Genomic DNA, 144,179 nt, shown 5'->3' with positions numbered 1-144,179 from the left:
CCCTTGTCGCCGCACTGTACTTCCAGTAAACTTCCGCGGACACCGTTTGCATGTTTCGGGCCTAGGGTACATTGCTAGGAAATGAGCTCCCATGGAATTAGCCACGTATCCCCCGCTTGCAATTCTAGTGCGATTCTAGTGCGTTCTAACATGTCCCCGTGTCCAAGCCCCACTGCTGGGCACCAGGCACAGGTCCCTGGTGATGTGGAACAGATATCATGACGGGATTGACACTGGCACCGGTTCTGCTCTCTGGTCTCATTGTGGGCCTCTCTTGGTACTCACCGCTTACTGTTCTGGTGCCTACGTCCTTGTTTTTTTAGGTTTCGCCTGGCGTTCGCTGCGCAGCAGTGTCGCGAAGGCGAAATCTTTTGATCTCCCGTATGGGGCTTTAACCCGCCTCTTTCTTCCATTGGCTAGCTCCATAAATGGAGGCTAGCTATTAGAAGAGATGTGTGTCAATTACTCTTTTCCCAGGCTTGATGCAATCCGTGGGCGTTTCTGTCTCTTTTTTTAAGTCCTGCCTCCCACACCCTCCCTCTCGCTGAGGAGTTACACCCCTCATTGTCTGCATTTTCAATCCTCCCGCCCTCCTCCCGTTGTCAGAGATCCATTTTTTCCCGCCTCCTCCCTGTTGTCCATGTTCTCTATCCTCCCCTTCCCGTTGTTGTGCCTTGTTTATCTCCCGCCCTCTCTCCCGTTGTCCGTGCCTTCTCCCTTCCGCCCACCCACTGTCCGTGCCTCCTCCCTCCCGCCCGCCCACTGTCCGTGCCTCCCCTCGCAAATGCTAGGGACCCACTCCACCCCTGCCTCATGCTAGCCATTGCCTCTCAGCGCTGAGGAAACACATGGACACATCGTAGGCACAGCAGGCGAGTACCGGTGCATGGAGGGGCTGCAGGGCTGAGCACGCCCTGTGGTCCGAGATGGCTTCCCTGAGCCTCAACTTCTCCCGTAACAAGAACGTTAGCAGGAATGCGACATGGAGCGGAAGAACCTGATTATAGAGTGCAGGGAAATACCGGGGCAGGGCGAGCTGAGTGGTGGAGGGCCGCGTGGGCCGCACAGCTACGGGGAGCAGAGGCTCCCGTCATTGCGGGCAGAAGCGCTGCTCTGTCTGAAGATGACTTCATATTTGTGCCCTTGTATCTGTAATGATGAATGTCAACGGTCTTTACCATAACTCGGAGTCTGTAAGGAGCATTGAGGGGTGATGTCACCCAAGCTTGTTGTTTTTTTCTGTTCTCAAGTTGTGCCGTAAATTGCCGAAATCTTTTTCACTTTTTAAGAGCGACCCGAACTTAACCGGAAAGAATCGAAAAGACTCAGTAACCGACATGTGCCGGAAATAGACGAAGTGGGCCGAGGTCTCGAAAGTTGCTAAAGTGTGTGTGGGGGGGTTGGCGGGTGGCCATGTTGGGGAGGCTGGGAGGTGGCCGTGGTACCAACAGGAGCGTGTGCTCGAGCTGCGGGGCAGTGCAGGAGCCTGGTCGCGCGCCGGCGGTGGAGGGCGAGCGTGCGGACACCTGTGGGAGCGGCACGCAGAGGCCGGCAGTGATGGCTGCGGTGAGACGGAGGCGACACCGCCATGAGGGACTGAATCAGGGCCCATATTGCAACCCCTGCACCGGAGACCCACTCAGGGTCCACCGCAAACATGACGTCTCCTAGGACTCCGATGGCCACCGTGAGCGAGAAGGATACACCGAGCAGGTGAGCTGGGAGCGAGATTGACTTCCGGGCAGGAAAGGGTGCACCTTCCGACCTGCCCCCTACCCCTTGTGCTCTCTGCCTCTTTCTGTACCTCCGTTCCGACGAACCTTATGGTTGTTAGTCCCCCTTCAAATCCGGGCTTTGACCAGTCCTGTATCATAATGTAAATCTATTATGTTGATGTAGGTTATGGATGTTATTGTCCATTCCACCCACCATTCTGTTTGGTTTTACTTCGCTGCTTACATCCTCATTTGTTAACCTCCATTTACACCATATTTTTCCTTTTGAGAACCATCTCATGTTTCTTTCTCATCATTCACCACTAGTGGTGTACCTACCTGCCTCTTCAGACATCCTCCCTTGACAGTGGTGTCACTTTTTGCGGATTTTAGGATGGTACGAACTGAATCACAGATAAACAGTGTGTGTGTGGGGGGGACTCTGTGTGTGGTTGGGCTCTGTGTGTGGGGGGGGCTCTGTGTGTGTGGGGGGATCTCTGTGTGTGTGGGGGGGGCTGTGTGTGTGGGGGCGGGGGCTGTGTGTGTGTGGGGGGGCTCTGTGTGTGTGGGGGGCTCTGTGTGTGGGGGGCTCAGTGTGTGGGGGGGCTCAGTGTGTGTGGGGGCTGTGTGTGTGTGGGGGGGAGCTCTGTGTGTATGGGGGGCTCTGTGTGTGTGGGGGGCTCTGTATGTGGGGGGGCTCAGTGTGTGTGGGGGCTCTGTGTGTGTGGGGGGGCTCTGTGTGTATGGGGGGGCTCTGTGTGTGTGGGTGGGCTCTGTGTGTGTGTGGGTGGGCTCTGTGTGTGTGTGAAGGGGCTGTGTGTGTGGGGGGGCTCTGTGTGTGTGGGTGGACTCTGTGTGTGGTGGGGGCTCTGTGTGTGTGTGGGGGGCTGTGTGTGTGTGGGGGGAGCTCTGTGGGGGCTCTGTGTGTGGGGGGCTCTGTGTGTGTGGGGGCTCTGTGTGTGTGGGGGGGGCTCTGTGTGTGGGGGGGCTCTGTGTGTGTGGGGGGCTCTGTGTGTGTGGGGGGCTCTGTGTGTGTGGCTCTGTGTGTGTGGCTCTCTGTGTGTGTGTGTGGGTGCAAATGCAATAGGTCTCGTATTTGCGAGAGATTAAGCTATTGACATTGTAAATGACAATGCCATTTATTTATCTGTTTTCAAAACCAACACATAAATAAAAATGTTGTCATTTACAATGCCAATAGCTCTAACTTTGGCAAAGGCGAGACTGTTGCATTGTAAATGCTTGTTTTTAACTCTAAACCTCAGTGTGTTGCCCACTTCAGGGACATCACGCTTCATGTTACCTTTTTTACTTTAAAGATAAGAGCAGCGCCCAGTACAGGGACACTGCACCTTGTTTATATTGTAGCTCTTTTGGCTTTGCCAAGGCTTTTTTATTCTGTTGCCCTGCTAGCTTTTCCTATGTACACACATCTGGGCTATCAGTGAGTATTCCGGATATACAACTAAGGCCGAGCAATGCCTGGTGCTCACCTAACCAAACAAATGTGCCTCTCGTGGTGCCAGTGATATCTTCAGCCTGAACATATAAGGCACATCTATGGCACAAACAATGTTCTCCTTACATCGTTCCTCATTACTAACAGAATCTCTTGGTAGTTGTGGCGCCTTATGCATGCGGCAAACTAAATCAATCTCGCCACGTTTTCCATTGATTCTCGGGCAGCCCGCAGTACAGGGTTGAAGACCGTAACATATTTTCGAATGAAAACAAAATTAAAGTGTCTGCAACATTTCCTCCTCATGTCTACTTCCACAGACAATGAAAGTCCTACCAGACACAAAATCAGGCCCAAAAATATCAAGTTTATTCACAGCATGAACATATTTAATGTCCCTGTTTCTTTCCTGTGTGCAGCTCCCAAATTTCTTCAGTACAATATAATTTGTATGCATTTCTTTCCAAAATATGAAACTGTTGGGTATGACTGAAAGGGTGGTTGAATGAAGTTTCCTATGCTGTATGTGCATGCATTGTTAGTTTTATTATACAGCACATGGATATACAAGAATCGTTGATTGTTTTAAAAATATTTTTCATAGTGTATCCTTTGTATATTTAAAATGTAAATTCGTTTTCGTCTAGTTTGGAGGCTTTTGTAAAAAGGTATTTGGGGGCATATTATTAAGGTCCTTATCGCCACGTTATTGGCACTTTTCTGCCGATAATGCGGCGATATTTGCATTGCTCTATTATCGAGGCAGCGTTAAGGCAATTAACAAGGCTGAAAGCCACGTTAATTGGCTTAATGCTGCCTTGGTAATAGGGCCCTTTCACGATAAACTTATTGTGAAACGGGGCTTGCAGTGGGAGTTGCACCGCAAAACCCATTTGCTTCAAAGCTGCCACCTATTATAACCTTGGTGATAAAAGGTGGCAGCTTCGAACTTAAGACCAGAAAAATCCTGGACTTAAGGTCGTGAAACCAGGAGAAATGCTTCATTTCTCCTTGTTTTTGCTTTTTCCATGTGTGCTGCCTTATGCACCACACATGGAAAAGCTAAATTCTAAGGTTTCTTTATGTACAGGAAGGTGTCCCTTCCTGTACATAAACAAACTTTTTAAAAATGGCAATTTGTAACTTACATGTGTGCTGCATGAAGCAAAATGGCATTTAAGGTGTGTGTATGTGCTGGAAGGAACACCTTCCTGTACATAAACAAAGCTTCCCTGCTCGCAGACACCCTTGCACTCTGGTGCAAGGGTGCCTGCACTGGCGATAAGTTGTAAAACTTATCGCCATCGCAGGGGGAAACACTAGTCTGCATCATATCCTTGGTAATATGGTGCAGCTAAGCATTTACGCAGTGGCGAAGAGAGGGGTTAAGCCAAGACGGCTAACACCTCTCTTTGCCACTTTGTTGATAATATGCCACTTGGTTTTATATTTGTTTTTGCAACGACAGAAATGCGAAAGCGAAAGCGTAGGTCGACGTTTCGGTCTCTTATAAACTGATTGTTGAGACCATCTTCAGGACAATAACGATATATCTGAAGACCCCTTAGTTAGTATTGATCAGCTTGCCACAGAAGTTAGCATGATCACTAGCATTCATCAGCTCGTAAAGAGTCGCTTTACGAGCTGATGAATGCTAGTGATCACGCTACCTTCATTACACAAGGCACCAAGACCCCCGATTCTTTTCGATACTTGTGACGACTTTGAGCTTACTTAATTGAGGTGATTCACTTATATGAACAGCCAGGACTTTCGAGAAGAGCTGTTTCTAACTAATCATAATGGGGGACCTTATCCCGGAATTCAAGGTGCCTATTCTTGACAATAGCCAGAACTTCTGTGGCGAGCTGATCAATACTAACTAAGGGGACTTCAGATATATCGTTATTGTCCTTATTATGGTCTCAACAATCAGTGTATAAGAGACTGAAACGTCGACCTACGCTTTCTGTTCACTAAATTCACTACATCAATTGCATCAAAGAAAAAAAGTGCATACAATTGTTTCAATGAAGTGTCTTTATTTATTTTTGACAATATATACTTCTTGTAACATTGTTGACATATACTTTCTATACCCTTTTTTATTCTTAAGCCGTATTAAATACAAATTTTAATATATACACCCGTTTGCTCTACTCTTTATATTTGGATCACTTTGTGACTACTGTAAACTTAATTAACCCCTTCGAAGCTAATGACGAGCTGGGCTCGTCATGGCGCTTACCTGCCGTGCGCGGATGACAAGGCCAGCTCGTCATGAATAATGGTGATTTTGGTGCTTCAGCGCAGAACGGGAAAACGCCTAGCAGCCATGTGGTTAAAAACCATTGTTGCTTAATTGCACAGTAAACCAACATTAATTTGGGTCTTTAATCAGCATTTATAACTAAATGTTATAAACTTTAACAACAAAATCCCTTAAAGGTACCTTTACCCTTTCATACTTTTTGCCCGAACCCTCAAGGGTATATTGGGTTGCTCGCTTCTTTTGTTGCTTTGAAAGCCACCTTTATTTCTCCCTAAGATATTGTTCCTGGAATTAAGGATAATAATTCAACCCATCGGAGAGTAAAATCAGGGGCCTCACAGGTGCACGTTAAGCGCCCAGGGTCAAATATCGGCAGTATAATTTTTTATTTTAAAGTTCCTATTTATCCTATTCTGAAGAGGGGAATGAAGCATCTGCTAAACCGAAACAACACGTAGCCGTAAGTTGTTGCTATAGTCTAAGCCATAAATGGATGGGTGGGCGTAAGAGTTGAAGGAGAGTTTATCCAGAAGGATGAGTGGATGTGTAAATGGACGAATTCTCCAAATAATGGACAAATGGATGATTTTCTTGTAAATGCCTACATGGATGGTTGGGTAAATGAGTACATGTGAGAGTCTCTAGAAGGATGGATGTATGCATGATGAACAGATGCTGCGAATGATGGAAACTTGGATGAATAATGGGGGATGATTAGGTGAATGATAAATGGGCTGAACACCCTTATGTCGACTCGGCTGGTCTAGTTCACTATGTAAAATTCATCACCAACTACCACTATGAAATTTCACGAGCCGCCACTGAGCAGCACTAAAATGTGCAGTACATGTTCCTTAAATTGTCATTTGAAATGAAAGCGCCTCTCGTGTTTTTTTCCCTGTTCGCTTCTTTATTTTTGATTGCCAATTGTGTTTTTCAAAATCAGCATTAAAGGAGTCTGTCTAGCATGGATCAAAATTATTAAATGCCTCTTTTGTGCATAAAGCATATCAGTCTTCTGTGCTTCCGGCAGCTCCTGGTACTAACGTGTTATGTAGTTTAAATATTGGGTAGAATATTAACATACCTATCTTTGCGAGTGTCCGTAAACTCTTTAAAACTGTCTGGTTTACCTCTTTAGTGGTCCTGTCCATGATGCATCCGAAGGTGAGTACTGTCCCTGGAAGTGACGCACGCGGCGCATGTTTCTTCGAATGTTAGTGCTATCCATGGGGCTGATTGGTTTGGCTCTGAGAATGTGAGTGGAGCTCATGATACAGTTCATGACATCTGAAAATGAACTTATACGTTCTGGTTCACAAAGGTAAAGTCAGTCCGACTGAATGTACCTTTTTTATGCAGTCCAGGAATCCACAAAGGGTTCATGGTTGCACAGCTAGATTTGGTGTGAGTGCGGGATTCCCTCAAGCAGTGCAGAGAGATCTGCATTCATAAACCCCACTTAGAGGGTCAGAAGTGGGTGCTTCAAGTTCAAGGTGCAATTTGCCTTGAAAGTTTGGAACACCTCCGAAAAAAGAATGTTACAGGCATGCCCAATTTTATCATGGAATTGGTTGGAGAGCTACTCTTGTCAAGGACAGGAGAGTAAGTTCCCTTTCAGGATGGAATGGATCCGCTCCACATTTGGTGGGGTTGTAGGGTAAGGAGGGAAAAATATGTTACTTGTGGAAGAAATTGTGCTTTTGCACGGAGGGGGGTGGAGGGGGAGGCATTTCCTCTTCCGCTTTTGAGAACTTTGCACAGTGGAACTAAAAACCCATGGGAAGAATACATTAGCATTTCCACTAGCACGCCGGGAAACTAGTATCTGCCATAATTTTCCCCTTGTAGTATTGACAATTGTGGTGAATACCAAATATCACAAAGGGCCCGATGTAGGTAAATCGCTTTTTCCGATTTCAAAATACCGAGGCGCACCGAATCGGTATTCTGAAATCGGAAAACGAGATGTAGGAAAAAAAACGAAAAAATACCGATTCGTTCGTCATCGGTATTGTGATTCGATACGTACCGAATCGGCTACCACTGAATCGGAAATTGCCGAATCGGCAAATACCGATTCGGCAATTACCGATTCGGAGATCGAAATACACCCCCATGGCCAAAATGCCCATAGGAATGCATTGAACAATCCGAATCGGCAAAATCCGATTCGGTAGAATCCGAATCGGTAAAATCCGATTCGGTAAAATCCGAAACAGCCAATGAGGTGGATCCACCCTCCCCCACCCAAGCAGGGAGTGGCTACCCAGGCAGGTGCAGCTCATTAAGAACTTTCTGGAGAGGCAGCCTGAGCTGAACATTCACAGTGAGCAGCAGTGGAAGCAGGAGCCAGAGCACTGTGAGAGAAAGATGGCTAGCAGCAGTGAGAGCCAGAAGGCTGGCCACAAGAGAAAACCCAAATTTAGTACCATGGAGCTGCAGGTGTTGGTGGAGGAGGTGGTGAGAGTGCACAGGCAGCTCTTTGGGAGGCTGTCCCTCACTGTACCGGACAGCACGAAGAGGAGGCTCTGGAGCGAGATTGCTGAGAAGGTCAACTCAGTTGGTGTCACCCCCAGGACCCTTGATGACCAAAAAAAAAGATTTTATGACATCCGCAGCCTGACTAAACGCAAAATGGCAGAGCTGCAGAGGCATGCTGGACTGACTGGTGAAGGCAGGAACCCGGCGCCACCCCTCACTGAGCTGGAGGAACTGGTGTCCAGCACCATCGAAAGGGAGAGTGTGACTGGAATCGGGACCCTGGATAGCTCAGCCAGAGCTACAGCTACAGGTAAGAAGCATGCGCCTCATGACACACCCTACCAGACACCTCCCCTTTAGACACAATGCACAGCCAAACCCCAGCCCAGTACTGTAACCAACATACAAGAGAAAAGCATCATGGTAAATGTAGTCAGCAGAAGTAGGCAAAACATGGCAGTGCAGAACCACAATATAGAAAACAGTGGAACACATTCAAAGTATATGCAAGGACATGTGCAATGCTTTAATTGTAGTGACTGTAATACATCGGCACTCAATTCACAAATGCTTCTTTATACCTAGGGGCACCATCAGGCGGAGGAGCACAAGCAACTGAGGCACCAGCACCAGCAACAACTTCCAGTGCGGTGGCAGGGCCAAGCACAAGTCAGGCTGCCCTGGAGGAGGAGGAGGAGGACAACACCATTGGCCAGGGAAATGAGGGAGACCTAGGACTTGACTTCACATTTCTTCACTCCCCACAAATGTCTGGCACACCCCCATTGCTGTTCTCCCCTGAGAACTCTCCAACAACGGCCCACCCTGCACCTACCACATCTCCTGCCAGGAGTATGGTTGTGGCTCCACTCAACCCTATCCAGGGAGCAGCGGGTCAGGCCCCAGCCACCACCACAACAACACCAGTGGCACCCCAGCCCACACAGCAGGGCAGCAGCAGTTCCCGGAGGCGTGCCATTTCCAGCACTGCACTTCCGGCACGGGAGGGCAGCATCTTCCAGGGGCTGGAGGGCAGCATGGTCAAGATACAGCGCATGCAGGCAAAGTCCATCATGGCCTGCCAGTGCCAGCTTCGCCAGCACAACCTGCAGATGGGCGAGATGGTGCAAGGGTTTAAGGCTTTCGTCGACACAAATAAGGAAGTTGCTGCAGGTCTTGGCCGTCTGACCACAGCCATCACACAGATATGCAGCAGACTTGACGAGCACGAGCACTCGCGCCGGCGGGATGCCCGCATGCACAACAGATCTATTAGCCGCCTTGCTGCTGCTACCGCGCAACTGTGCCAACGTGGGGCTAATATGGAGGCAAGCTTGACACAGAACACCGCGGAGGTCACCAGGGGCATGGCCCGCATAACAACAGCCATGGAGGCAATGATTATTTCCAACACTGCGGCCAATCCAGCCCTGGACCTGGGGGAGGCTGGGGACAGCAGCAGCCCGGCCAGCGCTGTGTCGGAGCCGCGCCGGAGCACCAGGCGCTCTGCAGAAGCCGCTGGACATGCGGAAGGGGGAGAGGCACACCCCAGTGGGGCTGCTAAGCGCAGCAAAAAGTAGGCTTGCCAGGGCGGGTGAGGCAACCCGGACCTTTGACATTTATTTTCTTTACATTGACATTTTCTTTTGTTGCACATCAGTGCAGTAACGGTGTTGCAACATTATTAAAATTTTCTTTTCCTCACAACCATTTACCTGTCTGTGCATCTGTACTCACTCAGAAATAGTTTTCTGTAATCTCCTCACGTCTGTATCTGCCATCACTTGGCGTAGACACCCCAGCAGGTTGTGTTTGTGGCACAGCAACGTCGTCGTCATGGTCCTCGTAGTCAGACAACTCCACCTCAGTGCCCTTCTTCACCGCAAGGTTGTGCAACATTGCACAGACAGCTATGATCTTGCAGCAGGTGATGGGGGTATACTGCCTTGCACCTCCACTCTTGTGCAGGCATCTGAAACTACTTTTCCAGATGCCAAAGGTCCGTTCAAATACATTCCTTGTGCTTTTGTGGGCCCGGTTATAGCTCCTTTGGCTGGGTGTGGAGGGGTTGAGGTAGGGGGTGAGTATGAATGAGCGGAGGGCATATGCACTGTCGCCTAGAAGGAAAAGGGGTAACATTACTCACATTCATACATGTATTACACTTAGCTACTTTGTGTTATGGGGGTCTGATGATGTGTCTCACCTAGGAGGTATCCTTCACCAAATTCGCCAGCCATCAGCCGTGCATAGATGCCGCTCTGTTGAAAAATGTAGGAGTCGTGGGTACTCCCTGGGAATTTTGCTACCAGGTCTGTGATGGTGCACTTCGCATTGCAGATCACCTGAACGTTTATGGTGTGCGTAGACTTGCGATTGCGGTATATGTATTCTGTGTCAGCTGGGGGGCAAATCGGAATGTGCGTGCCATCTATGCAGCCAATGATTTGGGGAAATTGTGCCATCTGGTAGAAGTCAGCTTTAGTTTGTACCAGTTCTGCGTGGGTTGCAGGGAAAGAGATGTATTGGTCCATCCTGTGTTTCATGGCGTCAAGGAATGTGTGGAAGAACCTTGACAGGCTGCTCTGGGTCACCCCTCCTACAGCTGCAACTCCACTTTGATAGCTGCCAGACGCAAGCAGGTGTAAGCTGCATAGCTCTCTTTGGTTGACTTTTAATCAGAGTGAGCTAACAGCACAGAATAAAGTCATGAGTTGCCAGTTAGTCTTACTCTTTTTATAGTGGTATATTTGTTGTTTTTTCACTTAATTGGGCACGGATATATCACACCGGGTCTCAGCACTCACAACACCTCACGGTTGCTTGACCTATATGCACTTTCTTTATGTTTGTTTTTCTCCCATTTCTTTAAGGTTGACAGTAGCCGATGATGAGAAGTGAGGAATCAGGCGAGTACCAGTCTGATACAATCCTCTCCTTGGTGTTGCTTCCGTGAGGCACTGTCAACCTCCTCTCCCCCTTTTTTTCACGTATGGAAGGGAGGACATATATGTAGCTCTGTGGTGGTACCGATATGCAAACACACGTCTTGGCAACATTGCCAGACTGAAAATTGCAACGGTGTGTATTACTGTGGATAGAAGGTAGATACTCCCTCTACCACAAGAGTAAATTCTTCCTTTTTTAGCCTTTGAGCTGTTCAGAAGCAGGCCATTGTTGTATGAGAGTAAGCTGCATAGCACCTGGACGTGCGCTGGGATGGCGTGTGCCCTTGGGGTGGGGTGGTCAAACAGTGGTTTGAGGTCCCTGATGAGCTCCAGAATGGTGTCTGAGTCCAGCCTGTACCTCTGTAGGATCTCTGCCTCTGTGAGCATGAACAGGATGATCCTCTGTCTGTAGACCTGTTCCTCTCTTTGCCATTCCCTCTGTCCTTCCTGCTGTAGCCGTAGCCGCCTTGCAATGACATAAAAAGCTGCCATCCTGCAAGTTGCAATGCATTTTGGGTCTATTTTTATGGGTTGGAGTTGGTTACCACCTGATTGTAATCCATGGTAAATACCGAGTGAGAAATACCGATTTAGAGCCAAAATCGGTATTTCTGTGTTTCCCTACATCTCCCTATCTGTCCGAATCGGGGATTTTCCGATACGGTGATTCTACCGATTCGGTAGGTTATCCGAATCGGCTTTTTTCCGATTCGCTGTCTCTACCGAATCGATACATGGACTAATTCGGATTTTTTCCGATTCGGTGTCACTACCGATTCGGTACATGGTCCGATTCGGATTTTTTCCGATTCGGTGTCACTACCGATTCGGTACATGGACCGAATCGGTATTTTTATCCGATTCGGTATGTTACCGAATCGTTACATTTCCGATTCGGGGTATTTCCGATTTGGATTATTTTCGATTCGGTAGTCATTCAGATTCGGTATTTGTACCGATTTGGACGTTTTTCTTTGCCCTACATCTCGATGGCTGTATACCGATCGGTAAGGGCCCAAAATCGGTATTTTCGGCCGTTACCGATCGGTAACGGCCTACCTACATCGGGCCCTAAGTCTCCACCTCCACGCAACCGTACATCTATAAGTGAAGACTTACTACTTCCTTTGTGAATAGATCCCTAGGTTTTGTTCATTTCATTTATTTGATTTATGACTTGAAATGCATTTTTGTTACTATTATAGTCTCTTTCCCCTCTTGTTTTTCCTTCACCTCATTGTCCTTGATCTTTACTGCCATCGATCCATCAATTAAGAGGCAGAGACTAACGGAGCAAGATTGGGGGATTTATTCTGGATTTAATGTCTCCGATTTGCTTTTGGCAGTCTTTCCTGTCATGGGCGAAAGGCCCACCCATACAAGTTGGGGTACCGCTTTTATTGGAAGTTGTGTGGGAACCCAGAATAGTAAAATATTTGTTAATATCCACTGAATTTCTCTTTGTTTTTGGCTTCCAAACGTACACAAATATGTCCTAGAAAAACCAAAATGCGCTCGAAATTAATAGTATGGTTAACTCTAAATTCAAATGTGTACAATAAATATTCCTAAACTCCATAGGCCTTATTTATGAAGGCCTTGCGTCAGTTTTGCACCGCCGGTGCGTCACTTTTTGTGACGCACCAGCGGTGTAAAAAATGCGCCCTGTTGCGCCATATTTAAAAAGTGACGCATCTAGGTAGATGCATCACTTTTTAAACCCCTGCGCCACATTATACCTGCGTCAGGTATAATGTATGCAGAGGGGGCGTTCCCCCGCAAAAAGCCTCATAATAGTGACGCAGTGAAATCTATGAGATTTCATTGCATCACTTTTAGGACGCTGTTGCGTCAAAATCTTGCGCCTGCCTCACAGCAGGCGTAAGACTGACGCAAGCCCTTTCACATGGGGCTTTCCCCATGTGAATTGACGCATTCCTGGAGTTGCGTCACTTTGTGACACACTCCAGCAATGCGTCACTTTTGCGCTTACAGATACGTCAGAAATACTGACGTATCTGAAACTCCTTGCGACATGATGCGTCATACATTAAATATGACGCATCAGGAATGTCGCAAGGAGTGCGCAGTGAAAAGTGGCGCATCGCTGTTTTCACGCAGCGATGCGTCACTTTTCATAAATGAGGCCCCATATCTGGCACACATAAAAAAAATACAGGTTTCCTTCATACCCATTTTCCATTCATTAGCGTTTACCATATGAATTGCTACAAAGTCACGAGTCACGACACAATGAAAAATCCTCACAAGCTGTACATGAGCTAATGACTCTGGGTAGCACTTGGTTTGGACAACCAGCACATGCCATGTACCCCTGTGACCAGAAGATTATGGTGCCTTTGCAAATTAGCCTTTGGAGCAAAATATTTTAGAACAAAACATTGTCAGCGATTTCAATATTTCTGCAATATTTTTGCATTTTGAGTTCACCCATCTTTTTTACACTGCAAGTAGATTCAAACAAAAAAAAAAAAATGTTCAGTTTTTGCATTTTTTAAGTGTCTGTGGTGAAACAATTGCTTTTTACAACTATGCTTTTTCCTCAAAACTGGAAAGATGGTGTTCTTAGCTGAGCAATTATTGCTGCCATTTTAGTAAAAAAAACATCGGTCATGTACAGCACGTTTTTTCTCATTTAAAAATGCTATATTTGCTATGCTTTGTACAGTTTCTCAGTTCCCTCCAGGGGAATCCATAAACTCTGGGTACATTTAGAATTCCCAAAGGATGCAATTTTGAAACGGATTCCTTATGTAAAAAAAAGTTATGAAGCCGTGAGTGCAAATTGCTCCGAAAATCAAACAAAGGGCTCAGTACTAGGGGAGGAAATGCCTCAGCCGTTCAGGCATTAAAGTGACTCTTGCGACCAGATCTAGGGCTGTATGAGAATATTTGAGCTCACATAGAACACAGCTGTGTATCTCTTTTAAAGCAATTGCACAAACCATAGCAAATACCTTTCACTCACAATTGCTCTGAGTTAGTGCATGAACTGCATTCAGCACATCTCAGAAAGTGAGCTCTCTGTTTCCTCTCTGTTTTTTCGAGCTATGAATTCTGCAGGTCAAGGTCTAATTCAAAGAAATTCTGAGTTAAATATATGTGCTTTAGAAAATGCGGTTGCATGAAAACAGGCGCACAGCTGTGCACTTTGTAAGAACAAATGCTCAAGATACAGGGACTTTTCTTATGTGCATGCCTGTCAGACTAGCCAAAGTCATTATTGGCTGAACAATGTGAAATACACTCAACTCTTGTTCAAACATTTATTTTCCCTTTCCCTTGAAAATAACAGCTTGCACAAACATTATCTTTCTGATGGCATTTGTGCCTGGTTCCCTGTAGTCCCTAAATCTCAAATTCTCAGAGCTCAGAGCGCTGGAACAGCCTCAGGAAATTAAAGCACTAAATACTGTGCAGTACCATGGACCTGACAGCAATTTATCGCTCAGTCGCCTTAAGGGACTGCGCTCCTTCCCAGCCTCGTGTGTCCATTTAAAATGTGCCACATTTGGCAAAGCTCTCCGCTCTGACCTCGAAAGGAACATGGCGATCTAGACTGTGCATTCTTCAACTGCGCTGCATCACCCACACCATCATCATCAACATCATCATCACCATCATCATTTTAATATTGAGTGCTAGATGTATGAAGCATTTTTACTGTCAACTTAAAAAATGCATTTTGGTATGTATTAATTCGAAATTGCGATTTGGAAACATGTCACTGAACTGCAACTTGAAATTGTGAACATATACTGATTCAGTATATAGAAAGGGATTAGGGCATCCCTTCCAAATCAGAATGGGACGTATGAATATTATGTGACCGAAATGCAGTCGCAAAATATTCACACTTTATTTGCAAGTTAGTGTTGAAATTTTTTTTTTAAGAGCAGGCAGTGGTCCCACGGACCACTGCCTACTCTTAAAAATAAAAATGAAATTTTTAATTTTAAAAATTTTAAATGCGTCTTTTTTTCCTGTAAGGAGAACGGACTGCATTTAAATAAAAAATATTGGCCCTTATTTATGAGGCCTTGCGTCAGTTTTGCGCCGCCGGTGCGTCACTTTTTGTGACGCACCAGCGGCGTAAAATATGCGCCTTGTTGCGCCATATTTAAAAAGTGACGCATCTAGGTAGATGCGTCACTTTTTAAACCCCTGCGCCACATTATACCTGCATCAGGTATAATGTATGCAGAGGGGGCGTTCCCCCGCAAAAAGCCTCGTAATAGTGACGCAGTGAAATCTATGAGATTTCACTGCGTCACTTTTAGGATGCTGTTGCGTCAAAATCTTGCGCCTGCCTCACAGCAGGCGTAAAACTGACGCAAGCCCTTTCACATGGGGCTTTCCCATGTGAAAGGACGCATTGCTGGAGTTGCGTCACTTTTGTGACACACTCCAGCAATGCGTCACTTTTGTGCTTACAGATACGTCAGAAATACTGACGTATCTGTAAGTCCTTGCGACATGATGCGTCATACATTAAATATGACGCATCATTGGTGTCGCAAAGAGTGCGCAGTGAAAAGTGACGCATCGCTGTTTTCACGCAGCGATGCGTCACTTTTCATAAATGAGGCCCATTGTTTTATTTAAAAGCAATCACAGACATGGAGGACTACTGACTACAGTAGGCCATGCATCTCCGTGACAGCAGCGAATCCTAGAGGGTCACAAATTGCCTCAGTAATATTCATGAGGTAGGTCTATTTGCGACCTACTTTGACTCGCTAATGGGCCAAGTATTACTTTTATACATTGTTAATAGCGATTACCAAATAGCGATTTACAAAAACTCGCTATACCTCACATCGAAAGGAGAAATCAGCACTACTCGCAAAAATCTGAAATGGGTGTGAGAAATATTGATACTACTTTCTTAACCACACAAACATAACTAAACATAGCATAATAACACACTGTACCTAAGTGCATTACAGCATAACAATACGTAATATAAGATAATAGAATGTAATACCAAAAGTCAATACAGCATAACATAACCTACCATACAATAAAATAGCGTAACTCCGCGTCCAGGGTTGTAAGCGCTAAATAAATGCAATTTAATGTAACGAAACCTAATATAATATAATGAAGCACACACCCTAACATTATATCAAAACGTGGCCTATACAAACTAAACCGAACCTAATCTAACCTCATCTGAACTAAGAGCCAAAGCATACAGACCATAGCATATGTGGCCTGTTCAGATGTGGTCTAATGTGCTGCCAACCTATTCTGTCTGGGTTCCTGCACAAAGCTATAATAAGCTGGTACTCAGCGGGGGACAACAAATGGGTTTACAGTTATTGTCCCTCAGATTGAACGCCCTCTCAAAATAGAGATGAAAGTAGATGAAATAGTCTACAGGAGATTGCAAACAAGTGAAGCATTTCCGAACCTTTCTCTTTCATTCAGCAAGGAACATCGCATTATGTGTTTTTTTGTCAGAATGTGAAAGAAAACTCAAAACGCTTCGGTATTATTCCGTGCTACGCTGTTGCTTTTAGAAGTTTGCAAGGCAGAGAAAAAAACAAAGCTATACATATCCTAATAAGCCTAGTGTGCACCACGTCAGACCCATTTAACTCTCTAATTCCTGATATTGCAGGACTGTCAGTGAGACCTTACATTGAGGAATACACTCCGGGACTCTACAGCGAGCCATCATTTCAAGGCTTTCAAAGTGACTAAACTGCTGATTGAGCCTTGACACTAGTAAAATGTCATCCCATCCCAAAATCCCCTCTCCCATTAAGATTATAGAAAAGATTGCAGAATGATATTATGCAAAAGCTTGGTAATTGTTTATACTTTAATCTTCTGTGGATCCGGATTATTGGATTTTACTTCCACTTTGTACATCATTTTTTAGGGATGGACAAAATCCGCAATTTTTGTGTGCAATTTCATGAAATTTAGTCAGAAGAATACAAAATAGTGTGAAATTCTCCATAAATACTGGTCAGTCCCACGTGTGAAAACGGAATACAAAAGCATTATTCATGATGATTTAATAAAAAAAAAAAAACAGATGTGAGAGGCGATTAGGATCTGGCTTTAAGGGTAACATATTTTTGTTTCCAATTTGCTGCTCCCGCAAGACATTAGTTGTACGCACCAGCCTCTTGTATGTTAAAAGCACATGACATTTCTTGCTTGGATAATGTCAAAAATGTTTGTGAAATTGCATAAAATAGAATTCACAATTTTTTTCACCCACATGTAAAGAAATCTGAATCAGCCTAGATTTTTGTCAGTAGGAGAGATTGGTAGGAGCAGAAGTAGCAATTTTAGCACAATACTTTAGGTTTCCGTTTAAAAGCCACCTTTGCGTTTTTAATTACATTGTCTCTATTCAACAAGTAAAAAATGTGCCATTTCCCACCCTAAATGTAATAGGTTTGATTTGATTTTTTGCTCTCCTCCGCAGGAAAAGATAGTTGAACAGTATTTTTATTATTATTATCATTCTTATTTAGGGGTTTCCAGGACTCCAAAGGAGGTTAGTAAACCCATATAGATTCTTGTTGCGAACCTCTGCTTGGGTCTTTTGGTATCCAAGGTCTACACTTCTGGGAAGAGGCCCCACAAGGGTTCAACATCCCTTGAGGTGCAGTCTGAAGACACACTGAGGCAAATATTTTTAACCTCTGAACCTCTGAGGCAGTCTCAGGGGTCCAGAAGCGAAGTAGCAAAGTGTATTTTTTTTTCTTCTTCAGTGGGGGCCCCAATGAGCCATAAAGGCTGGAGTTGCTCCCCATAATTCTTTATGTATTTTTCTTTTTTATTCAGGACGTGGGACCAGGGGCAGCTCTAGGCTCATGGTGGCCCTGGGCAGGGAGCGTAGGTAGGGGGCCCCGGAAGAGGGGGGCCGGGCCAGGCGGAGCACGGAGGCCAGTGAAGAGGGGAAGGGGGTCAGGGTGTTTGGAAGCCACATCCCTGCCAGGGGCCGCCACGCAAATATGTATCCATCCTCAGAGGATTATTATATTAAGGCTATGTATTGGTGTGGTGGCCCCTGGGGTTTGGTGGCCCTGTACAGGTGCACAGCTTGCACATGCCTAAGGCCGCCCCTGGTGGGATTTAGCCCAACTCACTGTAATAGCAGCCATTACAAATTTGTCACTTCTGAGGCAAGCCAATCTGAGCCTTTGGAGTTGAAATGAACAATTTGGAAAATAGGTTCCCTTGTAAAATTGGAATTGTTTATTACCCCCAGGTCCCTCCGTCCTCAACACCTTCATACTAAACAAGTGGAGATGACCATCTCCCGACAGAAAAAAACAACAAGAGGCATGCTGGGACACTAATACTGCCCCTCCCCCCGGGAGTACATAAGCAGTACTTACCCAGCAGACCTCCTGTTCTTTTTTTCTGTCTGTCGACAGAGTATGATGGTGTGCTGGTGCTGCTCCTGCTGGGCTTGAGTGGCGGTGCTTCTCTTCTCCCCCCCCGCCCTGCTGCCTGGCTGTGTGGGCGTGGGGTTTCCTGGACTGCCTCCTGGCCTGCCGGGCTTGCTTGGAGTCAGTCTTTCTCTGCAGCCGGTGTTTGGTTTGGAAGGTTCCTGGCTTTGCTGTGTGCTGCCTGCACCTACCGGCCCTTTGTGGCTGGTGCTGGAGTTCCCGGTTGCTTCCGGGTCACGGGCTCGGCTTCCCGAGCCTGGCCGGGGAGCCGTGCCTTGCTGGATGGGCTCCTGATGGTCTTCTGCTCGGCGGTGCTGTGGGGGCCTTGTTCCTGGGGTTGGCCCCCACTCCTGGTGAGTCCCGTTTTCGGGATCCCTTTTTTCTTCTGCCTGGCGCTCGTATCCATTTTCTTTCTGTTTTCGGGGTCCTGGAGTCACATTTAGACATGCTTGTTCGTGTCCCTTTCATGCAATCTGATTCTGTCTTTCTCCTCATATCGACGTGGTACTCTATTTTGTGCTGAGGAAACTGTGCTTTTTCTGTGTTTCGTGTTGTTTTGCCAGCTGCACAGTAGCTCCTGCTCTGATTTATTTCAGTTTCGTTGTTGTCAGTTCACGGAGTTCAACACGCTTCTTTCAAATTTTGCTTTGATTTGGCTACGGACGGAATCCCTTTCCTTTGATTGCTGCAGGCACCTGGCCTCGCTTCTCTGGCTCTCTGCTCGCAGCACTTCTCTTCCTGCCCCGGAGGCTTCACTTTGTCTGCTGTGCTGTGTCTTCTGCTTCTGTTGTGCTGAATGCTGCCGTGTCTCTGTTCCGAGTTCACTGCCTGTGGTTCTCGTGGTCTCTCGTTTCCTTCCTCTTTGCAGGAATTGGATGTGGCTGCTCGGCTGGCGCTGCAGCCTTTGGTGCTGGGATCCATGGTTCGAGCCTCGCCTGACACACTACGTTGTGTGACGCCTACAGGTGCTTCTTTTGACAATTTTTCTTAGCGGGGTCTGGTGGCGTGATGTACTGATGCATTCGCTTCAGGGTCCTGTGTTACTCCTCATGCTCGCTGGTTCTATACCGTACGGGTCCGCTCAGCCTTTCATCTGTTTGATGTTATTATTGTGTGTGCCATTGAGTTGGGTGACATGATGCACTTGATATTTCGGCGCCGAATTACCCCGGTGCTGGAGTGACCGTGCGCTTTCAACATACATTTGTTTTTGTAATGTATTGTTTTTTCCCGCCAGGTTGCGGTGGGGGCCTTGTTGAGCTGATTGGCCCCCGCTCTGGTTGTTTTCACCCCCTTTTTTTCTTCTAGGTGGACCCTGTTGGCCTGCTGGTGTCTGTCCTGGAGTGGTGACGGGCGGACCTTCTGTTCCATGCCATGTTCCTGCGTCGGGTGCCTCCTGGAGGTGCTGTGGTTTGTGCTGGGGCCTCTTGCTTGGGGTGCATGTGTTCACGCTGTGCTTCGTCCCATCTTCCTTAGGGGTATCCTGCTGCCTCTGGGTGCCCGCGCTGCTTGCTTCCTGTATGGGCTCGGTGGCAGATGCTTCTGTGTGCCTGTGGTCGCTCGGACGTCCTGGTGCTCTCTGGGATTCCCTGTCCGCCCCCTCCCCTCCTGTGATGCGGGGGTGTCTGGTTGGTGCTGGGCGGTTGGGCGCTGTGGTTCCTGTGCTCATCATCTTGGTCTGTGTGGTTCGGGTTTCTGCCGGGCCTGCTGCCTTGCCGCTTGCCCCGGCTCCCGTCTGTTTTCTGGGTTGGGGCATGCCGGGGTCTTCTCCCTTTGGTGCACTTCTTCGGGTGGTGCCCCTGATCTTGGCCACACGTGCCTGTGTGTTCCTTTCGGGCTCGGTTGAGGGGTTTCCTCTCCAGTGAGTTGTTTGCTGGTTCTCTGTGCTGTTGGCTTTCGCTCTTCTGTTTGTGGCCTGCCTGGGGTTGGTGTGGGTTCCTGTCGCCTCTGTGGTGGCTGGTTCCTTTTCGCTGGCTCTGCCTTTGCTTGCTCCTGGGGTTCCCTGTGTTGTTGGGGTTTTTCCTGCGTGCTTGCTTGCGCCTTACTCTCTTCTGCATGGCGTTCCTATCTTCTTCGGCGATGGCCTGTGGGGGGTGCCTTCTGTTCCCCCTCTTCTTTGGTTTGCCTGCCCCGCCTGGTGGTGTGCCAGTGTTCCTGTTCCTCGGACCGCTGCGGGGGTGTTGCGCCTCTGCTCTGCTTGGGTGTCCTGGTTCTTCGCTTCCTGGCCTCTGAGTGGTTGGTCGCCTTTGGGGCTCCTGGGTCCTGGTCCTGTTCCTCCCGTCCCTTGAGCTGTGCCTGGTTCCGCTCCTGGTGCTTGCCTGTGTCTTGCCGGGGGCTCTTTGGGGTGGTCTGTCCCCTCTGCCCGTGCTTGGGTGGCTTGTGCTGCCTTGGGTGCGGCTGTTCTGCTTCAGCCCTGCCTGCTCCTGTCTCGTCTGTTCCCTGCTTGGTGCCTGTTTGTGGTGCCTGCCTGGGTCTTCCTGTTGGTGTGGGCTTCCCTTGCTCCCGCTTGGGGCTTCTGGTGTTGTCCGGGGGATTTTCTGTGTGCTTGGCCTGGCTGCTTCTGCGCTGGCTCCCCCTGGGCTGGCTTTTGGCTGTCTGCCCCTCCTGTTTCTGCCGGAGTGCCTGCATGATTTGTTCCTGAAGGGGGCCTCCGGGCTGCTGCCGGTTCCTGTCTTGCCTCCTGTTCTCCGGGTTGGTGTGCTGTCCCCGTGCTCCGCTGTCTGCTCTGTGTCGGGCCGGGTTGGTCCCTGCCTGGCCTTCTGGGGCTGCTGGGGGCGTTTGGCTTCCGGGTCCGTCTCCTGTTGGGGGTGTTTGCTCCCTGTGTTGCTCTGGTCTCGTCTGGTTCCCTTGGTGGGTGCCTGGCTGAGGGTTTGGCTGGGGCGTGCCGCTCCTGCTTGTTAGGCTCCTTTTTGGGCTCTGCTTCCCTGCTGATGTCCCTTTGGGTCCTGCCGGGGTGTTCTGCGTTGGGGCCGCTTCCTGGTGGTTCCTTCTGGGCCTTCTCCTGCTGTTGGTTCTCTTCCCGGGCTTGTTTTCCCGGTGTTGTGTGCCTGTGTGGGGTTCTGTGGCTGCGGTTCTGCCGGCTTCTTGCTGGTTGTATGTGGCTTTGGGCTGTGCCTTCTGGGTTTTCGGGCCGTGCTGTCCCTTTTTGGCCTGCTCTGGGGGTTTGTTGCCGGCCTTTCCTGGTTCTTTCCTGGTTCTGTGGTTCTGACTCGCTCCTTCTTTCCTTGCTTTCCTGGGCTTTGTTCCCGGTGTGGGTCTGTTTGGTTGCCCCTCTTTCTGTGGTTGGGGTGCTGTTCTGAGGTGCTCGTGCCTCTGCGGGTCCCTCCTTCCTGGCTACGGGTTGTCTGTGGTTTCCTGCTGCTTGGTCCTATGCTCTTCTTCTGGGGTTTGCTTGGGCCTGCTGTTCCTCCTGCGTGGTCGGGTTGCTTGGCTCTGGTCCTGGTTTCCCGGTCATTTTGAGGTTTGTTGGCCTCTTTTTTCTTTTGCGGTTTGCTTGGCTCCTCTCTGGCGTTGCTGGGTTGGGGCCTTGTGGTTGTGGTCTGGGTGCTGTGCTCCCTGGGCTTTCTTTTTCCCGCTGCTCCTGCCCTTGCTGCTTGACTGGCCTGAGTGTGGGGTTCCTGGACGGTCCTGTCTCTTTTGGGCGCCTTCTTTGTGCTGCCCTCTGTGCCTCGTTGGGCGGCTGCTGGGGTTTCCCTGTTGCTCTGTGCTCCCCTCCTGCCTTGTGTTCCTTCCCTTTGGGGTTGGGGTTTTCTGGGCTTGTGGTCGCTTTCTCTGTTCCCGACCGGGTTGAGTTTTCTTTGTTGCTGGTTTCCGGCCTTGTTGGCCTCTCCTTGTTTGGTGGGCTTTCGGCTGGGTTCTGGGGTTCTTCCCCGTCCCCGTCTTTTGGGTCGGTTCTCTGTCCTGTTTGGCTCCTGGGTGCTTGTTGCTTCCTGGGCCTCCTAGGCGGGGTTTCCTCCTCGGGTCTCTTGTGCTCGGGTCCTTTCTTTTTGGGAGTTTTGGTCGTGTTTCTGGCCTGTGCTTCTCCTTTCTTTTTTGGGCTGGGTGCTGGTGCCTGCGCTCTGTTGGCCTTTTTTTCTTTGGCTTTCTTCCGGGTTGTCTCGTCTTCCTGGTGGGTCTGCCTGGCCCTGTATGCCTTCCTGCTGGTTTTGACCTGGGTGGTCTTCTCCGGTGGGTTGTTTTGGCTGGTCTTGCTGTTCTGGTCCGGGTCCCGGTTTCCGGTTGCTCAGGTTGGCGGCCTCATTTCTTTGGAGCCCTGGGTTTTCTTCCTCTCCGGCCCTTGTCCCTGCTGTCCTGTTCGGGGTTGCGGGCTGGATGTTTCCTGCGGTCTTCCTTTCCTCCTTCTCGGTGCTCCCTTGGGTGGCTGCTTTTGTTGTGGTTTCCTGGCTGTGCTTGTGCGTGCGGAAGGCCGGGTTTCTGCTTTGGTATTCTCCACTTGTTTAGTATGAAGGTGTCAAGGACGGAGGGACCTGGGGGTAATGTCCTATTACATATGGTAATCTTCATTACTCCGGGTCCCGTAGTCCTCGACACCTTCATACGCCCCTCCCTCCCTCCCGGGCGGCCGGCCTTCCTGTCTGGGCTTGTTAGTACAGGAGGTCTGCTGGGTTAGTACTGCTTATGTACTCCCGGGGGGAGGGGCTTTATTAGTGTCCCAGCATGCCTCTTGTTGTTTTTTTCTGTCGGGAGATGGTCATCTCCACTTGTTTAGTATGAAGGTGTCAAGGACTACGGGACCCGGAGTAATGAAGATTACCATATGTAATAGGACATTTATTTGAATTTGTGTCCACAATAGGTCAGTGAACTGAGGTTCATGAACCATTTGCCGACTAACAAAGCAGGTGGTATTAACTTTTTATCCCGTTCCAGCCGACCTGGCCCATTTTGGTAATGCTAATTTCTCAAAAACGAATTAATGGATTTACATTAAACCAGGCAAATACACATCTTTTGGTAAAAGTCAACACGTGAGTTACTCCATTCGATATTACAAAATCAAATTTAAGTTTATTATCAAAGCACAGAAAAATTGACTTGAGAAACACCCATTTCACTGCTTCGTAGGTTTCAAGTAATAACTGCTTTACACAGGACAATAACTGTTCCAAACGTAAGGAGGTCTTTTTAATATGATGGAAACATACTGCAAATTTTAAGACCTTGCATCCTGATTTTGATCAAATACTTTTTGTTAAATCAAGTACGTATGAAACAAAAATCATGTCATGCTTCACTTCTTGTGATTCTTCCTACCTCGTCGCAAAAAAAAATGGTGATAAATAACATAAGTAAGTATAATGCATATATCTAGAATCAGTGGATGGGATTGTGTTAGAGTGGAAAAGTCCAAAGTGGGGAGACTTGATGTGTGAGTGAGTGGGTGGCGGATGGTATGGGAGATGTGATTAATAAACTGATGTTTTGATGTGGAAATAAGTAGATTATTTAGGATACCATGAAAGGGAGGTAGTGAGTTGGCCAGCAAATGAGTATTTGGCTATGTGATTTTTCTGGGAAGTGACTAAATGATTGAGTGAAACAGAAAGTGAGTGTTTGTGGACCCAGCAGCAGGAGACCAAGGTAATAAACAGCTCCATAATGACTGGAGTTAATGTTAATGTTAATGTTATCAGTACTTATAAAGTGCACTGTGACCCTACGAGTATCCTGGCGCTGAGATACGTGTGCCCTGCCAACATAAATGCAGAAAGAGGAAACCAAGCTGCATTAGAAGCAATGAAAGCCTGACATTATACCCTGGGATGAAGCCAGGTTTTTATTTTCTTTCTAAACTGCAGCAGGTTTTCCATCTGTCTCAGGTCCATGGGAAGACTATTCCAAAGCTGTGCTGCTGCGGTGCTAAAAGCTCTTCCCCCTAGTTTTGTTCATTTAGTCCTTGGCACTTTCACCAGATTGGCCGAAGACGAGCGGAGACTACGGATGGGAGAATACCATCCAAATTGGCTCTGCAACGGTTTGGGCCCAAGACCGTGCAGAGCCTTAAAAACAATGCAGAGCGATTTAAATTGTATCCTCTGTGATATTGGGAGCCAGTAAAGCTCTGCAAGGGCCTGAGATGCTGAAGACCATTGTGGTCTCATTAGAGCAAGCTTGGCCACCACAATCTGGATTCTCTGGAGTCTCCCGATCAGGTACCTGAGGGACTCCAGCAGCAAGCCAATACACCTGCTCATAATGACACTCCTTACCACCAGTGCTTGTGGAGTGATGTCAGACTGTCTCAAACTAGGTAAAATCATGCCACTACTAAAAAAAAATGGGAGCAGACGCTAATGACCTCAACAACATCAGACCTGTCTCAAATCTACACTTCCTAGGCAAAACCCTAGAAAGATGTGTTCTCTCACAGCTGAATCAATACATCAACAATTGCAATCTCCTAGACAGTAATCAATCAGGCTTCAAAAAGGCACAGAAAGACCTATTCTGAGCATAGTGGATGATCTACATTAGTCCTTGGACACAGACCAATGCTGCCTGCTCATACTCCCAGATCTATCAGCGGCCTTTGACATGGTCAACCACAAGCTTCTCTTAATCTCCTTCCAAAAGAGGATTGGTGCAGAAGGAGTGGTCCTACACTGGTTCACATTTTTTCTACAAACCGCTCTCACAATAGAGAAAAAAAACAATCTGACTACTGACGCAATGACAATCACCTAGGATGTCCCCCAAGGCTCTATCCTCTCGCCTACACTGTTCAATATATACATGGAGCCCCTCAGCACAATTGTCAACCAAGCAAACATCTCCTTCCATCTATACGTGGGTGACACACAACTCTGCTTGGAAATCTCCTCACTAGACAACATACATCAACTAAATGCCAAACTCAAAAAAGGTCAACACTGGCTATCTCACAACCACCTAAAACTCAACCAAAATAAGACAGAAATTCTGCTTTATGAGAGTCAAACCAATCCCCCCAAATGCAAGAATGGCTAAACTCCATAGATTCTCTTTATTGCAGTCTTACCGTAGCCGACTCTGCCAAATCTCTTGAAATCACATTAGCCCCAAACTGACCATAAAAGATTATATAAAGAACAGTGTGAAGAGTGCCTTCTACAACCTGAAACTTCTGAACAAAATCAAACTCTACTTACTGCAGAGAGACTTCAAGTCTGCCACACAAGCGATGGTGTTGTCATGATTAGTCTACGGGAACACCACTCTCACAGGCACCGCAAAATCCTATCTCGCATCTCTTAGAACCACTCTCAATGCAGCAGCCAGAATGGTCACAGGAATAAAAAAAATATGTCCACATCTCCCCTGCCCTGAAAGAAATGTAATTGCTCCCTATTGAAGCTCACTGCAGCTTTAGAATTGCAGGTCTCGCACACCAGGCCATTGACACAGGGAAAACAGGTTAGCTTTTCACAAACCTAAAAAAGGCTGGTCAGTCAAGGAACCTAAGAAGCTCCAATACCCTGCTCCTCATCCCACCTAAAGCCCGAAAACAGAGAACTCTGGATTGCTCCTTCTCAAGCAATACCCCTAAAATCTGGAACTCTATTCCAGTACATTTCAGAACCAAAACCTTCATCTTAAGTTCAAGAGACAGCTTAAGGATCTCCTCCTCAACCAACAGCTCAACTAGCAGGATGTCAATTGACCGCCAAATCATGAACTCAACCCTTATCTTCTTCTTGTACTCCTCCTCTGCTTTTTGTCCTCCCTCTTGCTCAACCACCCTTTCATCTTGATCATATCCTAAATGTGTGATTATACTTGCTATTTGTAACGAACATGCACTGATGTAAAGCGCTTTGATACCCTCGGGTCCTGCCAGCGCTATAATACTCGTTAAATAAATAATAAAATAAAAATAGATATACATATTGGGGATCTGAATTAATTGGCCATCATTGAAGTAATGAATGATGTGTGTATGATGCCATCAATATTATTTTCTTTGAGGTGTTGTGTGATTTCATGGCTTTCCTCACAAGTACCTTAGCTGTCCTAGAGGTGAGTTAATGAAGTTAACATTAACTGATAAATATAGGATATTTTTAGTTGTCCTGCCAAATTCTTAGCTTTCTTTCAAGGGTTGTTTTTTTAGAGAAAGGGAAACTTCTTATCTTAACTGTAATCATTAATGCCCTTGAGGGCACAGAAACGTTTTTCTTTAATAACTTCAGTTTAACCCTTAACTTACAATAGGGGTCTCTGTGGTGTACAAACCAAGGACAACACGAAGAAAGTAGAGGCAAGTGAAGCTTTATTATTCACACCTCATCCAACGTTGATGGCTCTGTTACTGTCACTTCCAGAGTTCTCTTGCCTGACAGAATCTTCTATCAAGGTTCTGTCACTGACCTCATCAAGCATGAGGTTCCACGTCATACTTCTCCCTCTCATACAACAAGATACACAATAATATATAAAGAACAACATGCAAACAACCAACCCTGGTCAAAATGACAAAAACAAACCCCAAGAAAATAATTGACTAAGAAATGTACAAGGTTATGAATAATAGCACAATAGAACAAAAGAAACAGAGATATGGGAATTATCTTACACAACAAAATCCTTAAGATATGCAGGTTTCCTGGTCTCTCTACCACTCCTCCTGTGAATTGTTGGGATACCTCTGCAAGAACCTTGTAAACCAGAATCACAGACTCTACTCCCAAATGGTTGCGGAGTAACTGCTGTGTTGGAAGAATAAGAAGAATGTGGCTGTTTAAACACAGCAACCCTACTCTTTTTCCAAATGTAATGTAATGATGTCTTGTAAAGTGCATGAATCACCCCACATGGGGTATCTCCACGCTGTAGACCGCTGGGGAACCCATCCTGGCTTTCCCTGTGAGATGGACCCTACTGGGTATCTCCAGGGTGAAACCAGGCATCCCCGGCATATGTGGGGGGCCGTTGTGGAGATGAGGCAAGCTAATCCAGAGTTGCCAAGTGTGATCCCTGGTTAGAGTAGGCACCGAGGCGAGAATTATCAAGTCCGCTGACCCTGGTCCATGACCATGCCGTGCCGGGAATTGAACCCTGGTCCCGGGCCGTCCTCTGCTTCCGGGTCTGCCGCCTCTAACCAGTGAGCCACACCACTCCACTCCAAATGCGACCATCATGTGTCTTTACAACATTCCGAAAACATTTTATCACTTGTAGTTTCCTTGAAAATTTTGACCAGTCAGCACACCCTTTTGGAGCTCTAATTTCAACAAAATAACCCACACTGACTTCAACGTTTCTCACATTCTTGTTGGAGTCAAAGTTCTGTTTTCTTTTGCGTTGAGTAGAAATCTCCTTCTCTCTCCATTCACCTGGCATGTTGTCAACACATTCTTTATTCCAGTGCATCCAACCAGGACACATACATGTTGATGGGTATCTCTCCTTGAACAATCAAAAGGAGACTTGCCCATAGAGCCATGCAGGGAAAAACGATAGTCCATCAATCTATTTGACAGCTCTTTCTTCCAATCCAAACCATTCACTCTGGCTAGTTGTATACCTTCTTTTAAAGTCTTAATAACTCTTTTTATGGCACCATTAGTTTCAGGGTGATATAAAGGTGATTTCTTATGCTCAATACCCCATTTCATCAAGTATGATTCTGTCTCATGAGAACAAAATTGTACTCCAGTATCTGTTTGGAGATACCTGGGAAAACTCTCTCTTTTGAATACACCCTCAAGAAATCTAATCACATCTGAAGATGAAATGTTCTGCACACGCATGAACCTTAGACCCACCTTGAATATACATACTTCAAAACTATAATGTAAGGGGTGGAATGTTCACCTCCTTTGGGCCCAAAAATGTCCATTGCAACCTCTTCCCAAGGATATTTTGGCAATGTTCTACATACCATAGACAACTGATTAGTCTTGAGACCCTTATCAGAAATTACACACTCCACACAATTCCTTATCATGCACTCTGCATCCCGATCAAGTGAGAACCACCACAAATCTCTCCGAAGTCTCCCTCTGGTTTTCATAATACCCATGTGACCCTCATGAACAAGTTGTAGTACTTTATGTCTCAACTTTACTGGTGGAACCAATATTCTACCTCTCAGTAAAAACCCTTTGTCAACTGCTAATTCTTCTAGAATTTGACCACACTTCCCTTTGTGAGAATCCAACTCAGCTGCACTCAGTTTGCCTAAACTCACAATTCGTATAACTAGAGCCAATTCCTCATCCAACTGTAATTCTTCTCGCCATACCTTCTCAGATATGGTCCCATCAGTGACTTCACAAACACTTACAACCTCTTCCTCCTCAAAGTCATCACCATCAATCAAACCAGTTTCAGTGACATTCACCAATCTGGACACACAATCCACAGAGTAATTGCTTGCTCCTGGAACATATCTAACATCAAAACTAAATTTGTGTAAATTCACTACCTATCTCCTGGTACGAGAGGGTATTGAATCAAGACCTTTACTGGAAAATACTTCAACTAACGGCTTGTGGTCAGTATGAACAATAAATCTGGTTCCACCACAAAAACTGTCTGAATCTAATAATAGACCAATGCACCGCAAGAGATTCTCTTCCAATACCAGAATAATTACATTCTGCATCTCTCAAAGACCGAGACATTCAAGCTATTAATTGCTGCTTGTCATCTTTTATTTGGATCAAAAGTCCCCTAAACCCTTTGCACTTGCATCACACACCACTCTAGTATCACACAATGTACCATAAGCACTCAAACAGGGTGTATCATTCAATTTCTGTTTAACCCTGGAAAATTCATTGATGCATTGCATGTCCGGTACAAATTCCACATTTTTCTTTAATAGTTTCCGCCAGTTAAATGTTTTGCTGGCAAAGTCTCTAATGAATGAATACACACTTATATGGCGCATGGCTACCCGAGGGCATCCCAGCGCTTCATGTGACATCATAAAACTCACCACTGATCATGGAAAGAGAAATGTCTTCAACTGCTTCCTGATCTTAAGATAGTCGGATTCCAGACAAATGTAGTCCGGAAGCTGGTTCCAAGACTTGGCTGCATTATATGAGAACCGCCGACCTCCAGTCCATGACCGTTTGATCATAGGAACTGCGAGTAGTCGTTTGTTATTAGATCTTAGAGTCCTATTTGTGCGATATAATTGCACCATGGACTGAAACAGTGGGGGGCCCTTACCAGATATAGGCTTGTGGACAATGCACATTGCCTTGAACCTGATTCTTTCCTAGACAGGAAGACAATGCAGCCGACTAAGTGCCAACTTAGCTGAATTACGTTTTGGAATATTCATTAAGAGGCGGTCCGCGCAATTCTGGGCAATCTGCAGTATCTTAATAGTTCCATGGGGCGCGCCCAAATAGACTGTATTTGCATAGTCCAGCCAGGACAGAATGAGTGCCTGGACCAATAAACATCTGGCGTCAAATGGAAGAAGGGGGAAAATCTTCTTTATCAGCCTAAGAAGTCCATAATATGTGGCAGCAACTTTACGTGCTTGAACTTAAAAATCCAAATTGCAATCAAACCAGACACCCAGACTCTTGACTTGTTTCTACGGTGCCGGAGGGGAACCAAGACAACTAGGCCACATAGGATCTAAATTCATGGGGATAGCATGGCCCAGTAACATAATTTCTGTTTTGTCCCCATTAAGTTTAAGGAAAGAAAGGTCCATCCACTCAGAGACCTTCCTAAGCAGGAAGTTAAACCCGGCTCAGATGTATCTTGTTGCCTGAGAGAAACCACCAGCTGGGTGTTGTCAGCATAAGTGACAGTATGGATCCCCCAGGGATATTGAACTAGTATTCCACCATGCCGAGAAATGATGAAAGTTCCTCCTTCGACTTTGGAGCCTCTAATGATCTGATCATTTCCACAAGTTCCGTTCGTGGTTTGATCCCAACTTCAGTAATCTTGTATCCTAAATAACTGACTTCTGAAACACCAAATTTACATTTTTCAGCTTTGAGTGTTAAACCTGCTCCTTGTAATTTCCTCAAAACACTCCTAACCCTGTTAATATCATTCTGGTAACACTTAACACCAGATAATCCTTTCAAAATTCTACCCATGATCTTCTGAAAAACAGCAGCTGCTGAAATTAAACCAAAATGCATCCTTTGGAATCGATATGTACCAAATGGGGTAACAAATGCTGTGAGATCTTGTGAACCTTCATGAAGTTCGATTTGGTGATAAGCTGACACCAAGTCAAGTGTAGAAAAAATCTTAGCACCAGAAAACGTTGTTACCATTTCTTCGATATTAGGCAAAGCAAATGTATCTACAATAACTCCTTTGTTGAGAGCTCATAGGTCCACACAAAGGCGAATGTCACCATTGCCTTTACGTGCTACCACAATGGGGGCTAGCCATTTGGTCGCCTAGACAGGTTCGATCACCCCACAATCACACAATCTCTCCAATTCAATGTCAACTGCAGCTTGCATCTAAAGAGGAAACCTCCGAACTGTGGCCACAGAGGGACAAGCACCTACTCCAAGTCCAATCTTATGTTTCTACCCTACCAACATGCCAAGTTTATTTTGAAATAAACTTTCAAATTCCTTTATAAATTTGTCCTTTGTGACACACATTTCATCTACCTGAACCTGAGGATTTTTGCTCGGATGCAAACTTACAGCTTTCACACTCTGGTGAACCCACCCCAACAAATCATCACCTTGACGAGATACATATACTTTCCCAACAGTCATCTTATCATCTAATCTTATGTCAGCCACAAAATATACAAGCATTTCTATCTTTGCTCCTCCATAACCGCCAGGCTATATATCCATGGGTAACACATTTTTTTTTATTATGAACAGTTCCTGGAATGTACATTTAGAGATAATGAAATACGAGAGCAAGAATCAAATTTCATAGAAATCTGATTCCAATCAATTTTACCCCCCTAATAGGGAAACAGTATATTCGAATCTCTGACATGAAGTACAATCCCCCGGCATATTTCTTGAGTCTTAGTTCTAAATTCCCTTTTATTCTTATTGGGACAGCACCTGCTAAAATGACCCTTAATGCCACAGTAGTTACACATCTGTGACTAGGCAGGGCAAGATTTGTCATTAGCTTTGTGACCATCCATTCCGCACCTGAACATGTACCCTTAAACTCAGGATCTAAAGTCTTCTGACTTTTCACTTCATTTTCTCCTTTCTTTACCCCACTTTTTGTGTCTTCACTTCACATACTTCCGTCACTTCTTCCTTTTCTGTGATTTGTTGTTCTTTACTCGTTTTCAGCCCCCCCACACATTTCATCATGTGTTCAACACGTTTGGCAACAATTCGAATTTCACATAATGTTGGTTCATCTTTTAACCATAACTCTTGTCACTATTGCATCACAATAGAAAATGATCCCTGATCTTATCTTCAATTGTAGTTCCAAATTTGCAATTTGAGGCTAATTTCCTAAGATTAGTTACAGACTCTTGACTCCTTAACCCAAAATGATACCTTTCCAAAATTGTGCTAACCTTTGGATGGTAATGTCGATCTAATCTAGCTATGGCAATTTCAAATTCATTCAAATCGCAAGCATCAGTTTGGGATAATTCAGGAAGATCCTCTAAAATATTTTGATCCTTTGCTCCTAAACAATGCAACAACAAAGCATGCTTTCTGTCTGCACTCATATTTGTTCCACAAACTTGTGCATAATTGAGGAATACTTTCTTCCATTTTTCCCACTTAATTAATGGTTTACCAGGCGATGACAAAAAGAAAAGTGGTGCAGCAACATTTTGAATTTTGCAGATTTGTTATAAATCTTAAAACAACACACAATTTAAATCCTATAAATTACATGAGTAAACCATTCGATTTTTGATATAGCCACAACACACAAAAACAAGAACTTTTTTTAGAAATGGGGGTATCAAGTTGGCAAAGGTAGGTACCTTTGTCCAAATAGGGGCCCTTGCTTCTAGTCAGGGTAAGGGGGATACACTCCTAAAATAACCCCTGCTTGGCATGAACAGATAGGGTTATCTTAGAGGCAGTGTGTAAAGCATTTGTGAACACATACCGTAATACAGTGACAAGACTACAAATTGACACCACACCAGTTTATAAAAATAAATAATCTTTATCTAAACCAAAACAAGACCAAATGACAAAAGTCCACAGTACAGTTATCAAGATATCTTCAAAAATAGATTATTCACTGAAATAAAGCTTGTAGCAACAAATAACTCCACTTAGAGTTATAACGACATCGTGACCAGTGAAAATCCCAAAGTACGGCACCGACAGTGAGGTGTGCGGAGTCGGGCCCCCCAAAAAACAGTACATTTGAATTGATGAAAACAGTTCACAGTTCACAAGACAGTTCACGGCGTCGGGGACGTGCGGCTTTGTCGGCTCTGCTCGGCGTCAGGTCCTTACGAACCCCAGGGGAGGAGAAGCCTCTATTCCTAACTGCAGCGCAGGGGAGGCGAGACGACTGTTCCTTACTGCGTCGGGGAGGTGACGTCATGATGGTGCCGAAACCACTTTTCCTTACGAAATCGCGATGTTGATGGACTCGGGTTCACCCACGTTGAGGATCAGCTCCGTGATGGTGAAGTCGGCTTCGGAGTCGATGCGGCACAGCAGCAGGCATTGGGCCCACGTCAAAAGTCGGAGTAATGCTCACGGCTTCAGGCAGGTTACAGCATCGCTCGCTGGGGTCGATGTGGCATGGAGGCCGGCGTCAGGTCTTCTTCGCAAGTCAGAGCAGCGCTCACAGCTTCGGTGCAGATTACGGCATCGCTCCCCGGTGTCGGTGTTACAATTTTCTTCTGTAGCAGCTAAAACAACAGTTCTAGATGCGGGCAGACAGAAGAGGTGAAGTCGTTGTGTTCCTGAGACTTCGGAGCAGGAGGCAATATCAGTTTCAAGCCATTGGAAATCTTTTATTCAAGCAGATGACAAAGCAAACAACAACGTCCTTGGCAGCAAGTAGCCACTGCAGGCCAACCCGAAACAGCAAACAGCACAGGGGCAGTAATCTTCATCAGCTTCTCCTGCTCTTCTCCTTGGCAAAGGTTCCTCTTGATTTCCCAGAAGTAATCTAAAGTTCTGGGGTCTGAGGCCCAATATTTATACTACAAAATGCTTTGTTTTCTGAAGGCAGAGGGTGTCTGTACCCAGCCAAAACCAGTTGTGTCCTCTCTGGTGCAGCTTCCTGGCAGGAGGTAGAGACAGCATTGTTGAAAGCAGACCTGGCCCAGGCAGGTGAAAGGAAATCTCCTCCACCTACTCTAAATTCAACTCAGGTCCATTCAGCCCAGCCCTGCCCCATCAGACTGCCGGAGCAGCTGCCCTCTCCCAGCCCCTGTCACTCACAAGCCAGATATGCAATACACAAACCTAGCAGAGGCACACTGGATGGTTAGGCAACAAAATACCTAGTTTCTAAAAGTGGTATTTTCGAACACAGAATGTAAAAATCACCCTCACTGAAAGATGCACTTTAACATTCTGAGTTCAGGCATACTAAACTTTTTTTTTCTATCTTGTTCCCAGGGTCAGTTATGTTTTAGTTCCCCGGGATCCATCAGGGAACAGACCGTCGTCTTCTGCACCGACCCAGGTTTCAAATTTGGTCCCGCTGAGTACAAACGGTGCGCTTGCCCCTCAGACGCACCCTTTGCCATCTCCAGCGCCTAGGCCCCCTATCCTGGCCCCTAGGAGATCTAAGCCACTTCCTGCTCCCCAACCGAGGGGAGTTGAGAATTCTACTAATGGTCCCACTGGTAACATCACTTCCCCCCATGATAGGCGTAGGGTGGTTAATTTGCCCCCAGAAGCAGTTCCGTACACGGCAATCATGGTGGGAGTGCCTGAGCTAACTGGTGACACAAGGGAGCCCCAGGACTCTTTACGTAACAAGGTCATAAGTTGGCTTAGTATTAATAGGCCGCTGCCCCCAAACCTGAAAGGTGAGGTTCTGATGGTCAGGAGGATCCCATGGATTGGCCTTACCCCAAAGAATAGGGCAGGGGATTGTATCATTGTAAGTTTCAAAAGCCCACATGTCGCCAACTACATCTGCAATTGGCTCGTAAGGCCTGATAAGTCCAACATTGAATTAGTACCCCTCTCACACTTCTACCCAAATGTTTGCAATACGGAGGTGGGGAGGGAGAAGGGGTGGACTAGAGTAGGCTTTGCTGTAGATGGCTCACGTTATAGATCAAGGCATTACTTACCACCTGTTCCGGCCAACATCATACATCACAATAGATTCTCCTGCCTAGACCAGGTCGACTGACCACAAACTGGGGAGACTCTTCTTAGCCTTGGAAAGCTGGTGGGTGAGGCGCAAAGTTGGGTGGGATTGAGTGCTGCCCCTGTAACTGAATGCGGACCACAGGATACCGTTAGAGATCGAACGGTTATCCTGGATGATAGTCTGGGCCAACAGGGGCTTTCACCTAACATTGGGTCTGCCCATAGTTTACAACCTGAGGAGGCGGAGGTGGATGGTCCACCCGCCACCACGGTTTGTAACATTGCTCTGTCAGACACTTATCCACCCATAGTCACCACGCAACCTCCTATTGGAAGTCAAGGTACACTACCGCCAGACCCAGGGTTGAGAATTCTCTCCTGGAATGTGGCAGGAATCGCAAATAAGGAAGGCACACCGGAGTGGGATCACCTATTAGGTAGCAGTGATATCCTCCTTTTCCAGGAAACATGGGCGAGGGAACCCCAAACCAGGAGAGGGTTCGAAACATTCGAAATCCCTGCAAAATGGAGTGGGAGGGGGAGGCCGTCAGGAGGCTTGGCAATCTGGATTGCGAGTCACACTGGGTGCCAGGCGGAACAGGTGCATACATTTTCGCAGGACATCCAGTGTGTACGGCTCACATGGCCTGGCAAACCACCGTGGGCTATTGTTAATGTCTACTCGCGACCAGTTGCCGCGCCAAATCACCCACCCTAAACGATTTGTCCTCCTTCCTGGGTCAACTGCCAGGAGACTTCAGGGTGGTGCTGGGAGGAGACTTCAATTGCCACTTTGAACCCTTGGAAGGCCTACTGGAGGGTGCCCTTACTGCCGAGGATGACTACTGGGGGGTTCCACCCTCGTCCTCGCCCCACCCTAAAGCCTGGTCCCCTCTAGCAATACAACTCATGTCCCTCACCTTGAACTTCGCACTGAGGGCTTGTAATGGTCGTACCCCTTCTGATACCCCCTCAGTGTGTACTTTTAACAGAAGGGGCCATGAGTCGAGGCTAGATTACATCATGATAGATATCACACTTTGGCCAAAAGTCCTCGACTTCAGGGTAATAAATAGGTCAGACAGTGACCACAATGCCCTTTGTTTAAACATCCAGCAGCCCCTGCCTTCAGCGGTCCTGTCCGCAGAAAATGGAGGTGAAGACATGGGGGAGCTGCTTCTTACAACAAATAGGCGCCGGGTTAAGTGGGGAAAGCTCGTGAGCTCAGAAGCTGCCATTAATAAGTTATACGAGTTGGCACTCCCAAGGTTTATGGAGGTGGACGTGCTTTTAAATGAACCAAGAACCCCAGAATATAACGAGAAGCTGGGTAGTATACACCAGGAATTAGTGAGGGACTTGGCGGAGGTATTTCACCCGGTGGTGCCAACCCGAAAGAAAAAGACCCATGCTCCCACCTGGTACACCTCCTCCTGCAGGGCAGCCAAATCTGAGCTTATTGCCGCAATAGAAGAGGGGTCAAATAAGGCCAAGGTACGTGACCTTAGGAAGCAGTATAAATCAGTGACGGCAAATGCTAGGACCGAGTGGGACTGGAACCACTGGCAGGACCTTCATGATGCCCTAAAAGCCAGGGACTCCCGGAAATTCTGGGCCCTTGTAAATAATGGGATGGGGGAACTTAAGAAAGCAATTGAACCCAATATTGCCCCCGCGGTTTGGGAGGCTCACTTTGGGGCACTCTATCAAGACACTAATACCTGCCCTGATATAGCCCTGTCAGTGCCCTTAGGCTCCCAGGACTCTGCCATGGAACTATCCCTAGGGGAGGTGGAGGCTGCTCTGGAGCACTTATCGTTGGGGAAGGCGCCGGGTTTGGATAAGTTACCCGGGGATCTTTTCAGGCATCACTCGGACATCTGGGGTCCGTACCTCCTTATTCTTTTCAATGCCATTCTAGGAGGTATGGCAATCCCCGGGTCTTGGCTGGGGGCAGAGATTGTACCGATTCACATGAAGGGATCTACTCTGCTCCCAGTCAACTACAGGCCTATTAGCCTAATAGATGTACCCCAAAAGCTCTTTGCGCGCCTTATCCTTAACCATCTGCTGGATTGGGTGGAGGACAATGACATCATGAGCCCCCTCCAGGCTGGCTTCAGAAAGAACACGTCGACCATGGATCAGATCTTCCGCCTCCTCCTCCTTTATTGGAAGACGGTGACGTTAGAGGGGGGAAGACTGTACATGGTCTTCGTGGATCTGAGGTCAGCCTTCGATCTAGTCCCTCGAAGGAAATTATGGGAGGTTTTGCAAAAGCTAGGAGTACCCCCTCAGCTACTCAGCATTATCATCAGGTTGCATGAGAACAACTATGAACAAGTGAGGTGTGGGAGGGATGGCAAGCTCTCGTCCAGATTTCCGGTCCATCGAGGAGTCAGACAGGGCTGTGTCTTGGCGCCGACCCTGTTCTGTCTTTTCATTAATAGCGTCATACAACATCTTGATAACGTTAAGGACAATGATGCCCCGCTCCTGGCAGGCAGGAGGGTCCCGGCAATAATGTTTGCTGACGATACCCTCCTGCTTTCCAAATCCCCCATGGGGATTCAGAGGATCGTGAACGGTTTTGGCCTTTTCTGTCGCCAACATGGGCTGGAGGTGAACACGGAAAAGACTAAGTTCATGATCTTCAATCCCCCCACCAAAACCAGACCCAATCCTACACTGGGGAATGTTAGTCTTGAGAGGGTCTCGAGCTTTATATATTTGGGGGTAACACTCCAGGAAAACCTCTCATGGGACTGCCAGATAGCGAGATCCAGGCTAAAACTGTCCCAGTTATCGGGTGCAATGCTGAAGGTGGCTAACAAGTCCACCTTTAAGCCTGTAAGCCCGGCCCTGGAAACATACAGGTCCCAAGCCAAGGCAGCAGCCATGTATGGCAGCGAGTTATGGGGACACAAAGCAGGGAAGGCTTTGGCAGGAGTGGAAAATAGTTTTCTAAGACGCCTACTTGGTCTCCCGCAAGGCACACCACTTCTGCCCCTAAGACTAGATTTGGGTCTTCCCTCCATCGCTGAAGATCTTCTGTCAAAACCCGTGCAGTTTTGGCACCGGATATGGACTACTGAGGAACTGCACCATTACAGACAGGACCTCATTCATGTAATGAGGCTGAATGGCAACAACAAAATTCCCTGGCTGGCTTTTATCAAGACGGAATTGTTTAGTATGAACTTGCCAGACTTATGGGATGATCCAGCTCAGGGCTGCCAAAGGATTACACGTAAAACTCTTCCCCAGCTGTATAAGAGTAAAAACTTGTCTCACATGGAAAATGCTCATAATAGTGGCACCCTGACGGCACATTTTATGGAATCCAAAAATTCTTATGTTTTCGAACCTTTTATGGATTTTATCTTTCCTGTCCTGGCGAGGAAATTTTTGTGCAATGGAGGTTCGGTACACTCCCCACCAAAGTATTTACTTGCAAATGGTCCATAGGGGGTGACAAACTTTGCCCATGCTGTAAAGTCCAGGATGAAGATGACCTACATATAATGTTTGTATGCCATGCTTACCAGAGACCCAGGAAGCGCTGGATAGCACCGCTCTGCCGGAACCTGGGGTTCAGGAAGTACTTACAGGCCTACAGGGTCATGAAAACTAATACTCTGGGCCACATTGTCTTTGCTGTTTCAAAATTCTTAATGGCAGCGTGGATAATAAGGAAGAAAATGTCCCCCTGAACTGGTACTACCTTGCACCCCATATCCCCCGCTGGTCCAGTAGAGTCTTTTTTATATGTAAATACTGTGTTTTAAATGTATGTATTGCATTTTACTGCATCTTTTATGGCCTATATGGCCGAAATAAAGAATTTTTGGAATTGGAATTGTTTATAAGATGTTATAAGCAAACTGCCCATTCTGGCCCATGTTAACAGATAGCCTTGCAAAAGTGAAACACAACATTGGCAATATTTCACTATCAGGACATGCCACACACACCGGGGTATGTCCTACCTTTCACATACAATGCACCCTGCCCACAGTGGTACCTTAGGCCTACCTTAGCGGTGACTGACTTGCAGAAAAGGGAAGGTTTGGGGACTGGTAAGTATGCACATTTGCCAAGTCGACATGGCAGTCCCAGATTGCACACAGGATCTGCAATGGCAGGCCTGAGTCACATTTTACAGGCTGCTTCTGTGGGTGGCACAATCAGTGCTGCAAGCCCAACAGCAGCATTTGATTTACAGGCCCTGGGCACACATGGTGCACTGTACTAGGGTCTGACAAGTAAATCAAATAACCAATCATGGAATCACTAATCCATAACAACAATTTACAAAAGGGAGGACTTGCACTTTGGCACTGAACAGCAGTGGCAAAGTACCCAAAGCATGTAGACCAGCAAAAACACAGGTGGCAACAGCAAATAAATGGATGGGAGACCCACTAATCTCGTTCAATAATGCTTTACAATGAGACTATTTCAAAACCACCTTGACATAAGACAAACCAATTAAGAATTCCACTGCTGAACTGTTTTTGATCTAGGTAATTCAAACAAGAAGCTGGAGGACGAAAAGGACGTTCCGCCGTGCTCCCCAAATTCAAAACCGAGAAAAGTAGCACGAATGAAGAAAAACAAGCACTGGCGTTGCCAATAGGTCTCGCAGTAGGAAAGTTGGAGCTATTGGTTTTGTAAATGACATTTTATATTTATATATCGCTATTGGCATTGTCAATAACAATATATAAATATAAAATGTCATTTACAAAACCAATAGCTCCAACTTTCCTACTGCGAGACCTATTGGCAACGCCAGTGCTTGTTTCTTGTCCCCCCAAACAGTGTCCATTTCTGGTGGGCTTCGGTGCATAAACGCCCCCCGTTTTTTTGCCATAGTATCACTGTTGCTTGCCTTTATCTTTCATCTTTCACATAAAATGACCCCTAGATTGTGCTGTACGTTTTCAACGCTGGATGGAGCAGCGTGTGGTTTTAGCAGCTAGAGATCTCTGTAAAACTAGAAGCGCACAGTGGCCTCCTCTGTGATGCTGTCGGTTGGTGCTAGAATCCACACCCTGGGGGCTGATGGGAGACGGACACTAGGTCAACAGACCCTCTTTGGAGACACGAGCTGGCCCCCTCACTGGAATGTAGCCCTTGCTGTGGCCACAGAGGTACATCCACGCCAGGACTCAGGAAAGTGAGGGGTAGTCCCCACCCTGCTTCTGTCCGATACATTTATTTCGGATTTATTTTAAATAATAATTTACTGCGGTGCGCCCAAGGTTTGTGGGAAAATCAGTGCATGTATCGGCACCCATCCCCTTTAATGCATACATAGCGATGCCACCATCTGCTGCAGAGCTCGGCGCTGCCTGGTAAGCTTGTTGTAGGCTGTGCCTCATTAATTAATTAATTCATGCATCGTGTTTATAGGATGCTGTTTGCAGCTTGGCTGGGAGGGTTAGCAAACGTAGCCAGTGTGGGCCAATTTTGACTTCCCTTTTGCTAGAAATGGCCGTGGTAGCCCCGGGATAGTCAGTTTGTTTTCCTTTTTGCTTTGAGAGCACAATCTCCGTGCCAAACACAGCTGTGCACGTGGCTTCGCTGATCTAAAGTCGTTCTGTGCTATCTTTCCATGACAGCAATCTGCAGCACACGGTTCAGCCCCAGTGTTTGCACAGAGCTGTCTGGAATGGAACAATTCATCCTATGTGGCGCCGAAAGGCCGCTGCACACCAAGAAAGGAAGCGAGCAACCGGTCAAAGGCTGAGCTAATCCTGTGTACAGTTGGTGGGGTCGGCAGCACGTGAGGCGGGGGGGGGTGCTCATCCATGCTCTGGAAATGGCCGTGTGTCCCTCTGGTGGAACCGTGTGACCTTCAGCTGCACAATGACGCTCGTTCTCTACGAAAAATAGAGCTTGATTTGGAGGACAGATGGGATGAAAAGGGTCGAGAACAGAGGATGAGTGACGAAAAACCGGAAGGCATGGAGCATGGAAGGAAGGGTGAAATGAGGGAGGAGACGAATGAAAAGAGGGAGATTCGAAGCAGTGGTAAAGAAAGACGTGGTTGCTTCAAGTAAAAGCAACTAAAGTGTCGTCTTGGGAGAAGTGTGGGAGGAAAGCCGGATGGGGGCGGGAGAGCCTGGGAATGCGAGCGAGGGGAGGAGTGCAGAGGGTGCAGAGGCTGTCTTGGGAGAAGTGTGGGAGGGAAGCCGGATGGGGGCGGGAGAGCCTGGGAATGCGAGCAAGGGGAGGAGTGCAGAGGGTGCAGAGGCTGGGCTTGCATGCGACACGTCGGGCAGGGGAAGGGGCCGAGTGGCGATGAGGGTGTGAAGCAGCAGTGGCCTGGGGGAAGCTGGCTGGGGAGGGGGATGAGAAATGAACAGATGTCCGTGAGGTGTGGGAGGAGTGCCTGATGCCGGATGGGGGCGGGAGAGCCTGGGAATGCGAGCGAGGGGAGGGAATGCGAGCGAGGGGAGGAGTGCAGAGGCTGGGCTTGCATGCGATGCGCGTGCTTGTTTGTTCACGTGATTCACGTGAACTTCAAGAAAACCGCGGCTGAAAGCCCTTGGTTTGAAAAGGATTTTGCCGACATGAATTCTCGCTCCGCTCAATGCGCTTGCGCGCATTGATAGGTCGCGAGACCTAACAAATGAGCGGTCTAGATGTTGATTGTAATCTCTGCAATCTCACTAAAGAGTCTCACACATGCGCAGATTGTAACTCAACAGGCAGACGAGCTAGAGGGCGAGTGGACATTCCTCTGCGCTCCTTCAACTGGCCTGCGAGTCAAAATGAGGTTAGAGCTAGAGGGCGAATAATCGTTCCTCCGAGCTCTGAATTAGAAAGTTAGCACATACCTCGAGTGCACCGCCTGAATCTTCTGATGAACTGTGCGTACACTAACCCTAGGCGTAGTGTGCATAGCAGGGCTACGCGGAGTGCCACAGAGTTGGCAACAAACTCTGTGGAACTTTGCGTAGCCGCCCACCTCCACCCCCATATTAAGATATATCTTAAGAGTACATTAAAACAATTAAAAACCACACACCTAAACCGTAGCGTACCGGCCTGCCCTCTTCCTCTGTATTCGTATACAGCTTAAGAAAACTGCGCAAAGAAATGCCCAAGTGCGGGCATGCGCGCATTTACAGTTTTCTTAAGCTGTATACGAATGTGGAGGAAGACAAGAGGAGAGCAGCCCGGGAATGCCGTGGTTAAGGTAAGTGGTTTTTAATTGTTTTAATGCACTCTTAAGGCATATCTTAATAGGGGGTGGAGGCGGGCTGTGGGCCAACTCTGCTCCACTGCGGACTGTGCAGAGTTTTGCCGAGTCCGCTTTCTCTGCGGAACGCGGAGTAGGCACAGCTCCGCACACTCAAAGGGCGGAGCGGAGTTCTTCGCCCACAGTTAGTATACACTCTCTGTAACGTCAACAATCGAATAAAGCGCAACAGCTCAGCTTCTCAGCCTGAGGCAGACTCCTGTACCTGAGACTGCAATGACGTACTTCAAGTCTCCTGAAATGGACGATCGCACAATCTTTTGACTCACAACAGTCTCCTTGCTACAAGACCGCAGGTCCAAACTCCATGGATAAGAAGACTGCTTCAACCCGCACACGAGTCCGGCTCCAAAATCTTCTGCTGTAAATCTGATCCAGCTCTTGCCTTGTTGAGGTGTTCCACGCCATGCATCACCACATCATGACTCCAGATCCCAGCCTCATTGCCAAAGTCTCCAGCGCGGCACTGAAATCGTCTTCTCTGCTCGGATCTTTGCCATTATTTTAGAATGGAGCATCAATACAAAACATCTCAATTGACTTAATAAATGTATTCATTTAGTTCAGTCAATGAGTTTTGGATTAGTTCGAAAACCTTTATTTAACCTCTTAAGTGCTGCGTCGGGGCGTTGGCCGACGGCAGCACTACCTCCCCAGTGCTGCGCACATCCATTGGACGTCCATTCAGCACTAGTTCCAATGGACAGCGCAGCACTGGGGAGGGATATTTGCGCCACATCTAAGGTGTTAACAATAAGTTCAGTGTTTGTTTTTTCTTTTAATTCTAATTGATAAATCTGTTTACAGAAATATCAAGAAAAGTCATTGTTAGAATCAATCAAGTAAAGTGCAGCATGTTCCATGAAGGAAAATAATCCCTAATCTAATCTAAGCGGACTATAACCTACCAGAACCCATAAAGAGTCCTTTTGGAAGAGAGAAACATTTAAAGGAGCATTGAAGAATCAGATTGAAGCCAAACTCTCCATGAAGAGTAGAAACAGAATCTCATCTGAGTCTCTTCTCTCAAATCAGCATCAGCAAACAGTTGCAGTAACACCTGTTCAAAGTTAAGCTAAAAAACATAGTCACAGTAATAGCTATAACCGTTAAAGAAAATAGACACCCACAAAGTAGTAGGCGACAGAGATCACTGTCAGCAGTATCTTACACAGAATAGGCAGTAGCGGTCGGTGGTGGGAGTAGCTGCCGGGCGGTGACGTGGGGAGGGGGAGGTGCAGGGTGAGGGGTAGTAATCTATGGATTACGAAGGATTACAAGTAAGCAAACATATAACTAAATAAAACAAATGTTGTTGCGCGCACTGCATCCACAAATGCGATGCAGTGCACGCAACAAAATTTGTTTTCATTTGTTTATATGTGTACTTACCTGTAAACCTCTGTAATCCATAGAATACTACCCTCCACCCTGCCCCCCCCCCCTTACCACGTCATCGCCCGACAGCTACTCCCACCACCTACCGCTACTGGGAATAGGGTAAAATGTGCTAAGGGAGAAAGTGAAAGTCACAGAAGATTGGTCTGGACTGAACTGCACTGCCTTAATTCTAACTAGAAACACGTACATTATAATACATAAAGCATAAGTAACAAGTATTATTACTTTAATACACTATTCAGCATTGTGACTATGTGGCAGCTAGGAAACTAAATAAATACGATGAGAACATGTAACTTAGGAAAATAAGAAATTCCTTGTTAAAGTCAGCACATTCCGTAGAGATGGCACTTTTAAATCAGTCAAATGTGAATCATTTATCAAATCATACTGTAGAGTTCAGCATTTCCTGGAAGCATTTATTCATTAAAGGAGAAAATTAACTGAAAGGTAGAACATGGAGGCCACTGCCTAACCTAGTAGTATATTTACGATAGAAATTAGTGCTTACCGCAAAAATCATGCAGCAGGTTAATTTTGCATGTTTAAGAAACAACACATTTTCCTATGTTTCATTATATTAAGCATTTTCGTGTTAATGTTTAGTGTAAATCGTGGAATTTATTTACGTTAAATTCTTCTACTCTATCACCCATAGCAAAATATTTTAGTAAATAAAAATTACCATGAGAGAGTTTTAGAAGCTCACTAGTAAAATGTCTTTATTTATTCAGAACTCTTTCAATCATACTAAGGGTGAGGATTAATAGGTAGCGTGATCGGATCTTCTGACATAAACACAATTAATATACAAATCAGGAACAACTTACTTGATGAAACTTTATCTTATTGTGTTTTAGGAGGCTTCATCTTGATCAAAGAGAATAAAAATGTGCCTTTGGGCATCTGCTGAATTGCTAAGCACACACTCCAGGTGAATCCACTTTTACCTGGGAACAGAGTGTTGGTGACTGATGATACCCACTAATGTTCCATGGTATTTTAATTAAACAAGCATTTTTTGTCTTATTTCTTTCAAATATCAGCAATGGTCCATTGTCCAAAATGCTACATGTCACAAGTGCATCCAGTAGAAATGACTTGTGTATGATTAATTCAGTATCCACTATGGAGAGATCGAGTTAGCTGGAGTCAAACGATGCATTCATTTAGGATTGTGACATTGTGGAAATCTGTGGTCTTTCACTGCATAGTACCGGTACCGCCTTCTATATGCTCTTTTGCTATCTTGTCCTTCCTTCACATTTGTCTGTCTATTAGTGGGCAAACTGCACATTTCAACTGGGGGCAAACCATTAGGACAAGCCTCTTTACATTAGCATCAGATTCATAAGCTAATTTCTCACAAGCACCTAAAAATATATCACTTCCATGTATTTACTATTTGAAATATTTCCATCATTTATCCTGTTAATATCTCTTACTTGATCCAATCCTTAGTAAAAAAAATCCTAACCAAACAAGGCCGTCATTACATCTGGACTTGTTACACCTCTGGGCTGGTAACAGGGTGTAACAGTCCCAATCAGACCACAGCAATTGCGGGAACAGAGTTTTTCAACCTGAGACCTCATCTGTAGAAACTTGATGAAATGTCTGTTGGATAATGCGGCAGAAAATAAGAGAAAACATGCAGCCATGGGGTGAAAAGACAGATCCCTGCATGCTTGCCAAACAAATATGTGATCTGGAGTATTTTTGCACCTTTGAATCACCAAATCAACTTGGAATTTGTAACTTGGGGACAGGCGAATTCCTGGAGTGAATTGTGGACCACTTGAAATGGGGCCATCAGAATCCATCAAAACAGGGTTTGTCAACATCACCCCAGCTTTGCCCATGATGAGCGAAAATCAGCTTGCAGTTTTGGCTGCTCCCATAGACCGTATATACAAAATTCAGATTTTACAGTTGTGAGATAACAGTGCTTCCTAATGTGGAACCAGGTTTTCCAGTTGACAAATGAAGTGATGATAATGAAGCGCTTGTCAGTCAAAAGCCGCCTCTGCCATTAAAGAGAGATCTGCTATGACTGGGCTGATTGATATCTGCCAATTTTCTTTTTGTGACAGAATTTCATCATATCTTTCTATTAGGATGTACTGAAATGTCTGTCTTAATACACAGCAGAATAACTGATCACGGTGCACGTTATAGGTGCAACATTTATTGGCCTAGACTCCCCTCCCAACTCTTCCCATTAGAAGAACTGCTATTGCGGGCATTGCTAAATCCAAAGGTGAGATTTACCACTGGTGTGCGTAAAAAGAGAATGAGTCTTTCTGTACTGATTGCTGCACATTTTTTTTCCTGTAGATCTTCATCTGGATAATTTGATTAAGTTCATTAGGCAAACTGTCCTTCTGAAAAACCTGGAGCACATCATGTTCCCTTTATCGTTTCGAAGACTGGTAGGTCAGTAATTCTCCGTACTGGCCTCTGCATATTAAAGAGGCACTATTAAAGAGGTTCTAAGTGATACAATATTTGTCTCAAGGAAAATATAATGCTATTTTTGTTTTCATATTCTATATAAATAAGCAATAAAGGTCTCTTACGAACATGTGGGTGGGTGCATGTTTCTTTCATTCACTTTTTCCTGTTATCACATCCAGTGGCTGATTCCTAGTCAGACAGAGCAGAGTTATCTCATGGAATTCTGCTCTGCCTGATTACTAGAGAGTCTGTTTTTCCATACCAGGTTTTACCAGGTGCAGGCGAAGCATAACTGATTTTTACAGTAGGTAATTTCAGCCAGAAATATTACACTAGACCTTGACAGCAGCAGCAGCAGCCACCAAGCTTCATTTCATATCTTTCTTTCTAGCGATGCAGCATACAATGGAGCCCCCCACTAGAAAAAATACTTCCCTCTCCTTCTGCTGCTCCCCGCCCCCTCATTCACCCTGTGCACTACCCACAGACCCCCACATCCATTTCCACCTGCTCAGAGCATTCAGTAAATATATATGGTAAAATTGCATGGGTTGGCAAACTCTATGTGGTAATGCCTTTTTTTGCAGGGTCGCACCCTAGTTTTGGGAGGAATGATGTTGCTGTTTTTGTTGACTCTGCATACCAGTACTCTGCTAACCAGGCCTGAGTGCCTGTGTTCTGATCCTTACACAATGTCACATTACCAGCAATCTTCATTTCTCTTGGCCCTGTTTTCTTCATTCCATTTGCTCCTAACAAGCTGTTACCATCTCACCACAAAAAAAAAAGAACTGAGGAATTCCCGTAGATTTTGCCTGTCCCCTTCGTGCTGAAGTCTACATAGGCAATATCTACCCAGCATTCTGCCTGAACTACAAAGCAATCAATGTGAAGGCAAACAATTTGGGATGGAGTGAGTGATGAATGGGACAAGGACAACTGGACCAGGAGTAATGAAGATTATCATTAAGTATTGAGACATTGCCACCAGGTACCCTTGTCCGCATCACTAATGAGAAATATCCAAGCCCAAGAGAAGAAGAAAAACGCACAGAGAGATCACTTATAAGATTGTGGCACCCCACAGTGATACATTCAGAACACAAAACAGGTAGACTTGAGAAACAACAGCCTGTAAATCATCCAGCCCAAGATTATCATCATCACACAAAACATCCGGCAAGATTTAATGTTACACAAACTTATTCGGAGCCACCCATGTAGCCACCCAACAAGTTTCTAAAATGGAAATTCCCTTCAATTCTACCCAGGTAGCATCAACCCTCCCTGGTGGATCTACCATGAATTCCAACCAGGAAAGTAGTCCCAAACAAAGCATAGGTCAAACAAATCAATTGCTTTATACATTTACTGATGGGCAAAGATGAAGACTTATCTCCTTTAGCCGAGGCTCCAAATAACACTAACAAAGAATCGGTCTTGCAGAAAGACTTTGTCCTATCCAGATAACAAAAGCACCCTTTTAAAATTCAAGAGGCAACACTGACCTACCAAATCGGAACACTCTTCTGCATTCAAGGCTGGAATAATAATGTCCTGAGACTTATGAAACTGGGAAACCACTTTGGAAACAATGGAAAAGTCCAGACAAAGTACCACTCCATCATCAATAAAAGACAAAAAAACTCCCTTGCCATAAGAGCTCTAAGTTTTCCAATTTGCCTAGCTTAAGTTATTTCCACTAGAAATACCACCTTAAAGGTTATGAATTTAACATCAGTTGTTTCCAAAGGCTCAAAAGGATGGGAGGCCAATGTCTTTAGTACCAGAGTGAGAACCAATAAGGGAAATAAAGGTTTTATGAAAGGTCTGGCCAGAGAATAACTCTGCAACAACCTCAATATCAAATCCTCTGCATCAGTCAAGTTACCCAAAAGAGACCAGAATGCTCTCAAGGTAGACAGACAAAATCTTTTCGTAACCTTCCCACAAAAACTGCAGAACAGCATTCAGATGACATTCAAGAGGAGACATTTGTAGAGGCAAACAACACTTCTGAAAGCTGCCCCAACGTTGCTCATAAGATTTAAAAGTAGAAGGTTTTCCGTACTGCTGAATTGCTACTGTTAATGTGGCAGGACAGGCCCCTGCACTGCAAGCCGCTTTCCAAATCCAAACCAAGAGACGAAGTTTCTGAAGAGACAGAAAGGAAGATGCCCTGAAAGGAGAGGGAGAACACAGGATCAATCAAGGACCCTGAACCGCTAGTGATCTGAGCATGGGAAACCATGTGTGTATGGGGCAGAATGGGCCCACCACTATCATCACCCTGTGCTCCCTCAATATCCTGGGAAATTAGAGGGACTGGTGGAAATGCATACAACAGTCGATCTGGCCGAGGCAGAGACAGGGCATCCACTCCCAGTGCCCCCTCTTTCGGATACCGAGAATAAAACCTGGGCACTTGCGCATTGTGCAGGGAAGCAAAGAGGTCCAGAAAAGGTACACCGACCCTCTTGCACAGCTGACAAAAGACACCTTTGGTCAAAGATAGCTCCTGGGAGGAGGGGAAGACTGACTAAGGGAATCGGCTTCTCCATTGTCAACCCCCATATATGGACCACTACCAGAGATTGTAAGTGAATCTCTTCCTACTGAAAAAGACTGGTAGCTATGGCATTCAAGGAACTGGACCAGGTACACCCCCTGACGTTTTAAATATGCCACTGCCACCAGATTGTCTGATTAGATCACTAGTTTGCACCCAACAAGATGTTGCCTCAACCCGATGACAGCCCTGTACAGTCATGAGACCTTCCAATTGGAGGAACATATTCTCTCTTTCAGAATCTACTTTCATATGCAGTTACCAGACCCCTCAAACTAACCCTCCAACTGAAAGAACTGGCATCTGTTGTGAGAACCTTTGGAGGATCCTGCTGCAAAGCACCGCCTTGGACAGGGGTACTCGCAAATCCTACCATTTTAAAACCTTGATTGTCTCTGGTGTCACTGGGACCAACACATCTAAGTACCGTGACTTTGGGTCCCAAAAGTAACACAGATGATACCACAGAGAGCGAAGATTAAAGCAAGCCCAGGGTACCGTGAAGAATGCCACTGCCATATGACCCAGGAGCTTCAATCCTTGACACACTGCCAGAGAAGGACAATTGATTACCGTCCGGGACAGGGTCCTCAAAACTGCCGCGCTGCCATCCATCCATCCACTTTGTTGAGATCTATGCAGAACTTGACCCCTATGAAAACCAGATCCTCGTAGGGATCAATTGGCACTTCCCTTGATTGAGAAGAAACCCATGATCCTGTATCTGAGAACACACCAATGCCAGATCGTTCATCAATTGCCCCTTTGTGGGGGCATGCATAAGCCAGTTGTCCAAATGAGGAAACAGGTGAATACCCTGTAGATAAAACAGGGCCACCAGGGGACCCACCACTTTGTGAACACGCAAGGCACTGACTTCAGCCTGAAAGGCAACACTTGGAACTGAAAATGCTGCTTCCTGATGCAAAAGGTGAGGCATTTCTGATGGTCCTGATGGGTCCAAACATGATGATAGGAATGGTGTAGATCCATATGAAATGTTCTTTGATCACAAATAGAATTATCCTCTGAAGTCTTTCTATCTTGAAGGGCAGAGTTATTACAAACCTGTTGGGGGACCTATAGGTCCAACATCATGTGAAAGCCCTCCATTGACTTCTCCACCAGAAAGACTAGAGGTAGAACCCTTGCCCTCAATAACCTCTGAGATTGTATGCTTTTGTAGAAGAGAATCTATTCCATGGTAAAGTATGAGTCTCTTTTAATTGTTGGCAGGCCATGGAGTTGGTCTGGCCCACAAGTCTCTTGGAGTAAAGCAAATTCTATCTTGTACCCCTCTCGAATTATATGCAGAACCCATGCATCAGAAGGAGATGCCTCCCATACCTGGAGAAAGTGATGGAACCTGCCTCCGACCACAAACTCCTGGTCAGCCGCCATATAGTCAGGACAAAGATTTAGGGGAAGATTTTGTCTTTTTATCACTTCCTCTTTTGAATTTAAACTTCACTTCAAGTGTTGTGGTTACCTACAAGACGACAGTCTAAAAGGAGATTTTGCTTTGAAAGACTGCTTACCTGCAGAAGGCTACTTTATCAAAGAGAATCATGGATTCCTAATGGTATTGTGAGTTTGAAAAAGGAAAGAATTCATCCTTTTGTAAAAAAAACCTCACTCACCAACCTAGTGGTGACATGCTTCATCATTGGGGTCCACCCTGATGACCGAGTGCCATCAGGGTGTGCTACGACACCGGGAGTACAGTGGAGCTGGTTTGTGAGTGTTAGGTGCAAAAAAATGTTAAAAATTGTCCTGGTTTAACTTAATAGGAAAATACACTTTTATTCGTAAGTAACTGGACAATGTTAAAAAGAGTGTGGAGATACTTTGAGGGTAATTATGAACAAGAGTATCTCTGTGCGGTGGTCTATTCTACATGTTTCAACCTATGTGTGGAAATTACCAGGTTTTCTTCAGGACCAAGGTGCAAGAGAATGGACGGTCTACACCCCCTAAAAGGTAATTTCCACACATAGGTTGAAACATGTAGACAAGACCACCGCACAGAGATACACTTGGTCATAATTACCCTCAAAGTATCTCCACACTCTTTTTAACATTGTCCAGTTACTTACGAATAAAAATAAATTTTCCTATTAAGTTAAACCAGGACAATTTTTAACATTTTTTTGCACCTAACACTCGCAAACCAGCTCCACTGTACTCCAGGTGTCGTAGCACACCCTGATGGCACTCGGTCATCAGGGTGGACCCCAATGATGAAGCATGTCACCACTAGGTTGGTGAGTGAGGGTTTTGTTTTACAAAAGGATGAATTCTTTCCTTTTTCAAACACACATCCCATTAAGAATCCATGATTCTCTATGGTGATACTCCTTCTTTTATTAATTGAATACCTTAGCCAGAGGAACAGGAGTAATCTCCATTCACACTTGGTGAATACAATCCCTTACTCTCCTTTTTGTTACTCCCCATACTTTAACAAAGAGCAATGTTTCTTTTCCTTGAACAACTTCTGAAGCTTATCCTCAAGCACTGCCCTAAACAATTGGTTACATTGAACAGGCATACAGAGATCAGATGGCCCTTTGCACCGAGTCTGTGCGCCAGTCTTTCAACACCAAATATCTCCTTGCAGCAATACATGCCCCCACAGAGATAGCAATAGCTCTCACTACATCAATGGAAATATCTAACATATATTCCACTCGTCATTCAATGTGTTCCAAGAGACCAGAACAATCTGAGAAATCATTCAAAGACCTAAAAAGTGCCTTTGGGTCAGAAGTCAAAGACTCCACCACCTAAGATCCATACATGCCCACCCATAGGGCCAAATGAGAACCAGAATACACTTTCTTTAATGCTGCATCAATCTTTTTGTCAGTAGGGTCTTTAACAACTGCATCTCCTGTGAATGAAGTGCTACCCAAAAGACTAGCAACAAACGAAACAATAGGAACAGAATTTGGCAGATTTTGCTGCATATCATGAAGGGGATATTATTTTCTAAGTTTAATGGTTCATCCAGGAACCACTGTGTTTAAATAAATACAAATATTATTGAAATACTACAAATTGTAAAAATTCCAAAAGTTATTTTAAAACATCTTTGTGTTGGTGCGGTTACTTTAACAAAGAGCAAAGCTTCTTTTCCTTGTACAACTTGTGAAGCTTATCCTCAAGCCCTGCCCTAAACAATTGGTTACCTTGAAAGGGCATAAAGAGAGCAGATGCCCCTTTGCGCCGAGTCTGTGCGCCAGTTTTTTAACACCAAATATCTCCTTGCAGCAATACATGCCCCCCAGAGATGGCCATAACTCTCACTACATCAATAGAAATGTCTAGTATATATTCCACTCGTCATTCAATGTGTTCCAAGAGACCAGAACAATCTGAGAAATCATTCAAAGACCTAAAAAGTGCCTTTGGGTCATAAGTCAAAGACTGCACCACCTAAGATCCATACATGCCCACCCATGGGGCCAAATGAGAACCAGAATACACTTTCTTTAATGCTGCATCAATCTTTTTGTCAGTAGGATCCTTAATAACTGCATCCTCTGTGAATGAAGGTCTACCCAAAAGACTAGCAACAAACGAAACAATTGTAATAGATTTTGCTGCATATCATGAAGAGGATATTATGTTCTAAGTTTAATGGTTCATCCAGGATTCACTGTGTTTAACTAAAAACATATATTATTGAAATACTACAAATTGTAAAAATGCCAACAGTTATTTTAAAACATATTTGTGTTGGTGCGCAAAACATTTTGCAAAACACAATTCCAATTCAAAGTTTGTCGAAAAAGGCCTCATAATAATTAACTCAGTTCTGCCACTCTAGTATCAAAGGTTCTGGCGTTAAGTGAAAACTCACCACACACTAAAGATAAGGGGTAGGAGGAAATAATGCCACACTTCGACCTCCTGCAACGACTTTATACACCAAAATAGAAGGGTACTTTGTGCTAGTGATCGCTGAGATCTAAGGTTGGGGGAATCACCCAAGGGTTTTAAAACTGCACTCACACACAGAGACCTGTGTCATGCTTCATCATAGGGCTGCTAAGACACCTCCTTGCAGACCAACGCTGGAGGTGGAGCAATAGGGAGAGGGAAGACAATACAACACGTAAGTAGAAAGAGTATGGGATCACAAGTGAACATAGGTGCAAAAATAATAATTTAAAACTGGCCAAGGGAAATCTCAAATCCAACTTTAATCATAGATTCCCTGTCCAGAGTAAAAATGTCACTTGAAGACCAGTGTATGGTGGTAGGGGAGGCTATAATGAGTCACCTACTCTTCCACTCTGCAAAAAGTTGACATGTTTCAGCCGGCAAACTACAATACCCCGGCTTTCATCAGGACTCACATAAGAAAGATCCCATGGGTACCAGCCCTACCTCCTTGATCCAAGGGTAGAGGGAGGATACCCTTCTGAGTAAATTCTCAGTAAAAATGTGGTTGAGTAACTTGCTCTCCGAGGGAAACCGAGTTCATTAAAAATCAAAACTTGGAATGGCCGGGGGAGCGAGGACAACTCCCTATAGTCACACTTTCTTCAGGGTGAGCTGTGTCGGGCGATTTGTCCCTCCCGGTGCCGTGCAGGTTCAATGAATTAAGACTTTCTATGTGACAGTCAAATGTGTGTATAGTGTTCCAGGAAGTAGTGTAACCTGGTGGCATCCAGGCGGAAGTGCAGCTTGAGGAGGATGATGCACTCCAGAATGCATAGGTGTTCAAGCGAGAAGGTGCCACAGCAGAGGGCCACCAGATGCTTTACCTGTGGAGGGCACACTTTAAACTGTTTATATGCACCCCCACCAGCTAGAAGCAGCCAGAGGCCACTGAGGTGCAGTAGATGAAGCAATTTAGGTTGTTGATGGCCAAACATAGCGACTCGAAGCCCAAGTTGAAGTGCTTGTGCACCAAGATGAGCCAACTGTTGAGTTTGCAGCGAGACTAGGAATTCACCTGTGGAAGCCAAGCTAGGCAGTCGGTGGTCAGGAAGTCTCTCTCCATGCCCCTCTGGTGCAGGTAGCATGGATACCCATAGTCCCTGAAGTTACGTACAACCAGGCGCAGGGGGGCAATCACCGCAGGCTCAGTGCTGCTGCTGCAGTCAATGGGGCTGCCTTAGTCCAAAGATGTCCCGCTGCTTGGGGGCTGTCTCAAACAGCGGGTCTGTGTCCCACAGGATCCTTTGCTTCCGTAGCATGAAGCACTGCTCCCTCTAGAGCTGTGGCCTCTGCAGAGAGGTGGACGGTTCTGTGACCTGTCCTCCAGGATCACCTCTTTGGGAGCTGCAAGACTCTTGAGCCTCTTGCTGGGGCTGCCCTGCTCCTCCTCGACAGAGGGGCAGATCAGAGCGCTGCAGGTCACCCTAGCTGCTCTGCAACGGCAAGCTGTCTGTGCGTCGGCTGATGTGCTGATCCTGTGTTTGCTAAGGGATATAATTTAGCCATAAATCATGAAAGACTAATGTTATCAGGATCCTTATACTCCCTTTGAAGGACCTCAGAAATTTAAGGATGCACTGGAAAGTCCACAGGAGCAGAACTTTCTAGCGTTTCCTCTTCCAGAAACCCCATATAATTCTTAAAATGAAAAATCAAGTCAGGCAATAATTCTTTCAAAACACATTTTTCCTTGATTTTCTCCAGGCTAGCAGACTCTACCTATGTGTAAGAAGATGCAGAGGGTAAAACAGGGAGCTTATCACACCTCTTCCCTTTACCAGGGGTGAGATTATCGAGGGTTTCCTTAATGAGGCACTTGATCCTGGCCTCCTCTCCCTCTCTGCACAGTTTTGTAGGTGGGGAAGAAGAAGAGGAACACTCCCATGAGGAAAACAGCGCCACATGAAGCCTCTTCCTTGAATATTTCCCCATTATACCAGTGTGCAGCAAAGTCCCACTGTATAACTAGTGGTGGTTGCCACAAAATGAAAGTGGAGGGTGGGGGACAGGTGGGGTGGTGGGGGACAGGTGGGGGTGGGGGAGATGGGAAATTTAGGGGAAAATGATTAAAAAAAAACACCTTTCTGTAGTGCTGCCTCCGTTTCGGATGGCCGCCTAATCCTTCAATCCCAGCAGTCTCTGAGAAGGCACAAGCTGCCCACCCAATCCAGACGCTGCTCTAATGCTATGAGAGCAGTGCCTGGATTGGTCTGATCAGCCTGGTCTGCAGATGAGACACTGCCTGGGAGCCTGCAGCATTTCTCCAACCCGGCTGTGAACACAGATGGGTAGATTGGAGAAATAGAAGTGTGCGTGCCTACATGTGTACTTCTAAGTGCTCACCACTCCTCCCTGTTAAAGGTGGGAGGAGGAGCTGCCCTGTATGTAACCAGCACACTCCTTCACTACTCTGTAGACTCAAGTCCGAACAACAACAAATGAGTTATGACCAATACAACCTCTGCTATGCAGATTTACTGTTTCTACAACTTTCTAATACTCCCGGTCCACATCAAAATCACCAGGTGAAAAAAGCCCGGCAAACACATGCGCACCCAGCGCTGAGACTGTGCATGTACCGTAGAACCTGGAACTAGGAAGGAGCAATGGCGCCTTTGCATCGCGTCCTTCTTCCTTCTCTGCCAACGTCTTCCACCAGGCCCTGCAGGCCAGGAGACGCATCACAGACATGGCTGATTTTTCCACCCACCTTGAAAGCCGTCCGTCTAAGCAAACAGAATTGAGAAGCTTGACTCCCACAGGAGCTACTCTTTCCTCATCCTTCTCACACAGTTGGCAAGACAGAAAAAATTAACAGACAAAATGCTAGGTAGAAATTACCTATGTAGCTTCTAGCAGTAGGGAGAGGGGCACTATCTATTGGCATTCCCCTGTTATTTTTTCTGTCTGGCAAGATGGTAACATCTTATTAGTGACGAGGGAGAAGGGGACAAGGAAAACCTGGTGTTAAAGTTGAAATTGGTTATGATCCTAAGTGGCATATTTAACTAACTTATAAATCCCTAGTATGTTGTACAAAGTAACCCAGGATATGTAAGTTATCTGTCTCTAGTTGACTGCAGTACCCATTGTGCCACCCAATACAGTGACAGTGCAAATATGACTGCAGGTCTAAAATTATAGCCTGGATGTGGTAGTCTTAAATCAGTGTTCGACTTGTTACTGTAGCAACGCTGGCTGATCCACAGGAAAGCACTGGATTAGATTATTACATTTAATAATGCAAATTTTGGTTAGGGATTAGAGAAAAATATAACTCAAAGACCCTTTTCATAGTTATTTCATATCCTATTTAATGGTAAGATTGAACTTGTAATAACTGTTGAGGAAAATATACTTTAGAAAGTTACCTTTTCCATGTCTAAATCATCTGGAGGTCAATTTGCATGAGGTCCAGAGGAGAAAAAAGTCATGTGGGGAGATTTTTCTGTTCCTCTTGCAGGATGACCATCTGGGCTGCACTCAGGAACTTTATTAACTTCAAAGTGGCCTTCTCTGTCACAGGCAAATGTTAGCAGGGCAAGGCTCTTCTTTATTCCCCAGGAAGACACCAATCCCAATGGGAGAGGAGCTGCCTCCAGTACTGATTTGAAGTGACCACAGAGGAGGGGTTGATCATTTCCCTGGCTCTGGGGAGGGCACACAGGTTTAAGGGTGGGTGGAGAGCTCCGCTCCGCCAGCGGAGTGTGCAGAGTTTTGCCTACTCCGCACTCCACAAAATAGGCAGAGTAGGCAAACTCTGCACACTCCGCGGCAGAGCGGAGTTGACCAGCCCGCGTATGTTTAGTTGTCTTCAAGAAGTCGAAATGGAGAAAGAGGGCAGCCCGGGGACGCCTCAGCTCAGGTAAGGCGTCCTTAATACTTAATATTGTTTTTTTTAAGCTTGTATAACAATTGTTCATAGGGTGGGTGGGAGGCGCCTGTCGCATAGCAGAGCTACGCGAAGTCTGTGGAGTTTGTTTTAAACTCCGTTGCACTCCGTGTAGCCCCACTACGCTTACTATGACCAGGGTTACACAGGTTCTGTACAATGGGAGAAGGGTGTCGTCTTCTTTGGTTTTGGATGGAGAGGGGCATTTGAGATGGTTTGCAGCATTGCAGTACGGCATACAGGAACTGCTGCAAAAGTGGGAGGGGTGACCCCTGGTAATGTGTTCCCCATTAGATTGAATAAACTCTGCAGGAACTTGCTGATGGGAGGTCTTGGAAGTAAAGAATGATCTGAGCAGGTGGAAGCTTGTGCAAAGCCAAAGAATATTGTACCTTTTCCATCTGTGACTTATTGTAGGATTCTTATGAGGTAAGGCTTTCCCCATGGTGATTTTAGAGAGGTTTCAGGTAACATTAACAGGGATGATGCAGTCAATGATTTTCAGACTGTAGAACCAAGAGATCATGGAGCAAGGTGCCACAGTGAAAGAGTTCTTCACTGTTTCTCAGGCAGGTCAGAAAACCGAATTTCAGAGCTCGGTTATGAGTATGAGTCCAAGCAGTATCCTTATCCGTTCCCAATGGAGTATCAGGGTGGGCAGGGGGGAGGATTGGGCGAACTGCCCCAGGTGGCACTCTTTTTGGGGATGGCAGAGGTGAGCAACGCGTCTGTCGACTACCACCCCCCCCTCCCCTGAGAACAAGTGGTCTGTCGACCGTAGCGACCCCCGAACAAGTCGACAGTCGACCACCAACCCCTCCCTCTCTTACCTGCACCAGGCGGCAAACTTTGGGACCACCCTAGGCGGCAATAGGTCTAATTATGCAACTGGCTCTTCCACTTCTTCCTCCATGGAAACTGGAGCTTTTTCTCAGTCCATAAACGCTACAAGCTGTGTGGACCTATTTTATAGACCATGGTGAAGTGCTTGTTAAACAGTCAAATTCTTGTGTAATTTCTGTCTTTGGCGTCACATTTCTTACACAAAATTCTAAAACTAAGCCATTAGACTTCAGCACGTAAAATTTAAAGTCTGTTCTTGCAAACATACTATTGCAGGACCACTGGAACAACTTCAACAAACACAATACAAGCGGGTGCTGTTAGCAGCTCTTTAATTTTTTTGCATAAATCTTTTTTTAGCTTAAAATCTAAATGCGTCTTTCACAATCAAAATAAAAACATAGCTGGATTTTGTGCAAAAACCTAGTAAGTGACTTATTTGCATTTAATGTAATGTTACCAACATTTTACTTATTTACGAAAAAGGAGTTGACGTGCATTTTGCACACCCTAACTGTTTTGGCAGATTATAATAGAAAACTAGCATTCCTATTTTTCCTATTGGTTCACTTTATAAACTTTTTTACACACATTGATGCATTTCCTTAAGGTGAAATTCACCTATTGTCATGGCATTTGGACATGTTTTAAATCCCAGCAGATATTCTTGTTGCAGCCAAGGTCATGCATACACCACATTTCCTCACATTGCCTCTTGGGGTTTCACCTCATATGACGTTTAGTTGTGTGAGGTGCTGCTTCAGAGGAAGAGTTGTCTGCCAGTCACCAACAGGGACAGGTTCCATGTCTGTGTTTGGAGCCAGCGGGACAAAAATGTGTCCCTCTGTTAATTAATTTTAAATAGTGCTTCCTGCTTCCTGAGTGAAGAAACAGTTCAGGTTGGAGAAGAGATGGGCCATAATTATGCTTCGGCACGCTGTCTTGCTTTGTGTAGGGGATCACCCTTAACTTGGTGTTCGCCTGATTACATTAAAAAAATAGCTGTCCTCACAGTAGTGCAAACTATCACAGTTCGCGCCTGCATTGAGTAGAGCGTCTTAGTGAATGTCCACCAGTGCCGAATTAAACCATGTGGAGTCTCCTAGCCAGTTGAACTTTCTGGGGCCCCTCGCAAATAATGTCTTAATACCCAATGCACCCGATTTTTTTACAAACTGACAGCTGTCAGAAGATAAGCTTTTATGAGGAAAACTCTCATCTGATGTATCTGGTTTTTGTACATTAAGTTGGCAATGGGTACATTACATTGATACAGTATTATCACAATAGAGTGTTCAATGTAAAGATTTTGTTTCTTTGAGTTGATTAATTTTTTTCTACCTTTTGGAAACAATATTTAAGAAAACTTGATGTAATTTTCCTTCAAGATCAAATCAATATTATTTCCTGAAAGAAGTGGAGCCCATGGGCCGGTGCCTACGTTGGCTTTTTGGTAATCTGAAACTGATGACAACCCTACCATCTGAAATGAAAACTTAGGGGCAGATTTATGAAGGACTTGCGCCGCCGGTGCGTCACTTTTTCCCATGTTAAAAATGACGCACAGGCGGCGCAAGGCCTTCGTAAATCTGCCCCTTAGTCTTTCACAGGAGGTGAATTAGCCTCTGAAGGTGCAGTTGGACTCCCGGGCACCCCTTGTCCTACTCCCAAGAATTTCTGTTCTGAGGTCGTTGCGATGTCAGATGGTTTTATAGATGGTCTTCTGGGGCAGTCCACGCATAGTGGCATGCCTGTCTATCCGAGGGGTGTGAAGGGTTTTTTGAGTGGTACGGGGGACTAATTTATTATATTAAGCACCAGCGGCCAGCACAGGTAAACTCGGTGGGGAAAGCTAGGAGGGGGGATGTCGACAGACAACGGAATAGCTATAATTAAATAAATAAATAATGCCTATTCTGTCGTTTGACAGCTTCCGCGCCCTGCCCCGCCTCACCGCGTTTACCTGTGCCAGCCGCCACTGATATTATTAGTGCTGTATAATTACAGCCATACACTAGTCAAAATGATTCAAGGGATTACGTGTTCAGACAGCTTTGCTTACCATAGGACTGTCTACGCTGACCCTGTAAAACCCAGAGACAATTTCCTCTTGCAGCGCTGATGTGCTTTAGTTGTGAATTTAAAGATAGATTTGTATGTCACAGACAAAGAGCCATTAAAACAGATCACTGAAGTGTTTTTCCATTTAAATAAGGAATTTCGGTGCTCTAGTGCTCAAGATCATTCCCTATTGGGAAATGAAACTCTCATTCAGGGCTTTTAGCTTATGACAAATTGTCGTTTGTCCCAGACAGAGCCCCAGTGTTCTTGATGCGGCATGGCGATGCCAATGTTTCAGATCCCTGGACTATTGCCTGGCCCATTGACTTGGAAATGGAGCGTGTAATGGCAGGCACTGCCACCTATTTCATGTCACGTGACTACTTCGGGTACCAGGGGATCGATTCGTATGCTCAATAGCTACTATAATGCAACATAAATATATATTCTAGGAGTTTGCATCATTCTGTGGATCTGACAAAAGAGAAATTCAAAAGTCCTGCACTATTTCTTTTCTACCCATGCGATATTGATTTTCTTTTTTGCAGATTTCATAGAAATGCGATACGTGCTAAATCAGTAGAGCATGATTTGCATATCGTAGCAGAAGAGGCTTATCCAGCTTCTTGACCTGCACCCATTCATCAAACCACAAGATGTCAAACAATGAGCATACATCTCTGACACATGGGGATGGGTTAAAGTCATCCTCTTTACATCCTTCCAAGGAATATCAACACAAAAACATTGGCGTAAAATCCAAAGAAATAGTACAAAGTGAATTGAATTGGGATAGGATTCCGCTCCTTACTTCTGGGACTCAGTAAAAGATAAGCATAGGGAACGTTAAAGAAGGGACTGTTGTGAGCCCCCATGTAATAAGCCAGTAGGCTGGCTCATAATTCACATAGCCAGTATATCCAGTAGGAAGCCACTGGTAGTCATGTGCACATAGGAGGAGGGAAGGTGGGTATTTATGACATCCCTGCCTTCACATCAGGCTTGTCTCCAAGTAGTGTCCCCACCTAGGATCAAATTTCTCTAATTGTTGGTTAAACCTGTAAATTAACAGTTTGTAGATGGCGACTTTGCAAATTTCTTGGATGTTTGGGCTGTGTGGGGTTCTTCAGAGCTGGAGTATACAAAGCTTGGCCATTGCTAGGGCCACGGCAAACCATCTGGACATGTGGTGTGTGATCTCTTGATAGTCCACTGTGAAATGCAGAAGTCCCATCAGACTTGTGAGCCGACCCTGAAGTCCTTGAATGTGCGTCATGTGTCCCCGGATTGCTCACCAATAAAATAATACAGCCCAGCAGGGCCGGACTGGCTACCAGGCGTTTTGGTGTGCTGCTGAGCTGGGGGCTGATTTCGTTGATGGGGGCCTGCATGTGCTGACAAACATTAATTTTCCTTTGTTTATTTTGAAGCCCACGCAGGTCCCCATCAACGAAATCAGCCCCCACTGCAGTGAAATTAGCCCTCACCTCGGCAGCACACCAAAACGCCCGGTAGCCAGTCCAGCCCTGGAGCCAAGCATTCCCCAAGAATAGGCACAATGTCACAACTGCATCTCCAGGACTTTGCCTCAGGTAGGGGCCCGTGTCATGTAGGCATTCTAGAGTCCAATTCCACCTGGGAATAGTTTAAAGCAGCTGCATTTCAGGTGCACCTCCCTCAAGGCTTTTTTCATGAGTCGTCATTAGCCTTTACCGGGGTTGCCAAGGTGTAGACGGCCAGTCTACCAGTCTTTAAAATTGCATATCATGAGGTTTGAAAAATCCTTATTAATTAATATTTTATATAGGCTATATAGGCCTGACACAATTCCCTTAAATGTCCCCCACCTAGAGAGATAGGGCAGGAGCAAAGAGTCGAAGAGTCGGAAGGGATCTGATTAATGGCGGACTTAGTGAGTGAGTAGAGTGCAGTAGTCATTTGAAATCCCCAAAATAGCTCCCCATGAGTTGGAGGTTTTACCAGGCCTCTGCCAAGGTTTTCACCCAGTCCTGGAGGAGGATTTGGTCAATAGTGCAGACGTTTCTAGTTATGAAATGGCTCCAGACGGGTTCTTGGTTCCCTATATGAATTGTGCCATCACTCCATAAGGGCATTCCTTTGTGTTGAAGCAGTCTTCCCTTAGAATTTAGGGGCATATTATCAAGGCAGGCGAAATGAAATTGTCACCGCTTTTGCTCTGCATTACCGTAGCTTTTTTGGCCGCAAAGCAGCGATAATTTCACTGCCCTATTAGCAAGCTGTCGCTAACATCCGTTAGCGACAGCTTTTAGGTGATAGCGAGTGGTTTGGGGCCCGCTTTGCAAGTCAGCAATATTTATCGCTAATGACATGCATAGTGGGCGTACCCAACCTGTTAGCGACAGAAAGCAGTTGCTAAAGTCACTATCGCCTATTAGCAAGGCAGGTGTAGCAATAAAAAAATTCACACTAGGCGCGAATATCGCAAAAAAGTAACGCCTGCTCAGACCAGTTCTTATCCATTATATCCAATGGGAAGGTGGATAATCTGGCTAAGACCCTATTGGCAATGATGCGTGAATATCGCTGGATTTCCAGCGATATTCACGCATTTCGCCGCTATCGCCGGTTATTTTATCGCATTGGAGATAAACGTTGCTAATAGCACGTTATCTTTGCGATAAAATCCGGCGATGCTTGGCGATAAAAAAAATTCGCTATGCTTCTTTAGCAATAAATATCGCTAGTTATTATAGTGGTGTGGGAAGATTGTGGGATTTTAGAACCTGTTTATAATGGTAAAGGGGGCAGCAGTCTGCCCAGGTGGGGTCTTCAATCGACACCCTTTGATGTGTCCAAAGCTGAATGTAGAATGTATTATAGGGACGCCAGCTGGTGCTCCATGAAGTTGTGTTCTATGTGTGAAATTTGTCAGGTTTAGGTCTGGGTTTGTTTACTGCCCAAATGAATCATTTCATCATGGCTGTGAGTTCTTTAATCATGTTTCTCTGGGTTTTAGGGGCATAATTCATAATATGTAGTTAATGTGAGGTATAATATGTATTTTATACACTTGCACTCTGCCCCATAGAAACAGATCTTGTTTGCACCACCAGGTCAGGCCCACCTTGACCTTAGATAGTGACTTAAGTTGTCCTCCACTATATGGAGGAGTCTGGTGTTCATGTAAAAGAATAAGTATTTCATATTGTGTTGGAACCATTAGAAAGAGTGGTCAAGAATAGCTGCCACCGTTGTGGGGTGTGTGAAGGGCATGTTCTCATATTTACTCTAATTTCATCTATAGCCTAAGAAGGGAGCAAATTGTGAGATCATGAACATAAGTTGCAGGTTGGATATGGTGACTAGAATATATTTGGCACATAAGAAGGTTTTTTATTCCCCAGCTGTTGTGTGGAAGCCATTGATGCCCAAAGCCCGAGTATTGTGATTGCCAGGGGTTCATATGCTAGAGAAAACAACAATGGCAAGAGTGGGCACCCCTGCTTCATCCCGCTGCTAATCGCAAATTCTGTGGAGGAGTGAATGATTCAGTTTCCACAGCTGTTGTATTCGTGTATGGTAATGGGAGCATTAGTAAGTAGCGATCGCCATGTGCAAAGTGGCAGGACGAGACAAGGCTGTTCCACCCTATCTAACCATTTTTATACATCTAGGGACAGGGCTACTTTATGTTCACTTTCGTTCTGAACTAACCAAATCTGAACCAGCATTCCAAGATATGACATAAAGGAGCAATGGGGTATGAAGTCGACTTGGACCTGGTGTATCAGGGCTGGTAGGAAGTGCTGGAGGCAATTGGCTAGTAATTTCACCAATATTTTCATGTCTGTATATAACATGGAAATGGGCCTATAGCTGGAACAGTCTAAGGGATCTTTTCTGTGTTTCGGTATTGGAACAATCTTGGCCTTATTGACGTCATGGAGGGGTGGCGGACCTCTTCGGATTATACATTTTACAGAGAAGAGGTTCCAGCAGGGATTGATTGATTTTGAAGTATTCCACCAGTTAGGCATCTAGCCCTTGTGGTTTATCATGTGGGAGGCCCTTTATGACCTGTCATATTTCATCTTCTGTTATGTCTTGTTCTAAAATATTTCGTTGGTCATCCATCAAGCATGATGTGAGGAGAGGAGAGAGAGAAAAGTGTCTTCAGCCGACAGGGAGTCCATGACTCCCGCCGAGTAAAGAATGTAATAAAAGTTTCTGAAAGCAGTCACTATGGGTCCAATTTGGATGTTGGGCAGAAATCCATCCGACCGTCTGTCATAGGCTTTCTGCCCTACATCTAGGGTTTCCCTCCGACCGCCGTATTATGATGACATTGGTTGGAGGGATATCCGTGGGAGATTCTGCTCCTCTTCCGACAGGCTCACAGAGCCCATCAGAAGAGGAGCGGAATTGTAATCCCTTGCATGACTGCAGAGGCAGCTTTGGCTCCGCGGTCGGGATTACAATGTTGGTTTCCAACAGCCTTTCCATGTCAGTCTTTCCGACATGGAAAGGCTGACGGAAAGTGACTTTGGGGAATCTTAGCATGGCCCCCCTTTCACTCCGGCCGTCTACTTTCTGGAAATGATTGGCCTTTGAATTCTCTATTTAATTCACTGTATGACCACATACTGTGGATATATATGTACTTATCTATCTATCTATCTATCTATCTGTCTGTCTGTCTGTCTGTCTGTCTGTCTGTCTGTCTGTCTGTCTGTCTGTCTGTCTGTCTGTCTGTCTGTCTGTCTGTCTGTCTGTCTGTCTGTCTGTCTGTCTGTCTGTCTATCTATCTATCTATCTATCAATCTCTCTCTCTCTCTATATATATATATATATATATATATATTCACTGAAAAAAACATAGGTTTCAGGGCTGTTATAGTTAGCTGGACATTTCACTCATACAAAACCATTGAAATTCCCTAGTTATAGTTAGTTCTGCTAACTATAACTTGTGCGCGTGCAATCCACTGCTGAAGACGTCGCATATTACATCATTTATGATATCGTCAGTGCCATCACTCATGACATCACTGATGACATCACAAATGATATCACTGATGACATCACTGATTCCATCATCCATTGAATGTGGTTTGGTTTGGTATTTAAATATGTATTATATATATAGCAATGTGCATTGAAAAATGAGGGGATATATAAATGGAGGATTTAGTAGCAGTGTGTTGATTGTTTACTTGACTAATTTATAGTGTCTCACTAAATATATTGGATAGTGACTAAACTGTGTGAATATCTGTATCACTTTGTCAGTTGTTGTGTAAACTGCTGTACCAGTTGGTTACTATCTATGTGAAAGTCTATATTAGTTATTGATTGGTTAACTGAGCATTTGTATGGGAGAGTGAATGTGTGTGTGGTTCGTTGGTGGGTGTGTGACTGCCCAAAGATGCCTGAATAGTTGATTCAGTAGGTATATGAGGTTAAGACTGCATGTTATAACAGTTGTTTGGGTGAGTGAATATCTGCATTGGTGTGGTGACGAGCAAATATATCTCTCAATGGTACATGTCCAACAAACTAGTAAAATAAAAGGCAGTGTATGTGTCAGTTGTTGTATATAAATAAGTGTACATAAGACTAAGATTGTATGAGTGATTGTATGGATAACTGTATACTTGTAATAGTGATTTTATAAAACACTAAGTATGAGTTACTATCTATATGAATACATGCAGTGGTGTTTGTATAAGTGTGTAGCTGAGTAAATGTAGGTATGATCCATTGTTTGCAGAAGTGAGTAGGATGACTGCATAAGTGAATAGAATGTGTGTTGGTGTGTAATGTCAATATAGGTGTATAAGTATATTTGATAGTGTTCTATTGATCATTGACAGCATGTATGAGTGAATCTATAGGTAAGTTATTAGATGTGTGTGTAGATCTAGGAATCACTGAGTGGGATTGTAGAAATTTGGATTGGTGTCTCAATGGATTCAAATATTGTACTCTGTATTTTACAGTGAGTGATGAAAGGTTATACTACTGTATGATAAGGTGTATCTTATTGTACCATGGATGATGTCATCAGTGGTGTAATTTGAGATGTCATCAGTGATGTCACTGACCATGTCATGAATGATGTAATATGTGACATCATCAGCAGTGGATTGCGGGCGCGCAAGTTATTGGTAGCAGAACTAACGATAACGGAGCAATTTCAATGGTTTTGTACGAGTGAAATGTCCAGCTACTTATAACAGACCTGAAACCTATATTTTTTTCAGTGAATTTCTAAGGTTTTTTGAATGCTAATTCCTACCCAGAACATATCTGAAACCAATGATTTTTTTCATTGAATTTTGAAGGTTTTTTAAATGATAATTTTTAAATGTAATAATAGTTATATGTATTTTTATACTGATTTTCTACCATTTTTTATTACTGTTTATGTTTACATATTTCATTTTTTAAATTACATTATATATTTTTAATATAAATGGAAATAATGTTTTTTTAAAATATTGAAACTGAATTTTTTTTGTTTTATATTTTTATTTTAATATATTTATATTATTTTCTTAATTTTTTCCAGTTGGAATAACCAATGTTATCCTAAGGAAGGAAATTCAATTTACAGGTAAAGTATGTTCACGTTACTTTTGTAATCCAGTGCGGGACTCCTAGGTGCAGCACTGGGACCTCTATCTAACACAAGCAAGTAATTACCTTTTTATCTTTGGCACGATTTTTAGAGAATATTTGTAAGTTTCAAAAATCAACACTTAGAAACTTTTTCAGCAAAAAGCAGGCAATGATATTCTATGGAAGGAAATTCAAGTTACTGGTAAGTACGGTTAGAATTACTTTTCAGTATCAGTACTGGGCTCAAAGATGCAGCACTGAGGTCTCTCCTGATAACAGGTGAGTAAATCTGAATTCTTAGTTCGGCTGACTTTAGAGGAATATTTGTAAAGTCTAAAACCCCACACTTAGAAGAATTTCCAAGTGAAACCAGTCAATGTTAGCCTATGTAAGGATTTTCAAGTTACTGGTAAGTACGGTTAGAATTACTTTTCAGGATCAGTACTGGGCTCAAAGATGCAGCACTGAGGTCTCTCCTGATAACAGGTGAGTAAATCGGAATTCGTAGTTCGGCTGATTTTAGAGGAATATTTGTACCTTTCAAAAATCAACACTTAGAAACTTTTTCAGAAAAAAGCAGGCAATGATATCCTATGGAAGGAAATTCAAGTTACTGGTAAGTATGGTTAGAATTACTTTTCAGGATCAATACTGGGCTCAAAGATGCAGCACTGAGGTCTCTCCTGATAACAGGTGAGTAAATCGGAATTCGTAGTTCGTAGTTCAGCTGATTTTAGAGGAATATTTGCACAATGGTAAAAGATGGGGACGGGCCCTGAGCTGAAATGTCTGCAAACACGCCCTGTGGCGCGTTTTAAGTTGGATAATTAATTCCTCCTCAATCCCTAGGGTCCCTAGGGGCCAACTAGCCCACCAGGTACCGCCATTATGCGCCATATAACCTCAGGCCCCACCCCCTCCCTTCACCACTGTGCAAACGTGCCCCGTGGCACGTTTTAAGTTGGGGGATTACCTCCCCTTAAATCCTGAGGGCCCCTGATGTGCAGCTAGCCCACCAGCTACCTCCATGGAGCTCCACAGAGCTGCATTGCAGAGAGATGTAAAAAGCGGTGTGTCCTCAGAACACCTCTCTGCAACGCAGCCCCTGGTGCATCCTTGAGGGTCCTGATGGGCTAGTCGGCCCCCAGGGACCCCCAGTATTGAAGGGGTCCCTGGGGGCCCCCTAGCACCATTTATAAAGCCCCAGGGGGTGGTGGTCCGCAGGGCTGGGGGGTCCATCACGGACCCCCCTATTTTTAATATTAAAGCCCCGGGAAGGTGGCAGGCCCCGGGGCGTGTGGGGGGTTCAAGCCCCACACACAGGTTATTTGTTATTATATTTATGCAAAGAAGCCCCGGGGGGCGGTCTCCTGGACTTTGGGGGCCTTGGGGCCTTTGAGCCCCCCCACTCATTACTTTTAAAAGCCCCAGTGGGGTGGTGGTCCCCGGGGCAGAGGGGGCTATGAGCCCCCGTACATTTTTTTCTCATTAAGCCCCAGGGGTGGCGTTCCCCGGGTCTGGGTGACCTCTTTGGGCCCCCCACCTAAATTCTTTAATTGCCCATGGGATTTTGCCCCCGGGGGCTAATTACCGCGCATCATTCTTTTTTTATCGCCTGGATTTAGCCAATTTTTAAAAAAATATATATATGGGACGCCCTGAGCAGGCCTAGGGGGTCAGGGTGTTTCTAGCCTGCCCCCTTTTTGCATTTTGCACGTTTTTTAATTAGGTTTCTTTTGCCTCGGTTCTACCGGGGCACAAGATGGCTGCCAAAACTTCTGGATTTGGAGTGTTGATAGCCAATTAGAATACAGCTCACGCTCGGCAGGGTGCGCTTAGGGTGTGCGGTTCCACCGCGGCCATAGATATATATGTGATTTTGAGTTTCTCAGGAACTACTGTACGGATTTACACCATTTAAGCAAACGGCATGACTCTGAACCAAGGTCTACCTTTCTGCCAAATGTTGCGGATTTCCTATGGAAAATAGGTCCTAACTATAACTACCTACTATATATATATATATATATATATATATATATATATATATATATATATACGTATATATATATATATATATATATATATATATATATATAGAGTAGGTGATAGAAAAAAAGCAATCGGGGCAAGTGGAACAAAAAACGGGGACAGACAGACGCAAGCGCCCCCTCAATAATTAACCTGACGAATATTTCCTTAACACCTAAGGAGACTGCCATCCTATCCTTGGGACTTTCATACTGTCCACCCAGAGACTTCAACTATGTGCACACACGTATGGATGCCTTTCCATATATCAGGAAATTAAAACTCAGCAAATTCCACCGCTTACAACCTTACAAAAAGCCTAAAACCACGACAGCACAAAGCCCCTCTTTACTAACTGCAGGGGAATGACCTGCATTTCAGGAAATTTGGGGGTTACAACGTGAGAGTCTGGATACAAATTTGGGAGTTGATAATATTGCAACATGGCACTGGGATCAGCACCACACCTTTCAAACCTAAGTCTACCTTCTTGCCCGTTTCAACCCATGACAATTTGGATATCTACCATGAACTCATCATAGAGGACTTGAAAAAATTGTACACTGTCTCCAACAAAAAGCAATTGGCCATTAACAGACAGAATCAAGGGTATAACAACTTGGTCAGAAAGCTCAAAGCCGATAACAAAATAATAGTAAAACAAGCCGACAAAGGGGGAAATATCGTCCTTTGGAAACAAGAAGAATAAATAAAGGAGGCTGAGCGGCAATTGGGCGATACGGAATGCTACAGAAAGAGCAATCTTTCAATAATAAAGTCAGCATGGAATGACCAAAATTCAAAGTTGATGGCATAGCGGAGTAGTGGGCTGATCTCCTTTGATGAATTTAGATATCTGAAAAAAGATCATCCGGTCATCCCCACCTTCTACCTTTTACCTATGGTACATAAGGATGCCTCAATGCCACCAGGGAGGCCAATTATCTCGGCTATAAACAGTTCCACTGAAAATATCTCACGCTATATTGACTATTTTTTACAGGAGTGGGTGAAGAAACTGGATTCCTATGTGAAGGACACTACTGACTTTATTTGCAAATTAGCCACAGTAGACTTAAGTGATGATTTTCTTTTAATGACTTTGGATGTGACCTCACTGTATACGTCGATTAAACACTGTGACGGTGTTACAGCAGTTGAGTATTACCTTGATAAGCGCCCCATGGAATGTGTACAACATAACAAAATGATTGTTGGTATGTTAAGGCTTTGCCTAGAACAGAACTTTTTTACATTCAACAATCAAATATATCAACAGATGAGAGGGGTAGCTATGGGGGCCTGCTTCTCCCCCAGCTTCGCATGTTTGCACATGGGGCTGTGGGAGGAGCGGGTCCTTATGGGCCAACATAGAGATACTATGATGAACAAGGTAATGCTATACCTCAGATATATAGATGATCTGTTCATGATATGGAGGGGGTCATCTGAGGAAGCCACTGAATTTGTGAGGGAACTAAATGTCAACAATCTGAACTTACAATTCACCTAACAGATTCACAAAGAGACTGTGAATTTTTTAGACATGGAGGTCTACATCAAAGATAACTCATTGGAAACAAAACTACATAGAAAAGCAACCGCAGGGAATACGTTGCTTCATGCAACAAGTCATCACCCACAACACCTCATTCGCAGTATCCCCTATGGGGAGATGCTTAGGTTGCGGAGAATATGTAGTTCTGACATTGAATGTGATTTAGCCCAGCAAGCAAGCAAAATAAGGTTCCTTAACAGGGGGTACAGTAATGAAATATTAGATGGGGCCATTAAACGCACTAAGCAAATCTCGAGGGAACAAGCCCCAGTACCCAAAACAAGACCTGATAAAATGGGGAGTGACAAAGAGCAAATACAAGTTAGAGCCATTGTCACCTTTAGTAATCAACATTCAGCAATTAGGAAAATCTTCAATAAAAACTGGAACCTGGTCAAGGGGGGCCCAGTTATAGGGGGTCTGGTACCTAACACACCGAACCTCACGTTTCGTAGATCCCCCACCATGGCCAATGCTTTGGTAAGCAGTAGCTTAGATACCTCCAAATCTTGGATGGATCACATTACAGGTTTCAAGAAGTGCCAATCATGTAAGGCCTGTCGCCATGGGATAAATAAGACCCACATTTCTAGTCCTTTCCTGGAGAAGCCAATTGCCATCAATAAGAGACTCACATGTAAGACCGAATACGTGGTCTATGTCTTGCAATGTCTTTGTGGGCTCCAATTTGTGGGCAGCACATGTTTGCCCGCCCACAAGCATATATTGCAACACCTCAGGGCAATATCAGGAAAGGATCAGACTTACCCAGTGGCCAGGGACTTTGAATCTGTTCACAATAGTGACCCCAGTAGTCTTCAGTACTTTCTCGTCGATTTCATCCTACCTCTTAAGAGAGGTGGCAACAGGGACGCCAAGTTTCGCCTGTTAGAGACGAGATATATTTTAGAACTTAACAGTAAAAATCCTGGAGGATTAAACGCCAGTGAGGATATGTACACCTACCTCTTATTTTCTATAGCTTACTCCTGTAGTTTATAAGTCAAAAGAACAATGTGTAAAAATGAGATCCTCTGAAGGGAGTAATTTGTGATCAGACTCGGCAACCTGCTAAAATTCTGTAGAATGATTTTTATGTAGCACTTGCACTTTTTAGTAAATACACTTTAAACATCTGCAGCACCTCAATGAGGGCATTACAAGAACTGTGAATTGGGATTTCAGTATTTGTTTGGTATGACTCTATCTTCACCCACTTAGGTTGAATATCTGTGACAGTGATGACTGTAATTGTATTTTTAAACAACTAGGACTGTTAATATAAGGTTCCGTTATTTTTTTTAATTTTTTTTGTTATTGTTGCAATTGCCCTGTACATAGTGTAATTAGTTGCATGTAAATGAAATGTACATATTTGAATTTGTAGGATTTTTGGGTTTTTAACTAAGTGTAAATATATGAAATCACTCATATGTATTATAAATGAAATTAGGACTAATACAGAAATCCGCGAATGATTATTTAGTAGTTGAAGCTTATGGGCACTATGCCCTTCATTGTCGTTTTAAACATTAAGTATTTTTTCACTGTCTATGTATGAAATTACACCAGCTGAACCCATTTGAATGTTTGCACTATAAATGCCTTTGTTTGTGTCTATGACACGTCATGTGATCAAGCCTCATTGGTGGAGGCGAAACGCGTCATGGTGGATTGCAGGCTAATTATTTGGCATAAATAAATCACTGAAAATGGCACTTACTTGGTGGTTCTGCTCTTTGGTTATTCTGGGTGAAGTGGCTGCAAATGGCGACTTTCTGGATATATAAATATATATAAATATATATATATATATATATATATATATATATATATATTTTTTTTTTTAAGCAAAGCATCCTCGATGTGAAAGCGCACTCCAACACCAGCAAAGTTTTCAAGGCAGAGCTGCTTTTATTCATGTGCAAAGTATATTTTCTGTAGCCTTACGCGTTTCGGGGTTCCTGTCCCCTTGGTCACAGGCATTAAGACATGTAATGGAGCCGAATTTAATTTAAACAAGCATTTTCTGCACGTGACCTGTAAGTGATTTTCCATTGGTCATCTGTGATTACAGCACCATGCTGCATGCTGGTAATGATAGTTCGTGCTGCTTTAGAAATGAAAATGTCTTGCAAAGTGTTTACCTATAGTAGGCTCTGTTCCATTACACAAATTGAGTCCAATTCACAACCCTCCAGTGGGCCCTTGACACGAAATGCAGTTTTTTCCAGAGCCAGCTAGTGTTCCATAACCGGAGACTGCGGACATTTCCTGTGTCTCCAGATGGCCCTCAGACATCAGAAACGGTGCGCTTTCGCGGTTGGAATGCCACCGCATTCCTCATTTTTTTAAGCAAAGCATCCTCGATGTGAAAGCGCACTCCAACACCAGCAAAGTTTTCAAGGCAGAGCTGCTTTTATTCATGTGCAAAGTATATTTTCTGTAGCCTTACGCGTTTCGGGGTTCCTGTCCCCTTGGTCACAGGCATTAAGACATGTAATGGAGCCGAATTTAATTTAAACAAGCATTTTCTGCACGTGACCTGTAAGTGATTTTCCATTGGTCATCTGTGATTACAGCACCATGCTGCATGCTGGTAATGATAGTTCGTGCTGCTTTAGAAATGAAAATGTCTTGCAAAGTGTTTACCTATAGTAGGCTCTGTTCCATTACACAAATTGAGTCCAATTCACAACCCTCCAGTGGGCCCTTGACACGAAATGCAGTTTTTTCCAGAGCCAGCTAGTGTTCCATAACCGGAGACTGCGGACATTTCCTGTGTCTCCAGATGGCCCTCAGACATCAGAAACGGTGCGCTTTCGCGGTTGGAATGCCACCGCATTCCTCATTTTTTTAAGCAAAGCATCCTCGATGTGAAAGCACACTCCAACACCAGCAAAGTTTTCAAGGCAGAGCTGCTTTTATTCATGTGCAAAGTATATTTTCTGTAGCCTTACGCGTTTCGGGGTTCCTGTCCCCTTGGTCACAGGCATTAAGACATGTAATGGAGCCGAATTTAATTTAAACAAGCATTTTCTGCACGTGACCTGTAAGTGATTTTCCATTGGTCATCTGTGATTACAGCACCATGCTGCATGCTGGTAATGATAGTTCGTGCTGCTTTAGAAATGAAAATGTCTTGCAAAGTGTTTACCTATAGTAGGCTCTGTTCCATTACACAAATTGAGTCCAATTCACAACCCTCCAGTGGGCCCTTGACACGAAATGCAGTTTTTTCCAGAGCCAGCTAGTGTTCCATAACCGGAGACTGCGGACATTTCCTGTGTCTCCAGATGGCCCTCAGACATCAGAAACGGTGCGCTTTCGCGGTTGGAATGCCACCGCATTCCTCATTTTTTTAAGCAAAGCATCCTCGATGTGAAAGCGCACTCCAACACCAGCAAAGTTTTCAAGGCAGAGCTGCTTTTATTCATGTGCAAAGTATATTTTCTGTAGCCTTACGCGTTTCGGGGTTCCTGTCCCCTTGGTCACAGGCATTAAGACATGTAATGGAGCCGAATTTAATTTAAACAAGCATTTTCTGCACGTGACCTGTAAGTGATTTTCCATTGGTCATCTGTGATTACAGCACCATGCTGCATGCTGGTAATGATAGTTCGTGCTGCTTTAGAAATGAAAATGTAAGGCTATGGATTTTAACCTTTTACATGAATAAATGCAGTCCTGCCCTGAAATTAAGCTGGTGCGTGAGTGCGCTTTCATTCGAAGGATGCTTTTGGAAAACAAAATTGAGGCGGCGGCATTCCAGCCGCGAAAGCGCACCACCTCTCACGTCTGAGGGCCATCTGGAGACACAGGAAATGTTCGAGGTCTCCGGCTGATGGAATACTGGCTGGCTGTGTAAATGACTGCAATTCATGCTAAGGGCCCACTGGAGGGTTGTAAAATGGACGAAAAATTGCAATGGGACAGAGCCTACTAAAGGTAATACTAAAAGCAAGACATGAAAAACGTTACCAAAACGTCATGAACTTCCATTACCAGCATGCAGCATTGCGTTGTAATTGAATGTGGCCAATTGAAGAGCTTTTAAAAGTCACGTGCTGCACATGCCTGCTTTAATAAATCTGCCCCATTTCTTGTCAATTGCCTGTGACCAAGGGGACTGGAGCCCCGAAACGCGTAAGGCTATGGATTTTAACCTTTTACATGAATAAATGCAGTCCTGCCCTGAAATTAAGCTGGTGCGTGAGTGCGCTTTCATTCGAAGGATGCTTTTGGAAAACAAATTCCTCATTTTTTTAAGCAAAGCATCCTCGATGTGAAAGCACACTCCAACACCAGCAAAGTTTTCAAGGCAGAGCTGCTTTTATTCATGTGCAAAGTATATTTTCTGTAGCCTTACGCGTTTCGGGGTTCCTGTCCCCTTGGTCACAGGCATTAAGACATGTAATGGAGCCGAATTTAATTTAAACAAGCATTTTCTGCACGTGACCTGTAAGTGATTTTCCATTGGTCATCTGTGATTACAGCACCATGCTGCATGCTGGTAATGATAGTTCGTGCTGCTTTAGAAATGAAAATGTCTTGCAAAGTGTTTACCTATAGTAGGCTCTGTTCCATTACACAAATTGAGTCCAATTCACAACCCTCCAGTGGGCCCTTGACACGAAATGCAGTTTTTTCCAGAGCCAGCTAGTGTTCCATAACCGGAGACTGCGGACATTTCCTGTGTCTCCAGATGGCCCTCAGACATCAGAAACGGTGCGCTTTCGCGGTTGGAATGCCACCGCATTCCTCATTTTTTTAAGCAAAGCATCCTCGATGTGAAAGCGCACTCCAACACCAGCAAAGTTTTCAAGGCAGAGCTGCTTTTATTCATGTGCAAAGTATATTTTCTGTAGCCTTACGCGTTTCGGGGTTCCTGTCCCCTTGGTCACAGGCATTAAGACATGTAATGGAGCCGAATTTAATTTAAACAAGCATTTTCTGCACGTGACCTGTAAGTGATTTTCCATTGGTCATCTGTGATTACAGCACCATGCTGCATGCTGGTAATGATAGTTCGTGCTGCTTTAGAAATGAAAATGTAAGGCTATGGATTTTAACCTTTTACATGAATAAATGCAGTCCTGCCCTGAAATTAAGCTGGTGCGTGAGTGCGCTTTCATTCGAAGGATGCTTTTGGAAAACAAAATTGAGGCGGCGGCATTCCAGCCGCGAAAGCGCACCACCTCTCACGTCTGAGGGCCATCTGGAGACACAGGAAATGTTCGAGGTCTCCGGCTGATGGAATACTGGCTGGCTGTGTAAATGACTGCAATTCATGCTAAGGGCCCACTGGAGGGTTGTAAAATGGACGAAAAATTGCAATGGGACAGAGCCTACTAAAGGTAATACTAAAAGCAAGACATGAAAAACGTTACCAAAACGTCATGAACTTCCATTACCAGCATGCAGCATTGCGTTGTAATTGAATGTGGCCAATTGAAGAGCTTTTAAAAGTCACGTGCTGCACATGCCTGCTTTAATAAATCTGCCCCATTTCTTGTCAATTGCCTGTGACCAAGGGGACTGGAGCCCCGAAACGCATAAGGCTATGGATTTTAACCTTTTACATGAATAAATGCAGTCCTGCCCTGAAATTAAGCTGGTGCGTGAGTGCGCTTTCATTCGAAGGATGCTTTTGGAAAACAAAATTGAGGCGGCGGCATTCCAGCCGCGAAAGCGCACCACCTCTCACGTCTGAGGGCCATCTGGAGACACAGGAAATGTTCGAGGTCTCCGGCTGATGGAATACTGGCTGGCTGTGTAAATGACTGCAATTCATGCTAAGGGCCCACTGGAGGGTTGTAAAATGGACGAAAAATTGCAATGGGACAGAGCCTACTAAAGGTAATACTAAAAGCAAGACATGAAAAACGTTACCAAAACGTCATGAACTTCCATTACCAGCATGCAGCATTGCGTTGTAATTGAATGTGGCCAATTGAAGAGCTTTTAAAAGTCACGTGCTGCACATGCCTGCTTTAATAAATCTGCCCCATTTCTTGTCAATTGCCTGTGACCAAGGGGACTGGAGCCCCGAAACGCGTAAGGCTATGGATTTTAACCTTTTACATGAATAAATGCAGTCCTGCCCTGAAATTAAGCTGGTGCGTGAGTGCGCTTTCATTCGAAGGATGCTTTTGGAAAACAAAATTGAGGCGGCGGCATTCCAGCCGCGAAAGCGCACCACCTCTCACGTCTGAGGGCCATCTGGAGACACAGGAAATGTTCGAGGTCTCCGGCTGATGGAATACTGGCTGGCTGTGTAAATGACTGCAATTCATGCTAAGGGCCCACTGGAGGGTTGTAAAATGGACGAAAAATTGCAATGGGACAGAGCCTACTAAAGGTAATACTAAAAGCAAGACATGAAAAACGTTACCAAAACGTCATGAACTTCCATTACCAGCATGCAGCATTGCGTTGTAATTGAATGTGGCCAATTGAAGAGCTTTTAAAAGTCACGTGCTGCACATGCCTGCTTTAATAAATCTGCCCCATTTCTTGTCAATTGCCTGTGACCAAGGGGACTGGAGCCCCGAAACGCGTAAGGCTATGGATTTTAACCTTTTACATGAATAAATGCAGTCCTGCCCTGAAATTAAGCTGGTGCGTGAGTGCGCTTTCATTCGAAGGATGCTTTTGGAAAACAATATATATATATATATATATATATATATATATATATATATATATATATATATATATATATATATATATATATATATATATATATATATATATATATATATATATATATATATTCTTTGACATTTATACATCCAGCTGTGGATGGCTTTGGTATCTACTACAATGATTAGAAAATGGGTGTTAGCAAGGAGACTACAGTGAACCAATGTTGTTTGGGATAATGTACTGCCCCAGGTTCCTGGCATAGCAGGTTGGGCCTACCCTTGTTTTTGGTGCACCTTCACCAATACAGCAGTCACAGTAGTCCTCTTTGTATGGTCATTGGAGGCCAGGACGAGCCACAGTGTCAATCGGTGTGTGGTGGTCCCTCAACACCAGCCCTGCATAGGACTGGGTGAGGCAGTCCATGTCATTGTCCAAGAGTGAGTGCATCTGAGTGAATCGGGGGTCAGTGGAAGATCATGAGGCCGTGTGCGGGACCAAGCAAAAACAGGCCAGGTGGCGGAAATTAATGCTACTGTGTCTTTCTGATCACAGGCACATCCACATCCTTGACACAGATGTGTGATCTACCCCACCTGTGGGTGTTGCTGTACCGGCTGGGCACTGTGTGCCACTGACACATCAGGGGCCGGATGTGGATTGTCGGCCGCACTGTGTGCCAATGACACATCAAGTGCCAAAGTGGTAAGGCCTGCCGCACTGGGAGACACACCAGGGGGCAGAGATGTGGATGGTGTGGGGGCAGCAGCAGTCATCATTGCCACGCCTTGTGGCAGCAATACCATGATGAGGATTTGCAGGGCATGGTAGATCCCAGCTACATCCCGCTGATGTGCAGCAGTGGCTGCCATCCTTTCCGCCTCCATCCGCACCATGGTCTCCGTGAGCCTTTGCATGTGTGCCAGCTCACGGCTGGTATCGCTGGAGTCACTCTGAGCAGACGGGTGTTCTTATATCCATGCCATGACTACAGCGATGTCAGTCAGGGCTCGTTGGAGACTATGAAGTGAGCCTACACACCCAAGGATGGCGTCAAGTTTGGTTGTCATGATGCCGAATTCCAACCGCACCTGCACAATGGTGTCCCACTGGCACTCCAGCACATGGCGTTGGAAGACCATGTGTTGTCACTTGGGTCTTGGGGAGGGCTGGGGCTGTGGGTGCCTACTGCTGGGTGCTTTGGGTAGTGGGTGGGGTCTCCTCGATGAAGCTGGCTGCCCAGATCCTGGAGGTGAGTGGCGGATGAGGTCAATGATGTCTTGAATGGTTTGGGTGTCGATGCTGGTATTGCCCTCCTCGTCATCAGTGAAGATTGGCTGGGACTGTTCTGCAGGAGGTGTGGTCAGTGCCCCTGCGATGTGAAGGGGAGATGGTGTATTACAATGTGTTCCCATGTATGTAGCTGTATGGTACATGTTGACATTCAGACAGCATGACATTGTACATTGTGACAGTCTGTAGATCTGGGCAAGGACCCAGAGTCATTGTGGGTGTGCACTGTGCTCTGCTTGATTGTGCATGTGTGTCATTGTGTCCATTTCCACCCATCCCCCAGTACTGGGTGACCACTCACCCGTTGCAGTTGTGTTGTGTCCTGTCGAGCAGTGTCCAATCCCCCAACTCTGGCCACAGTCTCCACACTGATGACTGTCAACACCAGCTCCTCCATGTCATCCAGCTCGAGCTGTGGCACTGGGCCCCCACCTCCAGTCTGCGTTGCTACCTTCTGGTTGGTGGAGAGTTTCTCCTTGGTCCTCCGCTTGATGTCATTCCATCGCCTCTTGACCAAGTCCATTGTCCTCTTGTGCTCACTGACAGCATTCACCTTGTCCACGATGTCCCACCAGGTTCCATTTTTGGTGCCCAATGACACGTTGGAGGTGACAAACAGTTGTTGATGGTGTTCCATCACCTCTGTTACTATGATCCTGTTTGCCTGCGGACTCAACTTCGTCTTCCTTTTCTTCTTGTCCTTGCCCTTCCCTGTTCCTGAGGTTCCTGGCTGGTTGTCCGGGGTGCTTGTGGGGTTGCGCTCGTCCACTGCGCCTTCTCCGGCTGCCTCCATGGTGCTTGGGTCAGTTTGTGTTTGGGTGTTCTTTCTACTTTTATGGTGATTTTTCCTGCCTGCCAGGTGTGTGTTGCAGGCCTGGTGCTGCTTATCACTGGTTTACTCATCGCTCTTTGGCCCATTGCAGGTTTTTTGGTGTTGTGGTTTGTATTTTTGTCTCCATAAAGGTGGTTGTATCACGGACATTGTCTGCGGTTTCGGCAGACTATCACATGCTACCGCCGCGTTATGAATTCCACGTTACCACAGGTTATTTTCCAGTGATAGACTGCGATGTTGAAAGTTGCGTTACGCAACTCTTGCAGTAGTTATCACACGTTCTTTTGAATATACCCCTTAGTTGCCTGATTTAATTTAATTTAATTAGGTAGCATACTTTCTACAAACAGAATGTAAAAGTCCAGGATATGTGACTTTTAGAAGCATCGTTTATTTCTTCTCAGCCTGGCACAATTTACAACGTTTTTGATGACAAAGCCTCAGCAAGTCTCAAATTGATTTCCTGCTGCTTTTTTTAGAAAAATAGTGGGAAAAAGGGAAGCGAGCAACAGGAGAAGGACAGCAAGAAAAAGAAAAGTAAGGACAAGGAAGAGAGGAAGGGAGGGAAAGTGTAAAGATAAAGTAAAGGAGAGGCGACTACTTACAAAAACAATTTTGTCTTTCAGTTGGTTTTGCAGACAAAGTTACTCCACACAAACAGCCTGCAGTGTTTCTGTTTCAGTTGGCAGCATCAGGAATCCTCGTGCTGTCTGACTTTCAAAGGCTGCAACAAACTGCCACAAACAAAAGGAAGCTGAAGAAAATATAAATTTTATCCAGAAATGTGCAAAAGTTGATATGACCTTTCTGTTTACTTTTTAACTTTCCCTCCATGCCTTTAATTTATCCTTGGAGTCTCACAGGGAGGGACGAGGGGCTTGGTAGGTGCAGCATACAGGCTCCCATTCATCATCACGCCCCTACCGGTTGCCCACCATCCTCATTCTCTCCCTCTTCTACCCCTCTTGCGCAGCACTGTCTGCAACCCATCCTTGTCCTGAAGATGATCCTGAGTTTTTTGGATCGAAACACCGTCGACACACCAGCGCCATCATAGGCGCTTCTTCACAAAGTGGTTCATGAACAATGAAATAGAATTGTGATATAACCGGACCTGCTCAATCTATGGGAACCACACTGTGATAACTACTTACTGTATATATCTCTACACTAGTCACGTTGCGCCGTTCACGCTGCTCACACTCTCACCAGAGCTGCTACCTTGGTTTTCACTCACAAACCACGAGCACCTTGTGCCACTTGGGTTAATCCAATTACTTTCATTTATGTACTACAGTGCTGTTATAACTATATTATCCACCTTGTTTCCTTACCAATTTACGTTAAATTGTTTCTATAAATGATGCCAAGAGCACATACTATAACTAAATAGAGGTGCCTTGTTTTTCGTTGTGGATAATGTTGCTTGCATATCCTTAATATTTGCCTATGAATGATACCAGTTGGGATATCTGATGTTTATAATGCTTCATCATAGTGCGCTCCTCGTTGGGCTCGCACTAGAATGCCCAAAAGGCCCACAGGGAGGCTCTTGGCTGGAGGTCTTCTCAGCTTCCCGTAGTGAAGCCAAATGATGTTATTTGAGGGTGCCTGTGTGTAGTGAGTAGAAATGGGATCGTATGCATGTGGTTTAAAAATGGCTCCTGAATTCTCCAGAGACAGTTTATTAGAGGATTACCTGGGCCATGAGTAAAAACAGACAGGAGTCGTAGACTGGGGAGGGAGGATTAAACCTGTCTCAGTTCTAAGGTTTTAGTGAGTTGTGCAAGGGGTCAACATGTTTAATGCACTATTCAGTCCGTACGGATCCACAAATTTCTTCAGGATCTTTTTATCCTCGTCTACTCTGAGGGGGCGGCAAGTGATGATTAGCCAAAGTGAGCAAAGAGTCACATCCCCTTAAGTCAGGCTTCAATAGTAATCCTAATGTGTGGTGTAAACAAGAGGTACAATTATACCTTCTGGAAAAACAGGCACCTGAAACATAGTGTGTCAAAAGCAGTTAGTAAGCAGCAGGACGTGTACTGGTTCACCTGGAAAAGAAACCATAAGGTCACCGAAAGGGAAGTGGGCACGTGAGCACTTAAGAGGGATAGAATATAATAGGCAAGCAAGAACCTAGAGAAGATAGAGTAAAAACAAACATTGGTCATGGTAAGGTGTTGGTATAAAGAAAAATATGGGAGAACCACATATAAAAAACGTATTTACATACCCATCACATCACATGCACCAGCATTATCAGTGAATGGTGAGGCAGTGTAACCTGGGGAGTCGATGTACACCCCGTGACTCGGTACCTTAGCATGTGTCCTATGCCGTCTTTACCACCAGTAAACTCACCTAAATAGTGGGGTTGTTCTGCCCCAACTGAGACATGCCGGGATGCTCACTGGCAATGCGAGAAAGACCAATCTGCATATGTAAATGTTGGATATGTTAAAGGTTAGTTTGGAATGCAGCAGGTGGCTGGTCGGAGCCCGCAATGGTTGGGAGGTATTATGCATCTCTCGACTGGCAACATGTGCAGCATTGAAAATTAAAGGTTCTGACAGTGTAGCGAATGTTTGCAAGAAACAGGTAGTCAATGTCAAGGCCGGTGGGGTCCGTGGCCGGAGCAGGCTATGCCCGCTGTATAGGTGTTGGTGGTGCAGCGGCACCTTGAGTTTGCGGAGTACGTGGTGGTAGAAGAGGGTAATTCTCTACAATGTTGGGGAAGGAGTGGCTGGTGATAGTAAAGTGGTGGCCTGCGTGTTGGAAATTAACCCATGTGCCCGTGATGTATTAGATGGGTCAGGTGCAGTAGCCACACAAGGTATGTGCGCAGGTCAACGGACTTGGCGTAGGCACATGCCGTCTCATTATATGCTGGGTTAATTTAACCCTTCTGTAGAATTGTGGTAGTAAAGCATTGTGTGCCTGGCCGCAGAGCATGGTGCTTGTTAGGTATGGTTGTGGTCACATCATGCTGGCATAGTGCCATCATTTTCAGAGAAATAAAGGGTGCTGGAGAGGCAGAAAGCATGTGTGCTCGAAAGGGAACTATAAGGCCTGTGATGCGCTGTGGTACATTAAATGAAGATGGACCATGTTGTACTCGAAACTGGCTCTGCTCTTTAGCAGAGAACCGGAGTACTAGGGTGCATTCGGAGCAGTGGTGTGCAGGTTTGGAAATTGACCAACCCCAAACAGTTACTAGCATTACGTTGTTCTCCAGAGTTGTAGGAGTTGATGCGGGGCCCCTTCTGTGCCCTGTGATGTAGAGAATGTAGTTATGGTTCAAAGGCTGGTGTTGGTGAGGCAGGCAGTAAACGTGATCGCAAAGGAACTACAAGGCCCATGATGCACCTGCCGGATTGACAGAGCTCTGCATGAGTGCAATTTCCAAAAGCCGAATGTGCGTTGGTCCAGGTTAAAAAAGGTGGACCGTGCTCAAGACTGGCTCTGCTCACTAACAACTAACCTTAGTACGTGGATGCGGTCGGGGAGTTGGAGTGTAATATTAGAGGTAGACCTACTGCAAGTAGGGGATTTGTGCTGTGTAGTGCATGCCAGTTAAAGAGCTACACGTGGGGGCCCTGTCTCAATATGTAATGCAGTAGGCGACCAGCGCTAGTGGTGAAGGCAGGAGCGAATAATGAGACGGCATAGGCCTACGCCAATTCTGTTTATCTGCGCACCTACCATGTGTGGTTAATGCACCCGACCCGTCTACTGCATCATGTGCAGAGGGTCCATTTCCAACAGACAGGCCTCCACTTACTATCACCAGCCACTCCTTCCACCACATCAGAGCGAAATAGCTTCTTCTATCACCACGCACTCTGCAAACTCAAGGTGCGGCTACAGCACCTTCACCTATACAGCAGGCAGAGCCTGCCCCAACCACGGGCCCCACCGACCTTGACATGAACTACCTATTTCTTTCGAACATCCGCTACACTGTCAGAACCTTTCATTTTCATTGTCGCACATGTTGCCAGTCCAGAGATACATAATGTCTCCCAACCATAGCGGGCGCAGACCAGCCACCCGCTGCGTTCCAAACTAACCTTTCACATATCCAACATTTACATTTGCTGATTCGCCTTTCTCACAATGCCACTGAGCATCTCAACCTGTCTCTTTTGGGGCAGAATAATCCCCCTATTTTGGTGAGTTCACTGGTGGTAGAGACTGCATAAGACAAATGCTAAAGTGCAGAGTCATGGGGGTGTACATCAACTCCCCAGGTTACACTGCCTGGCGACAGAAGCATCACCATGTGGCCTCGCCACACACTCACGATGATGATGCATGTGTAGGTTAAGTAAATACGTATTCATATGTGGATCCTCCAGATTTTTTGAAAATAAAATGTCTTTCTGACAACACTTCACCATGACCAATGTGGGTTTTTAATCTGTCCTCTCTAGGTGCTTGCTTCCCTATTTTTTCCTTACTGACTGAATAAGACATGAAACATGTCGACCCCTTGCACAACTCACTAAAACCTTAGAACTGAGATGGGTTTAATCCTCCTTCCTTAGTCTATGACTCATTGGTCTGTTTTTACTCCTGGCCCAGGTATTCCTCGAATAAACTCTGGAGAATCCAGGAGCCATTTTGAAGCCACACGCACACATTCCCATTTCCACTCACTGCACATAGGCACCCTCAAATAACATCATTTAGCTTCACAACTGCAACCTGAGTAGACCTCGGCAAAGAGCCCTCCTGCAGGACCCGTTGGGCATTGCAGCACCGACCCAACGAGGAGCTGCCTTATGATGAAGCATGATACCCCTCTGGGTGTGTGAGGGCCCTCGCTCCTTATTGGAGCTATCCCTGGACTAGCACGGCACTATCTTGTCCTATCTAGCACCTGTCGGGAACTGACATTACTGATGTGGCATGTAAATTCTCTCCTCTCGGCCCCGCCACCTCCCCCAGGAACAGCATACCCTCTTTTCTTTACCTAAATTTAACTTTGCCTTGAAACCTTTTACCTAAGAGTTAATGGTCGCTCATTGCTTCAATCTCTACATGTTTAGTTGCGAGAAGACAATCCACTGCAGCTTATTTTGTATGACAGAAATCAGATTCTCTCTGCCTCTCTTACGCAGAATATAGAATAGAACACTGCCCAGTTTAGTTGGGGAAGTCGGTGTCAATTGCCTCTTTAACTGAAAGAATCTGGTAGCCGGCTGCCCTGCACGAGTTAGTCTTTGCCTTCCGAACAGTTCACTTACCCACTGGCACTAGTCTTCCTCCTTCCTTCTCCTTCCTAAATCACAATTCATGGCTCCTCTGAAACTCAGCATGATTTACCTGCTGCTGCAATGTCATTAATGCTCTTGTAATTAAGAGACATTAGTGTAGTTTCTTGACTGAAACAAATTACTTTCTAGATGCAGACCTGCCAACTCACACGGTGCCATCCTGTGACACAAGGTATCGCCTCCCATCACACGTTCTCCCAAAGAGGATGCAATAACACAAGATGGCACGGAAAATGAACTGAAAACCACTCTAAAAAGTGGTTTTCCAGCCCCTTTGGCTCTGAGGCTTAGAACTTCCGACGTCCATAAAGAGCTGTGAAAACACCCAGGAAGTAGTTTTTTTTGTTTGGAGGTGAGGCTCAAGGGGGGTGGGGTTCAAAAGTGCCTCATAGATACTTCTCAGGAGGAGGCCCCGCCCCCTTCAAGGCCCCACCCACTTCTCACACAGTGAGATTGTTCTTCAATTTGGCAGATATGTAGTTGTAGTGTCAAATCAGTAACGAAAAAGAAAGCTCAAATATAATATCAGTACCTCAACTCTCCCTAGTCCAGACTCAAAATTCAGTAGAAGGTCTCCTCACAGGGTAAGACTGTTGTACTGAATTCCGAAGGGTAGATTTACAAGCCCCTTGCGCCCCTTTTACGTCGCCGTTGCGTCACTTTTGTGACGCAGCAGTGGCACAAAAGATGCTCCATGGTGCGGGGTACTTACAACGTGACGCATCTAAGAGATGCATCAAGTTGTTAAGCCCTGCACCAGAAGGAGGCATTCCTGCTCGGGGGGGGGGGTGGGGGGGGCGTTCCGGCACAGGAGCACCTCCTGAAAGTGGCTGAGTGAAATCTACAACATTTCACTCAGTCACTTTTGGGCCCATGCTGCGTCAAAACCTTGCGCCTGCTTGAAGCAGGCATAAGGATCGACGCAGCATTGTAAGAATAGGGCCCCCCAGAGCATTGCTGGAGCTGCGTTGCGCTTGTGACACAACTCCATCAATGCGCCACTTTTATGGCACAGATGCGTCACGCATCTATGCCGTTTTTTGTCCCATGTTGCGCCGAATTGTAAATGCGGCGCATCCATGGTGGCGGAGGCATGGCACACAATAACTGGTGCATCCCTGCTTATATGCAGAGATGCACCAGTTATTGTAAATCTGCCCCAAGTTTTCAAGAAGAGAAGGGGAAATTGTGGGGATGAAAAACATAAAACATGAAAGGAAAATTGGACTGAAAGCAAAGGTGAAGGGATATGGTAAAAAAAGAAAAGAAAGAACTAAGCTAAAAATGATGGAGGAGAGCAAAAAAAACAGAACTAAAAATAAAGAAAAACTAATTGTATGAGCATAATCAGACATGGGAGAAGTTGAAAAGAATGAAAGAAAGTTAGGCAGAAATAGAAAATGAGGCAGAAAGAATAGACCAATAACCTGATCGCTAAATTATTCTGACACAGCTTTTTGGAGACTGTAGGCCAGATGTACGACCACTTTTTACGGTCGCAAACGGGTAATCGCCCGTTTGCGACCGTAAAAAAGGCTAAAGGCATGTACAAAAGCTATTTTGCGAGTCGGTCACTCGCTATTAGGAAGGGGCGTCCTTTCTTAATAGTGAGTCACAATGGAATGTACCTTTGTTTTGCAACCGCATTTGCAGCCGCAAAACACTCGCAATTTACCACCTACTTCAAGTAGGTGGCAAGCCACTCCCAAACGGGAAGGGGTCGCCAGGGGACCCCTTCCCCTTTGAATGGATGCAAAAATATTTTTTAAGAGGAAGAAGTTGTCCCAGGGACCACTGCCTGTCCTTAAATATGAAACAGAAACGTTTCTTTTTTCTTTTTTACATGCCTCCAGTTTTCCTGTAAAGGAAAACGGGCTGCATTTTTTTTTAAAAACAGCTCTCTTTAAAAAGCAGTAACTGACATGGTGGTCTGCTGACCCCAGCAGGCCACCATTCCTGGGAGTGCTAGCCAGTCCTAATGGGGTCACAAATTGCACCTGCCTCATGAATATTAATGAGGCATGCAATTTGTGACTCCATTAGGAATAGCACACAGTGTCTGAAACACTGTTGTAAATTCCAATTTGCGAGTCGCAAAATGTTGCAGTGTGCGACTCTCAAATTGGAAGGGTTGTTTATCTGGCCCTGTGACGTAGAGCCTTATACATCCACATTTTCAATTCACCCTCCTCCCCCATTATCAGTAGATGCAATGTAGCGCCTAAGTGGTACCCTTCACGGTTGATGCATAGGTTTAGGGCCCTATCAAAGAAGTGGGAATTAACACTCGTTACCAGCGTCTTGAAATAACTCCACTTGTAAATAGGCTCTATAAATACCATTGCTACTTATTTATTTTTTGTACTATTAATACAGCGTTTCTGCAAGATAAGTGTTCGGGGGCATTTTTAGCCCCTCCTCCTGAGGTTCCCACAGCACGCTTCTGAACACCAGTACGGTAGTACCCTGCCAGGACGAGCTCCCAGCCGAGCTTGCCTCATACTAAGCAGATCAATGTCTTTGTTTTTACAGAATGCTGAATATGTCCATAGAGTGCTTTCATACAGAACACGCATTGATTAGGACCACTTGACATCTGTGGATGCGTGAGGTTGCAGAATGACGGCAGGAGAGGGGCTGAACATGATTAGCTATTGTAAGCGGCTGCAGATCCTTCTGATAATGGAGGGGGGTAACTCCCTCGCCTGTGGAGACTAGGTAAAGAGACATGGGCGTCCTCAGAAATGTTTCCAGGGGGGGCACATTTTTAACTTCATCACCATCCTCAAACATGGTTGAGCACAAGTATTAAAAAACATTTAAAAAAAATATAATAATACAAAGCTTAAATAAACAAAGAAACCCATGGGGGAAGAGAAAAATCTTGTGAGGCGCCACAGCAGACGACCTGGCAACTACAATGAAACAGAGAAAAAAACTAAAAATGGCTGGAAAAAAAGACAAAAATTCTAAATCAGGTAGATGTGGTTCTAGAGAGATCCACATCAGCAAACCTTTCAATGATGGTACAGTAGACGATTGTCTGAAATCTAGCTCTCCCCTGCCTCTCTTTCCCAGCCTCGTACCCGATCTTGGTGTATTGCCTGTTACATTTAACACTCAGCATTCCCTCTCCATGACACTCAAGTTATCCTAATGGTTCCACTTCTCCTGTATCTACCTCGCCTATTCAAGCACCGCCTTTCACTTTCATCTTTCTCTCCAGCATTAACTTTATTCACTGATTCTGCCCCCTTCATGTCCACCTCTCCCCTCCATGCTCAACTCTTCATGTTTTATCTGTCTCTCACCTCTTATCTCCATTGCTGTTTCTGCCCCTGTAGCTTCTGCTTCCTCCTCATGGTGCTGCTATTCACCACTCTTCTGCCCAGCCTCTTACCTTGCTTCACCTCTTGTGCCAGGATGCAATACAGGACCCTGCAGCACAGATGGGCCCAAAACACTTCAGAGGACCCCAAACCACCAGGGGGCTCCCCTTCAGCCCAGGGCCAATGAATATCTGTGAGATGTGGGAGACTCAGGGGCCCATTATCACATTCTGCAGAGAGGGAACCCAACATTTTCTCCTCTTCCACCCTCTCACTCTCCCCAAGCCTGTTACATTTCTTTTTTTGCATGCTATTCCTTTTTCCTAACCAACATTTTTCCCTTGTTTCATTGATTCTGCCATTACATACACATCACTCCTTCCCCATCTCCCTTTCCATAAGCGTCTTGTTCTATATAGCTCTTTTGACCCTTATGTTAAGCTCTCTGCTGTACTCTGTCATCTCCCCCAGCTCTTACTTTCTTTTGTTTGTCTTTTCCCTTTCAGATGTGCCTCTCCCTCACTACTTCTATTAAAACCTAAAACGAACACCAGACCTCCTTAGATGTACCCAGGAACACAGGAATTAAGATTTCAGGTGTAATCAAACATGATGCCAGGGAGTAGTGCTGCCTTTTCAGATGTGCAAAACAAGGAATGTTGTGTGGTTTGATGGGTTAAATATCTAGGATGTATCTAAGACGGTTCTTTGCACTCACCTCAGGGTGGTAAGGATGGATGTGGGGTCACCCCTCCTTCCCTCCTACCAAGTCAATGTTGTCATCTCTACTTTTCTTTTACAGACCCAATTGTTCAATATTCCTTTGTTTCATGTAAATTACATGAAAATAAAAAACAGTAAGCGATTATATTCAACTGCAGTTACTATTTATGCTTGACACTGTTCATGTTACTTTCGGATGCACATGCTTGTTTGTAAAATAAAACAACAAAACAGAATTGTAAAACAAAAAAATAATAATAACCACCTCTCTCTCTCTCTGTTTTCTGCTCTTTAACCCTTTTCCCTTCTTTGCAAGTGAGCAGAGCCCATTGGTATGTGAGGTCACTCTGTTTAGGTCGAGCCTAGAGCCGCGCATGCGCTGATGCTCGACTTTCAGTAAGGGGCTTTTCAAAGTGCTACCCACAGGTTTTTCATGGTCTAAAGCTTGTGTGCATGTGCGCGTGAACACGCCCAGCTGCCATCTGCCTTTCTTATCTCATTAAGCCTTGTTCTAATGGCTCCTCTGCTTGCACTCCCCCCTCCCATCTCCCCCTCCCTCCTTGTCAGCTTTATTCAAGCTCCTCTGCTTGCACTACCTCCGCAGTTATCCCCCCACCCTTCTCGTCACCTCTGCTTCCACTGCCCCACTAACCCCTCCTTTCTCCCCCGCCCTTCTGGTTAGCTTTTTAGGTCTTGTCTACTGTTCTCTCATACTTGGTCCCCATGGAACTGCTGACTATTTTGTGCTCAAAACTTCCCAGCTATATGGAAGGAAGTGTTCCTTGCTTATAGCTCTTTACAGCACTGATGTACTTCCCCCGTTTTCCCTCTATCAAGCCACTTGTCTGAATAATCTCAGATGTAAAATGGAACAACGATCCGTTCCTTGCTCAAAGGTTAACTTCATTTAAGTTTCTGGAGCTAGGACTCTGCCTCGGATTCCCTATTGTCATTTCTCTTCCATACCTGCCCTTCCCTTCTCCACTTCCTATTTCCGGTTTTCTCCTCTCCCTCCCCATTGACCTTGCAAGCTCACCTTTACTTCCAAACCTCCCACATACCTTTCATTCAACCCCTTTCACCAGCCTGTCTACCTTTAGCTTCCAGTAGAGAATGCTCCATCAACTGAGGAGCCTGCCGGGGGTCACTCACTCCACCTCCAGCCAGTGGTTCACCTCCTCACTGGGCTCGCTTTCTCTCGGTGTCAGCCTGAGCCGCTCCCTCCCTCCAGCCTCCTCCCCCTTCGTCTCACCGTGATTTTTCCCCCCTTTTCTGAATGAAGGGAAATTCAAGGCATGAGCAAGGCGCATGCACAACTCTGTGATGACAAGCGAGTGTGAAACTGTGGCGGAGATTAATTTAAAAACTGAATGGAGATTGGGTGGGGGGAGGAGTGGGTTTATTTACTGAACTGACGTGAAACCGAGGTCGGTTATGGGCGACTTCCTGTGTGTCACTAACAGCACCACGTGCGCCTTGATTGTTGAATGAAACAGGTGGGAGCCGTAGGAATCCTGTCACCTCAAACAGTCCGCCTCTCAAAGAATTAATCGGAGGCGACGGTCCGACTTGAAGGTGAAAAGATGACGTATGCCACACACAGGAGTCTTTCGCGATTTGTATTGTCAGACTGTAAAGGAGCACGAACACGCAACAATTTCTCCTTCTCCTAAGCAGCCAGTGCTTTCTGAAGTTTCTGCCTGCTGGTCTTGGCAAGGTGAACAGGCAACATGGACAGATTGCGCGCTTTAGGAATGCGCCATAATTATTTGTTAAAAAGTGATTTTCTTTTAACACACATCAGGCCTAAGCAGTAGTTGTTTGTATAGGGGTCCGTAAAAACTGCTGATAGGCCTGGTGCTGCTAGATGATTCCTATGCTCTGCCTGGCACCCTTCTCCCCTTCCATCATGCACCCTTCTCGCCCTCCGCCTTACACCCTTCTCCCCTCCGCCTTGCACCCTTCTCCCCCTCCACCTTGCACCCTTCTCCACCTTGTACCCATATCCCCTTTGCCTTGCACCCTTCTCTGCCTTGCACCCTTCTCCCCCTCCCCCTTGCACCCTTCTCCCCTCACCCCTGCACCCTTTACCCCCTCCCCTTCTACCCTTCTCCACCTCCGCCTTGCAACCTTTTCTACCTTGCACCCTTCTACCCTCTGCCTTGCACCCTTCTCCCCTCTGCCTTGCACCTTTCTCCCCCCTGCCTTGCACCCTTCTCCTCTATGCCTTGCAACCATCTCCAGTACCTTGCACCCTTCTCCCCTTTGCCTTGCACCGTTCTCCCTTCTGCCTTGCACCCTTCTCCACTCTGCCTTGCACCTTTCTCCCCCCTGCCTTGCACCCTTCTCCTCTATGCCTTGCACCCATCTCCCCTGCCTTACACCCTTCTCCTCTCTGCCTTGCACCCTTCTCCTCTCTGCCTTGCACCCTTCTCCCCCTCCGCCTTGCACCCTTCTCCCCCTCCGCCTTGCACCCTTCTTCCCCTCTGCCTTGCACCCTTCTCAACTCTGCCTTGCAACTTTCTCCCCCCTGCCTTGCACCCTTCTCCTCTATGCCTTGCACCCATCTCCCCTGCCTTACACCCTTCTCCTCTCTGCCTTGCACCCTTCTCCTCTCTGCCTTGCACCCTTCTCCCCCTCCGCCTTGCACCCTTCTCCCCCCTCTGATTTGCACCCTTCTCCCCCTCCGCCTTGTACCCTTTTCCCCTTACACCTTGCACCCTTCTCCGCCTTGCACCCTTCTCCCCCTCTGCCATGCACCCTTCTCCCCATCTGCTTTGCACCCTTCTCAACCTCCGCCTTGCACCATTCTCCCCCTCCGCCTTGCCCCCTTCTCCCCCTCTGCCTTAAACCCTTCTACCCCTCTGCCTTGCACCCTTCTCCACTTTGAACCCATATCCCCCTTTGCCTTGCACCCTTCTCCCCTCTGCCTTGCACCCTTCTCCTCTCTGCTTGCACCCTTCTCCTCACTGCCTTGCACCCTTCTCCTCTCTGCCTTGCACCCATCTCCTCTCTGCCTTGTACCCTTCTCCCCTCTGCCTTGCACCCTTCTCCCCCTCCGCCTTGCACCCTTCTTCCCCTCTGCCTTGCACCCTTCTCCCCCTCCGCCTTGCACCCTTTTCCTCTTCCACCTTGCACCCTTCTCCCCCTCTGCCATGCACCCTTCTCCCCTTCTGCCTTGCACACTTCTCCCCTCCACCTTGCACCCTTCTCCCCCTCCGCCTTGCACCTTTCTCCCCCTCTGCCTTGAACCCTTCTACCCCTCTGTCTTGTACCCTTCTCCACCTTGAACCCATATCCCCTTTTGCCTTGCACCCTTCTCCCCTCTGCCTTGCACCCTTCTCCCCTCTGCCTTGCACCCTTCTCCCCTTTGCCTAGCACCCTCCTCCCCTCTGCCTTGCACCATTCTCCCCTCTGCCTTGCACCCTTCTCCTCTTTGCCTTGCACCCTTCTCCTCTCTGCCTTGGCCCTTCTCCTCCTCCCTCTTGTACCCTTCTCCCCCTCCGCCCTGCATCCTTCTCCCCCTCCACCTTGCACCCTTCTCCCCCTCCGTCTTGCACCCTTTTCCCCTTCCACCTTGCACCCTTCTCCGGCTTGCACCCTTCTCCCCTCTGCCATGCACCCTTCACCGCCTCTGCCTTGCACCCTTCTCCCCCTCCGCCTTGCACCCTTTTCCCCCTCTGCTTTGCACACTTCTCCCCCTCTGCCTTGCACCCATCTCCCCTTTGCTTTGCACCCTTCTCCCCTTTGCCTTGCATCCTTCTCCCCCTCTGCCTTGCACCCTTCTCCCCCCTCTGCATTGCACCCTTCTCCCCCTCCACCTTGCACCCTTTTCCCCTTACACCTTGCACCCTTCTCCGCCTTGCACCCTTCTCCCCCTCTGCCATGCACCCTTCTCCCCATCTGCTTTGCACCCTTCTCACCCTCCGCCTTGCACCATTCTCCCCCTCGGCCTTGCACCCTTCTCCCCCTCTGCCTTAAACCCTTCTACCCCTCTGCCTTGCACCCTTCTCCACCTTGAACCCATATCCCCCTTTGCCTTGCACCCTTCTCCCCTCTGCCTTGCACCCTTCTCCTCTCTGCTTGCACCCTTCTCCTCTCTGCCATGCATCCTTCTCCTCTCTGCCTTGCACCCATCTCCCCCTCTGCCTTGCACCCTTCTCCCTTCTGCCTTGCACCCTTTTCCCCTTCCACCTTGCACCCTTCTCCTCTGCTTGGCACCCTTCTCCTCTCTGCCTTGCACCCTTCTCCCCTCTGCATTGCACCCTTCTCCCCCTCCACCTAGCACCCTTCTCCCCCTCCGCCTTGCACCCTTCTCCCCCTCCGCCTTGCACCCTTTTCCTCTTCCACCTTGCACCCTTCTCCCCCTCTGCCATGCACCCTTCTCCCCTTCTGCCTTGCACACTTCTCCCCTCCACCTTGCACCCTTCTCCCCCTCCGCCTTGCACCTTTCTCTCCCTCTGCCTTGAACCCTTCAACCCCTCTGTCTTGCACCCTTCTCCACCTTGAACCCATATCCCCCTTTGCCTTGCACCCTTCTCCCCTCTGCCTTGCACCCTTCTCCCCTCTGCCTTGCACCCTTCTCCCCTTTGCCTAGCACCCTCCTCCCCTCTGCCTTGCACCATACTCCTCTCTGCCTTGCACCCTTCTCCTCTCTGCCTTGTACCCTTCTCCCCCTCCCCCTTGTAACCTTATCCCCCTCCGCCCTGCATCCTTCTCCCCCTCCACCTTGCACCCTTCTCCCCCTCCGTCTTGCACCCTTTTCCCCTTCCACCTTGCACCCTTCTCCAGCTTGCACCCTTCTCCCCCTCTGCCATGCACCCTTCTCCTCTCTGCCTTGCACCCTTCTCCCCCTCCGCCTTGCACCCTTTTCCCCCTCCGCTTTGCACACTTCTCCCCCTCTGCCTTGCACCCTTCTCCCCTTTGCTTTGCACCCTTCTCCCCTTTGCCTTACATCCTTCTCCCCTCTGCCTTGCACCATTCTCCCCTCTGCCTTGCACCCTTCTGCCCCCCACCTTGCACCATTCTCCCCCTCCGCCTTGCACCCTTTTCCCCCTCCACCTTGCACCCTTCCCCCCCTCTGCCTTGCACCCTTTTCCCCTTCCACCTTGCACCCTTCTCCTCCTTGCACCCTTCTCCCCCTCTGTCATGCACATTTCTCCCCCTCTGCCTTGCACCCTTCTCCCCCTCCGCCTTGCACCCTTCTCCCCCTCTGCCTTGCACCCTTCTCCCCCTCTACCTTGCACCCTTCCCCCCCTCTGCCTTGCACCCTTCTCCCCCTCTGCCTTGCACCCTTCTCCCCCTCTGCCCTGCACCCTTCTCCCCCTCTGTCATGCACCCTTCTCCCCCTCTGCCTTGCACCCTTCTCCCACTCCACCTTGCAACCTTCTCCCCTCTGCCTTGCACCCTTCTCCCCCTCTGCCTTGCACCCTTCTCCGCCTCTGCCTTGCACCCTTCTCCCCCTCCACCTTGCACCCTTTTCCCCCTCTGCCTTGCACCCTTCTCCCCTTTGCCTTGCACCCTTCTCCCCTTTGCCTTGCACCCTTCTCCCCTCTGCCTTGCACCCTTCTCCCCTCTGCCTTGCACCCTTCTCCTCTCTGCCTTGCACCCTTCTCCTCTCTGCCTTGCACCCATCTCCCCCTCCCCCATGCACCATTGTCCCCCTCCGCCTTGCACCCTTCTCCCCCTCCACCTTGTACCCTTCTCCCACTTTGCCTTGCACACTTCTCCCCTTCTGCCTTGCACCCTTCTCTCCCTCTGCCTTGCACCCTTCTCCCCCTCTGCTGTGCACCCTTCTCCACCTTGAACCCATATCCCCCTTTGCCTTGAACCCTTCTCTGCCTTGCACCCTTCTCCCCCTCCAACTTGCACCCTTCTCCCCTCTGCCTTACACCCTTTTCACCCTCCCCCTTGCACCCTCCTCCCCCTCCCCTTGCACCCTTCTCCCCTCCCCCTTGTACCCTTCTCCACCTCCGCCTTGCACCCTTTTCTACCTTGCACCATTCTCCCCTATGCCTTGCACCCTTCTCCCCTCTGCCTTGTACCCATTTCCCCTCTGCCTTGCACACTTCTCCCCTCTGCCTTGCACCCTTCTCCTCTCTGACTGGCACCCTTTTCTGCCTGGCACCTTTCTCCCCCTCCCCCTTGCTACCTTCTCCCCATCCGACTTGCCCTCTTCTCTACCTTGCCCACCCCTTGAACCCTTCACCACCTCCCCTTCTCCCCCTTGCACCCTTCTCTACCTCTACCTTGCACCCTTTTCTACCTTGCACCATTCTCCCCTCTGCCTTGCACCCTTCTTCCCCTCCGCCTTGCACCCTTCTCCCCCTCCACCTTGCACCCTTCTCCACCTTTGCCATGCACCCTTCTTCCCCTCCGCCTTGCACCCTTCTCCCCCTCCACCTTGCACCCTTCTCCACCTTTGCCATGCACCCTTCTCCCCCTTTGCCTTGCACCCTTCTCCCCCTCCACCTTGTACCCTTCTCCCACTTTGCCTTGCACACTTCTCCCCCTCTGCCTTGCACCCTTCTCCCGTCTGCCTTGCACCCTTCTCCCCCTCTGCTGTGCACCCTTCTCCACCTTGAACCCATATCCCCCTTTGCCTTGCACCCTTCTCTGCCTTGCACCCTTCTCCCCCTCCAACTTGCACCCTTCTCCCCTCTGCCTTGCACCCTTTTCACCCTCCCCCTTGCACCCTTCCCCCCCTCTGCCTTGCACCCTTTTCCCCTTCCACCTTGCACCCTTCTCCTCCTTGCACCCTTCTCCCCCTCTGTCATGCACATTTCCCCCCCTCTGCCTTGCACCCTTCTCCCCCTCCGCCTTGCACCCTTCTCCCCCTCTGCCTTGCACCCTTCTCCCCCTCTACCTTGCACCCTTCCCCCCCTCTGCCTTGCACCCTTCTCCCCCTCTGCCTTGCACCCTTCTCCCCCTCTGCCCTGCACCCTTCTCCCCCTCTGTCATGCACCCTTCTCCCCCTCTGCCTTGCACCCTTCTCCCACTCCACCTTGCAACCTTCTCCCCTCTGCCTTGCACCCTTCTCCCCCTCTGCCTTGCACCCTTCTCCGCCTCTGCCTTGCACCCTTCTCCCCCTCCACCTTGCACCCTTTTCCCCCTCTGCCTTGCACCCTTCTCCCCTTTGCCTTGCACCCTTCTCCCCTTTGCCTTGCACCCTTCTCCCCTCTGCCTTGCACCCTTCTCCCCTCTGCCTTGCACCCTTCTCCTCTCTGCCTTGCACCCTTCTCCTCTCTGCCTTGCACCCATCTCCCCCTCCCCCATGCACCATTGTTCCCCTCCGCCTTGCACCCTTCTCCCCCTCCACCTTGTACCCTTCTCCCACTTTGCCTTGCACACTTCTCCCCTTCTGCCATGCACCCTTCTCTCCCTCTGCCTTGCACCCTTCTCCCCCTCTGCTGTGCACCCTTCTCCACCTTGAACCCATATCCCCCTTTGCCTTGAACCCTTCTCTGCCTTGCACCCTTCTCCCCCTCCAACTTGCACCCTTCTCCCCTCTGCCTTACACCCTTTTCACCCTCCCCCTTGCACCCTCCTCCCCCTCCCCTTGCACCCTTCTCCCCTTCTCCCCTCCCCCTTGTACCCTTCTCCACCTCCGCCTTGCACCCTTTTCTACCTTGCACCATTCTCCCCTATGCCTTGCACCCTTCTCCCCTCTGCCTTGTACCCATTTCCCCTCTGCCTTGCACACTTCTCCCCTCTGCCTTGCACCCTTCTCCTCTCTGACTGGCACCCTTTTCTGCCTGGCACCTTTCTCCCCCTCCCCCTTGCTACCTTCTCCCCATCCGACTTGCCCTCTTCTCTACCTTGCCCACCCCTTGAACCCTTCACCACCTCCCCTTCTCCCCCTTGCACCCTTCTCTACCTCTACCTTGCACCCTTTTCTACCTTGCACCATTCTCCCCTCTGCCTTGCACCCTTCTTCCCCTCCGCCTTGCACCCTTCTCCCCCTCCACCTTGCACCCTTCTCCACCTTTGCCATGCACCCTTCTTCCCCTCCGCCTTGCACCCTTCTCCCCCTCCACCTTGCACCCTTCTCCACCTTTGCCATGCACCCTTCTCCCCCTCTGCCTTGCACCCTTCTCCCCCTCCACCTTGTACCCTTCTCCCACTTTGCCTTGCACACTTCTCCCCCTCTGCCTTGCACCCTTCTCCCGTCTGCCTTGCACCCTTCTCCCCCTCTGCTGTGCACCCTTCTCCACCTTGAACCCATATCCCCCTTTGCCTTGCACCCTTCTCTGCCTTGCACCCTTCTCCCCCTCCAACTTGCACCCTTCTCCCCTCTGCCTTGCACCCTTTTCACCCTCCCCCTTGCACCCTTCTCCACCTCCGCCTTGCACCCTTTTCTACCTTGCACCATTCTCCCCTCTGCCTTGCACCCTTCTCCCCTCTGCCTTGTACCCTTTTCCCCTCTGCCTTGCACCCTTCTCTTCTCTGACTGGCACCCTTCTCTGCCTTGCACCTTTCTCCCCCTCCCCCTTGCTACCTTCTCCCCATCCGACTTGCCCCCTTCTCTACCTTGCACACTTTTCCCCTCTACCTTGCACTCTTCTTGTCCACCCCCTTGAACCCTTCACCACCTCCCCTTCTCCCCCTTGCACCCTTCTCTACCTCTGCCTTGCACCCTTTTATACCTTGCACCATTCTCCCCTCTGCCTTGCACCATTTTCCCCTCTGCCTTGCACCCTTCTCCCTTCTCCCTTCCACCTTGCACCATTCTCCCCCTCTGCCTTGCACACTTCTCCCCCTCTGCCATGCACCCTTCTCCCCATCTGCTTTGCACCCTTCTCACCCTCCGCCTTGCACCATTCTCCCCCTCGGCCTTGCACCCTTCTCCCCCTCTGCCTTAAACCCTTCTACCCCTCTGCCTTGCACCCTTCTCCACCTTGAACCCATATCCCCCTTTGCCTTGCACCCTTCTCCCCTCTGCCTTGCACCCTTCTCCTCTCTGCTTGCACCCTTCTCCTCTCTGCCTTGCATCCTTCTCCTCTCTGCCTTGCACCCATCTCCCCCTCTGCCTTGCACCCTTCTCCCTTCTGCCTTGCACCCTTTTCCCCTTCCACCTTGCACCCTTCTCCTCTGCTTGGCACCCTTCTCCTCTCTGCCTTGCACCCTTCTCCCCTCTGCCTTGCACCCTTCTCCCCCTCCGCCTAGCACCCTTCTTCCCCTCCGCCTTGCACCCTTCTCCCCCTCCCCCTCTGCCTTGCACCCTTCTCCCCCTCCGCCTTGCACCCTTTTCCTCTTCCACCTTGCACCCTTCTCCCCCTCTGCCATGCACCCTTCTCCCCTTCTGCCTTGCACACTTCTCCCCTCCACCTTGCACCCTTCTCCCCCTCCACCTTGCACCTTTCTCCCCCTCTGCCTTGAACCCTTCAACCCCTCTGTCTTGCACCCTTCTCCACCTTGAACCCATATCCCCCTTTGCCTTGCACCCTTATCCCCTCTGCCTTGCACCCTTCTCCCCTCTGCCTTGCACCCTTCTCCCCTTTGCCTATCACCCTCCTCCCCTCTGCCTTGCACCATTCTCCTCTCTGCCTTGCACCCTTCTCCTCCCTGCCTTGTACCCTTCTCCCCCTCCACCTTGTACCCTTATCCCCCTCCGCCCTGCATCCTTCTCCCCCTCCACCTTGCACCCTTCTCCCCCTCCGTATTGCACCCTTTTCCCCTTCCACCTTGCACCCTTCTCCGGCTTGCACCCTTCTCCTCCTCTGCCATGCACCCTTCTCCCCCTCTGCCTTGCACCCTTCTCCCCCTCCGCCTTGCACCCTTTTCCCCCTCCGCTTTGCACACTTCTCCCCCTCTGCCTTGCACCCTTCTCCCCTTTGCTTTGCACCCTTCTCCCCTTTGCCTTACATCCTTCTCCCCTCTGCCTTGCACCATTCTCCCCTCGGCTTCGCATCCTTCTCCTCTCTGCATTGCACCCTTTTCATTTATGCCTTGCACCCTTCTCCCCTCCCCCTTGCACCCTTCTCCACCCCACCTTGCACCCTTCTCCCCCTTCGCCTTGCACCCTTCTCCCCCTCCACCTTGCACCCTTCCCCCCCTCTGCCTTGCACCCTTTTCCCCTTCCACCTTGCACCCTTCTCCTCCTTGCACCCTTCTCCCCCTCTGTCATGCACCCTTCTCCCCCTCTGCCTTGCACCCTTCTCCCCTCTGCCTTGCACCCTTCTCCCCCTCTGCCTTGCACCCTTCTCCCCTCTGTCTTGCACCCTTCTCCCCCTCTGCCTTGCACCCTTCTCCCCCTCTGCCTTGCACCCTTCTCCCCCTCTTCCCTGCACCCTTCTCCCCCTCTGTCATGGACCCTTCTCCCCCTCTGCCTTGCACCCTTCTCCCACTCCACCTTGCACCCTTCTCCCCTCTGCCTTGCACCCTTCTCCCCCTCTGCCTTGCACCCTTCTCCGCCTTTGCCTTGCACCCTTCTCCCCCTCGACCTTGCACCCTTTTCCCCCTCTGCCTTGCACCCTTCTCCCCTTTGCCTTGCACCCTTCTCCCCTTTGCCTTGCACCCTTCTCCCCTTTGCCTTGCACCCTTCTCCCCTCTGCCTTGCACCCTTCTCCCCTCTGCCTTGCACCCTTCTCCCCCTCTGCCTTGCACCCTTCTCCTCTCTGCCTTGCACCCATCTCCCCCTCCCCCATGCACCATTGTTCCCCTCCGCCTTGCATCCTTCTCCCCCTCCACCTTGAACCCTTGTCCCACTTTGCCTTGCACCCTTCTCTCCCTCTGCCTTGCACCCTTCTCCCCCTCTGCTGTGCACCCTTCTCCACCTTGAACCCATATCCCCCTTTGCCTTGCACCCTTCTCTGCCTTGCACCCGTCTCCCTCTCCAACTTGCACCCTTCTCCCCTCTGCCTTGCACCCTTTTCACCCTCCCCCTTGCACCCTCCTCCCCCTCCCCTTGCACCCTTCTCTCCTCCCCCTTGTACCCTTCTCCACCTCCGCCTTGCACCCTTTTCTACCCTGCACCATTCTCCCCTCTGCCTTGCACCCTTCTCCCCTCTGCCTTGTACCCGTTTCCCCTCTGCCTTGCACCCTTCTCCCCTCTGCCTTGCACCCTTCTCCTCTCTGACTGGCACCCTTTTCTGCCTGGCACCTTTCTCCCCCTCCCCCTTGCTACCTTCTCCCCATCCGACTTGCCCCCTTCTCTACCTTGCCCACCCCCTTGAACCCTTCACCACCTCCCCTTCTCCCCCTTGCACCCTTCTCTACCTCTACCTTGCACCCTTTTCTACCTTGCACCATTCTCCCCTCTGCCTTGCACCCTTCTTCCCCTCCGCCTTGCACCCTTCTCCCCGTCCACCTTGCACCCTTCTCCACCTTTGCCATGCACCCTTATCCCCCTCTGCCTTGCACCCTTCTCCCCCTCCACCTTGTACCCTTCTCCCACTTTGCCTTGCACACTTCTCCCCCTCTGCCTTGCACCCTTCTCCCGTCTGCCTTGCACCCTTCTCCCCCTCTGCTGTGCACCCTTCTCCACCTTGAACCCATATCCCCCTTTGCCTTGCACCCTTCTCTGCCTTGCACCCTTCTCCCCCTCCAACTTGCACCCTTCTCCCCTCTGCCTTGCACCCTTTTCACCCTCCCCCTTGCACCCTTCTTCACCTCCGCCTTGCACCCTTTTCTACCTTGCACCATTCTCCCCTCTGCCTTGCACCCTTCTCCCCTCTGCCTTGTACCCTTTTCCCCTCTGCCTTGCACCCTTCTCCCCTCTGCCTTGCACCCTTCTCCTCTCTGACTGGCACCCTTCTCTGCCTTGCACCTTTCTCCCCCTCCCCCTTGCTACCTTCTCCCCATCCGACTTGCCCCCTTCTCTACCTTGCACACTTTTCCCCTCTGCCTTGCACTCTTCTTGCCCACCCCCTTGAACCCTTCACCACCTCCCCTTCTCCCCCTTGCACCCTTCTCTACCTCTGCCTTGCACCCTTTTCTACCTTGCACCATTCTCCCCTCTGCTTGCACCATTTTCCCCTCTGCCTTGCACCCTTCTCCCTTCTCCCTTCCACCTTGCACCCTTCTCCCCCTATGCCTTGCACACATCTCCCCCTCTGCCTTGCACCCTTCTCCCCCTCTGCCTTGCCCCCTTCTCCACCTTGAACCCAAATCCCTCTTTCCCTTGCACCCTTCTCTGCCTTGCACCCTTCTCTCCCTCCCCCATGCACTCTTCTCCCCTCTGCCAGCTCTTACTTAAATCTAGCAATCGAAGAGTTTGGTACAACACCCATTTGGAACACCACTGTTGTGCCGGAGAGTTTTAAAAAAGCAGTAAGTCAAGTCAAGTCAAGTCAAGTCATAACATTTATATAGCGCACTACATACCCAGAGGGTTTCAAGGCGCTTAGGAAGGGGAGGTGGATTATTTGTCAAATATCCACGTTTTAAGCTGCTTTCTGAACGCTAGGTGATTCTGGGTGAGGCGAAGGTAAGCGGGGAGTGAGTTCCATGTTTTGGCAGCCAGGTATGAGAAGGATCTGCCTCCCATGGTGGTCTTGTTGATGCGAGGTACAGTGGCGAAGGCTTGGCTGGAAGAGCGAAGTTGGCGGGAGGGGGTGTAGAAGGATAGTCGAGAGTTGAGGCAATCTGGTCCGATGTCGTAGAGTGATTTGTGTGCGTGGGTAAGCAGTCGGAAAGTGATCCTCTTATTGACGGGTAGCCAGTGGAGGTCTTTGAGGTGACCAGAGATGTGTTCGTTGCGTGGCTGAGGCGTTTTGGATTCGTTGTAGTTTCTTCTGGAGTTTAGCGGTGGTACCTGCGTAGAGGGTGTTTCCGTAGTCCAGTCGGCTCGTGACCAGAGCGTGGGTGACTGTTTTCCTTGTTTCGGAGGGGATCCAGCGAAATGTTTTTCTGAGCATGCGAAGAATGTTAAAGCAGGAAGAGGATATGGCGCTGACTTGTCTGTTCATTGAGAGTGAAGAATCCAGGATGACGCCAAGGTTCCGTGCGTGGTCTGTCGGGATGGGTGCATTTCCGAGGGCTTCCGGCCACCAGGAGTCGTCCCATGCAGAGGGGGATTTACCTAAGATGAGGACTTCTGTTTTGTCTGAGTTCAGTTTCAGACGGCTTTGTTTCATCCATTCGGCGACTTCTTTCATTCCTTCGTGTAGGTTAGTTTTAGCGGTGCTGGGGTCCTTGGTGAGAGATAGGATCAGTTGAGTGTCATCCGCGTAAGAGATGATGTTGAGGTTGTGTTGGCGGGCGACGGCCGCGAGGGGGCTCATGTATACGTTGAAGAGGGTGGGACTGAGTGAGGATCCTTGTGGTACGCCGCAGATGATTTCAGAGGCCTCGGACTTGAATGGTGGGAGGCGGACTCTCTGGGTTCTTCCGGTGAGGAACGAGGTGATCCATTCCAGTGCCTTTCCTTGGATTCCGATGTTTCTGAGGCGTTGTAAAAGGGTGCTGTGGCAGACTGTGTCGAAGGCTGCAGAGAGGTCGAGGAGGATGAGGGCGACTGTGTCTCCATTGTCCAGTAGAGTTCGAATGTCGTCTGTTGCTGCGATGAGGGCGGTCTCAGTGCTGTGTTTGGCTCGGAAGCCAGATTGTGAGGGGTCGAGTGATTTGTTGGCTTCGAGGAAGGCGGCGAGCTGGTTGTTGACAGCTTTCTCGATGACTTTGGCCGGGAATGGAAGAAGCGAGATGGGGCGGTAGTTTTTGAGTTCGGTGGGGTCTGCTGTTGGTTTTTTCAGAAGGGCGTTGAGTTCAGCGTGTTTCCAATCTTCTGGGAAGGTAGCGGAGTTGAAGGAGCAGTTGATGACGTCTCGGAGGTGCGGAGCTATGACGGAGTCTGCTTTGTTGAAGATGTGGTGGGGGCATGGGTCTGTGGGGGATCCAGAGTGGATGGAATTCATCAGGCGGATGGTGTCCTCAGTGGAGATTGGGTTCCAGGCGTTAAGGGTGTTAACGGGGGGAAGGTGGTCAGCTGATGGTAGGGTGGGTTGGCTTCCGGGTTGGTTGTCAAAGCTGTTGTGGATGTCAGCAATCTTGTTGTGGAAAAAAGAGGCTAGGGAATCGCAGAGGGTTTGAGAGGGGGTGATGTCGTTGGAGTTGGCCGAGGGGTTGGAAAATTCCTTGACGATGTTGAAAAGTTCCTTGCTGTTGTGGGCGTTGTTGTCAAGTCGATCTTTGAATGCTGTTTTCTTGGCTTTTCGGATCAGTTGGTGGTGAGTACGGATGGCGCTTTTGAAGGCGTCCTTGTTGCTGGTGGATGGGTCTTTTTTCCAGGCCTTTTCAAGGGAGCGGCACAGTTTCTTGGATTTCTTGAGGTCGTCGTTGAACCATGAGGCCTTCTTGATGCCAAGTTTGTGTTGACGTTTTCTCAGTGGTGCTAAGGTGTCGGCGGTGTTGGATAACCAAAGGGTGAGGTTGGAGGCGGCTTCGTTGGCGTTAGAAGAGGGGGCTGGGGAGGTTTGAAGGAGTGATGTGGAGATCTGCTCTGTGGTGATTTTGTTCCAGTTTCTTTGTAGAGTTGGTTGGAGGTGGATGCTGGGTTTCGGCTTGTTGTAGGTGAAGTGAACGCAGCTGTGGTCAGTCCAGAGGAGATCCGTAGTGTGGCTGAAGGAGACATGGTTGCTGGAGGTGAAGATGGGGTCGAGAGTGTGACCTGCGATGTGGGTGGGGGAAGTGACCAGTTGTTTAAGTCCGAGGTTGGCGAGGTTGTCTAAGAGGGTGGCGGTGTTGCGGTCGTTGATCTTTTCAAGGTGGAAGTTGAGGTCTCCCAGAAGGATGTAGTCTTTGGAGGGGAGCGCGTGTGGGGTGATGAAGTCTGTGATGTCTTCACTGAATTTTGCGCGTGGTCCAGGTGGTCTGTAGAGGAGGGTGCCTCTGAGTGTGGTCTTGGGGTCGATGTGGATCTGGAAGTGAAGGTGTTCGGAGTTAGCGAGGTTGGCGTCGGAGCTGGTTGAGATGCGGATGGATTTCTTATGGACGATAGCGATTCCACCTCCTGTATGGTCGGTGCGGTCCTTGCGTGTGATCTTATAGTCATCAGGGATAGCGATGGCGATGTCAGGGGCGGAGGAAGCGTTCATCCATGTTTCCGTTAGGAAGGCGACGTCAGGAGAGATGGTGTCTAGTAGGTTCCAAAGGTCAATGGCGTGCCTGTGGACCGAGCGGGTGTTGAGAAGGATGCATTCTAGGTGGTTGGGGTCGGGAATCTGTGGTGTGGTCGTAGCGGAGATGTTGTCGGTGCCGCTAAATTTGCAGGAGAAGCTGGAGAACGGTCCATGGGTGCGTCCAGGAGCGGCTTGGACGCAGTTGGGGGCGCGACCGGGGTTAAGGGCTAGGAGGGTGGCGGCATCGTAGGTAACGCGGGGGGGCTGGGCAGCGCGAGGGGCAGGGGGTCTGGCGCTGGGCGCGGTCCAGGCGCGGACGGGCGTAGACGGGCTTACCTTTGGCGCACCTTCGGCGTGTCCGAAGCGCGTGGACGCGGCGCGTGGGGGCATGTGGCCATAAATGGAGAGTGGAGGGGGCGGAGCGTGGGAGGGTCAGGTGGGAGGCGGGGTCTGGGAGGAGGAGACACGGGTGGGACTACAAGCAAAACCAAATGGCCGCCCAGAAAGGAAACGAAAGTGGGGCACTGCCGGAGCTTCAGTCCAAGACACAGGCACAGAGTTAATGAGCAAATGAATGCACGCTACGCTTATAAAAACATATGCCACTACATACAGGTCAATGCAGTGCGAGCGCAGACAATAATAAGCGCTCGGCGTTATGCAAATTCGTAGGCAGGCAGTGCGAGTAGAAACGATACCCAGCGCAGTCAAGTGGTCTATGCGCTCTCGCAGGGCGGCAGTCAGCAGGACAATGCAGGCAGCAGTCAAGGCAGGCAGCGAGCACAAGGCTTCCGTGGAGCAAGAGCTGGGGGAGCGACCGTGGTGGAGGGAGTCCAGACGGTAAATACAGTAAATAAACTAACTGATTATCTCTCCTTGATAAAAGACAAAGAAATTTTCGTTAAACGAAAGCACGCATGGCCAATTGTGAATGGTTTAAAAAAAAAGAAGATTCAAACCTACCTGGAAACCTCATGGTAAAAAAAAAACAAGCAAGTTTTTATGAATGCTAGGTTCGGTTACTTTCCAGGCTTAAGTCACTTGGCGCCATGGAAAAGATCAGACGAAAACTACTTATGTAGGCTATGTAAATCAGGTCAAGAAGCCATCTTACACCTATTGTGTCTTTGTCCTGACTTGGAAGCGGAAAGAAAAAGTACACTTAAGAAAAAGTTTAATGAACGTAGTATAAGGACTTGTAGGCAGGCACTAGTGGCTAGTTTAAATCCAGACGACTTACCAATATACTCAGCTTTTGTTAAATTTTTGTTAATGTTCCAAAAAAATTGGAAGCCTGTGTTCGACTAATTTAAGAGTTGTGTGAATATGAACCTATTGTATTAACCAAAAACCCAATTTTAAACGATTGATTTTTGTACCAGATTGAAGATATGTTCCATTGCGGTCAGCCTCAAATTGCTCCTGGGTCCAGGTCTACAATGACCACTTACTATTATTAGTGCTATGTACTTCTTGGCACTATTTCTACTTAAATCTTTAAAAATTCATATCTCTGATACCCCTAATTGTATTTTTGTAATTTTTGTGTCATTTTGCTTATTACTCATTGGTACATATTTTCGGATTCAGTTTAAGATTAACTGTATCTTTTGTATGGCCCCTGAATAGTGCTCCACTGCCTTTCTGTTAGGTGCGCGCTATGCAAATATTTCATACATACGATCATACCTTACTCTCTTGCTCTGATTTACACACTTTGAGCTATGAGCACATGAGCAGGAGATAGCTCAGTGGGAATTTTTCATGCTGCAAACATTCATGATAAAGCTAAAATTCATGATTTTAAACTCCAACAGGCCTGCCTCGGCCTTTCATGCTTAGCCTTCTAAAATGAGTGCCTTTGATTGATGAAGATGATTGATAGCAAAGCTATGAAGCTAGAAAAAAATGTTCTTGTCTGTCCAATTACCCGCTTTCGTGAGAATCAGTGCTTTCGGTCCACTGTCCAACGTGCGTTTTCCTTTTTTGTGTCTTTATATTTTTTCACAGCGCAATTTACAGTAGAAAAACACTCACTTAGAGTGCGCCTACTTGCCTAAGTGCTGTTGCGGCACTATAGTCACGCGCAAGTGCCAGGGTTGTGCAGCGCTAGCTTTGCAACGGTGGAAAGGCTTTGCAATATTGACCTGGTTACTTCCATCCATCTGGTCAAATAAACCTCGGCAGAGTCCAGCCCTGCTCGGGTCTGCTCGGATACAGTGTTCCGACAGCGCATGCTGCGGCTCGCCCAGGCAGCCACCAGCCCCCTGGACCAGCTTTCTACATCACATAATTCAATTTACCGTAATCTTCACTGGCGCCAGGGCGCAAATATAAAAAGTGCTGTGTACTGAGGCTTAAGGCAAATCGATGCAAATAAGTACAGCCCAAGCTCTGTTAAGCAAATTATGAGGAACAGCCACCGTCCTCTGGTCTAATAATAATCTGGGGTGAATTATTTATATGCAGCTGCAATTACAGAGAGATGGAGGAGTGCTGGGTGCACAAAGCATAGTTAATTACACCAGCACCTGGTGCGCTTTCAGGCCTCTCTGTTCACTTAGTTAACATGCACTGTCTTCTGCCTTGAGGCAGCCTCCGTTTGCAGTTACAGGGTGGCATGGCATATTTAAAAAGGACTTTATGATAATGGGACTGATATAATGCATGATTCAAGACACCTAGATATTAATGCCACAGACTATACTGCCTAATTGATTTACCTTTAATCACACATATTGGAGGATATTGCAATAAAATGTCAGAGCTCGGTGTTACTCCAAAATTGGTAAGGCCGCGCTCCAACAGTTTTTAAATGCAGGAATGCGCTGTATTTACAAAAATATGGGGCACCCCTGCGTTTTTCCCCTAGCGCTGTTGCTACAAAGTCAGCCTAGCACCATGTTTCAAAGGTGCCTTTCACTGGAGAGGCGATTGTTTATGTGCAGGAAGGGACACACATAGAAAGAGCAAATACGAGGAGGAATTAGTAATTTCTCCTCATTTTGTCATCCTAAAACCAGATTTCACCTGGTTTCTGGTGCTGCCCCATCTTTGTAAACATGGGGCAGCATCAAAAAGCAATGGGTGTTGCAGTGGAACGCCCACAGCAAAACCCATTGCACGCCCCTTTAATGCAGAGGACTGCGGCAGAAAGGGGCATATTTACAAGGTAGAGGTAAATAACGGCAAGTAGTGGAACGCCACTTTGTAAATATGGGATAGACAGCAACACCACCAGAGCGTCAGAAAAAGTGGCATTGTGGTGGCGTTAGGGGCTTGTAAATATGCCCAGTGCTTAAATTGAGCCGATGGTTTCCAGTGCTCAACACCGGCTCATAATTGTCAAAGCCAGCGTTTGTGACAGTCTTCCACAAGGTGGCGGTGTCTGGCTAATTTAGAGATGACCACAACAACAGTACATTTTTTAATTCACTATACAATAAAAAAATTACTATTCCCTGTCACCCAAGTCATTCTTATAGCTTTGATAGCCTGGAATAGTCCTATTTGTCACACTTGTGGGAGAGTGATGGCTATTAATTGCGTTGTTGCGATCTTTGGCGCATGGCAGGGGCAATGTGTGGTGCAAGCAGCAGTGGTCGCCTGACAAGAACCCTGGCACTAGTTTTTTTTTTACAAATTAAGCACTGAATGATTCATTATTTTAAAAAATGGCAGCGCTAGACGCACTGCAACTATAACTAGTAAACAAGGGGTACAGATGGAGACCGTGCAGGCTTGTATCAGGAGAAGGCCACGACAGTGACACATAGGCTAGGATTTGCACTCTGTGTCTATCCTCACCGGCTATGCAGCGCCACTAGACTTATGCTGTTGTCTCTTTTTTTGTGCACAGACAAGGATTACACATTAACCACGAACTACTGTATAATTTGCAAATGTCAACACGTACAAAGGTTTATAACACCAACTGATTATCAGTTTTTCAAATACGGCTGCTAAATCAACTAATTTTAAGCAGTGACATTTCTCCCAAATTATGGCCTGGTGCTAGAAATGTTGAATACAGCAGGAAGCAAACATCTTATGTATTTAAATGAAATTTAAACAAGTGGGAGAGAAGGAGCCCATCTTTGTCATCAAAAGTTTTTTCAATATCCATTTAAATTCGTTTTTAATCACAATGTTCCCAGAGAAGCAGTTATTTCACAGACACTGCTCTCAAAGCATCAGTAATTTCAAATGGGTGATCAAAGATTAGTAGACTCCATATCAAGCCGCAACTCAGTTGTCTTGAATTTTAAAGCTGTTTCTTATTTCAAAGAGTTACTCCCACACAAACTTTTGTATGCGCAAATTGTAAACTAAACTGAACACAAGTTTACAACATAACTGGAATGCACAGAATAAAGATAGACATCTTTTGTTAAAGTGTCCATGTTGGCTTGTATTCTACTAAGTGTATTATTGTATACTTTGTGCTCAAATATTTCCACTAATGGAGATAAAATGATATAACAAACTATGACATACAAAGCAAAACATGTCTATGAAACACATGGGAGTCCTGGTTTTGCTGGCGCCGTTCACAACCCAGAGATGTGCAAATTGCACACAAACAGGTTTGTGAATGGGATAGTAATTTGTGAGGATTCATGCATCCTAATAGGATACATCACAAAAATTGCTGATTCGCAGGTGGTAACAAAAGGACCTGACTAATACAAATTTGGCAGGTCGCATTTTGCCAACCCTTGGATATGACTGCAAATGCTGGGAAGGGGCCCTGAAAAAAATAGCAGACTACCATCCTATTAAAAAAAAATCAGTGTGCTGCAAGTGCTACTAAAAAAACAAATACTGCTTTGAGGGAACTTATCAGGGGATCAAGAAGTAGTCCCCTGCATCCAACACAATTCTGAAAGGGTAAACTGTCTCATAACTCCTTTGTTAATCAGTTACCACCCACCTAGGGAAGTCAAAGGAGTATTGTACATTATGAAATAGTTTTTTTTATTCGCAAAGTCAGAATCACAGTCATTGCAAGTGTGACTGCAAACAATTCTAGTACAGGAGACCCAAGGTTAGTAAAAGTCATAGTCATAGTAAGGATGTGATTTATAATTTTGTGGATAGATTGTACTCTGTTACCCTGATGGAGTACCCACTTGCCAAATCTAGAAATGTCTTTCAGCCAGATAGGCATTTCTACCATTCACAGGAACTGCCTTCTAAGGCGGTTTGGGTAAATGTTGTGAAACTTTGATGTGGCTCCATCAAAAATGATGGAGCCATACAATATCAGTTCAATACTTTTTTTTTTTCAAAAACAAAGCCCAAAAGTGGGTTTTTGTTTTTGAAAATAAAAAAAGCAATGTTCCCCATCTCCATGAGAATAACTTTCCATGACAAGGGTGGCATTTCTCCTATTTTACTGCCCCTTACCTCCAGGGGTTGCCTGGCAGTGATGGGCAGCAAAAATGCCTATATGTCTGCCCATTTAAATTGGGAATGAACATATAGATGACTTTGCTATGCAGTCAGAAACAGAGTAGTCTCCATCGTTGCCAAACTATGGCCAACCCGCATAAAATTTGGCGTTTGGACCATTATATTGGCTGTAAGATTTGCAGTTGCAAGGGAGTATGCTTACAGCTAATATTTAAATCAGGCTCTGCACGTTCCAAAGATCAGCAATTCGCAGCCTCATATTATTTCCTTCCTCGTTCACATTTCGCATTGTCCATCTGCACAGGAAGTGACATAACTTGCTTCTCACCAAAACTCTTTAAAAGAAGAAATCAAGCAAGGGGACTTAATTTTGTATCATCCATTTACACAGGGAGTGACTTCACTGGAGTTCCCATCATCCAGCTGCACACATAGTGACATCCTGGACTTTCCATCATCCATTTGTACTGGAAGGCACATCCTTCGCTTCCTGCCAAAATACTTTTTAAAAGAAGAACTCAAGCAAGAGGACTTCATTTCCTATCATCCTTGTGCACAGGAAGTGGCATCAATGGTGTCCCGCCCACCATACCCTGCACTCCTCCCTCCTCTCAGGACATATCCGTGGATGGCTCCAATGCAGATGCACCACTTGTGCACCAAAGGGAAGCATCTGCGTCCATCTGCACCTGAACCCCGCCCAGCACCAGGAACATGCTTCTCCCCCTACCCAGTGATACTCCGCTGCACTCCTCCATGTCCTGAGCCTCGTCTGCCGCTCAATGCACTGCCACCATTCTACATCACAAAACACAAATGGAGTGCTCACTTGCACCTCCTGAAATTCTCATGCACTATCCCACACCCTCCACTTACGCACCAATGGCACCAAGCACCTGATTGGCTCAAGATCATACAGAACAAACATCACCCAAACAACACGGTAAACTCGCATGCATGCTCTTCAACACCCACTAGCTCACCAAACAAACCACAGAGTTATGGGACCTACTGCAACAGACATGCTCCGGACCTGTTTTCTTCTCATGGAAACATGGCTAAACCCAACCTTGGCACAGGACATTGCTACCGCCATCGCTGCTGGCTATAAGATTGTTAGACAAGACAATCAGCTCAAGCACAGAGGTGGAGTTACCATCATATTCAAATATACCATCAGCTGCACCACCCACACAGACACCACCACCAGCTACATGTTGAAGATACATGTCACAGTCAACTTCTCCTTGGGTGGAACCCTTGTATAGGGACCATCTGGACCCTGCACCAATTTCACCAGTGACATCACAGACTTCATTGCACCCCTCAACATCAAAGCACGCACCTTCATCTCCCTCAGAGATCTTAACTTTCACCCAGAAGACAACACCAAACCAAACTCTATAGCCCTTCTAGAAAACCTTGCAAACCTTGGCTTCGCTCAGCACGTTACTGAATCCACCCACGGAGCAGGACACCTATTAGACCCAATATTCCCCTCAATTAGCAACATCACAGTTGACAAGTCAGCAACTATGACCTGGACAGACCGTGCCCTTGTCAGTTTCATGTGTATCCGTTCTGCATAATCACGTACCTACCACCACAGGAACCACCAGCCAGACCTGGAAAAGCATCCCAGAAGAAGAGTGGCCTTCAGCCCGTTCCAAGCATCGGCTGAGCACATCAGCAACTTGATGAAAGCCATCAAAAGCCTAAACAGCTGGACCACAGCATGCGCCAACACCTTGGCTCCCCTCAAGCACAAACCATAGGCAAGAGCATTAGCACAGGCCAGCTGGTACACGTAGGAACTCAGGCTGATGGAATTCCACTTCAAGCAACTGGAGCAAAAATAGAGAACAAGTCAAGGCACCACAGATAAAGAAATCGGAAAATCAGACCTAAGATGCTACCACCAGCAAATACAACACACCAAGTGCACAGCTATTGCAGATCACATTGACATCAGTACTAAAAGCAACAAGGAAATCTTCATCATCATCATCAAAGATTTCACCATGCTACCTGCTGCCTACTGCAACGTCAAGACCTTTGCAACAAGCGCTTAAAGTTCTTCTTTGACACAATAACCATCATATAGAGCAACGTCGACCCTAAACCTGACCTATTTACTGTTTCAACTTAACTTCCCCTCTTGGTCGATGAACGAACCCTGAACTCATGGCCTGCTGTCACCTGCTGCTATCATGTAGACCATTCACTCATGATCTCCATCTGACCTTTGTCCCACCACACCTTCATCAAGGGACTCCTACTAATCAGTGAAGCACTTACAAGTATCTTCGATATCTCCATCAACCCAGCCACAATCCTGGGCACCTGAAAACATGCCACCATCATGCCCCTGCTCAAGGAACCATCTGCTGACTCAGCCAAGCTTTCTAAATACACACCCATCTCCCTCCTAAAAACAACTGACAAAGGTCCTAAATAAACAAATCAATTGACGCCTTGCCGACCACCTCAGCAACCACCAGCTCCTCAATGCCACACAGTCTGGATTCAGGCCCAACCACAGTACATAAACAGTAATCATTGCCACCACAGATTACATCCACATAATCCTTGACAGAGGAGACACAGCAGACTTCATTCTCAAAGACCTCTCTGCAGCATTTGAAATGGTCTCACACCCCATCCTCAATAGGCGTCTGTTTGACACCCAAGGGCCCACTTTCTTCTGGATCTGGTCCTTCTTAACCGATAGAACGCAAACTCTCAGCCTGGCACCATACTCCTCGGAAGCCCGCAAACATATCTATGGAGCCCCTCAAGGTTCATCGTTCAGCCTCACTCTCTTCAATGCATACATGAGCCTTCTGCCAAATGTAATCCACATACACAACATTAAGATATTCACCCACACACATAATACAATATTCATACCCTCCCTGACAGAAAAGACCCCAAACACAAGAAAGAAGTTCACCACCTGCATGAATGAATTTGCTAATTAGATGAAAGTCAACTGTCTCAAGCTCAACATGGACAAGACAGATGTAGTGATCTTTGGCAATAACACCTCACCATGGGACTCCAACAGGTGACCAGCCAAACTCGGACCCACACCCAAAACCCATTCCAGGAACCTAAAAATAATCATCAACAAAAAACTGGACATGACTGCACAAGTCAATGTTGTCACTGAATCCTGATTTCACACCCTGAAGATGCAGAGGAAGATCTTCAAATGGCTCCAGCAAGTTAGACCATAGGAACAGCCTCTATACTGGGATCACCAAGCAACTCACTAAAAGACTACAGACCATCCAGATCTCAGCAGGCAGACTCATCCTCAACCACCCACACAGTACTCACATTACATTACAACTCAGGAAACTACACTGGGTTCCAATACATTAATGTGCTCAATTCAATCTCCTCACACACGCATTCAAGGCACTCCACAATTCAGACCCCACCTACCTGAATAGTCGCATCTCCCTGGACCAACTATCCAGTACCTCCGCTCCACAGGACACCTAATCGCCAACATCCCACTCATACAGAGAACCAGATCTAAAGGACAAGCATTCTCTTACATCGCTCCCAATGCATGGAACAACCTCCCTCTCTACATTAAAGGCTCCTCCTCTCTCGTTGAATTCTGCAAGAAGCTGAAGACCTGGATTTTTATCTAACCAACTTATCATAGGCAGGGCTAGGCATCTACACCTGCTCAGCACCAGAATACTCTTGCGGGTGATAGTGCACTTTGCAAATACACATAACATATCCACCATGCTCATCTTAATAATGAAACAACCTAGACACCATGTGTTCTACCTTCCCAAATGAGCACATTCCCAATCACAAATCTCCTCATAGACCTTTTCTCACTCACCTTTCCCAACAAATCATCGAACCTCTCAACATTTCCAGTAAAACAGTTATGAACCTTACTCACCTTTTCAACCAATCAAAATTCCCCAGTAATTTACACAACTGCTTGAGAACAGCTGCCATTAACCCTACTCAAGAAGGCATCTGGGTATTATAACGCTTGCTCTATTACCTTATTACACTTATGCCCTTCTTCTCTAAAACTCTATATCAACTGCAACTCCAGCGGAATACACACGACCTCTCTACCCACAAGCATCTGGACACATCAATTCTTGGTGTTCAACTGCCTCCACTGAACTGCCTCCACTTTAAATTCACCACCCCAACAATCAAAACTGCTCTTTGATTTATGTTAATGTTTTACACAGGCATATTTTTCACAATCAGCAAATTTCACATTAGTAAAACTGTGTATAATTTCTAACCCCGGGTGGAGCTGGCGTAGTGAGACTACACAGAGGTCCATGGAGTTGGGGAAAAACTCTGTGGAACTCTGCTCTGCTCCGCCACCCGCCCACCCTAATAAAAAACATTTACAAATTAATTTAAAAAGAAATAAAAACACACTTACATGTACTGCGGCATACCCAGGCTGCCCTCCTCCTACGTGAGATTTACTTCTTGAGAGAACTGCGCATGTGCGTTTTATTGGGGGGGTGGAGGCGGGGAGTCTATTGCAGGGTGGGCTGGCTAACTCCGCTCCACTGCGGAATCAGAGTTTTGCCCTATACTCCATGTTCCCAGTGAGCGCGGAGTCGGCAAATGTCTGCACATTCTGCTGGCAGGGCGGAGTTCTCGGCCCACCCTTAATAATTTAATGAGATTTTAGGGGTGAAAAATTAGTGTAATTTTCACTTGTGGCATACTGTCCCACAGGAACAGTAAAACTGTCTGAGAGACATTTTCTCTTCAAACCAGTCCCCAGTATTAATGCACATGACTTTGGAACATTTCACAAAAATGCCCTGAACTATGCATATTTTTGTGTGAAATGTCATTAAGTTCTATTAAAGACATTTACGTTTTGCTTACCCCTACTACTGCCCTCTATCCTCAGCCTACTCAGAGGGTCTGCCAGTTGCAACACAGCTGATTTTGGCCGCTCAGCCTCAGCTAGGTGTACACTTTGACATTCTATAGTAACTTATCTCCTAGCAGAAGTGTACTGCAGATGCTTAAGGGCTCCAGTTCCACATAACACGAAGAATCGAGCAACACTATTTCTGTTCAGCCAACATCCCAATCAACTTTCAAATTCTAAATAAAATCAATCACTGTAATAATCTCCTGTTGCCCTTCCCCATTAAGAACCATTCTCATTTTACCCAGGGGAAGGTCTTCAAATCTTGAATCTTTATAACAACTTTGAAAACCAGTTTTAAAAAAAGTCTGGGGACCCAGTGATCCCAAGGAACCAAACGTATTCCCTGAGATTTGGAGTAGAATAAGACCTCACCCCTTTGAAAGGAGGGTTTAGCAATGTTGGGAAGCCAAAAGCTTTGTTTTATTGGGAAGGTTCTTTTATTATCTTACACCAGCTGCTCAAGCCATGAAGGTGCACACATTTTAAAATAAAATGTGTCAAAGTAGAGCCCATTGAGACTACAAGTAAATGACATTCTACAACTCAGTGGCATTATCCACCACTAGCTGTCCTACCACAGCCCTGTCACCACTCACCTTTTGCTCCATCAAGTGTGTTGATGTATTCCCTACTCCCTGGCAGTCCTGCTCCAAAGGGCAGAACTTCAAGAAGGCATGGAATGAATGGACTCTACCATTGTTCCCCTCTAGCATTGATGGGAAATAGTAGCTCTATTTGTTTGGGAACATTGAGGATCCAGCCATTAAGCCATTGTTGGACGTGACATCAGCTACAGGGAATTGAAGCCAGAGAAGGTATACATTGCTTTGTCAAACTTTGACAAAATCGGGAAACTTCACCCAACTTTATGGACAATGCTTACATTTCATACAACCCTAGCTGCAACAGCTCAGCGGCTCAACGTATGAGAGCCCATAGAAGAGATTATAACATTTCTATGCAAAAAAGGAGGCACAGCTTGTTGGCTAAACCATTGGAGCTCAACCAAAAAATGATGTTATTAACTTGACATTGATTAAAGAGAAACTTTGTGATCATGGGTAAGTACCTTTGGTCCAGATGTACTGTTTCCATTCGCAAACCAGGAGCGTGCAATTTGTAAACCGCCTTGTTCGCAAATGGAAATGCAATTTGCAATGCCACCCATGTACTAAAATGTCAAATTGCGAATTGTACATTCACTGGAGTTCACAAAATTACCTGCCTAATGAATATTAATATGGCAGGTTCCAGTTTACAACCCCTTGTGAAGGCTTCTATCGCTGTAGATGCAGCGATAGAAGCCTTCAAGCGACAGGAGACCTTTGCCCCTGCATTAGAATTTCCAATGGGGCAACATTTTTCTTTTTTTAAAGCAGCCCATGTCCATTAAAAAGAAAGGTACTGTTTCTAAAACAAATATGTTTCAGTTTGGGAACACATTGGTGACAGCAGTCAGTGGCCCTCTGGACCACTTCCTGCTCCTCCAGAGGCTGCCATCATGTTTCCCAAATGGGAAGATGTCCCACAATGATAGCTTCTCATTTGCAAATCACATACCACCCTCTTTGAGGAATTGGCATCTTATCAATCGTTTGCAACCGCAATTACGGTCGCAAACCATTGATACATACCACTTAAAATTTTAAATTGCCCCTTTCACGCCCCCTCTCTTATTTTCAATTCTGACACAGTCACAAAAGCCTGTTTACGATTCGGAAAGACTTTTCCTTCTTATAACAGGCTTTTGTAGATAGAAAAATGTATTTTGCTGCTCCAAATTCGGGGATTATACAGTTTGCAGGTTTGCGATTGTAGAAAAACTTTGAATATCAGGTCCTTTATCAAAAATCACTTCAGGTAATTTACAAGCCAAATTATGCGTGCCTGGAAACATATGGGATTTCATTTAAAAAACAACAAAAAACGTTTTAGGTAGAAATAGGCAAGGCGGGGCGTGGCTTAGCTCCCGGTGAGGATGGTGGCTCCGGCGTGAGCGCTCTGCTGCAGTCGGGGGAAATCAGCGGTTCGCGTTTTCCTTTTGGCCCACTGACGGAGGTCATCATCGTCGGAAGGTCTCAGGCATGCCGTGAGTTTGTTTGCGGCTCCCGGCAGCAATTTTTCATCTTCATTTTTCAGGAAATCTCTGCGGTCGCGGCTCCATGACGGCCGCCATTTTTTTCTTTTCTGGTGAACTCATTATGCAGCTTCACCTCGATTCTGCTGCTATCCCATGTTGTCTCTCCTTGACTAAAACGGGCTACTGCTTCCTTTAAGTGACATCTCTCATTATTATTGGCAGTTTTTCACCCGCTTCGGATGTTTCCTCCAGCCTCTTCAGTTTTGGCGGCCATTTTATGCTTCCCAGTTTCTTTCTCCTGGACATTTCGCCTAATAATGTAATCAATGCCCGCCCCTTATATTTCATGGAGGCCTGCTTTCACCTTTCCCACAGAAAATCCTAATCTCGCCAGAATCCGGCAGCACTGCAGATGTTTTTTTTTTTTGTTTCTTCCTGCTGGAGCCTTTTTGTATCTGCGAACCTCTTTTATTGCGCATACATGCTTCTGGGATTCCTTTTTATCTGCATTGGTACTGCTATTACTACAGGCGAATATAAAGTACTGAAATATAAAGCAGCTGCTTAGTGACCAGATATTTCGTGATCGCGGTTCTTTTGGTGTCTTGCTTGGAACTCCTTCTCAGTGGTGGCTAACTCCCCATGTGCAGGCTCAGACCAGTTTCTGTCAGTAAGACCTCGAATCACATCTTTATCAAGAACTCCAAGGTGTTCTCTGCATTAGCTCATTTGGAAGCTTCTCATATACCTCCTGCCTCCACATCACTTCTTATGATGGAGCACTCAGCGCAGCCTTCGGGAAAAGCTACCACTAAAAGACTGAAAAAGGACCCTCCCTCACCATCTAATCCCACCTCGGACATATCCATGGAACTTCTGTTGGATGAGATAAGGGCGCTTCGCCCCTTTATGGAGGAGACCAATGTGAAGTTACAAGTTCTGACTGACAATTGGTCACAAATGGATGCGAGGGTCACATCAGTGGAGCTGAGTGTTTCTTCTCTTCAGGAGTCATCCACCAAGGTTTCTCACATGCACTCGCAGATTTCTCTCCTCCAGAAACAGGTGGAGGATATTGAAAATCGAAACAGGCGCAATAATCTGCGCATCTACGGCCTGGTGGTGGGTTGAGAGGGGACTGACCCCATTGCTTTCTTTCAATCTTTTTTGCCTTAACTCCTGCATCTACCAGAGGACACTATACTTAACATACAACGGGCCCACAGACTGGGCAGGCCCTCATCACCTTCTTCTCCTTCATGTAGGCCAAGAGGCGTCATTATGTACTTTCTCGAATACACTGACCTACTAAAAGTCCTTTCAGCAGCCAGAGTTCTCCTCATCTTACTTGGTCAGGGTCCTCTCTGTTCTTCGCAGAGGACTATGCTAGAACCACGGCTAATCGTCGCAAGGCCTTTCTGGATATGAGGTCTGATCTTCGCTCCATTGGCGCCAGATACAGACTTTTCCACCCCTGTCTCTTTAAGGTTACCTACAATAATAAAACGACGACCTATGAAGATCCTGTTTGACTTCAGAGCTTCCTGAACTCTTGCCGAGCTGCTGAAATCGACCTTTCGGGTCCCTCCTCTTCCTTCCCTCCATGACTTTTCTCTCTCTTTTAAAGTTGTTCACGCTTCCCCTAGTTTGATTTCTTTGTCTTATTCGGTTTAACAGTTGTGTTCCTGGTTCTTGTATATTTTGCAGTCATTTATGTTTCCTGCTATTCATTCCTTTTTGTTTTATCATATCCATTTCCCTTTCTCCCGTGTTATCTTTTATCCCTACTGACTTACTTTCCCGATGTTTTCCTCATGTTCTCTACAGGTTTTACATCGCGTTCCATGCTGTTCCCCCGACCAGGCGGCTCGCTGACCTGGACGTCTTGCCTCCTCCAGCTGGCACTACCCCCCTCCTCCACGTTTTGGTCTCTTCCCTGGTTGTGCCCCTCCATTTCCCTCCCTTGTAAGTACGTTTTTTTCCACTGTTCGACATGTATGCTCTCATTCCTAATCCCATTCTCCTAACACCCTCCCTATTTCTTTCCCGTTTTAAGGTGTAATTTCTTCTTTGCTGGCTTCTACTTCTTTGTTTTTTCGTTTCTTATATTTCTTCATTTACTCCTTGGAGTTACTTACCTCACACTTTTCTTTCTGCATGTTTCTTTCCAGTGTATTTTACTTTCATTACTCATTTCTTTGCTTATTCTTCTTTCCTTTATCTGTCTTCTCTTTTTCCTACTTTTCTTCGCATTGTCCTTCATCCTCGTACATTCACCTTGTATTGGTTCAGAGATGTAACTATTTTGTGCTTGCACTGTGCTCATGATACCCTTCTTACGTTTCTATTGCACTTTTTGCTTTAAGCATATACCTGCTTTATGTGTCTTCTTTTCTCTTTCTTACTCATTATCTTTATCAGTTCTTCCTCTTTCCCAACAGAAACTTATTGATGACTGGCGCCTCTGCAATCCAACAACAGAAGAATTCACTTTTTACTCTCCCTGTCATCACTCCCAGTCACGCATTGATTATATCTTTGTCACTCACAATGTTGCCCTAACCCTTACTACTGCTGAAATCGGTCCAATCTTATTTTCAGATCATGCCCCTGTCATAGCCACTATTGATATACTACCCAAATCTGTTGGACCCAAGCGGTGGCATTTCAATAATACCCTCCTCTTGGATTCCAAGTTTACCACTTCCTTCACCGAGTTTTTTGACAAGTTTTTCTTGTTTAATGATAACTCCTCCATTCCCAAGCACACTATCTGGGATGTTTTTAAAGCTGCAGCGAGGGATTTCATAATTGGATATGTGGCGAAAAAGCGAAGGGCTGCTCGCAAATTTACGGCAGATCTCCTTCAAGATATCAAGAGATTGGAACACGCCTATTTTACATCTCACTCACAAGATAGTCTGACAACTCTTGTAATCGCCAAAATGAAATTTAACAAAAAGTCTACAGAGGATGCTTCTTTGTATCTACTGAAATTCAGTGTAAAGTTTTATGGGGGCAAAAATAAAGCGGGGAAAATTCTAGCTAACTATTTAAATGTTAAGCACAATAAGTTGAATATTGAATCCATCTATGATACCAATTTGAATCTCAAACACAAAGATGCTGACATTCTCACTGAATTTGCCCTTTTCTACAAAACGCTTTACTCCTCTGAAACTCACCCCTCCCCACAATCTTTAGATCATTTCTTCTCTACCATACACCAGCCTGATCATTTTCCCCTTGATTTTTCACATCGAGAATCTAACATCTCCCAACGAGAATTGCTTAGGGCACTCCAACACCTCAAAAAAGACAAAGCCCCTAGACCAGATGGTTTTGCTGTTGAATTTTTCCTCCACTTTTCAAAGCTACTCATCCCAAAACTGCACTCTCTCATAGACACATTTGTTGATCTAGGAGCCTCCCCCGGTTCTTTCTCTGACGCCCACATCTGCCTCATACCTAAAGAAGGGAAAAGACCCTCAACATTGTGAGAACTATAGGCCCATCTCCCTGGTTAACATTGACTATAAAATATTTGCTAAGTCACTTGCAGCACGTCTCGACCTTCTACTTCCTGAACTCTTAGGTGAGGAACAGTCTGGCTTCGTCAAGGGTCGATTTATCACAGACAACACTAGACTTTTGTTTAATGTCCTCTCGAAATCCCACCAGCTCCCTCATTCTCTTGCAGCGATCGCATTAGATGTTGAGAAAGCGTTCGATAGGGTTGAATGGACCTATCTCTTTCACACCGTTAAATGGTTTGGTTTCGGTCCTAGATTCATCTCCTTGATCTCCATATTATATTCCAGCCCACGTGTGGCTGTTTGCGCCAATGGCTCGGTCGCCTCATTTTTTGATCTTGGCAGAGGTGTTCTTCAGGGGTGTCCCTTATCCCCTTTCCTTTTCAACTTAGCTTTGGAACCTTTCCTGTCCAAACTTCGTCAAAATCCTCATATTCACGCTTTTAAGACCGTGCACTCCCAAGTCAAGCTCGCAGCTTACGCTGATGACGTATTGCTTTTCATATCTAATCCAACTGAATCAATTCCTGCTTTCCTCGATGAGGTCGGAAACTATTCCTCGATATCTGGCTATAAATTGAATAATGACAAATGTGAGATTCTACCCTTGACGAAGTTTACTTTCAAACATGATTTCAGTGCTTCTAACTTCACATGGAGCTCCACACATATTAAATACCTTGGCCTACACATCACCCCCTCCATCTCAGACACAGTCTCGTTATGCCTGAACAAATGCACCCAAAAAATATCGGACTTAACAACTAAATGGCATCCCCTTTATTTATCTTGGTGGGGCCGTCTTGACACCATTAAGATGATGTTATCCCCTATTGTCCTCTACACGATTTCCAATCTCCCAGTACCCGTTCCTTCCAAGTTTTTAAAGAAAATTAATTCTGTTTTATCATCCTTCCTTTGGAATGACAAAAACCTAGGATGTCCCTTGCCCGACTTATACGCTCTAAATCGGAAGGTGGAGTCAACTTCCCAGATTTACCGGCTTATCATAAGGCATTTCTCTTACGACAGTCCTCTTTTTGGTTGCAAGATCCTACCTCTCCCTGCCCTTTGTGGGCTACCGGTGAGCGCCTCTTTCTCTCTCCTTTCTCTCTTGCTGAATATCTTTCCTTTTCACACAAACCCTCTTCTACTCCCACTCCCATTCACAAATTCACTACCAAATTGCTCCTCTCGTCTACTACACCCATCCCCCCTACTACCGTTGCTGATTTTCTCAATTCCACTATTTGGCACAACAAGTCCTTACTCGATTCGTAACAAACCCTTCTACTGGAAGACCTGGAGGCAAAAAGGATTAATCTGGATTTCCCAGTTGTTCTCATTTTCCACTCTCATTCCCTTTTTAGGTCGAGCTAGAGTGTGCATGCGAAGTATGCGTCTAGCTCGACAACTATTGTTGTCAGTCTCCTGGGAATCTGAGACGGGGTCAGACATGCGTGCCGATTGCACCTCGTGGACGAGCACGTCCAGGCCGGCGCCGTGCCCATCCCTCCATCAGATTGCCAGGAAGCCGGGAACACATACACTCACGTGCACCCACACACACACACACACGCAACAGCCACACGCGCACACACAAACACATGCGCGCACACACAGACACACATACACACACGCGCGCGCACACATTCCCCCTCACACCCCACTTTCCATGCCTAAGCGCACTAGCGGGCCCCACTCACCGGGCTGCTGTGCGATGACGAAACACACCCCGCCTCTCCACTTCACCCGGGCCCCCTCCTGGGACCCGGGACTTCTCTGCATTTCCACCGGTACCGAAGGCTCTCTCTTCCTCATGTGAGCTCCGCATCAATGCGCAACACCGGCCTCTTCCGGCGCGTCACAGGCTCCGCCCATGTCACGGGCAAGGATGCCTGACTTCCTTGTAATAATTACATTTCAATGCAGTGATAGTGCCTGATGTACTCGGAGTAGCACTTCCGCTTGTTCAACATGCTTTTCACTTGTTTGTATTGAGTTTGCGCTTGAAAAGTCCCAACAAACATTGTGATGAAAAAGTTCCACATTACTTGAAAGCACAAGGCAGAAGCATGAAAGCACAGCCAGCCCTCTCTTGTCGGGTCTGGTGGAGTGCTGTTTTAATGCAGGCGCTTTTCACGCTCGATGTGACGTCAGCACTGTCTTTCCAACCCCTGCTTGGGGCACACTCGTTCAGCGTGAGGCACGTGACCAGAGCAGCAGCTGTTGTGTGGTGTGCTGCGGGCCATGCTCTCGTGCCATGCTTTGTCGTAGGCAGTCTATGCCTTCCAGATGACATGCGTCGGATATATATTTATATATATAGCCACTAGTGACACGAACGGTTCACTCGGCACGGAGAGCCAGACCCCTAAAATGAAACGCTTTCCAGAGGAGAACGAGACTGAAGGCTCACATCGGCCTGAAGCAGGTCTCCCTGCAGACAGCCAAGCAGGTCAAATCCTTAAGCAGCTCCTGTGCAGGGGAGGAGGGGGACACTACCTCCTTCGCTATACGGAAATAACCGGCTTTTAGTTTTGGCACTCATTTACCTTACTCTTTGTCCACCTCTAATGTACATTGGGTACTGGGTACAGTTATATTTAAGTGAGCTAGCTTTCTTTACGCAGTTATATTGAAGATGTTAATGGGACCGTTTATTAGCCGGCGGTGGTGTGCTGCTTTTCTGCTTCCAGCCTGCAAATGTGAACAGAGATTGGAGAAACCCTAGTGATGGCATATTTCATAACTCCTGTTCTCAAAATCAATGTCAGATGTACACTGCCATGTCCCTTGTAACTCACCGCCTCACGCTTCATTCGATTCTGGTACTCGTTGTGCAGCGATATCTTGTTTCTGAAGTACTAAGTGATTCAGTGCTACTTGTGAAGGATCTTGGCTGCTGTACAGAAGTATTTGCATACACCTTAAAATGCATCTGTATATTAGATCTCCATATCTAGAACTCTGTTTTTATGTTAGTCTTCCATAGAGTTTTCTTTTTTATGCAGTAATCTGCATAGGTTCTAAAAGGCAGGACTTTTCATATTTGTGTGAGATCACAGACCTTGTTAAGTTTATCTTTATTCATGCTGTTTCTTTTGGAGATAAAATGATAAGATGTGACTGGGGCGCAAGTAGTAGGAGAGAGACATGCATGCTTCATGAATCGAGTTCTGCTTATGTGTAGTACTAATTTTGCTTCTTCTGTTCGAGGAGGGCCTCGTTCTAATAAAGCATTGAGGGCTTACATTAGTTAAACAAGCTGTGGCGAAGCCAGTAGGTCCCGCCTAGGCTGGCTGGTGCATTTTTATATGTTTTTATTGCAAGCATACTCCACAAAAATGGAAAGCAGAAAAAAATAAACATGCTGCCATTTACATGTGGTGACCATAATTTGAAATAAAAAAGAGTTGTGTAATTTTAACAGTAAGGTTGCTTCCTAGCAGGTAGGCGGGCTTAGACCAAATAAGGAAACTCTTTTTAGTTTGAACGTATATCGCAGGAAATTGATTTCTTCGTAGCGCAAAGAAGTGGTGCTATTGGCTTGAATTGCTATAACATGTATATAATTTAAATATAACAATATGTGGGAAAATATGGAAAGAAAATAGTCTTGGGAAATATTGGCCAGCATGTCTGGCACTGATGTACACCTTCTCTTTAGCCATTTATTCCATATGAACAGGCAAAATGCTGCCACTCAGGGCGAGGGCGACATTTCCTACAGTTGACCAATCTGTGCCCCGTGATGTTAGCTGTGATCGATGTATGTAAGACGTGACTGGCAACTGAAGAGACTAATGTATGAAGAGTGTTGCCAAAGCATCTCTGAATATGTAAATACATATTTGTATTTTATTTGTTAGGCTAGTCCTACAACGCATAAGTAAGCTTCAGTATTAATGTACTGAAATGTCAGCATTCCTTTGAATGTGATCCAGCAGCTGTCATTTAACCCTTATAAAGAGATATTGCATGCGACCCATACAGTCTTTAGTATAGGAAGCACATAAAAAAAATATGTTAAGAAAGCAGAAGGGGTCGTTGTTTTTTAATTTTTTTATTTACATGCTTAATAATGGCTGCCGCGCTTAAGGAGACACGCAGCTCACCCAACTCGAAACAAGCATTTCCAATGCAATAGATCTCGCATTTATGCAAGTTTGAGCTGTTGCCATTGTAAATGACAATGCCTTTTATTTATGTATTGGTTTTAAAATTTTAAATAAAAAGCATGGACAATTACAATGCCAATAGCTTAAACTTGTCATTCCTTCCCTCCACATATTGTTGTCACTTAGCGCCCCAAGGCGGATTTAGGACTTATGCATGCTATATTAGGACACCATGTAACATCATATTGTCCCTTCTCGCCATGCTATGCACCACCAAGCCCAGGTGTTCATTTATACACCAATTCAAAGTTTGAAATAATTTTGATGCAACGCATTGTCATACACAATGCCAATAACTCAAACTTTAATGCTGAGAGACCTATTGCATTGTAAATGCTTATTAACCCTTGGCTCCACCTATGATCTACCTCCTTCCTTTGCTCACAAATATCTCTTACTTAAAGAGGCTGTGATGGCGACCTATACTAGTCTCTTGCAAATACACACTCCCCCCCACGGCCCCCACTTCCATTTCACGTCTTCACTCCTTCCTACGCACCACTCCCAAAGCCTCTTCTATTTACAAATATCTTCATGCTAAATATTCTACCAGACTCAAATCTAAAGTTGAGGAACAATGGGAACATGATCTTGCTATATCTTGGTCGGTACTTCTATGGGACAAAATCTGGACTAAGATTCGCAAATCATCTAGAGCGGCGACATTAACACAATCTCTGTTCTTCATTTAAAATAGACTCCTTTTTACACCTTTTGACCTTAATAAGCGGTTTCCAGCTTCTCCAGATGTTTGCTGGTCCTGCTCTTCTCCGCAAGCAATTTTTTTTCACATGTTGTTCCTCTGTAAATCTGTTCATGACTCTTGGTTACAGGTCTGGGCCCAAATTAATGGGATTTTTCATACTCGTATTCCCTTCTCACACACCAACATTTTCCGGGGAAGCCTCTCTTCATGCTGGGATGATGTTGAACTTAATGTCCAGATTGTTGATTTACTATTAGCCGTAGCATTTCAGCAGATTACAATCAATTGGAAAAACTTCTCTAATATTTCCTTCAAAGCATGGTGGTATAATGTCTGCCATAATCAGAGGCTGGATACTGCTTTCGTCTTTCCTATCCATATGGCAACGAAACGTATGGCCGTATGGCTTCCCGTCACACTTTACCTTGATGCATCTGCCACATTTCATCCATCACCTACCCAACAGGAAGTTTCCAAGCCCCCTTAAAATGCCCTTCACATTTCTCATTTCTTTCACTATCAATTGTGTACGTTTATTTTTGCATAGCCATATTTTTGAATCACTGCTTTCCCCTTGTTTGGTTCTATTGTCCATGATTAACTCTTATTATTGATATTGTTGTATTGTTTTCACTGAATACTACTGCCATTCTTCATGCTATTTTGTACTCTGTATTAACACCGTGTTTTTCTCTTCTTTTACCCAATAAAATTCTTCTTTGAACTTAAAAAGAAATAGGCGAGGCACACTTACCTAGGCTGACTTTTAATATTGACCATGAAATAGCTTGACATATAGCCCAGTTGATTGGACCTTTGCTGCAGCATAAAATCCTCCCAAATCACATTTTCTTTCGTCTGAGGTTGATAAATCAGTTCCAGTGAGTTAGGAAGCAATAGCACCCTTTTAATTACAATGACGCAATACAGTTTACAGAATTTCCTGTATAATACTCCACATATTTGCTATCTAATGCAATTTTCACCTTTCACACTACATTCTTGTTCCACAGACCACTTCTGTAAAAGCATCATAGCAGCCTTATTTTACATTTAACAGCAAAGGTGAACAATATAAAAGAAACAATTTCCTTTATTGGGTGTCTTCCATGCTGCTGCCTCATTACAGCTGCTTGGAAGATCTATAGACTATTAGTGACTGCTGAAGAAAAAGCCATAAAAATGGTGTTTAAAGGCCATAGGTTCTGAAATAAATGAAATAGCTTTTTATTATGTAATTTCATAGTGCGTATATCATAGAGTTGGGAGTTAGATAGTGTGAGGACTGGAAGAGCGGTATGTGTGTCTACATCGCAGGCTAGATGAATAGGGAGAGTTCCACCCTCCTTAACAGATACTTTATAACCTCTGGATATCACTCACGATGAGCTACCACCAGCTTCTAATTCACAGATAACAACATGGGCCACAGAATGAGGCATCAATCTGTCCAATCGAATGCAGTGCATCAGCAATGAACAAGAAATACACCTACTAACTTTTTTATCAATATTAGGATTTTAGGGCCTAATTTACATGTTGGCAGAAAGGGCACTCCGTTGCCATTGTAAAAGAGTACCCTTTCTGTCAACGTAATGGTCCGCCCGCCCGATTTAAATGCGGACAGAACTTTGGTGTAACGATGGTGGGGGGAGACTACTCCATTTCTGCTGTAGACGCAGCCCCGCAGGGCCGGACTGGCTGTAGCGGGCACCGGGCAATCCCTCGGTGTGCCGAACGGGTGGGGGCCGGTTTTGGGAGCCTGGGGGGCGATTTTGTTACAGGGCCTTTTTTGCAGCATAGCTGCAAAATCAGCCCTGTAACAAAATCAGCCAAAAACCAGCCTTGGTAAAGAGCTCGGTGGCACCCCAACACCCCCCCTCCCCCCCCCCCCCCCACCCCCAAGAAGGGAGGGAGCGGCCAAGCACTTTGCCAGGGCCGGTTTTGGTTCCCAGTCCGGCCCTGAGCCCCGATGGTTTGAGGTAGACATGTTTATCTCTTCACGTCATTTAGATGGGTGGACCTATAAGTCAGTTTTCACTGCCCGTCACCACCAGGAGAACCCAAGCGTTAAGGAGCAGTGAAACTCCAAAATGAACCCCCGCAGGCCATGGGTGATAAGTCCTGTGGAGAGAGGTGGGGACATTGTTATTTTATATTTAAAACCAAATCCCACTTTGGCCTTTTGTTTTTGAAAATAAATTAAAACCTGTAACTCTGCCATACGGCTGTCATGTTTGATGGGGCCCTACCTCTATGTTACAATACATTGTCAGGACCCCCTTGACTGCAATTCCTATCAATGCTTGAAATGTTTCCTGACCCAACCGACATTTCCAAACTTTGTTGTCAGAACCTCTGCCAGGGTGAAATTGTAATTAACTAATTCGCCTGGCGAAAGAGGTCCCGACCGCCAAATTTTTCATTTACATGGGCCCTTAATCTTTCTGCACAGCAAGTTTCAGGAAGGCACAGCAGCCACATTTTATACTATCTGTATTGTTCGACATAAAATATGTGGCACCCTGAAATTATTAAGATATTCACATGTAATCAAAGGCCTGATAAACACAGTCACTGGACCTTCATCTATGGGAGTCATGACCTCAGCATTAGAGTTGGTAGGTAGATGCCCAGAGGACAGCACGCAAGCTCCACCTGATATTTTCTCATAGTGAATTTTTTTTTAAAGCAGCACTTTTCCCTTTTTATGGACCACTTCTGCTTTCAAAAAAATGCTTTCCACTTGGGAAACAAAATGTAGGAGAAGATATCTATCGTCAGCTGTATGCCTCCATCTCTCCTTTTGAAGCAATTCACAAGAAGTCGCAAGTTGCCACCTGCGTCATTAATAATTATTAGGCTGGTCACTTCCCTCCCAACTTGCGAGGAAACCTATTACTGCATCCGGTGCATGACAAATTGCATTCCCATTGACAAAACAGTTGATATGAAAATTGCCCTTGCCTGGTTTGTGAATGGAAATAGCACATTAAACACAGGAAGGAATGTTAAAATGAGTGCAAAAACGATATGCTCTCATTATTTCCCAATACATGACATCAAAGGCATAAACAGGTGTATTGAGTTAATGCTTTTTGCACAAGTGTGTTTTCGGATCCTTAGCATCACATTCTTGTAAATGACACTGACCCTACTTGAAATCTTCAGCAGTCACATGTACCTCCTGGAACCAAAAATTGTACTTTTTACTTGCCATTGCGCAACCATAAACTGCCTATTTTTTTTGCGCTCTGTTTTGTGTAATCCATCTGTAAGACTCAGGGCTAGAACTGGACTAAGGACACAAAGCAACCATGGGGCAGATTTACAAGGAACTGATGCATCTGCATAGATGCGTCAGTTTCCTTGTGCCACCATGGATACGCCGTATTTACAATACAGTGCATCATGACGCAATGAATTACTGATGCGTCAGAAGTTCTGACGCATCTGTTGGAGGAAAAGTGAGGCATTGTTGGAGTTTGTCACAAAATTGACACAACTCCTGCAATGCACCAGAAAACATAGGAAGGTCCTATGTAAAATGCCCTGCACCAATCCTTACGCCTGGTGTGAGCAGGCATAGGGATTTTGAAGAGTGATGCAGTGAAATCTTATAAATTTCACTGCGCCAGTTCTACATGGCTTTTTGCATGGGTCTGCCATCCTGACACCAACTGTCCATCATAATATATGTAGACAATTGTCTCTATGCGTCCTTTGTTAATGTTGCAAAGTGACCCAACTCCTCCCCCTCCACTCACTTCCTGGTTTGCCATCCTGACACCAACTGTCCATCCTAATATATGTAGATATTGTCTCTATGCGTCCCTTGTAGTTGTTGCATAGCAACCATATCAATAGGGTCTGTTCAGCCTTTCTGTTAAAAACACGCATGTATTGGACACGCGCATACTCAAATCCAACGTTGTGTATATATAAACACGTGCTTAATCAAATCCAACATTGTGTCAAAATTTCAAAGGAATCGGTGAAGAACTTTCGGAGATTTAAGATTTTGAACAAACGAACATTGACATTTTTATGTGTCTGTTCGTGCTTTCAATTAAAAACACACGTGTATTCGACACACGCGTATTGGAATCCAACGTTGTGTATACAAAAACATGCGTGTATTTGAATCCAATGTTGTGTCAAAATTTCAAAGCAATCAGTGAAGAACTTTTGGAGATTTAAGATTTTGAACAAACCAACATTGACATTTTTATGTGTCTGTGCTTTCGATTAAAAACATGCGCGTATTTGACACGCACGTATTGGAATCCAACGTTGTGTATATGAAAACATGCGCATATTCGAATCCAACGTTGTGTCAAAATTTCCAAGGCATCGGTGAAGAACTTTCGGAGATTTTCGATTTTGAACAAACAAAAATTTACATTTTATCTTATATAGATTATAATCTTAACACTATTATAATCTGTAAGTAAAAATAACACATGAAACAGTTTCTATATGCATAAAAGACAATAATAAGAAATATCAACATCAATTTACAATAAGGGCAAATATCAAAGAGAAAATTAATGAGAATTTGTTTAAATAAGCAAGACAACAAGTAAATCATGGACATTTCTGAACTTCATCAGAGGTTTGGACTAATGCAGCACTTTGTGAGGCAATATTAGTTAAATATGTGGATATAGGCAGCCATAAAAGGTCTCTTTTGATGGACACAGAAATAGGGGTAATGTCATTAGTTTCAAGTCTGTGATGAAAACAGACTGCATTTCACCAGGCTCTAAAAGTGACTTTGTCAGCCTGTTTCCAATTAGAAGTGATAAAGTGAAAAGCTACCGCCAATAACAAATCTATGATTTAAGAATTAGAGGTAGATTGGGGCCAGCAAGGTGATAGAGAGCCTAGAAAAACATTGGAAGGAGAAAAGGGAATTTTTGTTTTAAAGATTTTGTTAATTTGAGAACAAACTAATTGCCAAAAACAATTCACAGGGGGACAATCAAAAAGCATATGGTGTAAATCCTCATTTGTGCAAGGGCAAGACCAACAAGTAGGGTAGAATTTGTAGTGAAGGAGGCTAATTTTGCTGGAGTAAATAAAAGACGTTGATGAACAAAATAGAGGGTTTGAGACGTATTAGCAGCGATGGAAGTTTTATGAATTTTGAGCCACAACTTATCCCAAAAAGGAGTTGTCCAACATTCCAGGAGATCACTTTCCCAAGCCAATTCAACCTTTGTTTTGCTCGTATCAGTTGATAAAGATAAACACTTATATAGCGATGACGCAGAGAAAGAGCTCGATAATAAGTGAAGGAGCGTGGAAAAGCTGGAGGAAGGGGAAGGCAATGATTGTAAGGATCGAAGGTATTGACAAAGTGAAGGATACAAAAGATCATATTGATTTCTATAGGAAGAAGGTAAGGCGAATTGTGTTTGAAGATCTGAAAAAGATGAAGGGATAATATTAAAAAATTATTGCCCCAATACTGCCTTACTCTTATCTTTCTCTTTCCTCGTTAAATCAAAAGCACATTTGGCATAATAATTTACTCTGCATTAAAAATCGTACTTTCTACTGGAAATCTTGGAGAAATAAGGGATTACTTTGGATCTGAGTTTCCTCCTCTAACCGTGTCTTCCCTTTTGATTGCGCAGTTGTTTCCTCCGAAGAGTTTGCCTTCATTTCTCCGGTACGAGTGCCTCGCACCCTGATGTCAGTATATTTGTCTTTCCTCCTGAGAGTTGGCTTGTTTCCTCAAGGGAGTGTGCTTCGTTCCCTCAAGAGAGCCTGCTTGTTTTGACTCTAGTGAGTGCAGCTGTGGTTCCTTCTTTGAGCGCACCTGTGATTCTTCCTTAGGATGATGCTTTCCTAGTGCACGTTTCCTCACTGTTCCCAGCTATTCCCGCCACTTATCCATGCAGCAGCTTCATGGCACAGAAACGCGGTAGGCCGAATATGGTCACTTTCTATGTGGTGCATATTAACCTAACGCAACCATTGCCCTAGTCGCATAATAACTCTGTACTTACACAAACTACTGGATCTGCTGTGGGTCATACAGTTTAGGCAAGAATCCATGTTGCATTGTACATTATTCCAATGTATCCAAATGTAGTCTTTGCTTCTTATTACTAACCTTGCTATCTATTTAAACCATGAGGCTGAAATTATTATCTCTGGGCCTTCATGCAAGATATGTGCTTCTGTGCTATCTTGAATGCAGGGTACATTATCATTCACTCAGCTACAGGGCATTTTCATCACACTATGTTTACTTTTAAGAGTATATTTAAAGACCCAGGAATTTAGTGCTTATAAGACAGTTTCTAGATATGGGCCCTATAAACCATACATAGTTGAACTATTCCTGAGCAGACAGTAAACTCTCCCAAATCCCATGAGATGACAGGCCACACAAACCGTAAGAGAAATTTTTGATCTAACAAACAGTGCTCAGTAAATGCTCAAGCAGTGGTAAAGCCAATCTCTTGGATGTACACTAAGGGTTTTGAGATAAGTTGCATCACTAAGACAAGAGACACCCACTGGAGCTAGTGTAGTTCGACACAGGAATGCTTGCGATACAACACTGTTTTATTATCAATGCCGTTTTATATAGAGAATTGTTAGAAATGGGATTTCTGGTTAGCTAAGGCTTGCACCAAAGCCAGGCAGAAACCACCACTCTGGTCAGGGCAAGGGAGTTACACACCAAGCTAACCCCTGCTCACCCCCTTGGTAGTTTGGCACGAGCAGTCAGGCTTATCCCGGAGGCAATGTATAAAGCGTTTGCGCAACACACCGACACAGCAGCAACACACTAGGCACACCACAAAAAGGAACTCCACACAAGGTTATATATAAATATAGCCTTTGATTTACCATATACACATTATATCATAATCGCACAGATACACTGTGGCAACTGGCACTGGGCAGTATTTACAGGGGATTATATACACATGACAGGGCCACGTGGGCCACTGTCAGAATCAGCACTTTGTAGAAATAGTAGATTTCGCACATGTAATAACTGAAACACAAAATAACAATTGTAGAAAACAACCAGTAACCATGGGTAAAAGATAGGTACACACTACGCAATACTAATCACCTTAGGCATACATCACTCAGGGAAGCATAAACTCACTAGAATAAAATCTATTAGGCAAAACAACCTCCTAAGCATAAAAACAGTTAGAGGTATCACAGGCATAAAGGCATTGAACATTACACATAAATCACATTTGGCATTAGGTAATCATCATCACAAACACAGTATACTATCACCTTGCGCCAGAGTCACATCAGGTACTGACCCCAGGACAACTGGCCTTCCAAGGGGCTCAAATGCCTTTAGTACAGAATGTCCGGGCTGGCTGCGCATACAGCGAAATCAACAAAGGAAAAGAGCAGCCTAAACGTGGCAGCTGCCCACTAATTGCTGGGCAGCTGTGAAATCACAAAGTGAGGCACTGGCACTCCCTGTGCCAACTCTGGCCCCACCGGAACTCTAACAAAATAAAATGTGCCCCCAAACGTTGCAGCTGACTGCGCTCTCGCAAGGCAGCTGGAAAACTGCGCCAATTAAGTATGTCACTAGGAGCACTTGGGCTCCTGAAAACAACTGGGGCCTCGTTGGGACCATCAGGCTCTAGGAATAATGGGGAACGAAGGCGTAGGCACCACTGGCCGTTGGAGCCCCCACTGGGGCCCTTAGCCAAACTGTGCTCCAATGTTGGAGCCACAGGGCTCTGAAATGAAATATGCCCCCACGTTGTAGTGGCCCGCTCCTTCTGAGGGGCCACTCAGGCACTGTGCCCTGACTGGCACTACTAAACTAAGGGTGCCAAAAACAATGCCTCAAGCTGCAGCAGCAGCCCTCTGACCAGCGGGGCAGCTGCGAGCACCGACAATGTGCCCCGAACTCACCCACCCCTGGACACACCACACTGCCCCACTCACGGGACCTTCTCAGGGAGCACTTCGCTCCTCCCTGGGATGTCCTCCTGTCTTGCGGTGGTGGCGGCTGTTGGGCTGCATCCCGGGCTCCGGGTTACTTCTCGGTGGAGCCCTCGAGGCACCGGACGGTCTTGCCTGGGCGGGGCTCCCCTCACTCACATGGGAGCCTCTATGGGAGGTGGGCAGCCGTTTCTCCTTGTCCACTCTTCCTCTTCACAGTGGACACCACAGGGCTCTCTCTTGCTCTCGGGGGCCCCAGGTGCAAACATCGCTCTTGTGCTCGTGGGGCGAGCCTCTTCCCGGTCACAGGAGTGCGGGTTGGTCTCCCATCTGCCTCCTGTTTTGCTTGGCTCCTCTAATGACAGCGCGGCTTTGGGTCCAATCCCAGCGCGGTGCTAGTGATGACGTCACGGGGGTATCCCTGGGGTTCCCGGGCCGGCGGGGATTTCTTCGGGGCAAAAACGAGGGGTAGGCTCCCTCGATATTCAAAATATATTGGCATGCGGGGTGGGCACCCGCTAAGGACCACAAATAAGCAGAGTAGGCACCCGCGTTAATTAGATAAGGAAACAAAGACGCAGTGTGGGCACCTGCGCACTAGAATTAATTAAAAAAGCGGGGTGGGCACCCGCAATGAGGCATAAATGTGGGGGAAGCCCTAATAAAAATGCTTGCAGCTCCGTGCTGCCGTTGAAAACAAAATCGTTCCTCTGGAGGAAAAATAAAGCGCTCCCAGGCGCTTGAAGTACTCAAAAGTCCAGGGCAAAGTTCAGGGAAATCCTCAGACGGTAGGGGGGAAAAGGCTGGGCCCAGGGGCCAGCTCACAGGGCCCTCCAACAGGGAGGCAGCACTGAGTGGCGGTTCCTCCTGGCGCCCAGCAGCAGTAGCAGGCCCCCCTCAAGTCAGGAACAGAGAACCCTTTTACAAGGGGTCACAGCCCCTTTTTATACAAATTTTCCCTTGTCTCAAAAGTCAGGGTTAATGGAAAACCAGATGCAACTGGTTTTGGAGCACTTTGTTGTGCTCTGCCCCTCTCCCTTTTCACAGGGCAGGCTAGGACATCAGACGCCCCACAGGGGGCGGAGCCAGCATTGCGGAGGGAAGGCACAGCCCTATTCAGTTCCTAGGTGCAGCTCCTCCCTGCCATCAACATGCAGATCTCCCCATTAACCACCGAGCAAACCCATCCTGACTCCTGGAGCCAGGCACACCAGCCAGCTCCAGCCAATCACAAGCCACACAGTCAATTCACATTCACTTCACAGACATGGCAACTTCTAGAAGTGGCACTTCTACACTAGACACAATAAATCTGCGCACACCGTCACACAGCATTTCATCTCATGAGTTCGCACTTACCAAACTCACCCCTGCACTCCCCACACATCAGGAACTACCATGGACACACACATTCCCCATGCATTCCTATGGGAGGGCAGGCCAATCTCACCACATGCACTCAGACTGCGCACACACTTTACACTGGGACACAGTGTTAAAGTGCGCAGAAGCCAAAAACAACTAGCATGAGGTCACAATTAAAAGCAAAACGTTTAGGGGTGAACCTGCCAAAAGGGCCAAGTCCAACAAGAGTACTTTACCCATGGATGTCAGAGCGCTTCACCATAGAGCAATGACACAGCTCAGCTGATGCACTGCTTATCTTTAGTTTCCCTTAAAATCTTCCCAGTTCCTCTGACTGACAGCATGCAACCCATAACATGGTCACTTGTGGAATCTGCAAGACTCAATGGTGGGGGTTATCAAGGGATGTGCTGGAGGTACACTTTCACCACACACGCTTTCCCTGCTCAGCGTGGGGTCTTTGGTGACTGGTGGTTCGCACTGATCACCCTTCTCTGTTATGGTGCTGTGTACTTACTGTATGAAGTGTATAAGCCTGTGTTCTATGTAACTTTTATCAAATGTGCTCCACTGTGTTTGGGGTGTCCGCATTTACACTAACCCTGGGCAGAGTTCGTGGAGTTGTGCTACACGAAACTCCGCAAAGTGAAAATAAAAACTCTGCTGCGCTACGAGGCGCTTGCAAGCAGCGGAGTGCGCTAGAAATATGCAGTTTGTGGTGATTTTCAGTGCTGTATGCTTAACCGCACTGTGTAATCATCACAAATTGCACCATGCACAGCGCAGGCGGGTGCTGCTTTCCTTTCTGCCATTTGGGAAGATTTTTACTGGAGTGGCAGCTTTCTCAATGCAAATGGGCAGTTTCTCAAGCGACCACTCGCAATAAGAAAACTCACCCACCCCCCAATGTTGAGAAACCTCGCCGGGAGGTTAATTTTCCACGCTCACACTCGCCAATATGACGTTGATGAATGCGAGCGAGGAAAAAAAGTCTGCTCCGTGTAACGGAGAGTGCGGAAAACTCCGCAACCTCCGCAAGCGGAGCGGAGTTCACCGCCCAAGCTTAATTTACACTTAAAGCAACTTGAAAACAGCCCAACATCCCACATGTAAGCAGTTTACCATTCCTAATAGTGAAAGAATAGTTCAACGCAGCAAACCTCGTTACATAACACTGTTTATTTACACATTTTTATATAGCGTGTCCTTTAACCAGGGTGTCAGTGCACTTTACGATAGAGCAATTACATGGCGCAGCTGATGTCTTTTGTTTCCTTGTAAATCCTTCCCAGTTCTTCTGAGTCACAGTGGTGGGGCCCACAACATGGCCACTGGTGGAATCTGCAAAACGCAATGGTGGGGGTTATCGAGGGAAGCGTTGGACACCACATACACTTAGAATAAACCAACCAACCAAACCATAGGCGTCTAAAAGTAAGCATTTGCAATTCAATAGGTGTCGCATTTGAAAGAGTTTGAGCTATTGGCATTGTAAATGACAATGCCTTTTATTTATGTGTTTTGAAAACCTGCAAGCAGTGCGTAAACATGCACTTTGTACTTTGCAGGTTTTCTTAACACGTAAATAAAAGGCATTGTCATTTACAATGCCAATAGCTCAATCTCTCTCAAATGCGAGACCTATTGCATTGCAAATGCCGGATTTTTTACAACTGTACCTTTCATTAAATGACAGAGAGTCATCAGGGCGTGGGACATAGGAGTGTTCCCCCAAGAAAACATTGTAAACATGACTGAAAACGGGTAATTTTGAAAACAATTTTCAATATATTGTACCCTAAAAAGATTAGATTCTTAGCAGTTTTATGATCTCTTAGACAGCATGCTACCTTGCGAACTTCAGATGCATCAGCATTGTGAACAATTGTACGAAAGATACCATGTAACCAGGAAGTATTAAACAAGTGCTATCTTTATCCTTAAATAGCCCAAACATCAAAAGAAAAGTGTTTTACAAAGAAGGCTAAATCTAGGCAGATACAAAAATCTTGAGTCAAAAATGCATTCAAAAGTGGGAGTATTTCTGTAACAGGTTCACAAAGGGATAATACGCTCTGGCCTCTCCAGAAGACACCCTCCATCAGCAGACCTGCAAGGGTTTTCTGAGTGAATAGATATACACATGAAGAAAAGCAGAGTCCAAGTAGGCTTCAGGGCGCACAGAACCATCGCCTTGATTACATGCCATTGATTGGCTACCCCTAGGGTTCAGAAATTCTCATTCTTTTTGAAGCTGAGGCAAATATAGTTCACAAATCCAGTACATCATTTCACTTGCTAATAGTTTTACTTGGGAAATTTTAATTTTTTGCCCAGGTCTGAACTTGGAATGGAAAGTAATATCCAGTAACGGTCTTGCAACTGATCGTACTATACACTGCTAACCATTCTGCAGTATTCTGGCCACAGAAACTCCTCCAGTAACTTGTTTGATCAATTCCCTAGGGCAAAGTGCAATTACTAGGGGCGGGCAGAATTTGCATAGTCGCGCTACGCAAAGCTCCACGAAACTGTAAAAAATCTCTGCGAGCACGTAGAGTTCTGTGAACATGCAGAATTGCTTGTTCTGCCCATTCGCAATGCTTTTTTCCTGTTCGCGAACGCTGTTTGAGTGCTCGGGGTAAAAGCGCGAACAAGCAAAAAATTCTGCGAAGCCGCGGATCGCAGAATGTTTGGCAATTCCGTGTTCTCCGCGGAACGCAAAATTACCCAAATTCCGCAAGCAGAACAGAATTTACCGTCCAGGCCTAGCAATAAACTCAATCTGAAATTCAGCTCAAATGCCATTTCAATCTGATTTCGAAAGTAAATGCTTAATTTGTAAAATAATATTTGCCAGGGCCTAACGTTTTGTTCTGAAGCTCTTGGCCAGAACTATCAAATGACAGCACCTTCTCAGCATTACTTTCCTTTAGAGGTGGGCAAGTGTGAGTATCCATGTCAACAGGGGCGCAACTGGACCCGACTTTGGAGAGGGGCTAACTCTTCCTTCAGTGGGGCAGGACAAGCATTTGAAGAATGTAGAAAGAGCTATCTTTATACCTAATGAGAGGGAAAGAAGTGCCAAACTGCATTTTAAACATATAAGACAAACACAATCCTATAATGGGTGACAGACTGGAGTCCATATTTATCCCTAGATTCCTCACTTAGGCTCAGTTGTTGACAGCGGGCCTACTTGCTGAGGCCATATTGATGATGGATGGTGTTTGATCCATTTACTGCATATGGATATTTTCATTTGTGACGTGTTTATTTTGCTGTGGGTATATATCATGCATTATTTTGCTTAGAGATATTGTCGAAATGAGTATGAGTCAAAGTTGGATGAGTTTTCATACTTAAATATGATTTGTTTATTATCTGGTTAACTGTAAGTCTTGAAATTGAATTAGCAGATTTGGTGAAATATAGAGTTCAGGTAAATGTTAAACAGTGGGTAAAGATGTTTGGTACGTTAGTTGCGGATTAATGGAGCTGATATGAAGAGAGCAGTGTGATGATGATCTGTCTGATAGAAAGATGCAATCTGCTTCAGTTATGCACCCTACACTCTGATGCTGTCAAGTCTCTGTAGAAGCTTGGGATGGTGAACAGTATCAAAGCAAGGGAGAGTTCAAGTAATAGGTGTGCCGGTACCCCAGTTTTAATTCACTGTTTTAAAATAATCTCATATGGAATTTACTGTTGCTTCTGTGCCTCAGCCGTACAAGAATCTGTTTTGGTAATCTTAAAGCAGTTTATTTTCTTTGAATGTAGGTATATGTTTTGAAGCAGATTTTTCGATCGTTCTATCTTTTTGACTAAAAACAGTCTGTATCGGCCAGCAGGTAGAAGAATCTCTTGGCTCAAAGCCTGTTTGGTTTATGGAGGGTTTTTTGTAAGACATTTAGAATACCGTTGGGAAAATACCTATATTCAATGAGTCGTTGACTGTTCTGACTGTATTGACTGCAAAACTAGTCATTGACATTGGTCTGCAGCAATACTGATGGTCCACAGGCATTTGCAATATTGTAAAGGATTGATGAAGCCTTGATGAAATTAAAGGTGAGTGACTGTAGATGTTTTTCTGTTTTGTTTTGGAGTAAACTGTAGTTGAGCTTCTGGAATTGTGGTTAAGCAGAGGGAAGGGATGCAAGAAGAGTGAAATTGGTGGGTGAGACTTAATGCTGGTTAGCCCTCCAAACTGCAAGGGCCAGTGGTGAGGAGGCCTGCAGCTGTACTGCCAAGGAATCAGGATGTTCTAAGGTACTATCCCTTAACAAGGCAGCCACAAGGAGTTTTGACATTACTGGCTCCAGTCAGACTTCTTTGCTACCAACTCATCGTTCTTGTGGAGAAAAGAAAGTGATAATGAATATTTACCTCAATGATTATATATTGAGACACAAATATGCACTTGTTTAGTATCCATAAAATAGCACATTTATAGGAGTCAAGTAAGCATATGTGGTAAATATTTTACCGTATCATATTTTGCCATATAATTACAAGTACAAGAATAGCTCAATTAAATGAAAGGCAGAGTCCGGGGTGTCTGAGACTGAAAGGGCTTTAATTCAGAAATGACTCGAGTCAATGGAGATCTATTCCATCAATACAAGGGTTCGGGCATGCAAGGGAAGATGTCAGGAAAGATGTCGACGATTTATTCACAGTACATGGCATATATAGTAAAATGACACAATAGTATTGCATACAGTAGGCGTGACAAGTGAAATGTATATGATAAGAAAACATGTGCGTAGCAAAAAGGCGTGAACATGGGTGTGCACAGAGGCGTGAACTAGGAACGTCACAGAAAAGTGTCATAAGTGGGTGGATGCTTAGTGAATTCTTGCAGAGTCAGCTGAAACCTAGGGCCTGGATGCGCGCGCAGCTAATATGACGTGTGATTGACGTGCGTCTGGAGGAAGCTAAGAGTCTGACTTTTAACACTAGTGGAGAAGACATAAGTCTGGCATGTCAGGTCGACCTGTTCCTGAAACATATCTGATATCTTGTGTTTGGAGGATGTTTATACTGGAGGAAAAGGTCTTTCGGACAGAGGCTATGCTATACTGAATGTATGCGTGTCTAGGTGCAGATGCACGGAGCCAGGGCCTACCATGGTAACGAGAGCAATGAATTACATGAGGAGGACAGGAAGGCTTGGCCCTTTACTCTGCAGTCGGGGAACTGTTTACTTATTTTACTAGACAGGAATGTGTTTTCGAGGAGGCTGAGCTGGCTACGCTGATAACTTGAAGGCAAAATACTGTTTTTGGCAGGCAGAGCAGGCCGAGCCGGGCACCGCTCGCTTGGCAGGAAGTAAGGCAGAGGTCAGGGATGCATCTCATCTCCACGTTGCAGCTTTCGGAGACAGAGGCGGAAAAGTGGTTCAATGGCAGGAATCAGGGCCTAACTCGGCAGAGCCAGGAAAACGTGAAAGTGCACCATGTAAAGACGGTGGCACAACATACTTAGGAACTGAATTATCAATCCATTCATGGTGGATCTGAAAGAGGACATGTTAACGTTGGACGCAAATGTATTTGCGTCTTCAAATTCGGTTGTGGAGGGAAATTACATGCACTTTAACTCATACATGGAGACGATGGGGTACTCGTTAAGGGACATAACTGACCATAAAAATTCCAATTACCTCATTCCCTCCTTGTCCCCTACGGACCCATTAGGATATATCTATTTTCATGAGACCATCTATTTGTTCGTATAACATCATTTGTTCTTCTTTCTTTAATCGGGAGTGGGAACGTGCACTTGAACGGGGAATACAGGATGTGGAGCACAAGCCGCAAATCGCTGGCCCACATTGAAGACATAGACAGCAACTGAATACAATGGCCAATATAATCCATAGGAATGACAATAGCTTCCATCCCCAGGCTGTTACTACACCCCAGAGCCAACCGGACCAGGTCCAGGAGCCTGGGTTCTGGTGTATCTGATGGGCAATTTCGTGAAGTCTGGTGATGGCCTTATAGACCGAAGGCGCGTTATTAGGAATAAACACGCAACAACTGGATCCGATGACTCTACAAGCCCCGCCCCTATCGGCTAGGATGACGTCAAGGACAAGGCGGTTCTGAAGAACAACAAGTCTCATAGCAGACTGCTCCTCTGTTAAGTTGCCCAAAGCTGAAGTAGTCTCATTCACTACTGCTTCGAGAGTTCTGGTTAATTTGCGTATCAATTTACTATTGGATACTGTGCCTAGATAGGGAAAGAATCCTTTATTGAAATCTGTATATTGTTCCCATGCGGTTTCAGTATAATCAACTAATGGAAGGTCTCTTTTGGCTCTAACATGAAGGAGGCGGGAATTTCTGTGGTAATCAGGAGGAGCTAGAAAAACAGGTGGTAGTAGGAATGCGATGTAACAGGTACCATCCCAGTCTAGGGGTAAACGTATATAGGCTGTATGGCCACAAATGAAATAGGAATGGCGGGAAGCTTTGAATGTAGACTTGCCTTTATCACTGAATTCGATCACAGTAGTACATTCAGTATGACCTAGGTGTACTGAACCATTCTTTCTGACACATAATTCACCTTTGACTGGTAATACTGACATAGATGGCAAGTCCGGACTAGTTTCTGACTGAACATTTAGAATCATGAGGTTGAGTGTAAAATTGCCTAATCCATACACTTCGTTTTCCAGGTCGGTCCCTGTCCTTTGGGGGAGACCCTCCTTGTCTGGGAAACATGCCTTATTCAGAACTGTGTTCAGATTTCCCCATACCCAACTACCCTGGAAAACTATAAAATCAGCATCTACAGAATTAATTAAACTAAACCATGCACCACAGGAACCATTGTGTGTGAATGGATACGGAAAGAGGGGCAGAGCTCCCTGATATTTCTGATAGGGAGGGAGTCGGCCACATATCCAACAATTGGTAGCATTGCTGGTCTGATGGGAATGGTGTAACATACTGATGAATGAATTGTTGCGCAGCGCAAGTCGATAAGATAGTTCATGTGGAGGTAGCTCACTAAACGTGTGTTCTGCAGTGTCATTAGAAAAAGAATGTGCAATCGGAAAATACATGTATAACATCAAGCTGATGCCAATTAACGCAAGACTCAGAAAAAACATAATAATCAGGGTGCAGATGCACCTACTACGGAGATTTTTACAGTAACGATTTCTTTTCATGATCTCCTGTCTATCTCTCTCTCTATTTGGATCTAGCTTGTACATTGTCAGAAACTGCCTAACCGCTTCACCCAGGAGGGGACTTAAACATTTAAACTGTCTGACTTACTAGACCTCAGTTTTTGTCTATACTCCTCTTGGGGAGTTTTCTCTCGAAAAGGGAGTTTTGTATCTGTCTCTGGTGCTTGAGAGTTCTGGGAGTCAGGGCTTGGCGAAAGTCCATGAAATTTTTTAACGTGACTGGAATGTACCCAGCCCTTCCTCCCCTCTAGCTTTACTGCAGTCCGGGTTGTTAACAAAACAATCTTCGGCTCCTTCCAGCGGGGCTCCAGAGGGCTCGTCCTATCGAAGTTCCGAACAACAACAGTGTCTCCCGGGACCAGTGCATGTGGCTTCACCTCGGAGTTGTCTGGGAAGGCTGCAGCAACCTGTGAACGACAAGATTGTAGTGCAGACATCAAGGAAGCAAGGTAATCTGTCAGCATAGTACTTTCGACATCGGTTATTTTTCTCGGCAGAGGCGTCCCCCACATATTAGGAGGTCTACCGAAGACCACCTCATATGGAGATAGCCCTGTCCTAGAATGGGCTACCATTCTCATATAAAACAGTGCAACTGGTAATGCTACTATCCAGTCTATGCCTTTCTCTTTACACACTTTAGCAAGTCGAGTTTTCAGAGTCTGATTGTGGCGCTCCACGAGACCTGCTGCCTCTGGATGCCGGACACAGTGAAACTTCCACTGGTACCCCAAGAGAAGTGAGATCTGCTTCATCAGTTCAGACGAGAATGGCTGACCATTGTCTGAATACACGACATGGGGCAAACCGTATCGAGGGAAAAACTCACGAACCAGCTGCCTGGCAGTGGTCGGGGCAGTGTAATCTGGAACAGGATATGCTTCTGTCCATCGGGATAGGGCACATACAACTACGAGGACATACTTAAATCCTCGGCATCGGTCCATCTGGATATAATCCATCTGGAGGACTTCAAAAGGATAGTCAGGAGGATGAAATCCACCTTGCTCTACGGGAATCCCTTTTCCTGGATTGAACTGACAACAGATCATGCAGGTACGCACTTTCTGTTTTGCTGCTGCTCGTAAATGCTTGTTGAACCATAGATTCTGTAAACTGTCTAACATGGCTTTTTCTCCTAAATGTGCTGGGCTGTGTGCAGTGCTGATGATAACTTGAACCATGGAGTCGGGGAGAAACCATGTGGTCTTTCCCCTCGTCATCCATCCCTGTTCAGTCTGGACCCCTCCTTGTTCAGCCCATTTCTTGATTTCGTCTGGAGTAGCATGTGTCTGTATGTCAATGACATCTAGTGCGGGGTCCCTGACTGTCATACTGTGTGTCAGTGATGATACGTTAGTCTTTGTCATATCAGTCGTCTGTGTATGAGTCTGCTGTATATTTCGCTGTCTGATCTGCGAAGTCGTTACCCTGGGAAATCTTGTCTGTTACTTTCGTATGTGCCTTGCACTTCATGATGGCTATGGCTGTAGGCAAATGTATTGCTTCTAATAGTGCTTGAATGAGGGGACCATGCTGGATTTTGGCTCCGTGAGAGGTCAGAAAACCTCTCTCTTGCCAGAGGACACCGAAGTCGTGAACGACTCCGAATGCATAACGTGAATCTGTGTATATGTTTACTTTCTTGTCCTTGGCTAGTATGCAGGCTTGGGTCAGAGCAATGAGCTCTGCTGCTTGGGCTGACAGGGTGTCGATGCGATGTGATTCTATGACTTCAGTTTCAGTGGTCACTGCATATGCGGCCACTAGCTCTCCTGTACTTGTTCTCATGCATGAACCATCCACATAGAGTGTCAGGTCTGGATCGGGTAATGCGACATCTGTCAAGTCTTGTCTGGGTTTCGTAACTGTGTCGACTACATCTACGCAGTCATGTGGAGTAGGATCTGTTGTGCTCGAAGGTAAAAGTGTAGCAGGATTCAGTGTATTACAACGTCTGATTTCTATGTGTGGCTGGAATAATGTCAGTTCATAACCTGTCAGTCGTGCTATAGTCAAGTGTTGGGTCTGTGTTCTGTTTAGGAGAACTTCCACAGAGTGTGGAACCTGTACTGTCATTTGGTGTCCCAATACAATGGAATCACTTTGTCTGATTGCTAGAGCTGTAGCTGCAACTGATTTTAAGCATGCAGGCAAGGCCTGGGCTACTGGGTCTAATGTGCTCGAAAAATAAGCACACGGTCTGTGTTTGTCTGCTTGAAGCTGAGTGAGGACCGACAACGCGGTGCCATCGCGTTCTGTGACAAAAAGTGTAAAAGGTTTGCTGTAACATGGTGTTGCTAAGACAGGTGCTTGACATAAGGCTTTCTTTAATTCATCAAAAGCTTGTGTATGTTCCTGAGTACAAGGGAGGACAGTCGAAGACGCTGCCTCTTGTGTTGTCAACTGTATGAGTGGTTTAGCTAGAAATGCATATTGCGGGATCCATTGTCTACAATAGGAAGTGAGTCCAATAAAGGCTCGTACTTCTTTCTGAGTCTTGGGTTGTGGAAGATGTGCAATTAACTGTATACGATCTGGTGTCAGCTGTCTCCCCTCTCTGGACAGCAAGTGCCCAAGGTACACAACTTGCTGGGCGCAGAATTGCAGCTTCGAAGGAGACACCTTGTGTCCCTTGTCCGCCAAGAAAAACAAAACTGTCAGTGATGCTTGTTCACATTCAGGTTCACTTCGGGCGGTGATCAGTAGATCATCGACGTACTGTAACAGGGCAGTATCGGGAGGCATGTGAATATCGTCAAGTTGTCGTTTCAGTGCTTGGCTGTAGATGCTGGGGCTTTCTGTGAATCCTTGAGGTGCGCGTGCAAATTTGAAGCTTCGGCCATTTAAACAGAATCCGAAAAGATACTGGCTTTCCGGATCAATGGGGACACTAAAGAAGGCGTTCTTCAGATCAATTACAGTAAAGAACGTCGCCTCTGAATCAATAGCTGTCAATAAGGAAGAGATATCCGGGACCACAGGATACTGTGGTACCACGCATTTATTCAATTCGCGCAAATCAATAATCAGTCGATAGACTGGAGGTGCATTCGGATCAGTACGTTTAAGAATCGGAATGATAGGAGAATTACAAACATTGGAGTCGGTTTCTACAACCACTCCTTGCGTAATGAGCTCGTCAATGATTTTCAGTAAAGCCACTACAGCATCTGGTGGTAACTTGTATTGTCGAATACGTGGTAGTATAACTCCTGGCTTGAGTGTAACACGGTACGGTGTAATGTGCATACAACCTACATCAGTAGGGCCTTTCACCCATAAGTGTGCAGGAACATTCTGTAACCTGGGATCAAAATCTCTCAACACATAATGGCCCTTGAAGTCACGAAGGAACAGCCTAACTCCTTCCGGAGAACAACAAATTACAGCTCCTAGAGCTTTCAGGGTTTTAATACCAAGCAAGTTTCTGGACATGATTTCGTGAGCAATAAATCAGTAGTTCGGGACAATGGACCAACTGCAAGGGGTACTGGTTTTGATACTTCATTAACAATAGGCTTTCCTGAAAATCCAAGGGAAACATTCTGTGAGCCTGAGAGGGGTGCCCCTGGATCCTCTTCATGACTGATGGTTGTTCTGCTTGCCCCTGTGTCAATCAAAAACTTTCTATCTTTCCCTAATACCTGGCTGTGTACATAAGGACCCTCTTGATCTACAGGAACCTCAATAAGGGGCAAGCCAACCTCCCTCTCTAGGCTGTTTCATGTGTATTGCTGATAATCGGGGTAATCGGATTTGGCATACTGGTACATCTGCTGTGTGACATGCTGAGTCGCGGTAATAGGTTGGGGCTGTGGTACCGCTACGGCCTGCTGTGGAACATGCATAGGTTGTACATTTTGTGGAACATGCTGCTGGACCTGATCCTGTCTGGGCGGACATGGTCTCTCTTTGGTTTTGCCTGTGGAGATATTGTGTTTCAAGACTGCGCAATCGTTTACATAGTGACCTGGCTGTTTACAATAGTTGCATGTCCCTTTAACGGGAGCCGCTGAATTATTTGAATGTGTCGCGCCCTTTTTCTGACCATCTGCTGGAACTGACTGAGCAACTAACATTTTCATTTTTGTGTCTTTCATACGTCTCTGTTCGTGATCATGTTCCTCTCTAATTCTGTTCTGGTGATATTGTAACATTTGTAACATTTGGGAAGGCGAATTGGCTTGCCATGTGCTCTCAACTTTCAGTACACGGTTCTTAACCTGGGGCAATGAATTTTCGACTAATTTAGATACAAAAAGGTGTGGATATGACTCGCTACTTGATTTCAGGCCACTATTAATAGTAAAACATTTCTCAAATCGGGAATAAAAATCACTAGTGTCTTCATCGGGTTTCTGTTTGCAGGCTGAGATCGCATCCCAGTCCTCCTTTTAAGTTGCTAACAATCTTGGCAAAACCGGTACTAACAAT

At 46.2% G+C, this 144,179-nt stretch overlaps 1 pseudogene; it reads right to left on the bottom strand.

Annotated features, from left to right (window-relative positions):
- Nucleotides 1-52,856: 52,856 nt before the first annotated feature.
- Nucleotides 52,857-115,071, bottom strand: LOC147731691 (cyclin-O protein B-like; annotated as a pseudogene).
- Nucleotides 115,072-144,179: the final 29,108 nt, after the last annotated feature.

This window comes from Lissotriton vulgaris, chromosome 2_1, assembly GCF_964263255.1.
Source record: "Lissotriton vulgaris chromosome 2_1, aLisVul1.2, whole genome shotgun sequence".
NCBI classification, from domain to species: Eukaryota; Metazoa; Chordata; class Amphibia; order Caudata; family Salamandridae; genus Lissotriton; species Lissotriton vulgaris.
This window is presented reverse-complemented; position numbering and strand designations above follow the sequence as displayed.